Source organism: Nyctereutes procyonoides, unplaced genomic scaffold (genome assembly GCF_905146905.1).
Source record: "Nyctereutes procyonoides isolate TBG_1078 unplaced genomic scaffold, NYPRO_anot_genome, whole genome shotgun sequence".
NCBI classification, from domain to species: domain Eukaryota; kingdom Metazoa; phylum Chordata; class Mammalia; order Carnivora; family Canidae; genus Nyctereutes; species Nyctereutes procyonoides.
The window spans coordinates 11,371,448-11,508,280 of NW_026575044.1; the positions used below are offsets into that span (position 1 = coordinate 11,371,448).

The window sequence follows — 136,833 nt, forward strand, 5'->3', positions numbered from 1 at the left end:
CTCTCTCTCTCTCTCTCTCTCTTTCTCTCTCTCTCTCTCTCTCTTTCTCAATTAAATAAAATCTTAAGAAAAAGTAAATGTCTAGGTTATGTCCATACCCCAGATTCCTCACCTCCTACCTCAATGCATTCTGAACTCAGAGGGCTACTGTTGCAGAACCAGTGGTGGGTGGCGCTTGGGGAGCTCAGTCAGTGGAGCATCTGCCCTGGGCTCAGGTCATGATCTCGGGGTCCTGGGATTGAGTCCTCTGTTGGGCTCCCTGTTCAGTAAGGAGTCTGCTTCTCCCTCTCCTCCCCCTGCTCATACGCTCACTCTCTCTCTCTCCCTCAAATAAATAAAATCTTAAAAAAAAAAAAAAAAAACAGTGGTGGGTGCCTCATGGGAGAAGCAGAGGTCAGGACTCAAACAGACGAGTCCTGGATGCCAGGGGTTGCCTGAGCCACAGATCCCATCTGGCCCTTTCAACCAGGCCTCTCCCTCATTGACCAAAAAGATGAATCAAACCATTCACAATCCCGGAAATCTTTTGGTACCTATCTCTTTGAGTTGTTTGTTTGTTTAAAGACCTTATTTTTAAGTGCTCTCTACATCCAGCATGGGCTTGAACTCACAACCCCAAGATCAAGCAAGAACCACATGCTTCTACCCACGGAGCCAGCTGGGCAGCCCCTTTGAGCTGTTTTGAGAGTGTGTGTCCTAATCCCTGCAAAATACCTGGCGTGGTCCCTGACCTTGACATGCCCTCAATAAATCTCAGCCGTTCCTGCTGGAGTCCCAGAAAATGGCCTGAGTGTGAGTCCAGATGAGAATGGGGAAGCCAGGGGCCAGGGTAAAGACAGCAACCTTGTGCACGGTAGTGGGGGGCTAGACAGTCTCAGGAGGAAGAGCCCCAGGCTGTTGAGAGGCCCTGTGCCCCCTTCAATCCCCCAGCACACCGGCCTTCCCAGGGTGGCGTCGTCCGTCCATGCCTCCTGGTCACCGTCTCTGCCCAATGGGCCCAGCCTCAGCCCCTGCCCCCGCCAAGGCCTGGCCCCGCGTCCAGGCAGGCCTGCTGGGGCTCAGAATAGCCCAGCTGCTGCCTCAGCAGATGGCCGGGCTAATTTTAGCCATGTGGTGCTCACCCAGGGACCAGGCTGGGCTTTTTAGATTTGAATAAGCCAGTGTGCAGCTTTGGTTTGGAGCCAGTAACAAAGCTTTGAGTTGTTGTGATCGGGTGTCTGCTGAGCACTTTACAGGCATTCCAGAAATACACTGTTTAGAGCATTTTGTTTCTCTGAACCGACAGGAGCCCAAACTACAGAGCAAGCAGGCGGTGCAGCCTGCGGGGTGCCGGGGAGGAAGCAAGAGGCCGCGTGCTGGCGGAGGTGGCAAGAAGCAGACACCACCCCAGCTCCTGCCCTACTCTCCCTGCTACCTGGCGGGTGGCAGGGCCTTGGGGTGCAGGCCACGTGGGCTCTCTTGCTCCTTTGTCAAAATGAAAGCAGCGAGCTGGCTTCTCAGCTCCCTGGTTCTGGGTCTGGACCGCTCCTGGTGGATGGGCTGCATTTTGAAGCTGTGGAAGGACAGATCAGGAAGTCCCCAACCACACAGGCCAACCAGGACCTGGGGACGGCCTAGTGTGATGTGGCCAACGTGGGACCTATTCTCACAGAAGCAGCAGACTCTGCCCAAGATCCCGACACAGGTTAGAACTGAGCCGTTTTTTCCCACGTGATGTTTCTTACTCATCAGCCTGCATCTTTGAAGACTGCCCTTCATGCAAATCCCCCCAGCACGTGAAAGAGGCGCTGGCCCAACGTGGCTTAGAGACCTCTGTTCCAGCTTCTTGGCCTCTCTCTCTGCTACGGAAGGTGAGGACCAGAGCAGACATCAGTAGGATGAGGAGACCCAGCTCTAGTTTGTGGCTTCCTAAACTGGTCCATGAACCCACAGAAGATGCTCCATGGCCGTTGGGGAGTCTGCTGTGACACACCTGCTTTCAGCTACAAGAGAAGGGAAGCCCACCTGATGTCAGCTCCAATGACAAGGACACAAGTTCTATCTCTGTCAAGACATGGGCAGTGCCAGGGTTGATTAATTCAGCTCTGCATTACTCTTGGTTTCCCCTTCATTGTTTCAAGATGGCAGCTAGACTCCTTTTTTTAAAAAAAAAGATTTTTTTATCTATTTATGAGAGAGAGAGAGAGAGAGACAGACAGACAGAAGCAGAGACACAGGAGGAGGGAGAAGCAGGCTCCATGCCGGGAGCCCGACATGGGACTCGATCCCGGGACTCCAGGATCGCGCCCTGGGCCAAAGGCAGGCACCAAATCGCTGAGCCACCCCGGGATCCCTGGCGGCTAGACTCCTAACATCAACAACCAAAAGCAGGAAAGGAGAAAGTTGCCCTGTCATCCGTCTCTGCTCCATTGCTCCCAGAAGACTAATCTTGTTGTCCAGGGTTGGGCCCCAGGCCTGTGTCCTGGCTACAAGGGAGGTTGGACACACAATAATTGGTGTTTGCAGCTTGTTTTTAGGGTGAGGTGGGCTCTTCCATTAAGGACCACGGAGTGGGGCCTGGTGGCTGCATGCCCCTGGGAGCACACCCATTGGTGTAAGGACTCTCCAAAACACAGAGGATCTCGGTAGAGGATCTCGAATTCTCCCTTGGCTGCTCTAACATTCTCTGACTTTCGTGAAGATGTAAACCACAGATATAGAGTCAGTGCCCAGAACAGTCTAAATGGTGGTACTTAGTGCTGACCTCACAGACCCAATGGGCTTCAGTGACATTGCCAAGGTCATTGCCAGACACTCCTGGGATGACTAAACCTCTACTTCCCTCTTTAGCTTGTTTTTTTTGCTGTGAACCCCCTTGTCCTTGCCCCGAGGATGGTCCTGCCCTGCTTGTCAGTAGTAGAAATTCTTTGCCTGAGCAGTGCCTGGGTTCCAGCTGTACTGCTGGTGATTCTGGGCCGCTGTGCTGCGAGCCACAGACACAGCGGTGAGGAGCTGTGGCGACCTCTGGGTGGGGCTGGGGACCCTCTGCAGGTGGGATAGGCGGGCCCCACGGGAGCCACAGTGTGGTCAGTCCAGGCATCTCCCGCACCAGCCCCACACAAGGACCAGGGGCTGGCTTCGGGCAGCTGGCTCGTGGCAACAATTGAGGGAACACATGTGACATCCTGTCAAGCTAACAGACACTTGACACAACACATCCCATCTATGTTATGTCGACAAGCACAACAGGTGACCCAGATCATTTGTTCTTCTCCTGCTGCCCTTTCAGAATTGCTCAGCGGGCAGGGGCGCCTGGCTGGCTCATTTGATGGAGCGTGTGATTCTTGACCTCAGGGTCTCGAGTTCAAGACCCCTACTGGGGGTGGAACCTACTTAAAAATAAATGGAATGGAATGGAATGGGATGGAATGGAATGGAACACAATAGAATAGAAAAATAAAACAGTTCAGCGAGGGAATCTTTCTCCTGCCCCTGGAAGAACATTCTGCAGGCAGGCCCTGTGACTTTGTCCTTCTGTAAAGAACAGTTGGCCTTTCACACCCACAATGACTCTGAAATTCAAACACAGTTTCAACTTCCTTCCACACACTGACCCCTGGCCTGGCTGGAGGTTTCTAAGTGTCAGAGAACTCTTCGCAGACTGTTTCCTCTGCATGCCTGTTGTGTTTTGAAGTCTCCTTCATAAATTTGATCTGATTGCACAGCATTTATTTTTACCCTCGCACTAGCCCTATGAGGGAAACTGAGGCACAGTGTAGCTGAGTGACTTGCCCAAGGCCGTACAATGAAGTACTAAGTTCTAGACATGCCTTTCATTGCATGACTGCCACACAAACCCTGCTGAATGGGTAGGCCGAGCGACATCCCTCCTTATCCAACCCAAGGCCAGCTACTAATGACTACATGGTTGGTCATTGTACAAAGTAAGAATTATTGCACCTCCAAGAAACCTTCTGGTGGTGGTAGAGGTGCCAGGTACACTGGTTGTGGTATCAAAGTTACTGTGTTGCATACTTTAAATAGATGCAGTTTATTGTAATTAAGTAACCCCTCAACGCAGTTGATTTTTCATTTTTTTTTGCTTTTGTTTTAAATATGCACCACATGGTGCATGGAGCCCCACGTGGGACTTGAACTCAGGACCCTGAGATCAAGACCTGAGTTGAGATCTAGTCAGACATTCAATGGATTGAGCCACCCAGCTGCCCCTTCAGTTGATTTTTAAAACACCAATGGATTAAGTAGTAATAATGGCCTCTTGCCTTCAGAGGTGAAGACTAGAGCCAGAGGCATCATTATGCACATCTGGCATCCACGGCTGGGTTGGACTCTGCGTGATGAGCCCTGGGGAGTCATGAAAGGGTACAGAGGTGTCCAGCAGGTTTCCAGAGAAGCCACATGACCCCACCCTGAGGGGAAGAGAAGACCAGCTCTTGACTTTCTGCCTCCTGCTTCTTGGAGAGCACGATTCCCCATGTTTCTTCCTATGGACTTTGTAACTTTACCGTAAGGTTCCTTCCTTCCTTTCTTTTTTTTTTTTTAAAGATTTATTTATTTATTCATGATAGATATAGAGAGAGAAAGAGAGAGGCAGAGACATAGGCAGAGGGAGAAGCAGGCTCTATGCCAGGAGCCCGACGCGGGACTTGATCCCGGGACTCCAGGATCGCGCCCTGGGCCAAAGGCAGGTGCCAAACCGCTGAGCCACCCAGGGATCTCCAGTTCCTTCCTTTCTTGAGTCAGTTCAGGTGGGTATCTTCCTAACCCCAGAGCCCCGAGAGCCTGTGCAGCAAGGGGACCCAAGCTCAGGCTCTCAGGCCCAGTTCCCTGCCTGTGATCCTGAGCATCACGTTTCTGCTGGGCTGGCCTTGTCCCTCCAGGTGCACAGCCAGCGACCCTCACATCTCTTCTAACTGCCACCAGGGCTTCTCTGGGAAAAGCGCAGCTAACGGTGACATTCACAATGACCCCAGGAGGTAAGACACAGCCCCCTGCAGGTGTGGCTCCGGCTAGGAGAAGGAAGGCAGAGGGAAGTCGCAGAGGGAAGCCACACAGAAGCCACTGATCCTGAGTCCCGAACCAGAGGACAGGAGGTCATGCCCCTGAACGGAGAGAGCCCTGGGTTTGTCCGAACATGGGAGTTACTGGGACCCTTTTCTGACTCTCTTGGGGCTTGAAGGGTGGGGGGCCTGACCCGGAGAGCCCACCTGCCGATGCCTGAGGGTAAGAGTGGTCCCTGCCAGGCTGCCTGGGCTTGAACCCTGGCTCCATCATCTGTGAGCCCTGGGACGGCTCACTGACCCCTTTGCACCTCCTCTTTTTCATCTGTGAAGTGGGGCTCATGGCACCTGCTCACGGAACTGTTTTATCTCATTTTCATGAATTAATAGGCATGAAGTTCTTAGATGGGTGCTCAGGACACAGTTATTGGCGTGTGACCATGGCAGCAAGGACTACATGGCTCTGGAAAGTCCCCCGACACTCAGTGGCCACTGGCCCCATGCCCCCTCCTCTCGGTGGCTTCTGTCCATCTCAGCATTTCAACCATTGTACTTGCTTATTGTGCCATCTACATGTATCAACTTTATTAGGATTGAAATCAGTTTTAAAAGGTGTTCAAGGGATCCCTGGGCGGCGCAGCGGTTTGGCGCCTGCCTTTGGCCCAGGGCGCGATCCTGGAGACCCGGGATCGAATCCCACGTCGGGCTCCCGGTGCATGGAGCCTGCTTCTCCCTCTGCCTGTGTCTCTGCCTCTCTCTCTCTCTGTGTGACTATCATAAACAAATAAAAATTAAAAAAATAAAATAAAATAAATTTTTTTAAAACTGTATTATGCAGTATAATGCAATTCTGTGAGAGAAAAACATTAAAATATACATGCCTAGAAAAATATGATTAAGACAACCACGAAACTTAAAAGTAGCAGTGTCTCTAGGTGGTAGGCTCACAGGGGACTTTTATCTTTTGGGTTTTTCACATTTTTTTCCACAATAAGCCTTTACAATCAGGTCATAGAAACAATGAATGTTTTTAATATGGTTGACGAATCTCTGCTTTCTGGCTACACTCTCCTGATCCCCGCTATGTACTACAGAGAAGCCCTGGTACTGGGGGCACCTCCTCTTTCCTGAGTTTTCCCTGGGGCAGGCAGGCCTAAGATAAGACACAAGTGGCAGGGGCCACGGGCACAGAGGCAGCTCTCTGCTGGGTCCCCCATGACCATGGCCTCCATCTGCACCAGCCAGGGCCACATCTCCAAGGAGCTACTGGCCCTTACCCTCCAGAGCATGTCCCTGAACGATGGCTGCTGGCCTCCATGCCCCAGAAACTTCCTCCATGCCTCATGCCATCTCCAGGTGGGAAAGACACAGGGACCCAGTTTTGTTTTGTTTTGTTTTTAATACCTTTCCTCCATTGGTATTTTGCCCCAGGTGCTCAGCTGAGGCATTCCAAGGGCAAGTAACCAACTCTCCTAGAGTTCTCTCCTTCCATCTATCAAACCACTGGACCGAGGAGGCCACATCACCTCCTGAAGCCTGGAAGCACTCCCTCTCCGTTTTTGAAGAGAATACTGTTAGCAAGAAATGATTTTGTGAGTGGGGGGTCAAGTGGCTGGCTCAGTCAGTAGAGAGAGGGACTCTTGATCTTGGGGTCATGAGTTTGAGCCCCATGTTGGGTGGGGCAATGGCTTAAAAATAAAATCTTTGAAAGAAAGAACAAAAGAAAAAAAAAAGAAATGATTTTGAGAAACACCGAAGTCAAATATTTAAATGTCTTCTGTTCTTTGTTATTCTAAGAAACCCTCTTGGAACCACCAACTTGGAAATCGTTTGGATTTAATGGACAGTAACTTAGTTGCTGGGCTGAAATGAAATAAGGTGGCAGGGCAGCCCAGGTGGTTCAGCGGTTTAGCGCCGCCTTCATCCCAGGGCCTGATCCTGGGGTCCCGGGATCGAGTCCCGCGTCGGGCTCCCTGCATGGAGCCTGCTTCTCCCTCTGCCTGTGTCTCTGTCTCTCTCTGTGTCTCTCATGAATAAATAAATAAAATCTTAAAAAAACAAAAAAATAGGTGGCAGAAAATGGGTGAATGGCTCTGGGCCCAGGCGCTGAGCACTGCCTCCAGCCACGGAGACAGTCCTGTTGTCCTGAGGCCTCAGCTCTCGATCAGTCGGCAAACATCAGGGGCTCAGTGCCCCTGCTCCGCTTTAGAACGAAACAGAAAAGAAAAGAAAAGAAAAGAAAAGAAAAGAAAAGAAAAGAAAAGAAAAGAAAAGAAAAGAAAAGAAAAGAAAAGAAAACAAGAACCAAACGGAACCACACGGTAGTTGGCAAGGACCTTGGATGGAAAACACAAAGGAGGGGAGTGAAGGGGTGACGTGGAAGCCAGGCTGAGCCAGGGCTGGGGGAGAAGCCTCTGGGGTTGGTTTTGGAGACTGCACCTGTCCTTGCGGATTTCCCGATCACAAGTTGTGAGCACAAGTGCTGGAGCTGGACGGTCCTCAGGGTGTTTAATGGAGGGATTCCATGGAGGGGCTGCAAGATCTGGGCCATCTCAACTTTAACATGGAAACTTCTGTTGCATGCAGGTGTGTTGGTTTAAAAATGCATCCACATGTTCTTTGGCGATTTTCCCTTCCAAGAGTGAAAGCTAATTTATTTCCCTTTCCATGTAGGTGGTATTCAATTAATTGCTTCTAGAAAAATAGGGCCTGAAAGGCACTGACTGTGGCTGCTCCTTGCCATCTCTTAGTTTTCTCTGGGGAAAGCCTAGGGCCGTGTTGTGAGGACACCAGAAGCCGAGGCCATGGAAGGAGTGAGCCCTGGGAAGGAGATCTGTGGGATGGATTCAGGCCAGTGGATCAGGCTTCTCAGCCTTGGCACTATGAACAATTGGGGCTGGGTCATTTTCATCATGAGCTCAAAGCACCCATCTAAGCTGCTTCCCAATCCCTGACCCACAGAAACTGAGATAATATACTATAGATAATACCTACAACATATAATTAATACAATAAATAGCATATATAGAGTATCTAAAGTTCCTGGGGGTGATTTATTGTGCAGCCATAAATTCAATTCAATGCACATAGTTTTTCAGAGGAAAAGAAGAGTCTCTACCTTTCTTCTGGTTCTCAGGGGGCATTCTACTTCAAAAGGCTTGAGGATCCCAGATCTGGTCCAGCCTCCCAGCCAGTGTAAAATTCCTTTCCACAACATGCTCGAGAGCTGGTCAAAAGGACTGCTTGGATGGTCCCAGTTTTCTTAGCTCATAAGGTCACTCAGTTTGTTAAAAAATTTGGCTGTACTGTACTGAGCCAAAATCTGCTGCCTGAGCTCCAGCCTGAGAGGCTGACCTGGTTTTTCAGATTTCCTTACCAGCTCTTGATCCCTGTCAAAACTTAGCTTCTCTATGCCCCTCTTTCACTTCTCCTCCTCTCCTTCATCCCCCTACTCCTCTCCTTCCTCCCCCACCCTTTCTTCAGACCCTTGTTAACTAGTGAACTAATTCTTGCCATTCTGAAAATAACAGCTAGCAAAAGCTTGTGCATATTCTGTTTAACACTCCTGGAAATAAGAGTGTTGGACAAATCATTTCGGGAGTGCTCTCTGCTGGTGGAGGTCCCCACTTGAGTTCAGGGCATTGGCAACTTGCAGTTGCTGGGCCTTTCTCTCCAAATTCCTTGAGGTCCTGGACATGCTGCAAACAGTTTCTTCCTGCCAGCTCCCTGGGACTGCTGCTATGTTTGAGGACTCTGGCTACCCTGACTCGCCTGCCCATCTTTCCTTTCCTGGGCTGCTACCTCCAGGGCCCCTATAGATTCTGTTGCAATCCAACCTGATACTTCTTCGCCTCTTTGGGTTTGTTTTGTTTTGCTTTTTGTTTTAAAGATTTTATTTATTTATTCATGAGAGACGCAGAGAGAGAGAGGGGCAGAGACATAGGCAGAGGGAGAAGCAGGCTCCATGCAGAGAGCCCGATGTGGGACTTGATCCCAGGACCCTGGGATCACGCCCTGGGCGGAAGGCAGATGCTCAACCACTGAGCCACCCAGGCGTCCCTCCTTCACCTCTTTGACACAGGTCCAGCCCTATGACTTCCAAAGCTGGCCACTGTGGGCCAGGACCACTTGCCAGAAACAAAATAGCTGCATAAAGAGAAACCACAGGGCAATGAACCTCTTTCCAGAACCCATTCAATCAAGGAGAATGCAAGACTTTCATTGGCTGAGAGCTCACGCAGTAGGAGGCCCATGCTGGCGCTCATTGGCTCAGGCACACAGCACAGCCGGCTCGTCTTGGCTAAGACTGCAGACATGAAGGTACTCTTAGAGCAGGGGAAAGAGTGACCCGGTCCTGTGAAAATTTGTGCTTGGGTGTTGTTTGAAAGATTTTATTTATTTATTCATCAGACACACACACACACACACACACACACACACACACACAGAGACAGAGACAGAGAGACAGAGGGAGAAGCAGGCTCCATGCAGGGAGCCCGATGTGGGACTCGATCCCAGGATCCTGGGATCACACCCTGGGCAGAAGGCAGACGCTCAACCGCTAAGCCACCCAGGCATTCCTGTTTGTTTTTTAAATAAAAATATTTCTAAAGATAAGTAACCTTGTAACAAGTTAGTGCTAGCAGGATGGCATTATGTAAGAATATGCACATATATTTACTCTCCTATTTAGAAAATAGACTAACCAAATTAAAAGCATTTGTCTCCTGAAAAGCCCTAACAATTTATTCTAACAATAGAACTTTTACATGCCTGTGCTGACTTTGGCCACCTGGGATAAATTTGATAAACTCTCAAAAGCAGTTGGTATGCTTGCCTGTGTGTTTCTGTTTTATTTTTTTATTTTTTAAAGATTTTATTTATTCATGAGAGACAGAGAGAGAGAGAGAGAGAGGCAGAGACACAGGCAGAGGGAGAAGCAGGCTCCATGGGGGAGCTCGACGTGGGACTCGATCCTGAGACTCCAGGATCATGCTCTGGGCTGAAGGGCAGGCACTAAACCGCTGAGCCACCCAGGGATCCCCTGTGCTCTCTCTCTCTCAAATAGTAGAATCTTAAATAAAATGAAATCTTTATTTAAAAAAAGCCAAGACCTAAATACAGACAAAAATTGGGGAGGAAATTATGCTTTAGAAGAGGAATTAGAATCATAAAGGAAGACGTTAGGTTGGAGGAGATGCTAAATAATTTTGAGGACAAAAATGCTGGTGATCAATGGAGTTGCAACATGGTTGCTGAACACAGAGGCCCAGGGGGAGGATTAGAACCCAAGAGCTAAGGTGGTAAGAAAAACAATAAATTCCAGGACCAGGTGGGAGCCAGCGAATGCACAAATAGTCATTAATACCCACTCTGTGTTTACTCATGCAGGTGACACCACAAATCCAACAACACTCGCAACCAAAGTATAAGATTTCCTCTCAAGAAGCCATTGAAGAGCACTCCATCCTGCACATAAGAGGCATGCAATAAATATTAGTTGAGTCAACCAGGGACAATACATGATCAAGGAGCAAATTGTTGGATCAAGGCTATTATGTCTTTGGGATGCAGAGAGGGGGAAATTGGGAGACTTGCTGGAATGATTCTAGAAGGGACCACGAAACATAGGAGCTGGGTCTTGAAACATAAAAAAGATTTACTTGGGCAGAGAAAATGGGCACAGATTCAATGACATCAGGGTGATGAATTTGCAATCGTGGATCCCTGGCAGTTATGACAGGCCAAATAATCCTATTACTATGATTCAGAGACAAGTACACTATTGACACAGTTACATTTGATGTATGACTACTTGTTTTTAATTTGAAAAAAGTAAAGTATTCCATTCAAACAAAAACATATGAAGAAGCTGGGAGCAACTAAGGAAATCCTTGTGCCACTCTTTTCAATGTCAGTAGGTTTTACATATTTTTTCTTCACAGATTTTTATTTATTTGAGAGACAGAGGGAAAGTGAGAGACAGAGCACGAATGGGGTAAGGAGCAGAGAGAGAGAGAAGCAGGCAGAGGGAGAGGGAGAAGCAGACTCACCGCTGAGCAGAGTCTGATGTGGGACTCAATCCCAGGACCCCAGGATCAAGCCCTGTGCCAAAGGCAGACACTCAACCACTGAGCCACCCAGGCATCTCATCTGACTCTTGATTTTGGCTTGTCATGATCTCAAGTACCCGAAATCAAGCTCCACATTGTGCTCCACACTCAGCTTGAGTGGAGCACAGCTCCCCTTGAGCCAGCTTGAGATTCTCTTCCTCTCTTGCTCATGATCTCTCTTAAATAAATACATCTTTAAAAAAATAAAAAATAAAGATGAAGGAGATCATTTTAAGACCATTTGCCAGCTTTGTTCTGAATTGGCTGTTTCACTCCATTTGCATTACAATCTAATCAAGTAGGTTACATTATAATCATCATTCAACACAAGGAGATAAGGCCTAAGGAGGTAAAGTCACTTACTTGTCCAAGGCACTGTGATAGTTGGTTAAGCTGATGGCCCCCAGGAACTATGCCTCCTAGTATGTACTTCCCTCACTTGGCATCTCAGCAGACCCATGGCTTGCTTTAACAAACAGAATGTGGCAGAAGTGATATTGGGCCAGTTCCAGCTTCCTGGTAGCTTCTGTTGTGCTCAAAAATCTGGCTGTTCTGCTGGAAAGGCTGGGTGGGGAGGTTAGCTGGAGGACCCAGGAGCTGGAGCTGGAGCTGGAACCAGAGCCTGCATGGAGTCAGCGGGCTTCCCATAATTGAATACTTAAATGTATTACATGATTTTACTTAACTCTACTAGAAATATCTACTAAAAGGCCTCAGCTGTGAATTAAAAAAACCCAGAGGGAAGATCCTCATTTTACTGTATCAATAAACTGAGGACTGTTGGCTTACCTGCATCTACCTGGGGTACAGTGAGTGATGGATACAGTCAGTCTTTACTCAGAAATGAATATGATTATCCAAAAGCAGAGTTCTGACACATTTTGAAAAAGCTAATCCCAATGAAAACAAAGTATTTACTTGAGTTGTCTTTTTTGTTTTATTCATGGAATAAAAGTGTTTTATTATCCTGTTTCCTTATCCTGTGGACACATATGTGTCCCGAAGGGATAGCTTTCCTAGATTAGAATCCAAAAGCCAGGGATCCCTGGGTGGTTCAGCAGTTTGGTGCCTGCCTTTGGCCCAGGGTGCGATCCTGGAGTCCCGGGATCGAGTCCCACGTCGGGTTCCCTGCATGGAGCCTGCTTCTCCCTCTGCCTGTGTCTCTGCCTCTGTGTGTGTCTATCATCAATCAATCTTTTTTTTTTTTTTTTTATCAATCAATCTTTAACAACAACAACAAAAAAGAATCCAAAAGCCACTCTATGGAGCTGTCCAACCCTCTGGTTTGGGAAGCTCTGATGACAAGGTGCTCCTCCTTGTGCAGCCTTGGTCCTCCTGTGCTCCCTCATCAGTGTCCCCCAAATCAGGTAGGAATTCTGGACGATGACTTTTCATGTGTGTGTGTGCTATAGGTCTTTCTACTTTCCCTCCCATGGGATAACCTACCATAACTTTTTCATAGTTTGTTACACGAGGTTGCTATTATTCCTTCAAGGATCTGGTGTTCTTAGTTCTGGCCCCATTTCACAGGCTGAAAAACAGAGGCCTCCAGAAATCACCTGGGGTACACCAATTTTGCTGAGCAAAGTCTTTAGAAGTAGTGCCTCAGAAATACAACAGACATTTAGTTCGTTTTGGGTACAATTCAGCAAAAAAGGTAGGTGAGGAGGTGGGGGCAGGGAGCTGGTTTTACATGCTGGGATGTGAGCCTTGTGTTTTATCTTAGTGCCCCTGTTTACTTCTCATTAGAGCCCCAGGAAATAGGTCTAATGATGCTTTCTGCTGTGTTTCATTTTGTTTGAACCAAATGATACTTTACTTGGGTCTCAGGAGAAACAGGTATTTGATGACCCTCCTAAGGGTCATTCTAAAGAAACAGGATCTGTCAAGAATTCAATTTGCATCTACCTGCAGTCACTTGGTTCCAGTGGGAGAGGTCACTTCTCTTTCCTGTGTAGTTTGCAAAATAGTAAGTAGCATGCTTGGCGAAAAGACAGTGGAAAGGACATTTGGATACTGTTATGTCTTTTCTTTGGTCTTTGGTTTGCCACTATCATTGAAAATTGCCCAGAAGAGTGTCTTTGATTTTGCATTTTCATTAAGTGGCTTAGAAAAGCATTCTGTAAAAAGTGACTCCCAAGGGTTTTTGATTGAGACAAAACCCAAAAAGTCTGAAAATATGGTTCTTCTAAGAGCTTTTGAGATATAATTCATATACCAAATGTGTCACCTATTTAAAATGTACAATTCAATGGTTTTTAGTAGAGTTGTGCAAACATCACTATAGCCAATCAGTCGATTTTTTAAAAGATTTTATTTATTCATGAGAGGCAGAGAGAGAGAGAGAGAGAGAGAGAGAGAGAGGCAGAGACACAGGCAGAGGGAGAAGCAGGCTCCATGCAGGGAGCCTGAGGTGGGACTCAATCCCAGGTCTCCATGATCACGCCCTGAGCTGAAGGCAGCGCTAAACTGCTGAGCCACCAGGGCTGCCCAATCAAACAATTTTAGAACATTATCATCACTGCCAAAAGAAACCTTGTACCTTTAGCAATCTGATATCCTGCCACACCCCAGCCCCCAGTCAACTGATGACCTACTTTGTCTCTATTTGCTCATTCTGGACATTTCTTATAAATGGAATCATACAATATGTGGTCTTCTGTGACTGGCTGCTTTCACTTAGGATGCTTTTAAGGTTCATCTATGTTGTAGTACTTCATTTCTGAAGAATATTCTGTTATAGGGGATCTCTGGGTGGCTCAGCAGTTTAGTGCCTGCCTTTTACCCAGGGCACGATCCTGGAGTCCCAGGATCAAGTCCCGCATCGGGCTCCCGGCATGGAGCCTGCTTCTCCCTCCTTGTGTGTCTCTGCCTCTATCATAAATAAATAAATCTTCTTAAAAAAAAAAGAATATTGTTATATGGATGTAGCTTTTTAAAAAAATGGCTGCTTTTATTATAAAATAAAAACTTTAGGGGCTCCTGGGTGGTACAGTCAATTAAACGTCTGACTTTTGGTTTCAGCTCGGGGGTTAACTCAGGGTCCTGAGATTGAGCCCTGGGTCTGGCTGTGTTGGGCACTGAGTCTGCTTGAGGTCCTCTTTCCTTCTTCAGCCCCTCTCCCCCGTACTGTCACTCAAATTTAAAAAAAAATTTACTATAGAAAAGTGATAAATACAGCTACAAAGAAAATAAAAATCACATAATCCCACTACCCCTGGGACACCTGGGTGGCTCAGCGGTTAAGCATCTGCCTTCAGCTGGGGGTGTGATCCTGGAGTCCTGGATCGAGTCCCACGTCGGGCTCCCTACATGGAGCCTGCTTCTCCCTCTGCCTGTGTCTGCTCTCTCTCTGTCTCTCATGAATAAATAAAATCTTAAAAAAAAAAAAAAGTAATCCCACTACCCAGGGACAGCCACTGCTGCATATGTTTTGTTTTGGATTTTAGTTCACGCATGTATATGTGTAAATGGAATCATACTGTGTGTACTGTTTGTGCAACATGGAATTTTTTTACTGTTGTTAAATATACATAATATATAATTCTCCATTTTAACCGTTTTTATTTATTTATTTTTATTTATTTATTTTTTAAATTTTTATTTATTTATGATAGTCACAGAGAGAGAGAGAGAGAGGCAGAGACACAGGCAGAGGGAGAAGCAGGCTCCATGCACCGGGAACCCGATGTGGGACTCGATCCCAGGTCTCAGGATTGCGCCCTGGGCCAAAGGCAGGCACCAAACCACTGCGCCACCCAGGGATCCCACCAGTTTTATTTTTAATTTATTTTTTTAAAGATTTATTCATGAGAGATGCAGAGAAAGAGGCAGAGACACCGGCAGAGGGAGAAGCAGGCTCCTCATAGGGAGCCCGATGCACGACTTGATCCCAGATCCCGGGATTATGCCCTGAGCTGAAGGCAGATGCTCAACCGGTGAGCCACCCAGGCATCCCATTTTAACCCTTTTTTTTTTTTTAAGATTTTATTTAGGGATCCCTGGGTGGCGCAGCGGTTTGGCACCTGCCTTTGGCCCAGGGCGTGATCCTGGAGACCCGGGATCGAATCCCACGTCAGGCTCCCGGTGCATGGAGCCTGCTTCTCTCTCTGCCTGTGTCTCTGCCTCTCTCTCTCTGTGTGTGTGTGACTATCATAAATAAATAAAATTTTTTTTTTAAAAAAGATTTTATTTATTTATTCCTGAGAGATAGAGAGAGAGAGAGAGGGGCAGAGACATAGGCAGAGGGAGAAGCAGGCTCCATGCAGGGAACCTGACATGGGACTCGATCCCAGGTCTCCAGGATCACACCCTGGGCTGAAGGTGGTGCTAAACCACTGAGCCACCTGGGCTGCCCCATTTTAACCCCTTTTTTAAAAAGATTTTAAGTCATCTCCAGTCTGAGCGTGGGGCTTGAACATACAACCCCCGAGACCAAGAGTTGCACATTCCACTGAAAGAGCTGGCTGGGTACCATTTTAACTTTTAAGTGTACAGTTTGGGGGTATAGTGTACAGTCCCATCGCTCTGCAACCATGGCTATCCATCTCCATTTCATTCCAAACTGAAATTCAGTACCCCCTACACACTGACTACCCCCGGCAACCATAGTTCTGTTTTTGGCTCTACAAAGGTAACTGCTCTGGGTACTTCATGTAAGTGAGATCCTTACCGTATCTGTCTGTGACTGGCTTATCTTATTCGGCATAATGTCTTCAAAGCATATCTGAGAACTTTCCTTTTTTTTTTTTGAGAGAGAGAGAGCATAAGAGTCAAGGGGAGGAATCTCAAGCAGGCTCCATGTTCAGCACAGAGCTCAACATGGGGCTGGGTCGTGGATCCAGGACCATGACCTGAACCAAAATCAGGAGTCAGACGCTCAACCAACTGAGCCATCCAGGCACCCCTCTTATATGTCATTTTAAATTGGAATACACAATTTAACAGCCTTGTAATGGATGTGTTATTGTCACACCACAGGGGGAGAGCTGAGGCAGGGAGAGTGGGCCAGGTTCCTGATTCTTTCACCTGCTGGATGTTGTCCTTGAACAAGCTTCCAAGCTATTGGGAGAATCGAGTAAGCCAATGACTTAAACTCTTTCTCATAAATATCCAACAAAGAACCTCACTGAAAATAGTAGCTTAGTGCCTTGCTTGTAGTCCCACAGTTAACACGTGGTAGATATGGGGCTGGGGCACAGCTTCAGGCTTCAGAGTATAAGAAGACTCATTTAGGGTTTTTGCTTAACATGCAGATTATCAACTATCTATAGAAAACCTGAAAGACTCCACCAAAAAACTGCTTCAACTGATAAATGAATTCAGTGGAATCACAGGATATAAAATCAATGTGCATAAATCTGTTGCATTTCTGTGCATGAAGAAGCAGCACAAAGAAAAAGAAAACAATCCCATTTAAAAATGCACCAAAACCTAACCAAAGAGGTGAAAGACCTGTCCTCTGAAAAGTATAGAACACTGATGAAAGCAACTGAAGGCAAAATGCAAAGACAGTCCATGCTCATGGATTGGAAGAACAAATATTGTTTTTATTTTTAAAGATTTTATTTATTTATTCATGAGAGAGAGAGAGACAGAGACACAGGCAGAAGGAGAGGCAGGCGTACCGCAAGGAGCCCGATGTGGGACTCGATCCCAGACCCCAGGATCACACCCTGATCCAAAGGCAGACACTCAACCACTGAGTTACCCAGGCATCCCAAGAACAAATATTGTTAAAATGTCTCTACTACCTCAAGCAATTCATACATTCAATGCAATCCCTATCAAAATACTAACGGCACTCTTCACAGAACTAACAATCCTAAAATTTACATGGAACCACAAAAGACACCGAATAGCCAAAGCAATCTTGGAAAAGCCAAGGTGGAGACATCACAATTTTAGACTTCAAGTTATATTACAAAGCTGCAGTGATCAAGACAGTATGGTACTGGTCAAAAAATAGACACATAGATTAACAGAACAGAAAACCCAGAAATAAACCCACAATTATATGATCAACTAATCTTTGACAAGGCAGGAAAGAATATCCAATGGGGAAAAGACAGTCTTTTTATGGTAAATGATGCTGGGAAAACTGGACAGCCATGTGCAAAAGAATGAATTTGGACAACTTTCTCACACCATACAGAAAAATTTACTCAAAATGGATCAAAGGCCTAAATGTGAGACCTGAAACCATAAAACTCCTAGATAAGAACACAGAGAATAATCTCTCCAACCTCAGCCATAGCAATGTTTTTCTAGATACGTCTCCTGAGGCACGAGAAATAAAAGCAAAATAAAGTATTGGGACATTAAAATAAAAAGCTTCTGTAAGGGAGTTAGGGTGGCTCAGAGGTTGAGTGTTTGCCTTTGGCTCGGGGCGTGATCCCGGAATTCTGGGATCAAGTACCGAGATCGAGTCCCACATCAGGCTCCCTGCACGGGGCCTGCTTTTCCCTCTGCCTATGTCTCTGCCTCTCTGTGTCTCTCATGAATAATTTTTTTTTAAAGCTTCTGTAAAGGAAACACTCAACAAAAACAAAAGGCAACCTACAGAATGAGAGAAGATATTTGCACATGAAATATCCAAAAAAAGGGTTAGTATGCAAAATATATAAAGAACTATACAATTCAACACCATAAAAACAAATAATCCAACTAAAAATGGGCAGAAGACATGAACAGACATTTCTCCAAAGAAGACATACAGATGGGGCAGCCCGGTTGGCTCAGCGGTTTAGCGCCGCCTTCAGCCCAGGGCATGATTCTGGAGAGCTGGGATCGAGTCCCATGTCAGGCTCCCTGCATGGAGCCTGCTTCTCTCTCTGCCTCTCTCTGTGTCTCTCATGAATAAATAAATGAAATCTTTAAAATATAAACATAAATAAAAATAAAACGTTAGAAAAAAGAAGACGTACAGATGACCAACAGACATACAAAAAGATGCTCAACATCACTTGGCATTAGGGAAATACAAATCAAAACTACAATGAGAGGGATGCCTGAGTGGCTCAGCAGGTTAGTGTCTGCCTTCGGCCCAGGGCATGATCCTGGGGACCCGGGATCGAGTCCCACATCAGGCTCTCTGCATGGAGCCTACTCCTCTCTCTGCCTATGTCTCTGACTCTCTGTGTGTTTCTCATGGATAAATAAATAAATAAATCTTAAAAAAACAAAAAAAAAACAGGGATGTCTTGGTGACTCAGCAGTTTAGCGTCTGCCTTCGGCCCAGAGTGTGATCCTGGGGTCCCGGGATCAAATCCCACATCAGGCTCCCTGTATGGAGCCTGCTTCTCTCTCTATGCCTCTCATGAAAAAATAAATAAAATCTTTAAAAAACAAAACTGCAATGAGATACCACCTCACAGCTGTCAGAATGGCTAAAATCAACAACACAAGCACAACAGGTGTTGGTGAGGATGTGGAGAGAAAGGAACTCTCCTGCTCTGTTGGTGAGAATGCAAACTGGTGTCGTTATTGTGGAAAGCAGTATGGAGGTTCCTCAAAAAGTTAAAATAGAAAAAAAAGTTAAAATAGAACTAGTTTATGATCCAGTAATCACACTCCTGGATATTTACCCCAAAGAGCATAAGAACATTAATTCAAACGGACACAAGCATCCCTGTGTTTACAACAGCATTATCTACAATATGGAAGTCACCCAAGTGCCCACTGATGGACAAATGGATAAAGATGTGGTATATATACATAATGGAATATTACTCAGCCATAAAAAAGAATGAAAATTTTCATGTTGTTTGCAACAACATGAATAGACCTAGAGAGCATTATGCTAAGTGAAATAGATCAGAGAAAGACAAGTGCCATATGATTTTACACACATGTGCAATTTAAGAAACAAGGAAACAAAGGAAAAAAAGAAAAAGACATTAGGATGCCTGGGTGGTCAGCGGTTGAGTGTCTGCCTTCGGCTCAGGCTGTGATCCCGGGATCAGGGATCAAGTCCCACATCAGGCTCCCTGTGAGGAGCCTGCTTCTCCTTCTGCCTATGTCTCTGCCTCTCTCTCTTTGTCTGTCTCTCATGAATAAATAAATAAATCTTTAAAGAAAAAAGACAAACCAAGAAACAGACTCTTTATACAGAAGATGATCACTGAGGGAGGTAGGTGGGAGTATGGAGTAAACAGGTGATGGGGATTAAGGAGTGCACCTGTCCAGACGAGCAGCAGGTGATGTACGGAAGTGCTGAATCACTGAATCATACAACTGGAATTAATATTACACTGTATGCTAACAATACTGGAATTAAAAAAAAGGTTTAAGAAAACAAGAAAAAATAAAATGCAGATTATCAGAAGAAGGGCCTAAAATTACTTAACAGCTGGCCTGCTGTTACATGTGAAATCTGCATTAAGTTTTATCGCCTTAGTCTAATGATACATTGACCATGGGTTACTCTGCCAAAGTTGACTTACTCCAGTCCTCTATTTTTCCATTCTCAGAGCTGACCTTTTCTTGAACTCATCCCCAAATGGGTAGGACTTACTCTCACCTGCTGACAACAGGGACTCCTGGTTTGCAGCTTCTTAGAATGTAAATCAGAATGTGCTTAGAAGGCAGGGAGGCGTTCAATTAGCGAAGTCAGCGTTATTTTGTAAAACTGAATTTTCTTCACCACACCCCAGCACCCAGTTAGTCTAAGGCAGAAGCTGGCAGCACCGGTGACGCTCCCGACTGCAAAGTGGTGCTAGCAATAGCAAACAACTGAGCCACATCGGGCGGGAAACTATAATCAGGCCTGTACCTCGACCAACTCGCTGAATCCTTAAAACGCTCTGTGATCATCTGCACTTTGCACAGGAGAAGAGGCACAGAGATTTAAGAAACAAACCTGCGGAGCGCCTGGCGTGGCCCAGTTGGTTAAGGCCCAACGCTTGGGTTCAGCTCAGGTGGTGAGATGGAGCCCTGCAATCAGCCTCCCATGCTCAGCGAGGAGTCTGAGATTCTCTCCGCCTGCCCCTCCAGAGCCTCGCGGTAGTGCTCTCTCCCTAAATAAATGTTAGAAGAAGAAGAAAGAAGAAGAGGAGGAGGAAACAAACTTGCTAGATTATACAACTGGTGGCCAGAGCCGCACCCGGGCCCTAGCGCCAGGTGCAGACAGGTCTGTCCTCCCTTGCCTGCCGGCTCGCAGCAGCTTCCCCGCCACCACCGACAGGGGCTGGGCGGCCTCTGCTCTGCTCTCACCGCGCCGCAACCCGCCGCCCGCGTTTCTGTTTTGCAGCAGCGATGCTCTCTCTCCAGGGCCCGGCTCCCCCTGCTCCGGCGCTCTCAGCAAGTCTGGGTGCTGACCTGGCCTCAGCGGCCCGCCCCGTCTGCACCCCAGCTCCAGGCACTCACCTGTGCTGTACCGTCGTGCGTGGCCTCACTGCCCCCCCCCGCCCCCCCGCCTTGCCGCAGACCCCCTTGGTTCCCGGAGCTGCCCGCCGCGGAGTCCCGCCGCCAGCAGGGCAGCTGCCCGGGCCGGTGACCGGGCCGGGGCCCTCCCGCAGGCCCACAGATGCCGCCCGCCCGCCCGCCCGCCGCGCCTCCCGGCCCGCAGCCGCAGCCCCGCGGGGCGGACGCGGGGCGGGCTCCGAGCGGGCCTCCGGCGGCCGCGCCCCGCGCCCCGCGCCCCGCGCCCGGCCTGGCGGCGCGGCCTCCTCCGCCACCCTCCCCTCCCCCTCCCGCTCCCGCCCGCGGCCGGCCGGGGCGGGGGGCCGGGCCCGGGGACCGCGGGGGGGGGGGGGCGCGGCGCCGGGCCCGCTCGGCCGGACCCCTCCCCGGCGGCCGCGGGCGGAGCCGACCCGCCCGGGCGGGCCGCGGCGGGAGCGGGAGCGGGAGCGGGAGCGGGAGCGGGAGCGCCGCGGGCAGCGAGCTCCGCATTCGAACCTCCCTCGCAAAGACAGTCTCCGCCCCACAATGCACCGCGGCGGGCAGCCTTTGAAAAAGCGGCGCGGCTCGTTCAAGATGGCGGAGCTCGACCAGTTGCCTGACGAGAGTGAGTAGCGCCCCAAAGCGCCCCTCGCCTCCCGCCGGCCGCCCGCCCCCGGGCCGCGCGGGCCGGGATGGGCGGCCGTGCCCTCCGCCGGGCGGGCGGGCCGGCTGCCAGCGCCGCCGCGCTCCCCCGGCGCTCCCACCCCGGGGTTGCCGCCGCGTCGCCGCCTTTGTTATGGTGTCTGTGTGAGCCGCTTTCTGGGGTGGTGTGAGCGCCGGGGCCGGAAACCGGGAGCCCGGGGGCCCCGCGCGCGCGGCGGAGGCGGGGGCCGCGGCCGGGTGGGGGAGGAGCGGCCGCGGGGCCGCGGGGGCCGTCCGCGCCGCCTGCCCCGCTCGCCCGGCGCCCGGGGACGCCGGGGGGTTATGTAAGCCGTCCCGCCGGGGCCGCGCGGGGCGGGAGCTGGGGAGGGGCGGCCGGCCCGGGGTCGCGCGCGTCCTGGCGCGGCGCCCGCCTCTGCAGGAGCTCGGGGTCCCCGTTGCCCTCCCCGCGCCCCCCCCGGGGCGTCCACCCCTGGAAGCGTTTCCGTGTCACCGGGCCGGCCCCTTCCCCTGGGACCACAGGTGGCTGTGGCCCTTGGGGGGGGGCGGGGGGCCGGGGGGTAGCGGGCCCCGGCCCCGGCCCCGGCCCGCAGACTTCCTGGTGTGCTCTGGTGCCCGCGGAGCACGGAGGGGGCGGGGGTGCCTCTGCGCGGCGGCACGCGCGGCGCCCCTGCTGACACCCACCCTGCCACTGCCGGCCTTGACCCTGCGTGCCCCCCCCCCCGCCGCCGCCTCTGACCCGCACGCTCCCCCGCGTTGAGGAAGTGCCGGCACCAGTTCCCTAGTTTCTGCACGACTGGACTGGGATCTTGTCATTTACGGTGTTGCGGGAAGCGTGGGAAAAGGCAGGTACTTGACTTCATTACAGAAGGGTCCTGACCCACACTATTACTCAGTTTGTGTGTGCCTCTGGGTGAAACACAAACAAACCCAAGTCTCAATCACTGCTCTACCAACCGCGCAACCCTCGGGCAAATAGACCCTTTTAAAAGGAGAGCCCCGTACAGCCCATTCTGTCTTCTTTGTGGGGGTTCTGTATCCTTAACGTGTTACAAAGTTAAAGGTTCAAGTTACCAAACTGGTGAAAAAGGGTTTGTGTTTTAAATTTGTTCTAGACCAGAGCTACCTTCCAGTAGAATTTCCTGGTTGATGGAAATACTCTATTTTGTAACGTCCAGGAGGGTAGCCACTGGGCACACTCAGATGTGGCTAGACTGGCCCAGGAACAGAATTTTAAGTTTTATTTTCATCGATTGAGATTTAAGTGGTCACAGGTGGCTAATGGCCACTTCGTTGGACAGGGCACATGGGTAGACCATGGATGAGTTTTATAGTTTCTTGTTTGGAGAGCACAGTTGTGATTTTAGATCCTCCCAAATAAGGGTGAACCTACTAAACAAAGCGCTTGTCATCTGAAAATCTTTGCTATCTTAAGGATAAAGATATTTTATCACGCCTGAGAAGTCACAACCACTAGACCTCTTATTTTGATTGCTGTGGTCATTCTGTTGAGATGACCAGTGTTTTAAATGCCTTTTTTTTTTTTTAAGATTTTATTTATTTATTCATGAGAGACAGAGAGAGGTACAGACATAGGCAGAGGGAGAAGCAGGCTGTGGGGAGCCTGATGCTGGAATCGATCCTGATCCTGGTACCATGACCTGAGTCAAAGGCATACACTCAACCACTGAGCCACCCAGGCGTCCCTAAGTGGCTTTCTTTTAACTGTCATTTGAAACATTTGCTTGTCATCGTTAAACATTTATTGAGGACTTAACTGTGGTTCTTTGTAGAGACTTGGGACTCACAGTAGGGTTCAAATTCTAGCCACACTCTCAGACTATATAGCTGACATTTATATTTGTGACAGCTCCGCTGCATTGGGGTATATATGGGAGTACATCGTGTTTGTGTGGTGTAGGCCTTGTTTGGCTAGACCACAACTTGTAGAAAGCAGGAATTGCCTTACTCTGTTGGTCACACAGTGCTACGTATCAGGTATATGTAAATACTTGATTTATACTGAATGGAAGATAGGATGAGAGGCATGCCTAATGAACCTGGAGCGGAGTCTTGGAAAGGGAAAGTGATTTCAGTTTGATACTGGAAATAGTATGTTTCTTTGCAATTTTTTTTTGTCAAAGAGGCTAGCTAATAAACTAGCCAATAGTTGGTATAACATTATCAATAATATAAGCTATCATTTGAGTGCATACAATGAACCAGATGCTATACAAAGTGTATGATACACATTTACTCATAAAATGCTTATTTCGGTTGACTACGTACTCTCACCAGCGGGATTGTGTGTACGAGGCTCCCTTCTGCCCAGACCTTTCCTCTGAGCTTCCGGACCCATATCCCTTACTGTTTCACATCTCCTCTTAGCTGCTTCAGTGGCCCCTCAGACCTCATGGGTTCAAGACCTACATCATAATTGCACCCCTCCAGGACAGAGATATTTCCAGGAGTCCTGTCTTAATGGCTCCACTGTGTGTTCCCTGAAACCTAAAAGCTAGCTTGGTCCCATGTCCCACACTGAAGCCCATACTCGCATCTTGTGACTTTGATTCTCCACGTTTCAATCGGCCTACTTCTCACCATTTCCTGCCCCAGTCCAGGTGACACTCCTGGGCACCGGTCACCATTAACCCACACCCCGCCCCTACCCGGCAGCCTTCCTGCAGTCAGAGTGGTCCTTCCAGAATGTGTACATGTCATCCTGCTGCTTGGAACACTTTGGTAGCCACAAGAGCCTTTGGACTCTGGCCACACCCCACCTCTCCAGCTTCATTTTGTACCACTCTTCCTCTCATCCTGTCCCTTTGGGCTAAATTTGGCCTTTTTTGTTCCCTGTACTCACCAGGCTTTCTTCTTCCTTCTTCTTCTTCTTCTTTCTTCTTCCTCCTCCTTCCTCCTCCTCCTCCTTTTCTTCTTCCTCCTTCTTCCTCAAGGCCTTTGCATATGCTGTTCTCATTACCTGGAATGCTCTTCCTTTCCCTCGCTTGCAGTTGACGGCTACTTATCCTTCAGATCCTATTTCAGCTTCTTTAGAAAATTATTTTCTGTCCTTGACAAAGATTACATCTTATTAAAGCTGTTACAGTGGCAACTTTACTATGGTTACATGCCTAACACCTGGCTCATGCATTTCTGGTTCCATGAGTAACACCTGGCACACTTCTCTGACCCTTTTCATGACCCTCTTCCCTTGCTAGCTAGTCCCTAAGCACACTGCCCTTTCCCCCTGTTCCTTGAATGTTCTAAATGTTCTATCTCGGGGCTTTTTTTTTTTTTTTAACCTGTTATTTCTTTTGCCCAGACTCGTTGCTTTGGCCTCCTACTCCCTCAAGATGAGTCCTTTTTAGATGTTACCTTCCCAGAGAACCTTCTCTCACTACCTTGTGTAAAGCAACCCCCACCCCCCACCCCAGATCACCTCGTTTGTTTCCTTTATGACAACTGCTATGTATCATTATCACTTCACATACTGGTTTATTGTGTGTCTCCTCCCACTAGAGTGTAAACTCTCAGCAGAGGCCTCCTCTCTGTGCCTTCAGGTAATCCCAGCCCACAGAATAGTGCTATAGCAGTCATTCAGTGGGTACTTTGTTGTTGTTTTGATTGATCAAAGTAATGGTAGCAATATGCATGATCTAAAAATTAGTCATATGCTCTGTGCATTGTTCTCTAAGCACTTTTACATATGTAACTTGTTTAATCCCCATTTTACAAATGATCAGCGGCACAAAGAAGTTAAGTAAATTGCTTAAGTAACCCAGCAAAAAGAACCAGTATTCAAACACACCTCCAATGTGTGCTCTTAACCCTTAGGCTACACTGCTTCTCAGCGAAAAGGTTGAGAGTGGTAGGTCAGAATCGCCAGGACAGAGTCTTGCCTTCATGGAGCAGGAATGGATATCCTTGGGGCTTGGACTTCTTCCTGCAGATCTCTGCTCAAATATCACCTTTCACAGAAGCTGATCAAGAGCACTTCTTAGAAAAATAGTCTTCTGTCTCCCAACTCCCCGCCCACATTCCTGTTATATCCCCCCACCCCCTCCAGTGCTCAACATCACTTGATGTATGTATTTGTCTGTCTCCCCTCACTGGAATGTAAACACCATGAGAGCGGGGACTTTGGTTCTTCTGTATGCTGTCCTATACCTAGTGCCTACAGCAGGGACTGGGGGGTCCTATGGCAGTACATATTCACAGGGATGAGTGGATGCTATTACTTTTTCTAAAACTAGCCATGTTTCTTTTTTTTAAGATTTTATTTACTTATTCATGAGAGACAGAGACAGAGAGAGAGAGGGAGAGACACAGGCAGAGGGAGAAGCAGGCTCCATGCAGAAGCCCGACGTGGGATTTGATCCCGGGACTCCAGGATCACGTCCTGAGCCACCCAGGGATCTCCAAACTATTTTTTTTTTTTTGGTAGCTACGTGGATATGTGCCCTGTCCAGTAGCTGCTTCCCAGTTGTGCTGTTCTGTGTGAGGCTTTTTAGCTAGACTCTGCCCCAACAGTACTGCTTCTGCTTCTCATTAAACCAGCTTGCTGTTTGGAGACCGCTCAGGTATCCTATTACCTGGTCTCCATATCTAGGCAAGAGAGTAGAGTGAGAGCAAGGGTGGCTTTGGTGTTGATGGCTTATCTGTTCTATAGTCTTCTCATCCTGCCCTGCAGAGGGAAAGTCAGCTGAAGCTTAGGGATCGGAGTGGCATAAAAATATTTCATTGCCCGAACTGCAGTGCATTCTCGTTGCTTCTCCTTTACAGTGTTGTCCATTTGTAAGAGTTGTAAATCATGCTACTTCTGTTAAACACCAAGAAGAATTAATCTGTCTTCTCTGATTGTTTTTCCCTAGTTAGTATTCTTCTTTCTTACTTTATCCCCTGGGATCATCCTTTATTTATATTTATGTTTTATGAAATGCCATAGTGGATTGGCTTCTTAGAGATATTTACACACATCCTAACTTGCCATTTAAAAATTTGTCTTTTCTCAGTGCAGGTAAATGACCAGCCTTTCGAATAACATTAAGTACAGCCTAATCTTAGATTACATTCTATCAAACATAAATGGATGTCATAGTACCTAATTTTAAAAATGAGGAATGATACGTAATAGTTTGACTATAATTAAAAAAAATAAAAAAAATAGTTTGACTATAATAAGAAAAAAAAAGCGTTCTAAACAGTTTTTTTTTTTTTTAAGTTAAAAGAGGAAGATTTCACTCATCCAGAATTCTGTTACTAATTTTTATTTTGGAGCACGGAAAGGGTTTTTTTTTTCCTGTTAATTTTTTTGATGTTGAGCTATAATTGACATTTAATGTTGTATTTGTTTTAGGTGTACAACATACTGATTTGATATATGTGAAAGGATTGCCTCACCTGGGTTAGTTAACACCCATCACCACACTTGGTTACAAATTTTTTTCTTATGGTGAGCACTTTTAAGATCATTCTTAGCACCTTTCATGTCTACAATACAGTATTGTTAACTGTGATCACTGTGCTGTACATTACATCTCCAGGATTGATTTATCTTGTAACCAGAAGTTTGTACCTTTCGACTGCTTTTACCCATTTTGCCCACACCCCCAGCCCCCACCTCTGGCAACCACCAGTCTGTTCTCTGTATCTAGGAGTTCAGGTTTTGGGTTTTTTTTTTAAGATGCCAAATGTAAGTGAGAGAGATCATCCTTTATTATTTTTCGAATGACTTGGACTTTGCAATATCCATATCCAATTCTGAGATTTTAATTTAGTGCTCTCCCAGTCTCATAAAAATGTATTTCCCTGTGGTTTCTCCTGCTTCCCTTCATCCATAGATCCCATCCTTTATTCACACCAGACCCTGTATCCCAGTGTGTCTTCAGAGTGGGCCTGAGGGTTACCTTCAACAGAACCCCCAAGCACCTTTATTAACAATACAGATTCTGCTTGCATGAGGAGCTTCCTGCTTATTTTAACGTACACTAAGGGTTGTTTTCACCTGTGAACCCCTCCATTGGTATGCTAACCCCTCTTGGCTCTTCTGAAATCCCTTTTACCAGCTTGGGTCTTGAAAGGTTGCACACACCTGCATTCTAGAGTTTCCGAGGCACTTGTTGCTTGATGATAACAGCGCCCCTGGATGATTTTCGTTTGCTCTTCTCTCCACTCTATTACCGCTTCTGATCTTTGCTTCAGTAAATGTCAGTTCCTGTCTCTTCTTCTCCAGCACCAGAACATTTCTGGATCCAAATCTCTCCAGCTCTTCCTTACCTTATCAGACTTCTGGCTGATAGCTTGAATGGCCCACTGGTTATTTCTGTTTGCACATCCCACCGTCACTCCAGCCTTAGCACTACTAAAAAATCAGATGGGTCACTCTCACCCTGTAGCCCAAGTTCTTTTTCTCTCACATTAATTATGAAATAATATTGATTTGTTTTAATTGCAGGCTCTTCAGCAAAGGCCCTTGTCAGTTTAAAAGGTAAGATCATAGCACGACTCTGTAGGTACGGCATAAGCTAGAAATTTAATTCATTAAATTGATTTGGATATAGTGTTTCTCTTTACTGTCAAAGTTAGCATTCATTATAGCTTTTAAGTATTGGTTTTCACTGATGATAATTTTAAATTCATGGGATGTTTTAGAAGAATTGGTCCTTGGTTGTTGGAAATTAAGAAATTTATTTCGCTGAGAAATACTGATTAAAAAAACTTTTTTCTTTTTAAAAATTTTTATTTTTTTTAAAAGCTTTTATTTATTTGATAGAGGGAGAGATAGTGTGAGCAGAGGGAGGAGGGGCAGGCAGAGGGTGAGGGAGAAACAGGATCCTCATCAAGTGTAGAGCCCAATGTGGGACTCAGTCCCAACCCCGGAACCACTACCTGAGCCAAAGGCAGACACCCAACTAACTGAGCCACCGAGTCCCTCTTTTTTTTTTATATATAGATTCTTTTTTTTAATTAATTAATTTATTTATTTATGATAGTCACACAGAGAGAGAGAGAGGGAGAGAGAGAGAGGCAGAGACATAAGCAGAGGGAGAAGCAGGCTCCATGCACCGGGAGCCCGACATGGGATTCGATCCCCGGTCTCCAGGATCGCGCCCTGGGCCAAAGGCAGGCGCTAAACCACTGCGCCACCCAGGGATCCCCCCGAGTCCCTCTTTTAAAAAAATTTTTATTTTATTTTATTTTTAATTTTTTATTTATTTATGATAGTCACAGAGAGAGAGAGAGAGGCAGAGACACAGGTAGAGGGAGAAGCAGGCTCCATGCACCGGGAGCCCGACGTGGGATTCGATCCCAGGTCTCTAGGATCACACCCTGGGCCAAAGGCAGGCGCCAAACCGCTGCGCCACCCAGGGATCCCTAAAAAAAAAATTTTAAAGTAAGTTCTTGCCCAGTGTGGGGCTTGAACTCATGACCCAGAGATCAAGAGTCGCACACTACACCAACTGAGCCAGCCAGGCACCCCAAGAACTTTTTTTTTTTTTAAGATTTTATTTTTAAGTAATCTCCACACTGAATATGGGGCTTGAACTTATCACTTCTTATCAAGAGTCACACACTCCCATGTGCCAGCCAGATGCTCCAAACCCCAGGAACTATTTATTTTTATTTCTTTAAAGGTTTTTATTTTATTTGATGGAGAGAGCCAGAGAGCACGAATTGGGGGAACGGGAGAGGGAGAAGCAGGGAGCCTGATGCAGGGCTCGATCCCAGGATCCTCTGATCATGGCCTGAGCCAAAGGCAGCCACTCAACCAACTGAGCCACCCAGGTGCTCCTCACCAGGAACTTTTTTGTTAAACATTGCAGATATCTTACTAGAGTAAAAGCATTTATTGAACAGCTGTGCTCAGCTGTGTTTTTGTTTGAGTTTATTATTATTATTTTTTAGAAATTCTGCTTTCTAAGTAATGATGCAAGTCTCTTGAAATAAAAGAATGATAGTAGTTTTCTTTATCTGAGAGCAGAGTTATACATATGCCTTGGTCTTGTTCTTTCTTTCTGGAAGTACTTTAGACCAACCTTCTTACTGTGGTTTGTTTTGAATTTTTGCTTGGGCAGGGTTCTACTGAGTAAGTAAATCTGGAAGCAAACTGTGCTCAAAAGTTCACTAATACTTTTAGTTTTTAAAGCTACTATGTTGTGCTTTGGACTGGTGATTTATCAAATCAATTCCTGGCTTGAGAACACCTACCTTCCAGAACTACCCTAATTTATTTGCCTAGCTGGATCAGTCCTGGTCCATCTCTTTTCTTTTGTACTTAAAAGGTACATCTGAAAAAGTATTTCATTATTCTTTTCCTCTCAATATCAAAACCATTTTTCTTTTCAAAACAATAAATATATAAGTGATATATTTCTTACAGAAAAAAATTAGTAAATGCTGATGAACAGCTAGAAGAAATGAAAATAACTATCTTGTGTGTCTTCATCCTGGCTTTCTGTGACTTTCTCTACATAAACATATCCTTTTTATAAAAATTAAACTCACTGTTCTGTATTTTCATAATATGTCTAATCAATTACTTGATTGGAATTTTTTCTGGTTGCATACAACTCTGAAGACATTTCTTTGAATCAAGGAAAACATAAACACCCACACATTTTATTTTTGTATATCCATGGTTTCACTTACTAAAGCAGGAAACATTTAGAAATATACTCTAAATTCAAGGTTAGAAGCTTTTTTCCATTTTTCCACTGCCCTGTTTTCAATCAGATTGTACTTAAGCTTCTTAGCAAATTAGAATAAAGAAATTACTAAAAATACAAAGAAGGAAACCACACACACTTTCTTTCTTTCTTCATTCATTCATTCATTCATTCATTCATTCATGAGAGAGACACAGAGAGAAGCAGGCTCCTCACAGGGAGCCTGATGTGGGACCTAATTCCCAAACCGGGATCACACACACTGCTCAGCCACTAAGCCACCCAGGTGTCCCCCACACATATGAGCCCCACTTTAATATGAGAATGTAATACTTTCACGATGCAGCGCCTTGTCAAATTATGTAGAGTTTGACCAAAAAAAAAAAAAAAAAGATTTTTCATTTGCAATAAACCAAAATTACTGTGGTTAGTGTATTTTTTCCATATTGGTAAATATTTCATATATAGAAGGCAGTGTTAATTGTATAAAATCCTTTGACCTAAACTTAAATCTTACTAGTGGTAATTACTTATATTACAGAGGGAAGCTTATCTAACACATGGAATGAAAAGTACAGCTCTTTACAAAAAACACCTGTTTGGAAAGGCAGGAATACGGGCTCTGCTGTGGAAATGGTAAGGAATTTTCTTACTCTTTAGAATATGATAACTAAATTGTTTGTATTTATTGTCACGTGCACAGTTCTTATACGACAGTAATAGTTTTCCAAGGTTCTCCCCAAACCCAAGTGTTTGAGTTTTTTTTGCGTTTGAGTCTTTAAGTGCCATTGAGTGTAGCATATGAGATCAAACTTAGATAAATGGTCTGTAGCCTTTGATAATCTGGTCATCGGTAAGCATTTGTTAAGTAATTGCAATTCTTTAAATAGGCAGGGCAAAAAACTCTAACAACCCCAAATAATACTTTATTTAGAATATAAAAAAATTTCACATGATTCTGGTCCCTGCAAAAAGATGTATAAATAAGTGTAAGATAACAAAATCCCATGAAGATCAAGGATAATTACATGTAGGGTAGAAGAGACTTCTTTCAGGGCTATGGAGTATTAAGGCTCTCAGTGGGTTTAATTTCAAGAGTCAGGACCTCTGGCTTTGACCCAGTTGGATGCTGCTCGTATGTTGCTAGTCCTCTGTAACCTACCTCCCTTCTGACTGGGCATGCAAGTCTGTCTGAAGTTCTGGCAGAAGAATTTGAAACAGGATGTTGGTATGATTGGGATATTATTTCTATTGTTGTTCTGCCTTTATGAGGCCTCTGAACCTAGAATGGATGGTAAAATTGTTCATATTACAGAGCCTTAAGTGTATGATGTCCTTTGGGTATTTCAGCAAGTTAGTTCTAGTTCTGCAATCTAGTGTAGTCTATACTCACTTACCAAATACCTGTTACAGGTACCTTGTACTTTTATTCACAGATGGAAATTCGTTAACGAATTTTGACAGTGCATATAGTGCGTTATTATACATTGAGATTGACTCTCTAGAGTGATTGGTAACTTTGTCCAGCTCAGGGCCTATGCAGCAGACACAGCATGCAATACACCCAGCTGCTTTTAATCCAATCACTAGCATAATGAGAACTGGAATTTCCAGAACTTGTTTTTCTCTTGTCACCATTCAAGGCTGCTAAGGATACTTGGGTTCCAGTTTTAATTGTCAGCTAGGTGTTTCATTTAGTCATCAGCTAGATGTTTCAATTGTAAACAAATTGCATACATATGTACTACTTTGTAAATCTAAGATTATTTGTATTCAACGTGGTATACTTTGTATTACCCATACTTATCCTTCCAGGCTGCTGATAGTCCAGCCTTAGCTCTATCTCCCAAGTGGAGAAATGTATTTTGGAATAAAAATGGGGAGTGTTCAGTCTTTTTATTAAATCAACAAATTTCTGTCATAGCCTTTCAGAAATTCAAAGCGAAGTCGACTCTTTTCTGATGAAGATGACAGACAAATAAATACAAGGTCACCCAAAAGAAACCAAAGGGTTGCGATGGTCCCACAGGTATGTGTGTCACTAGTGTTTGGTTCCATGTGAAAGGAAGTGAGCAGTTGCTCAGCATAATAAAATTTATGTTTTAGTGTTCTATTACATGTTGAGTAACAAGCTATTTTTCTTAAATCAGTGCTCCAACTCGGCTCCTGTGTTCGTCACCTAGAAAGGCCATTATTTTATTGATGGACTTTTTCCAGGAGTAGAAAGCCAATTCTCAGTCTTACAAATGCACAGTTTTAAGCAAGGAGAGGAGAGATGGATTTGGCAATAGGGAATCAGTTTGGAGTTTTTCATGGAAATGAGAGGGTGAATAACATTTTACTTTATCGCTGAGGAAAGTATGTTGAAGACTTCCTTATCCAAAAGAGGAAACTATAGCACAAGATCGCATCATAGTTTTCATTTTTGGCACTCTTTTTTTTCAGTAAGAGATTAATTTATTTGATTTCCTCTCCTCATTATTGTTATTTTTTAAAGATCTCATCTAATTATTTGAGAGAGAGAGAGAGAGAGAGCAAGCACAAGCAGGGGGAATGGCAGGCAGAGGGAGAGGGAGGAATAGACTCTCCGCTGAGCAGGGAGCCTGATGCTGGGCTCCATCCCAGGACCCTGGGATCATGACCTGAGCCGAAGGCAGAGGCTTAACAGTTTGAGCACCCAATTTTTTCTCTTTAGTTTTTTTTTTTTTTAAACTTTTTAAAAAATTGAAGTATAATTAACACACAGTGTTACATTAGTTTCAGGTGTACAGTACAATGATTCAGCAATTTATACATTACTCAGTTTCATCATGATAAGTGGACTCTTTTTTCTTTTTTTTAAGACTTATTTATTCATTTATAGAGAAAGAGAGCAGGGTGGGGAGGGGCAGAGGGAGAGAGAATGTCAAGCTGGCTCTGAGCTGAGCACAGAGCCCGATGTGGGGCTCGATCTCGCGACCCCAAGATCATAACCTGAGCCAAAAGCAAGAGTTGGATTGATTGATTGATTGATTGATTGATTTATAGATTTATAGAGTTGGACTCTTAACTGACTGCATGGCTCAGGCGCTCAATAAGTGTACTCTTAATTCCGTTAATGTAGCTCACCCACCCATCATCCCTCTGGTAACCACCAGTTCTCTATATTCAAGAGTCTGGGTTTTTTTTGTTTGTCTCTTTTTTGTTGTTGTTTTGTTTTGTTTCTTAAAATCCATGTATGAGTGAAATCATATGGTATTTATCTTTCTCTGACTTCATTTAGCATTATATTCTGTATATGTCTGTCCATGTTGTTGCAAATGGCAACATTTCATTCTTTTTTACGGCTGAGTAGTTTTCCTGTGTGTGTGTGTGTGTGTGTGTGTGTGTGTGTGTGTGTGTACGTACGTACGTACGTACTACCTCTTCTTTATCCATTCATCTATGGAGGAACACTTGGGCTGCTTCCATATTTTGTCTATTGTATGTAATGCTGCAGTTAACATAGGAACCTATCTTTTTGAATTAGTTTTTTTTTTTTAAGATTTTATTTATTTATTCATGAGAGAAACAGAGAGAGAGAGAGAGGCAGAGACACAGACAGAGGGAGAAGCAGACCCCATGCAGGGAGCCCAACGGTGGGACTCAGTCCCGGGTGTCCAGGATCATACCCTGGGCTGAAAGCGGTACTAAACTGCTGAGCCACCCAGGGATCCCTGAATTAGTATTTTTATTATCTTTGGGTAAATACCCAGTTGTGGGATTATTGAATCATAAAGTAGTTCTATATTTTTTTTAATTTTTTTTCGAGCAACCTCCATACTATTCTCCAGAGTGGCTGCACCAGTTTGTATTCCTAGCAACAGTGCACATGTGTCTGTAGGCACCCTGTAATTTAAAAAAGTTTTTTAAACAAATTTATTTATTTTAGAGAGTGCAGAGAGGTGGGAGGAGGGATAGAGGAAGAGGAAGAGTCTTAAGCAGACTTCACAGTGAGTGCAGAGCCCAAATTGGGGATTAGTCTCATGACCCTGAGATCAGAACCTAATTTGAAACCAACAGTGATACCCAACCGATGTACCACCTAGGTGCCCCCCTTTTTAAAAATTTTTGAAAAGAATTTATTTAGAGAGAGACTTGTATAAGTTCTTTATATATTTTGGGTATTTTTTTTAAGATTTTATTTATTTATTCATGAAAGACAGATACAGAGAGGAACAGACACAGGCAGAGGGAGAAGCAGGCTCCATGCAGGGAGCCGGACGTGGGACTCGATCCTGGGTCTTCAGGATCACACCCCGGGCCGAAGGCGGTGCTAAACCTGGGCTGCCCTTATTTTGGGTATTTACCTCTTTTTGGCATCTTAAAAAAATAATAGTGGACATGTGAGAATCAAAGAGAAGAATAAAAATTATGTAAGGAAAATACTATTTTTAAAAATAATGTAATTTTTCTCTTGTCAAATTTATAATCTCTGATGTAATTATTGCCTTCTTCCCTTTTTTTTTTTAAGATTTTATTTATTTATGACACACACATGCAGAGAGAGAGAGAGGCAGAGACTCGGCAGAGGGAGAAACAGGCTCCATGTAGGGAGCCTGACATGGGACTCGATCCCAGGTCTCCAGGATCATGCCCTGTGCTAAAGGCAGCGCTAATCCGCTGAGCCACCCAGGCTGCCCACTTTCTTCCCTTTCATTTGTTTCTAAAAGTGGTATAAAATTATCCAGTAGGAGGGATCATAGTAGGGGTGATTTTTCTCTATCAAGGATTTGGCATCAAATAAATTAAAGGCATCCAGCAATATTTAACAACAACAGTTAAATGAATAACACTTATTTCTGTATTGACTTTAGAAGAGCTGTGTTATTAGAATAATTTAGATGCCTTAACTTTGTTTAGATTTTAAAAAGTTTCAAATACGTGATTTTTTTTTTAAGATTTTTTTCCTCTCCAACTATTTATTAGGAAAATTTTCAAACTGACAGAAGACGGGTCTTTATGACTCTGAAACCATCTTGCCCCATCTCTGTGCACTCTCCTTCCCCCAGGTACATCATTCCTTCCAGAGGTAGTTTACAGAGTGCTTTCTACTTCTGAGCCACACAGAGCAGACATAAGTAAGACAAACATGATACGAGACTGCTTCAGATATGTGAGAAGGTTTTATATCCTGTGAGTTTTCTCTTTTCTTGTAACTTTCCTATTTCTATCCACTTTGATTTATGTGGTGTGGCTTGTTCCCTTCCCCTTCTGATCTGAATCTGTTCATTTGTGGGTTTCTTTAAGGAGCCCTGTCTGGAACTAACTAGTTGTAAAAACCAAATTTGAGTACTTAGTGTGTACCAGGCTCTGTTTTAAGCCCTGCATATACATGGCTTTGATTTAGTCTTCAACAACCCTGATGACCTAAGCTACTGCCTTATTTCCCGTTTTTCAGCTGAGGAAACAGACATGGTGAAGTATCCTGCTCCCGATCCCAAAGATTGCAAGCGAAGGCTAAGAGGCAAATGGCCGGCAGCCTGTCTCCAGGGCCTCCTTTTTTGTGTTGTCCTAATAACTTTATTTTTATTTATTGATTTTCAAGATTTATTTATTTATTTTAGAGCAAGCGAGCAGGGGGAGGGGTAGAGGCAGAGGGAAAGGGGAAACAGACTCCCTGCTAGCTCGGAGCCTGATGGGGGCCTCGATCTCCCCACCCTGAGATCTTGACCCCAGCCGAAACCAAGAGTCACATGCCCAACCCACCGAGCCAATCAGGCGTCCCCTAACAGCTTTATTGAGATAGGATTCACATACCATACGTTTCAACCATTTAAAGCATACTATTCAGTGGTTTTAATATACGTACAGAGTTTGTAAGCAATTTTAGGACATTCTCATCACCCCCCAGAAAACCCTGTTCCAGTGACTCTGTTTTCTCTCTGTTAAAACTACCCTACAAAGGGCAGCCTGGGTGGCTCAGTGGTTTGGCGCCTGCCTTCAGCCCAGGGTGTGATCCTGGAGACCCGGGATCGAGTCCCACATCCGGCTTCCTGCATGGAGCCTGCTTTTCCCTCTGCCTGTGTCTCTGCCTCTCTCTCTCTGTCACTCATGAATAAATTAAAAAAAAAAAAAAAACTACCCTACAAGGGTGGTTGCTACAGCTGGGATATTTACATTTAAACTTTGGAAGATTCTACTAAATGTTCATGGAAGTTGTAGTAATTGATACTTCCACTAACAGGGGATCTTTAATGGTTTTATAACCAGGGAGTCACCAATACCTTATTTAAATAAAATCTGGGTCAATAACTCAATAGAAAAATGACACTATTTCTGATAATAGTGTTTTATGATAATTTGGTTATTTGGTTGTTATTCTAAACCACTCCTAGAATACAGAAAAAAAATTTTTTTTTAAGATTTTATTTATTCATGAGAGACACAGAGAGAGATAGAGAGATAGAGAGAGAGAGACAGACACAGGCAGAGGGAGAAGCAGGCTCCATGCATGAAGCCCGATGTGGGGCTCAATCCTGGGACTCCGGGATCACACCCTGAGCCAAAGGCAGACACTCAACCGCTGAGCCACCCGGGTGTCCCACAAAATCATTTTTTTACATTAAAAAGTTAATTTTTCAAAGTACAGTATGCTATCCTGAACTGGATTCTGGGACAGAAAAAGCACATTAATGGAAAAACTGAAGAAATCTACATAAGATCTGTAGTTTAGTTGATAGTATTGTACAGTGTTAGTTTCTTAATTTTGACACACCATGTTTATGTGAGATGTTCACGCTAGGGAAAGCTGGGTGAAAGGCATATTAGAACTCAGTACTATCTTTGCCACTTTCCTATAAATTTACAATTTTTCCAAAGCTAAAGGCTTTTGATAATAAAAAATTATTTACCTATACTAATTCTCCAGATCTACATCATTAACTCAGAACCACTGGAATTAGTTTGATTAGCCTTTTGGTCTTTTTTTTTTTTTTTTAAGATTTTATTTATTTATTCATGAGAGACATAGAGAGAGAGAGGGGCAGAGACACAGGCAGAGGGAGAAGGAGGCCCCATGCAGGGAGCCCAACAGGGGACTCCATCCCGATCCCGGGACTCCAGGATCACGCCCTGGGCGGAAGGTGGTGCTAAAACGCTGAGTCACCCGGGCTGCCCAGCCTTATAGATCTTTATAGACCTTTCTTAAAAGTTTATATGTGTGTTCATAGAAAATACATGGTAGTTTTTTTTTTCATGGTAGTTTTTAATGTTTGTAGTTTTAAAATTATAATATTTTCATGATCATATATCATGCATCATTCAGTAATTCAGTTTTTCATTTAAAAATCTGGTTTTGAGATTTGGCTGTGCTGATTGATTTAGTTTGATAACAGATAGGCAGACTTCAATTTTTGTTTCTTTTTCCTGTTATATATTATGCAGTTTTATGATACCATAGTTTATACATTCTTCTATTTATGGGCATTTAAATGGTTTCTAAGGTTTTACTATTACAGACAGTGTTATAGCGAATACCCCAACCAAGCATGTTTGTATAAATTTGCAAGTGTTTTTTCAAGGATGGATGCCTGAAATGTGGAATTGCTGGATCATAGGATATGCACATTTAAACAGTCTGAAGTAGTACTAAATTATTCTCCAAGGACATTGTACTGGTTTATACTTTCTACCAACAATATATCATAGTACCTGTTTCCCCAAATGCTTGCCAGCTCAGTATATAAACAAACATCTGAGTTGTTGCTGATCTGATAATAGCATCTCCCTGATTCTAGGTGGCATTTCATCTATGAGTGATGTTGAGGTACTTTTCACATGTTTATTTTTTTTTTTTTTGAGATTTTTTTATTTTTTATTTACTCATGACAGACACACACACAGAGAGAGAGAGAGAGAGAGAGAGAGAGAGAAGCAGACACAGGCAGAGGGAGAAGCAGGCTCCATGCAGGGAGCCGGATGTGGAACTCGATCCCAGGTCTCCAGGATCACACCCCAGGCTGAAGGCAGCGCTAAACCGCTGAGCCACCGGGGCTGCCCTTCACATATGTTTAAAAACAATTTCTTGGGATGACTGGGTGGCTCAGTGGTTAAGTGCCTGCCTTCAGCCCAGGGCCTGATCCTGGGGGCCCAGGATTGAGTCCCACATTGGGCTCCCTGCATGGAGCCTGCCTCTCTCTCTGTGTCTCTTATGAGTAAATAAATAGAAGTCTTTTAAAAAAAAATTCTTTCCCATAAACTGTTTGTCTTTTGTCCCTATTTTCTAATTTGTAAGAATTTTGTATATATTAATATTACCCCTTTGGCTGTTTATATTGGTTGTAATTTTTTTTTTTTCAGTTTGTAGTTTGTCTTTTGACTTTTTAAATTTTTTTTACAGACATGCAGGATTGAAAAAAAAATGTAAAGGTCAAATATAACTGTGTTTTCCTTCGTGACTTTCTGGGTTTATACTTAGAAAGGTCTTCTCTGGTCTAAAATTATATCTTTTGGGCAGCCCGGGTGGCTCAGTGGTTTAGTGCCGCCTTCAGCCCAGGGCCTGATCCTGGGGGCCTGGGATCAAGTCCCGTGTCGGGCTCCCTGCATGGAGCCTGCTTCTCCCTCTGCCTGTGTCTCTGCCTCTGTGTGTGTGTGTGTGTGTCTGTCATGAATAAATAAATAAAATCTTTAAAAAAATAAAATTATACCTTTTAAATTCACTCATTTATTTCATTTTTTATTAATGCTTAAATTTTCAATCCATCTGGATTTATTTTGGAGTAAAAGATGAGGTAAATCTGCAACCTTGTTTTTTTTTTCCAGAGGACTACTTAGTTGTGCTAATAACACTGAGGAAGTAATCCATCTGCATCACAGCTAAATTCCTTTATGTATTTGGGATTATGTCTGGTCTTTGTATTTATCTGTATCTAGTATGTCTCTGTATGTGCTAGTGTCAGATTGTCTTAATGTGGCTTTATGTAGTGTTAATATCTGGTGAGTCATTATTACATATCCTTTTTTAGGATACTTTCTCCGTAGGAAGACTTTCGAATCAACTTGACTAGGAAAAAAATCCTGTTGGGATATTTCTTGGTATTGCACTGATATTATGAATTAATTTATGCTGTGTGACATATTTGTAGCATTGAAATTCTCTGTCCAAGAACTGGTTTTAATTTCACTTATTTTTTTTTAAGATTTTATTTATTCATGAGAGACACAGAGAGGCAGAGACAGAGGCAGAGCGAGAAGCAGGGAGCCCCATGTGGGGCTCAGTCCAAGGACCCTGGAATCATGACCTGAGCCAAAGGCAGACACTCAACCACTGAGCCACCCAGGCAACCCGAGAGTAGAAATTCTTAATTTTAATGAAGTCCATATTTTCTTTTATGGATCAAGCTTTTGTGTGCTTTAGCTAAGAAATCTATGCCTAACTCAAGGTCACAGAGATTTTTATATGTTTTCTTCTAGCAGAGTGGTGTTTTTATTATTTATTTATTTATTTATTTATTTATTTATTTATTTATTTATTTATTTATTTATTTTTAAAGATTTTTATTTATTCATGGAGAGACACACAGAGAGAGGCAGAGACACAGGCACAGGGAGAGGCAGGTTCACCAGAGGGAGCCTGTTGTGGGACTCGATCCCAGGACCTTGGGATCATGACCTCAGCCAAAGGCAGACACTCAACCACTGAGCCACCCAGGCGCCTCAGAGTGGTGTTTTAAAATCAAATCACACCACTACCTTGGTTAAAACTGTCCAAGGAGGGCAGCCCGGATGGCTCAGCGGTTTAGCGCCGCCTTCAGCCCAGGGCATGATCCTGGAGACGCGGGATCGAGTCCCACGTCGGGCTCCCTGGGTGGAGCCTGCTTCTCCCTCTGCCTATGTCTTTGCCTCTTCTCTGTGTCTCTCATGAATAAACAAATACAAACTTTACAAAAAAACAAAACTATACAAGGATGGATGCCTGGGTGGGTCAGTGGTTGAGCGTCTGCCTTTGGCTCAGGGCATGATCTTGGAGTCCCGGGATTGAGTCCCACATCAGGCTCCTTGCATGGAGCCTGCTTCTCCCTCTGCCTCTCTCTCTGTCTCTCATGAATAAATAAATAAAATTTAAAAAAAAACTGTCTAAGGATTTTCCCTCATACTTAGAATAAAAATCTAAACCCCTATTGCTGATCTACAAAGCCCACCCAAGCATCCCCTAGTTCCACTTATTCAAGCCTCAGTGTCCCTCTGTAGACTAAGATATTTTTCCATGTTGATCTTGCACATTTGTTTAGTGTATTCCTGAGTGTTTAATACTTTTGTGCTTGTCATTTTTGCTTTCATAAACAGGATATTTCTTCTTTTTTTTTTTTTGAAGGTTTTTATTTATCATGAGAGACACAGAAAGAGAGAGGCAGAGACACAGGCAGAGGGAGAAACAGGCTCCATGTAGGGAGTCCGATGCGGGACCTGATCCCGGGACCCCAGGGTCACTCCCTGAGCTGAAGGCAGATGCCCAACCACTGAGCCACCCAGGCGTCTCTTCATCTGTTTTATTATCTAACTAATTCTCCCTTATATAGAGAAAAGTAATGATTTTTTTAAGATACTGATTTTTATATGTCAGCCTTGTATTTGCCCACTTTATTAAATTGTCTTACTATTTTAAATGATTATAGTTGTTTTCTTGAGTTTTCTAGGACAGTCTTATCACTTGCAAATAATGGCTTTTATCTTCTCCTTTACAATTATTAGTTAAAAAATAGTAGTGATTGTCAACATCTTCTTCCTCTAATGACAGTGTTTTGGATCATAACCTGAGACAAAGGCAGATGCTTCACTGACTAAGCCACCCAGGCACCTCTGTCTTTCGTATCTTAACATTGAATGTGATCATGACTTTTGGATTGGAATGAGGAGAAATAAGTTTTACAGGTTAAGAAAGTATCCATCTGTTTTTGTTTTCTTGGTCAGTAGAGCTAAAAGCCTTGTCAGTTTTGTTGACCTTTTTTTTTGTTGTTGTTGACCTTTTTGAAGAACTTTTGGGGGTGCTTGGGTGGTGGGCTTGAGGTGTCTGCATTTGGCTTAGGTCATGATCTCAGAGTCCTGGGATTGAGTCCTGCATCAGGCTCCCTCTTCAGCCTGAAGTCTGCTTCTTCCTCTGCCCTCCCCCGCCCCGCCTCATGCACTCTCTCTCTCTCTCTCTCAAATAAATACATAAATAATCTTTTTTAAAAAATAAAGAAATTGAGACAACATTGACATAACATTGTATGTTTCAGGTACACAACAGATTTGATATTTGTGTATGTGGTGAAATGATCACTACATTGAGTTAACATCTGTCAGCACAGTTACAATTTTTTTTCTTGTGATAAGAACTTTTAAAATCTATTCTGTTAGTGACTTTTAACTATGTAATATATACTATAGTCACCATGCTGTACATTACATCTCCCTAACCTACTGATTTTATTTTATTTTATTATTATTTTTTAACCTACTGATTTTATTTTATTTTATTATTATTTTTTAACCTACTGATTTTAAAACTGAGTTTGTGCCTTTTCACCCCTTTCACCCCATTACCTAGCAACCACCAGTCTGCTCTTTGTATTTATGAATTAAGTTTGTGTATGTGTGTTGTTGTTGGTTTTTTGGGGTTTTTGTTTGTTTTGTTTTTCAGGGGAATTTTTTTTAGATTTCACATATAAGTGAGATCACCTGGTGTTTGTCTCTCTCTTAGTTCACTTAGCATAATGCCCTCAAGGCCCATCCATGTTACTGCAAATGGCAAGGTTTCATTCTGTTTTTATAGCTGAATAATATTCCAGCGTGTGTGTGTGTGTGTGTGTGTGTACCACATTTTCTTTATTTCTTCATCCAGTGATGAACACTTAGGTTGCTTCCATGTCTTGGCTATTATAAATAATACTGCACAGAGCATTGGGGTGCAGATATTTTTTTCAAGTTAGGGTTTTTGTTTGCTTCGGATAAATAACCCAGCATTGGAATTATTGAATCATAAGTTTTAGTTTTAATTTTTTTGAGGAACCTCCTTACTGTTGTTCACAGTGGCTGCTCTAGTTTGCATTCCCACCAACAGTGCAGGAGAGTTCCCTTTTTTCCACATTTTCACCAACACTTATTATTTCTTATCTTTTTTTTTTTTATTTTTATTTATGATAGGCACATAGTGAGAGAGAGAGAGAGGCAGAGACACAGGCAGAGGGTGAAACAGGCTCCATGCACCGGGAGCCCGACGTGGGATTCGATCCCGCGTCTCCAGGATCGTGCCCTGGGCCAAAGGCAGGTGCCAAACCACTGCGCCACCCAGGGATCCCATAAAGTAGTTTTTTAATTATTTCTTATCTTTTTGACTCTAGTTGTTCTGATAGGTATAAGGTGATATCCCACTGTGAATTTGCATTTCCCTGATGATAAATGATGTTGAGTATCTTTTCACACACCTGTTGGCCATCTGGATGTCTTTGGGAAGGTGTCTCTTCAGACCCTCTGCCCATTTTTTAATTGGATTTGGTTTTTGTTTTTAAAGATTTTATTTATTTATTCATGAGACACACAGAGAGAGAGAGAGAGAGGCAGAGACATAGGCAGAGAGAGAAGCAGGCTCCATGCAGGGAGCCAGATGTGGGACTTGATCCTGGGATTCTAGGATAACACCCTGGGTCAAAGGCGGGTGCTCAAACACTGAGCCACCCAGGATTGTTTTTTTTTTTTGCTATTGAGTTGCATGAGTTTTTATACAGTTTGAATAGTAACTCTTTATGAAATATACAACTTGCAAATATTTTCACCCCTTCTGTAGATCTCTTTTTCCTCTTGTTGATGGTTTCCTTTGCTATACAGAAGATTTTTAGTTTGATGGAGCTCCACTTGTTAATTTTTATTTTTGATGCCTTTGCCTCTGGTGTCAAATTCAAAAAAATCATCGCCAAGACCAGTGTCTAACTCACCACTTACATTTTTTCCTAGAACTTTTATGGTTTCAGGTCTTACATTCAAGCCTTTAATCTATTTTTTTTATTATTATTTTATTAGAGAGGGGGAGGGGCGGAGGAAAAGAGAATATTAAGCAGGCTCTGCACCCAGTGTGGAGCCTGATGTGACACTCGATCTCATGACCTTGAGATCATAACCTGAGCCAAAAATCAAGAGTTGGATGCTTAGCCCACTGAGCCACGTAGGTGCCCCAAGTTTTTAATCTATTTTGAGCTAGTGTTTGTGTATGGTGTAAGACATTGGTCCAGTTTGATTCTTTTGCATATGGCTGTCCAGTGTTCCCAGCACCATTTATCAAAGAGACTGTTCTTTCTCCATTGTATATTCTTTTTTTTTTTTAAAGATTTATTTATTCATTCAGAGAGAGAGAGAAAGAGAGACAGGCAGAGACACAGGCAGAGGGAGAAGCGGGCTCCATGCAGGGAGCCCAATGTGGGACTCGATCCCAAGCCTCCAAGATCATGCCCTGGGCTGCAGGCAGCGCTAAACCGCTGCTCCACTGGGGCTGCCCTCCATTGTATATTCTTGCTTCTTTGTTATAAATTAATTAGCCATATATGCGTGAATTTATTTCTGGGCTCTCTGTTGTGTTTTATCAACCTGTATACTTGTTTTTGTTTTTTAAGATTTATTTATGTATGTATGTATGTATGTATGTATGTATTTATGATAGAGAGAGAGAGAGAGGCAGAGACACAGGCAGAGGGAGAAGCAGGCTCCATGCCGGGAGCCTGATGCGGGACTCGATCCGGGACTCCAGGATCCTGCCCTGGGCCAAAGGCAGGTGCCAAACCGTTGAGCCACCCAGGAATCCCCTGTATACTTGTTTTTATGCCATTATGATACTGTTTTGATTACTATAGCTTATAATATAGTTTGGAATTAGGGATTTTTTTTTTTTTTTTGAGTTAGGGAATTTGATGCCACTACTTTTGTTCTTCTTTCTCAAGATTGCTTTGGCTATTCAGGATCTTCTTTTTTTAAAATTTTTTTTAATTTTTTTTTTAATTTATTTATGATAGTCACAGAGAGAGAGAGAGAGAGAGAGAGAGAGAGAGAGGCAGAGACACAGGCAGAGGAAGAAGCAGGCTCCATGCACCGGAAGCCCGATGTGGGACTCGATCCCGGGTCTCCAGGATCGCGCCCTGGGCCAAAGGCAGGCGCCAAACCGCTGTGCCACCCAGGGATCCCCAGGATCTTCTTTGATGCCATACAAATTTTACGATTGTTTTACTTCTGTGAAAAATGCCATTGGAATTTTCATAGGGATTGCATTGAATTTTAGATTGTTTTAGATAATATGGATATTTTTACAGTATTCTTCCAATCTATGAGAATTGAATAGCTTTCCAAGAATTTTAAAAATTCATGCAGGGGGACCTGGATGGCTCAGTCAGTTAAGTGTCTGACTCTAGCTCAGATCATGATCTTGGGGTCCTGGATATGAGCCCCACATTGATTTCCATGCTCAGCAGGGAGTCTGGTTCTCTCTCTGCTACTTCCCCACTCATGGGCTCACTCCTTCCTTCCTTCCTTTCATTTTTTTTTTTAAGACTTTATTTATTTATTCATGAGAGGCACAGAGAAAGACAGGCAGAGATATAGGCAGAGAGAGAAGCAGGCTCCATGCAGGTGATGTCGGACTTGATCCTGGGACTCCAGGATCACGCCCTGGGCCAAAGGCAGATGAGCTCAGGCTCAACCACTGAGCCACCCAAACATCCCTCTCTGTTTGTTTTTCAAATAAATAAATAAAATCCTAAAAAATAATAATAAAGTACATGATATTTTTTGAGATTTCCTTTTATTGTACTTTGGTAAATTTTACCTATTTATGCTGCCTTTATAAAAATAGTTGGTATTGGGCTCTCTGTGAGGAGCCTGCTTCTCCCTCTGTCTGTGTTTCTGCCTCTCTCTCAGGAATAAATAAATAAAATATTATAAATTAAAATAAATAAATAAAATAGTTGGGAAGCTCTTTTTTTCTTGATTGAACTGAAACATTTTATTTTCATTTCTTTTTTTTAATTTAAATTCAATTAACCAATTTATAGTAAGTACATCATTAGTTTCAGATGTAGTGTTCAATAATTTATCAGTTGCATGTAACACCCAGTGCTCATCATATCATGTGCCCTCCTTAATGCCCATCACCCAGTTACCCCGTCTTCCCAGTCACCTACCCTTCAGCGACCCTCAGTTTGTTTCCTAGAGTTAAGAGTCTCTCATAGTTTGTCTCCCTCTATGATTACTTCTTATTCAGTTTTCCCTCTCTTCCCCCTAAGGTCCTCTGCCCTGTTCCTTATATTCCACATATGAGTGATACCATATAATTGTCTTTTTCTGATTGACCTATTTTACTCAGCATAATACCCTCTAGTTCCATCCACTTTTATGTAAATGAGTTGAAACATTTTAATAGCATTGGTGCTGTGATTTGATACAGAATTCACTGGTGAAACTTTCTGGGCCTAGTGCTGATGTTTGCTTGCCTTTTCTCTGTCTCTCTTTCACAATTCTCTTCTCCCTACATACCTAAATTGAAATTGTACCATAGTACAAATATGGGTGGGGGCAAATGATATCACTTTCCTTGTCAGAATATGTTAAGAAACTGGAGGCTTTAGGGGTGGTGGAAGGGGAGGAGGGGGGGGGGTGGGGGTGAATGGGTGACGGGCACGGAGGGGGACACTTGACGGGATGAGCACTGGGTGTTATTCTGTATGTTGGTAAATTGAACACCAATAAAAATTAATTTATAAAAAAAAAAAGAAACTGGAGGCTTTAACTTTGTAAGAAATAATCAGAATGTTTATTTTGTTAGGTAATATGAAAAAAAAATTTATGTTGTTGAATCTTTTTTGAGTACTTAACCATAATGTACCTTTTTACAAATGTATTCGTTGTTACAGATGTTCATTTTTACTTGCTGGACCTGTAATTAATCTCTGTTTCTTTATTGTATAGAAATTTACAGCAACAATGTCTACACCAGATAAGAAAGCCTCACAGAAGATTGGTTTTCGATTACGTAACCTACTGAAGCTTCCCAAAGCACATAAATGGTGCATATACGAATGGTTCTACTCAAATATAGATAAGTATGTATCATGGCTTACATCATGGGTATCACTTGAACCAGAAATTTAAGTTTTTCAAACGTTACAAGCTATATTCTTTTCTGTAGGCCTGTTTTGATTCTTCTTTTCCCTTAATTTTTCCTTTTTTTTTTTTTTTAAGCAGCAAGATTTTTTTTTTTTAAAGATTTTATTTATTTATTCATAGAGATGCAGAGAGAGAGAGAGAGAGAGAGAGGCAGAGACACAGGCAGAGGGAGAAGCAGGCTCCACTCAGAGAGCCTGACGTGGGACTCAATCCAGCATCTCCAGGATCATGCCCTGGGCTGCAGGTGGCGCTAAACCGCTGCGCCACCAGGGCTGCCCAATTTCTTTTTTTTTTTTTATTCTTCATTCTTCTTTGACCCATTTCCATTCCTCATAGCTTTCTTTTCCCCTTCCCTGCTTTGGAGAAGTTATACTTTTTTTTTTTGTTATACATTTTTATGAAAGTATAACCTATATTATAATTTACAAAGACTGTGGAATGGAGATACCCTAGAACAAAACTCCTTTATTTGTAATGAACGAGATATGTTTTTTCCTTTTTTTTTTTTTTAAGACTTTTATTTATTTTAGAGATAGGAAGTATGAGCAGGGAGAGGGGCAAAGGGAAAGGGGGAAGCAGACTCTGCTCTAGGCAGGGAGCCTGATGCAGGGCTTGATTCCAGGAGCCTGGGATCATGACCTGAGCTGAAGGCAGACACTTAACCTCCCAGACGCCTCTAGGATAGTCTTTCTATTTCAGACATAACATTTATATACTTTAATTATACGTAAATGTTTAAACAGAACATAGTAAGAGATTTGCGTGAAATCCAATTTTTTTTTTAAGATTTTATTTATTTATTCATGAGAGACAGAGAGAGAGAGAGAGAGAGAGAGAGAGAGAGAGAGGCAGAGACACAGGCAGAGGGAGAAGCAGGCTCCATGCAGGGAGTCTGACGTGGGACTCTACCCTGGGTCTCCAGGATCACACCCTGGGCTGAAGGCGGCGCTAAACCTGCTGGGCCACCGGGGCTGCCCAGATGTTTGTATTTGAACCCAAGACATTCATGTGTCATTGATTGCTGAGACTGGTTCCTGGTTTCCTAAACTCATGAATGAAATTGTTTTATTTTGTGTTTAAAATTTTTAATTAATTAATTAATTTTTAAAATATTTTATTTATTTATTCATGAGAGACACAAAGAAAGAGAGAGGCAGAGACACAGTCGGAGGGAGAAGCAGGCTCCACCCAGGGAGCCCAATGTGGGACTCAATCCCGGGTCTCCAGGATCACGCCCAGGGCCAAAGGCAGCACTAAACTGCTGAGCCACCCGGGCTGCCCTAGAATTTTTAATTTTTTTTAAAGCTTTATTAATTTTATTTGACACATAAAAAAAAACAAGTAGGGGGAGCAGCAGGCAGAAGGAGAGAGAGAAGCAGACTCCTCACTGAGCAGGGAGCCCGATGTGGGGCTCAATCCCAGGACCCCTGGGATCGTGACCTGAGCAAAGGCAGATGCTTCACCAAGCCACCCAGATGCCCCAAAATTGTAAATTTATTTTATTATTATTATTTTTTAAGGTTCTATTTCTTTATTTGACAGAGAGAAAGCACAGCAGGGGGAGCAGCAGAGGAAGAGGGAGAGAGAAGCAGGCTCTCTGCTGAGCAGGGAGCCCGATGTGGGGTTTGATCCCAATCCTGAGACCATGACCTGAGCTAAAGGCAGATGCTTAACCAACTGAACCACCCAGGCACCCTTAATTTCTTTTTTTTTTTAAGATTTTATTTATTTATTCATGAGAGAGACAGAGAGAGGCAGAGACACAGAGGGAGAAGCAGGCTCCATGCAGGAAACCTGACGTGGGACTTGATCCTGGGTCTCCAGGACCACACCCTGGGCTAAAGGCAGCACTAAACTGCTGAGCCACCCGGGCTGCCCCCTAATTTCTTTTTATTTTATTTTATTATTATTATTTTTTAAGATTTTATTTATTCATGAGAGACACACGGAGAGAGAGGCAGAGACATAGGCAGAGGGAGAAACAGGCTCCATGCAAGGAGCCCGATGTGGGATTCGATCCCAGGACTCCAGGATTATGCCCTGGGCCGAAGGCAGGCACTAAACTGCTGAGCCACCCAGGGATCCCCCTAATTTCTTTTTAAAAGACCTTATTAAAGTCTAATCTCTGTATCCAACGTGAGGCTCAGATTTACAGTCCCAAAATCAAGAGTCACGTGCTCTATGGACTGACCCAGCCACGCACCCCTGAAATTGTTTTATTTTCATCCACTGATTTTTCCGTAGTTTATGAGGCTTTCAGGGTATCTTGGTGTGATCTGAGTTCTGGAATTCCTAAGAACTGATATAACCCTCTAGAGTCCTCTGATTTTCTAAAATTTACTTACTCTCAAAGAGGACTCCTTGCTGTTGGTATTACCTTTGGGACAAAGATACTTTGTAGCTAACATTGTTCATCTTCACTGGATGTAATGACAGTGCCAAGATATACTAGGATATACTCATATGTGAGATTTAGCAAAAATCAGAGTCTCCTGGAATCTCCAGCACAGACATTTCTTGAGTAAATTGTACACATTAATTGTTTCACAAATGCCACTTTTAGTTTTAACAGTTTAAAGTTGTGCCAATTTTGTATATGTCCTGGGTAGAAGTGAAAGGTGCATTTGGGGATTAGTATAATGTTGAAAATTGGAAAGCATATTTTGAATTTATGCCTCTGAAATAATTGTGATTAACCACTAAATTACCATTTCTGTCTTACAGACCACTCTTTGAAGGTGATAATGACTTCTGTGTATGTCTGAAGGAATCTTTTCCTAATTTAAAAACAAGAAAGCTAACAAGAGTAGAATGGGGAAAAATCAGGCGACTTATGGGAAAACCACGGAGGTAAAAATATTTTTATTTAAAATAAACCAGTAAGTTAGTTGGTAGTATAATTACCACATTGATTCCTTTTCATCTTTGCAAAGACTAGTCCTGAAACATAACTTTTCAGAATCATTATATTTTAAATATATCCTGATAACTAGCTTTAATATAGGTGCTTTTTATATCTATGCATCTTAAAATTATTTTTTTTTATAATTTTTTAATTTTTTAATTTATTTATGATAGGCACACAGTGAGAGAGAGAGAGAGGCAGAGACACAGGCAGAGGGTGAAACAGGCTCCATGCACCGGGAGCCCGACGTGGGATTCGATCCCGGGTCTCCAGGATCGCGCCCTAGGCCAAAGGCAGGCGCTAAACCGCTGCGCCACCCAGGGATCCCGCATCTTAAAATTAAATACAGTTCCATTTTTGTTCAAATTATAGGATTCGAACATAATTTTCTTACATTCTCTATGCCCCACTATGTTCCAAAAAATATTTAAGAATATACTAGAAAATATATTTGATCCTTTAACACTGTGGAGGTTAGGGATGCCGACCCTGCACAGTCAAATCTTCATATAACTTTTGACTCCCCCCCCCAAAACCTAACTACTAGTAGTTTACTATTGACTGGAAATCTTACTGATAATATAAACAGTCAATAACACATATATATTACTGTGTTCTTACAATAAAATAAGCTGGAGAAAAGAAAATGGTATTAAGAAAATCATAAGAATGGAAGATACATTTATAGTACCATACTATATTAAAAAAAAATCCATGCATAAGTGGACCTGAGTGGTCACATCCTTGTTTTTTAGGAGTCCACTATATTTAATGAAGCTCTTGGGGTATACTAATACATTGTTATCTTTTTAGAAACCATCTATCACTGCAAAAGCCTTCTTACATATTTTACTTTATATAAAAACAAGATAAGGGGGTAGGGTGAGATGGGTGAAGGGGATCAAAAGATAGAACCTTGCATTTATGAGTCATGGAATGGAATGTATAGTGGATGACTATAGTTAATAGTATTGTAAAGCTTTTTTTAAAAAAATATTTTATTTATTTATTAGACTGTGAGAGAGCATGAGTGAAGGGTGGGGAGAGGGAGAAGCAGGCTCCCCACTGAACAGGGAGTCTGATGTGGGGCTTGATCCCAGGACCCCGAGATCATGACCTGAGCCAAAGGCAGATGCTTAACTGACTGAGCCACCCAAGTGGCTGTAAAGCATATTTTAAAGTTGCTGATGGTAGATCTTAAAAGTTCTGATCACAAGAAAAAAAAAATTGTAACTATATATGGTGACAGATGTTAACTAGACTTAGTGTGGTGATCATTTCACAATATATACAAATATTGAATCATTCTGTTGTACACCTGAAGGTTACATAGTGTCTTATATATCTATTATACCTCAATAAAACAAAAACGCATTCTATCTAAAAACAAAAACAGAAAAACCCCAGAAAGAAAAATCAAGTGAATCTCTCCAATATGTTATTTTCTGAAAATTACTTTTCATGTGAAATAACTTTTCCCTTTGTAGTGTTATCTTGCTTTCTAACACAGCCACCCAGATATCCCTGGCTTCTTTGGTTTCTTAAAAGGGTTAAACATACACTGACCATACGACCCTGCCATTCCACTCTTAGGTATTTAGTTAAGAGAAATGAAAGCCTATATTTATACAAAAACCTATACACAGGGACACCTGGGTGGCTCAGCAGCTAAGTGTGTGTCTGTCTTCGGCTCAGGCGTGATCCTGGAGTCCCGGAATCAAGTCCCACATCAGGTTCCCTGCATGGAGTCTGCTTTTCCTTCTGCCTATGTGTCTGCCTCTCTCTCTCTCTCTCTCTCTCTCGTGAACAAATAAATAAAATCTTAAAAAAAAAAACCTATACACAAATGTTCATATCAACTTTGTTGTAATAACGCCAAACTAAAAATAATACAAATGTCCACCAGTAGGTGAATGGATAAACAAACGGTGGCCATTCATAGAAATGGATACTGTTCTCCAATAAAAAGAATGAACCATTGGTACATGTAACAACACAGGTTAATCTTGGAATAATTCTGCTGAGTGAAAGAAGCCTGACAAAAGAGTTCATTCTACATGATTTCATTTGTATAAGATTTTACTTTATTTATTTATTTATTTATTTATTTATTTATTTATTTATTTATTTATTTATGTTTTTTGTATAAGATTTTAAAACGTAGAAACTATAATGACAGCACTTCAGCAATTGCTTGAGAAGTAGGGGTACAGAAATGGGAGGGATGCGAAGGAGGGATAATAAAATGCCACAAGGAAACTTTGTGGAGTGATGTCTTCAAATGTTCATTATCTTGTCTGTGATGATTGTTTTATGGATATATATTTTGTGACACGGAAGCTATATTTAAGTTACTTTGATTCATCCCAGTATTTGAAAATAGAAGTAAAACAGTCCCTAAAGATAAGAGTAAATTCGGTATTTATAGCTTCAAGGCAGGAAGTATGATTAAACATTTACACAGTGGTAAGCCTCATCTTTAGTTCTATATTGGTGGGCTCATGGGGTCACAGGGAAAATATCATGTTCTTCTGAATAGAATATTGTAATTGAACATTGTCCCAGAGGGAGTCCTGTGATCCAGATGCAGTGTTGTCAGAGGATTGGTGGGCAAATCCTCATGCTTTGTAGGAAAGGATGATGTAGACTTGCTTATAAATCTTTAAGTCTTGCAAAGTCCTCTATTTTTAAAAAGATATAATTTACTTTAGAGATTATTATTTCTAAGAACTCATTTTTAAATACAATTACTTGAAAGAAAGAGGAAAAGAAGTAACAGTGAGATGGATGGTTTGATTTCAAGTTTTGGGTTTTTGTTTATTTGTTTTAAGATTTATTCACTTTAGAGAGGGAGAGAGCGAGTGAGCGCAGAGTGGGTAAAGGGAGTGGGAGAGTAAAACTTTTGCAGACTCTCCCTGAGCTCAGAGCCCAACCTGGGGCTCAGTCTCATGACTCTGGGATCATGACCTGAGCTGAACCCAGGAGTCAGATCTCAACCGACTGTGCCACCCACGGACCCCCTGATTGCAAGTTTTGTATAGGATAGTTATCAGTTTATATGATTTTTATAATTTATTCTAGATGTTCTTCTGCATTTTTTGAGGAAGAGAGATCAGCATTAAAACAGAAACGACAGAAAATAAGGCTCTTGCAACAAAGGAAAGTTGCAGATGTTTCCCAGTTCAAAGATCTCCCAGATGAAATTCCTTTGCCTCTGGTTATCGGGACCAAAGTTACAGGTAAGTGAAGATAAGCTCTTTACCATTTTGCTTTATAATTTTAACCTAGATAACCACTAGACCAATGGCTTTTAAATTTAAAAAGCATAAACTATAGTTCTATAGGAGTATATTATAGAAGTTATTATTTTATCATCTGTGATGTCTGGTTTTTTGGTGTTTTTTTTTTTCTTTTTTAAGATTTATTTTTTATTTATTCACGAGAGACACAGGGAAGCAGAGACCTAGGCAGAGAGAGAAGCAGGCTCCCTATGGGGAGCCCAATGCGGGACTTGATCCCAGGACTCCTGAATCGTGGTCCTCAGCTGAAGGCAGATGCTCAACTGCTGAGCCACCTGTAATGCCTCAACTGCTGTAATGTCTATTTTTTAAACTACTTGGGAAAAAGTACAATTTATGTAATACAAGAAATAACAAAGGAGTTAAGTGAGTAGATAAATTAGTAATTATACTGAAAGGGCCCCCTAAAGCTCTCTAAAAGCAATATTTTAATGTTTTTATTTGATCTAGAGCAGGGGTCAGCAAAATATGGCCCATGGCCCAAATCTAGTTTGCTACATATTTATCTATGGTCTGTCAGATAAGAATGGACCTCATTAAGGAAGAAAGATGCTCTCAATTTAGTTCATAACTGAAAAAGACTTAACAATAAGAGCAAGCAGGCAGGGCCAAAAAAATTTGCCAGTAATTTTTTGTCTACCAGAAAAAGTTCAACATATTGTCTAACATACAATACAAAATGACTGAACCTATGAAGAAACATGAACACAACTTCTATAGTCGAGAAAAAGCCATCAGTAGAATTAGTTGCTGAGATGGCTCAGATATTGGAATTAGCAGTGGCTTCAAAATGTTTGTTATAAAACATGTTCAAGAACTTAAATGTAAATGAAATCATAATGAATGGGGATATCTCAGTATATAGAGGAATTATTTAGATGTAACAAATTTAGAAGTGAAAAGTGCAGTATCTGAAAAGAAATTCTCAGTGGGCTTAAAAACAGATTGGAAACAGCAAAGCAAGGGTCATTGAATCTGAGAATATATCCATAGAAATTATCCCACTGTGAGAACAGGGTGAAAAAACTGGAGAAAACTGTAGTAGAGCCTCAGAGACCTCTGGGACAATTATTAAGCAATGTAACAGATGTTTAATTAGAGTCCCTAAAAGGAAAGGAGAGACACAGTGGCCGCGGGGAGCGGGGGGAGACAAAGGATAAAATGTTCCCACATTTTTTTTTTCCTTTGCCACATTTGTTTTTAAAAAGGTACAGATCCAAAATACTCTGAACCCAAGCCAGATAACCCACATGTATGCAAAGCCCATAATTAGATACCATACAGAAAAAGTACAGAGAAAATCTGGAAAGCGGTCATAGAAAAACAACATACTACATAAGAGGAACACTGATATGAATAGCAGCTGACTTTACATAAAAAAATATGCCAAAAAAAAAAAAAAGCCAGAAGTAATGCCAAAGATATTTTTCAGATTGAAGGGAAATGATGGAACCGCAAATCTACAGAAAGAAGAAAACACCAGAAAATGGCAAATATGTGTAAAATAGAACAATCATGTTGTAAGCTTCTTGAATTTTTTATAAGACCATACAATGTTGACTATGAGTAGAGTGTAATAAGTAAAGATTGGGTATTCTAATCTGTAGAGTATTGAGGTTCAGAACCTTCAAGGTGCATCAGAATTACCTAGAGGGCTAGATGAAACAGATTGCAGACCCCACCCCCTTCTGAGTTTCTGATGCAGAAGATCAGGCGTAGGGCCTGAGAATTTTCATTTTTTAACAAGATTCCAAGTGATGTTGATGCTGTTGGTGTGGGGTTATCCTTTGAGAACTAGTAGAAGGACCTACTTTTTTTTTAAAACGAGAGGGAGTAAAGGTATCTTTAGCAGGCTCCACACCCAGTGCAGAGCTGGATATGGAGGTCAATCTCACAAAAGATTGAGTCACAATCAAGACTCAGACACTTAATCAACTGAGCCAGCCAGGCGCCCCAGGAGCTACTTTTTAAAAAATGCTAAGAGGCATACTTAAAAAAGCCAATAGAGAAGTTAATTTTGAAATTCTAACAGTTAAAACATGATGAGAAAGAAAGGACAGGGAAACAAAAAAACACATGGAGTAAATAGAAAATAAATAGCAAGATGGTAGACTCAAGTCTGGTCCTATTTTCATTATATTAAATGTCAATGAACTAAGCACTATACTGAAAAAGTAGAGATTATCAGACTGAATAAAAAAAAAGAAGTGCCCAACAATATGCTATCTTTAAGAATTGTACTTAAAATATATAATCACAGATCTTTCTTTTTTCTTTTCTTTTTTCTTTTCTTTTCTTTTTTCTTTTCTTTTCTTTTCTTTTTTTAAATTCATGAGAGAGAAAGAGAGGCAGAGAACACAGGCAGAGGGAGAAGCAGGCTCCATGCAGGGAGCCCGACATGGGACTTGATCCCCAGACTCCAGGATCATGCCCTGGGCCAAAGGCAGGCGCTCAACCGCTGAGCCACCCAGGTGTCCCGAATCACAGATATATTAAACAAAAGTGTGAAGGGAGTCCTGAGAAGCTCAGTGGATTAGTGTCTGCCTTTGGCTCAGGGCATGATCCCAGTCCTGGGATCGAGTCCTGCATCTGGCTCCCTGTGAGGGGCCTTTGCCTGTGTCATTGCCTCTCTCTGTGTATCTCTCATGAATAAATAAATAAAATCTTTAAAGAAAAAAAAAGTGTGAAAAGGATGTGGCATGCAGATACCACAGACTGTTGAGGTGGCTATATTGACATTAGACAAAGTAGAGTTCAAAACAAGGAGTATTACCAGAGAGAGAGAGGAATATTTGATAATGATAAAAACGGTCATTTCAGCAGAAAAATGCAACAATCCTAATTACATTCATTAGTAAGTCCCTAATAGCAGAACTTTAAAATACTTAAAGCAAAAACTGAGACAGCTAAGGAAGCTATATACAGAAGATCATATGGTAAATTTTAACACCTCTCTCCCAGGAACTGAGAAGAGGGAAAGAAATCAGTACAAACATACAGAATCTGAAAAACACTGTCAATTATGTCAGTTGATATATATTTTTAAAGATTTTATTTATTTGAGGGCAGCCCCGGTGGTGCAGCGGTTTGGCGCCGCCTGCAGCCTGGGGTGTGATCCTGGAGACCTGGGATCAAGTCCCACGTCAGGCTTCCTGCATGGAGCCTGCTTCTCTCTCCGCCTGTGTCTCTCGTTCTCTCTGAATGAATGAATGAATAAAATCTTAAAAAAAAAAAAGATTTTATTTATTTGAGAGAGAAAGCAGAAGCTGGGAGGAGGGGCAGGGGAAGAGGGAGAAGCAGACTCCCTCCTGAGCAGGAAGCCCAATGTGGGGCTCGATCCCAAGACCTTGAGATCATGACCTGAGCCAAAGGCAGATGCTTCATGGGCTGAGCAACCCAGACCCCTCCTAAATAAATATTTAAAAAAATATATATCTGTTCTGGGGTACTTGGCTGGCTCAGTTGGAAGAGCATATGACTCTTGGTCATCGATTTGAGCCCCCATATTGGGGGTAGAATTTAACGTCAAAAAAAAGAATTAATAGGGCAGCCTGGGTGACTCAGCAGTTTAGCGCTGCCTTTGGCCAAGGGCCTGATTCTGGAGACCCGGAATCGAGTGGGACTCGAGTCCCAATCAAGTCCCTCCCTGCATGGAGCCTGTTTCTCCCTCTGCCTGTGTCTCTGCCTCTGTGAGTGTGTGTCTCATGAATAAATAAATAAAATCTTTAAAAAAAAAAAAGAATAAATTTTTTTTTAAAAAGTCAGTTCTGCCAAGATTGATATGCTGAGGCAGACAGTCCAAATCACAGTGGACATTTTCTTTTTTTCTAATGAAATTGATATGCTTATTCTAATATTTCTATGAAAGTGGGAAGGATAATCTAACTCAGAAGTAGATCCTCACATATGTGCAGTTGACTTCCCAAAGGTATCAAGTATTTCAGTGGAAAGGGACGGCATTCCAGTAATGCTGGAGTAATTAGATATCCATATGAACCTTGGCATTTCCTCACACCATGCAAAAAAACTTTACCTAGGATGGACCAAAGGGCAGGGACCTGAGTGGTTCAGTCAGTCGAGCATTTGCCTTCATTGCAGGTCATGATCTCAGGTTCTTGGGATGGAGCCCCGCATCAGGCTCCCCGCTCAGCGGAGAGTCTGCTTCTCCCTCTGCCCCTCCCCTCTGCTTGTTTTCTCTCTCTTTCTGTCTCTGTCTCTCTCTCTCAAATAAATTAAGTCTTTAAAAAAAAAAAGACCAAAGGGCTAAACATAAAAGCTAAGATTATAAAGCTTCTATAAGTAAATACAGGAAAATATCCTTGGGATTTGTAAATAGGCAGAAATTTCTTGGATCTGACAAAGAAGATAACAAAAGATGTTTTTTAGGTTTAATTTTAAAACTTGCTCTTTAAAAGCACCATTAAGAAAATAAATAGGCAGGCCACATATTGAGAATAAATATTTCCAAAATATATATTTGAAAAAAGACCTGTATCTAGAAAATATAAAGAACTCTAAGTTAGTAATAGAAAGGCAATCTGGTTCAAATAACTAGACAAAACACTTGAATGGACACTTATGAAAGGAAAATATATGAATGGCCAATAAGCATATAAAAAAGTATTCAACATCATCAGTCATTAAGAGAATGCAAATTAAAAGCATAATGAAGTACTCACACCAGAATGGCTAATGTTGAAACAACCAGTGCCACCAAGTGTTGTTAAAAATGTGGAGCTACCATAGTTCCTGGGCTTTTTTGGTGGTATTGTGAAATGGTCCACCACTTTGTAGAAAAGTGTTGTAGTGTTTTACAAAATTAATTCTATGCCTGCCCTGTGATCGAGTTGTTGTCTTCCAAGGTATTAAATTAAGAGAAGTGAAAACAGCTGTCCACAGAAAGCTAGCTATGTCATAGAATGTTCATAGCATCTTTGTTTAGGGATCCCTGGGTGGCGCAGCGGTTTGGCGCCTGCCTTTGGCCCAGGGCGCGATCCTGGAGACCCGGGATCGAATCCCACGTCGGGCTCCCGGTGCATGGAGCCTGCTTCTCCCTCTGCCTGTGTCTCTGCCTGCCTCTCTCTCTGTATGACTACCGTAAATAAAAAATAAAAAAAAAAAAAAAAAAAAAAAACATAGCATCTTTGTTCACCATTTTAAAGCCAAAACCTGGAAATAATGGGAAAATGGATAGACATGGTATTTTCTTATGATGGAATACAAATTGGCAATTAAGAGAAACTAGCTACTGACATATAGATTAATTTTTCCTAGCAAAAGAAGCTGAAAACTATAGAATGCATTAGGGTTTCATTTCTATGAAGTTGTAGAACAAGCAAAATTCATGGCAGAAAAATAACAGAAAAGTGATTACTGCTGAAAAAGGTGTTGACTAGGAAGGAGGAACTTTCCAGAGTGATAGGAATATTCTGTGACTTGATAAAGGTTTCTTTTACATGGATATTTGTCATAATTTATAAAATTATACACTTACTTTTTTTAAAGATTTTATTTATTTATTCATGAGAGACAGAGAGAGAGAGAGAAGCAGAGACATGGCAGAGGTAGAAACAGGCTCCATGCAAGAAGCCTGATGTGGGACTGAGCAACTCAGGCACCCCAACATGACTGTTAAGGGTTGTGTCGGAATTTTGATTTTAGTTCCAGTCATGATCTCATAGTTGTGAGATTGAGCCCCACGTTAGGCTCCGTGTTCAGTGCAGAGTCCGCTTGAGATTCTCTTTCCCTTTCCCTCTGCCCCTCCTGTTTGTCTGTGCATGCTCTCTCTTTCTCTCTCTAAAATAAATTAATAAATCTTAAGAAAGAAATGACTGTTAGGGCAAAAGCTATATTAGAGACAAAGAAGTTTAAACCAAAATTTTTTAAGTTTTTGAACCAGTTAGTTTTGAATAGAAGTTAGTCATACCTTGAACCGATAGATACTGCTTTAATAATTGGGGAACCTGACTTGTTTGACCTTCAGGCAGAGATCTGTGGAAGAGGGGCACAAATGTCATCTGCAGATAATTTATTTAAAATGTGGCAATATCTTTTTTTCTTGATTTATGAAAGTAATATATACTCAAAATCCCCAGTAGCTCCCTTCACCCCCCGCCCCCAGCTTTATATTTCCTCCTCTAAAGTTTGGTGTATTTAGGCCTAGAATACATGGACTAATTACCATACATGCCACAATACTGTACACACTACAATACTGTACACGCCACAGTACCATACAGGCCACAAATAAGCTTGTACTCCCTCCCAGTTTTCCCTTGAGTTAGTTGCTTTATATTCAAATTCCTACATTTTTCATTTTACAAGTATTCTCTCAGGTTATTTTATATACTCAAGTGTTTTTGGAGAAGACTCACTGATTTCTAACAATTTTGTTGTGGTTTGAGCATGCACTTTGTATGACTTCAATTCTCTTGAAGTTATTGAGACTTGTTTGGCCAGCAGATAGTCTGTCGTACAGAATGTCCCATGTGTGTTCCAGAGGACTGTTGTGATGCTGGGTCACACATTCATATGTGTTAGTTAGATCAAAATGGTTGAGAGTGTTGTTCATGTCTTCTATATATTTACTGATTTTTCTGTCTCATATCAACTACTGAGAAAAATATTAAATCTATTTTGTTTTTACATTCTGGCAGTTTTTGCTTTGTGTATTTTGGTGCTCTATTAAGGTATACATGTATTTTTTTATTTGTCATATTTTCCTGATACATTGACTCTTTCATCATTATGAAATGTCCCTTTTTGTTTCTAGTAATATTCCTTATTTTTAATTTTTGTCTATTATTAGTATAGCCATTCTGCTATTCCTACAGTGAGTGCTACCTTGGTGTATCTTCTTCTATCTTTTTGCTTTCAGCTTCTTTGTGTCTGAATCTAAACATGACTCAGGCATTTAGAAATATATAGATAGCATATAGTTAAGTCTTGTTTTTTTTTAATATTTTATTTATTTATTCATGAGAGACACAGAGAGAAAGAGAGGCAGAGACTCAGGCAGAGGGAGAAGCAGGCTTCATGCAGCGAGCCCGACATGGGACTTGATCCCGGGTCTCCAGGATCACGCCCTGGACTGAAGGCAGCGCTAAACCGCTGAGCCACCCAGTCTGCCCTTGTTTTTTTGTTTTTTTTGTTTTTTTTTTTTTTAAGAAAACGGAAGCCTGCTTTTATTAATGCACACATTGACGGACTTGCGATTGGAAGGGGCGGTGACGTTAACATGACACTGGTGGTTAACGCAACGGAAACAGGACAGGAGATGGCTTTGCAGAGACATGATGCCTTCATAAGTTAGGGAAACGGACTGCTAGCTGGCTGCCCTTTCATTTCATGTTCTTCACAAACTCCTCTCCCTTTTTGATGGAGGCCTTCAGCTCGGGGATGGCTTCTGCTATCATCTTCTCTTCAAAAGGGGAGATCTTGCCAATGCCTAGATTCTTCTCGATGCCCTTTTTCCCCAGCAGTAATGGTGTGGAGAAATAGGCACAGTCTGCTTCCTGGGATTTAACAAAGGAACGTTCGACAGCTCCTTCCTTCCCATTCATTGCATCCACAAGGGAGAAGACAAACCGAGCTCCAACGTATGCCATGGACAGGGTGGCAGAGCCTGCTCCAGCTTTGGCCTTCACCACCTCCGTGCCGGCCTCCTGAATCCGCCCAGTGATGGCTGTCAGCTGGTCCTGGGGAAGGTCCACCTTGGGAGTGCACTGAGAGATCAGGGGGATGATGGTCTTCCCAGCATGACCGCCAATGACAGGAACATTGACTCGCGCGGGATCCAAACCCTTTAGTTCTGCAATGAAAGTGTTGGCCCTGACAATGTCCAGGGTCGTCACCCCGAAGATTTTATTGGGGTCGTAAGCTCCGTGTTTCTTGAAAACCTCCGTTGCAATTGGGATGGTGGAGTTGACCGGATTTGAAATGACGCAGATCATGGCCTCAGGGCAATGCTGGGCGCAGGTAGCAGTCAGGGTGGCCACAATTGAGGCATTGGTGTTGAACAGGTCATCCCGTGTCATGCCTGGTTTTCTTGGGACTCCGGCTGGAATAACCACCACATCGCAGCCTTTGAGGCAATCCGGCAGCTGCTCAGGTCCGAGGTAGCCTTTCACGGTTGCTCTGGTCTCGATGTGGCTCAGATCTGCGGCCACTCCGGGTGTATGAGCAATATCGTAGAGGGTCAGGCGGCTCACTAAGGGGCTGTTCTTGAGAAGCAGCGCAAGGGGCTGCCCAATTCCTCTGGAAGCCCCAAGCACAGCTACTTTAGCATTGTTCTGGGCCGAGGTGCTGAAGCTGCGGCGGAGAGCGGTGCCGGCAGGGTGGGCGAGGGCGGAGAGCATGGTTGGTTGGAGCGGGCAGGGAGCCGAAGAGCAGGCGCAGGAGCCGGCCGCTGGCAGGTGACACCAGCGACCTCCACACTCTGTTTGCTTTTTTTTTAATTTTTTTTTAAATTTTTATTTATTTATGATAGTCACACACACAGAGAGAGAGAGGCAGAGACACAGGCAGAGGGAGAAGCAGGCTCCATGCACCAGGAGCCTGATGTGGGATTCGATCCCGGGTCTCCAGGATCGGGCCCTGGGCCAAAGGCAGGCGCCAAACTGCTGCGCCACCCAGGGATCCCCTGTCTGTTTTTTTTTTAATCCAGTCTACAAAGCTCCACTTTTTGATTAGTGTTTAGTCTATTTGCATTTCATGTAATCATTGATATGGTTGTGTTGATGTCTGTAACTTTGCTATTTGTTTACAATATGTCTCATCTTTTATGTTCCTTTGTACATCCTTTGCTGCTGCCTTTTGTGTTACACAAATATTTTTTAGTATTTAAAATTTAAAAAATTTTAATTTTTCTTTTGTTATTTTTGAGGGGTTTGTGTGTGTGTTTGCTTTAGGCAGTATGATGCATTTTTAACACGTTACAACATAGTTAAGGTTAATTACTGGCTTCTGGTGAAATATAGCAACTTTGGTTCAGTTTAGCCCCATTTCTTCCCACTTCCTTTTTACTGTCATCATCATCTGTATTACATTTATATCTGTGATAAACCTGGGTATACAGTATTATAATTATTGCTTTAAGTGATCTTATGTTTTTAAAATGAAATTAAGAGAACAGGGAAGAAAAGTGTGTATGTATGTATTCTGTACACACAGTTTTTTATGGGTACCCACATATTTAAAATTTCTGGTGTTCTTTTTTCCTCACTGTGGATTTTAGTTAATGTCTGGTATTTCCTTTTATCTCAAAGGGTGTTTTTTAGTATTTCTTCCTAATTTGTTTTGTAGCAACAGATTCTCTAGATTTTTATCAGAGAATGGTCTTTATTTCTTCGACGTTTGTGAAGAATAGTTTCGTGGGATTCAGAATTCTTGCTTATTTTTTCTTATTGGCACATTGAATATATTGCTCTATTGCCCTTGACCTTCCTTATTTCTGATGAGATTGTGTCTAGTGAGATGTACCTGTTAAACGTGTTGCTATTCTTCTATATATGAGGTCATTTTTCTTTTGATGTTTTCTCTCTGACATTGGATTTTGGAAATTTCACTATGATGTTTTAAGTATGATACTATTTGTATTTCATTGAGCTCTTTGAATGTTCAGTGAGCTGCTTGGATTGGTAGGTTAATTTTTTAATCAAATATGGGAGATATTTGGCCATTAATTCTTCAGATATTTTTTCTGCTTTCTGTCTTTTGGGACTTTTATTACAAATAGGCTGATAACTTGATATCTTCCCATAGGTGTCTGAGGCTCTGTTCTTTTTCTTCCAGTCTTTTTTTCTCCGTGTTTTTGGATCAAATAATTTTTGTTGGTCTCTTCTTCATAGATCATAATCCAGACTTCTACAATATATAATTTGAAACGTTCACTGATTCTTCTACCTCAAATTTGCTCTTTAATTCTGGAGTTTTCATTTGGTTCTTTTGTAGGTTCTATTTGTTAAGATACCCAATCAAGTATTGTCATCTTTTTTTTACTTCTCTGAACATATTTATAGTATTTACTTTTGAAGTCTTTGCTAACTCTATAATTTCCATCAATTTCTACTTAATACCCCTTTAATACTGAGTTAAAAATCATGCTTTTTTATTTCATTACATGTCTAGTAATTTTTGGTTGAAAACTTGACATTTTAGATAATGATCATATTAACTCTGCCTTCTGATTTTTTTTTTTTTGGTAGTTGTTGGGTTTGCTTTAGTAACTTGCCTTATATAACCACTGATGTCTCTGCTCAGTGTTTTTGTTCTTATATTTTTAAGCTTGGCCTCCTAGTGGTTGCACCTGTGTCTGTATAATTTAGTGAGCACCCAGTGACTTGAGCAGAGGTTATGCTCAAGCATCTTAATGAGAAAGGCCTCAGATTGATCTGTATGTGAGTTGGGAAACACACACAAAGTTGCTTTCAGTTTTCAAGTGAACCTCAGCTTTTACTTTTTACCAGGCTTGCTTACATCTTCTCTAGCCATTCATATAGTTTTCTAGTTAGCTAGAGATTTATGGAGAGTATTCAGCCCTTTTCAGCTCTTTGATTTCCAGGATCTCCCTGTTCTGCCAATCTCCTCAGGCAATACTACACCTTGGTCTTACAAAGCTGTGGGCTTCTCTTTTTCTCTCCTGATCAAGTTTACCACTTCTAACTGGCAGACTCACAGCTTTTACCCATTGGTCCACATGGAATCTGCCCTCTCTGGAGATCACACTACTGTTTTCATGACCCAGACATACACTAATAAAACCATTCTTACTGGGGCACCTGGGTGGCTCAGTCAGTTGAGCATCTACCTTCTGCTCAGGTCAAGATCTCTCAGTCCTGAGATTGAGTTCCACATTGGGCACACAGCTCAGCAGGACGTTTGCTTCAACCTCTCCCTCTCCTTCTCCCCCTCCCCCTGCTCATGCTCTCTCTCTCTCCAATAAATAAAATCTTTAAAAAACAAAAACAAAACAAAACCTTCTTACCAACCAAAGTAGTGGTGATGGTAGGGATATGAATAGCCTCATGCAAAAGGGCTACTGACTTCCCCTGTCCTTACCTGAAGGTGTAGCAGTTTTTCAACAGTAAATGTTTCTTTTTTTTTTTTCCTTTAAGATTTATTTATTTATTTGAGAGAGGGCACAAGGGGAGGGGCAGAGGGAGAGGGAGTAAAGCAGACTCTATGCTTGATCCCACAACTCTGAGGTCATGACCTGAGCCAAAAGCAAGAGTGAGATGCCTAACCAACTGAGCCACCCAGGTGCCCCAACAGTAAACATTTTATAATTGTTTTTCTGCATTTGGTCCATTTCTAGTACCCTGAAATGGTTGTCTTGGACAATCACAGTCCAAGTACAGTATACCACCTCCGTTAGTATCAGAACAGTGGGAACACTCCTGAAATTCAGGTTCCAAGATGCCAACTGTGCAGGCAGGCCTTTGTGAGGATAACGATCTTAGCCGTAGTGTATTAATCTTTTCTGAACATCATCCCAGCCTTTTTTTTGTAGTTAAACTGCTCCTAGTGTTTCACTTGAGTATAATAACTAAATTTCTTCTGTCAACTTTTTTTTTTTCCAATTTGGGGTTTAAAGCAATGATTTAAAAATATTTTTCCCAGGTAGATATATGATTACATTCAAATATCAAATTAGCGATCATCATTTATAGTTGTATTTAAAATTTTTTTGTTGTTTCTCTAAACCTAAGATCCTTCTTTGAAACTAGAATGGACAATAATACTATACTTTCTATATTTTAAATATATATATTATATATATTATAAATATATATATTTATATTGGAGCAGTTTAAATTTGACAATTTGTTGTATCTTCCAAATATCTTAATGTCTTTTTGTTTGTTTTTCCAGCTCGATTACGAGGTGTTCATGATGGTCTCTTCACTGGACAAATAGATGCGGTGGATACTTTTAATGCTACCTATAGAGTAACTTTTGATAGGGCAGGGCTTGGAACCCATACCATCCCTGACTATGAAGTTCTTGTAAGTATTTCATAATACACTTCTGTTTTATGCCTATTAAATATGCTATATGGGGCACCTGGCTGGCTCAGTCAGTAGAGCATGTGACTCTTGATCTTGGGCTTCTGAGTTTGAGCCCCGTGTTCTGTGTGGAGTTTACTTTAAAAATAAAAAATAAAAAAAAATTCTTTTTAAAAATTTTATTTATTTGAGAGAGTACACACAAGCACGGGGAGCAACAGGTAGAGGGAGAAGCAGGCTTCCTTCCCACTGAGCAGGGAGCCCAACGTGAGATCTCAGCTCAGGACCCCGGGATCATGACCTGAGCTGAAGACAGATGCTCAACCAACCAAGCCACACAGGCATCCCAAAATTTAAAAAATCTTCAAAAAAAAATGTGTAGAATTTTCTACAGACTGTATTTTGTGGTAGAATCAAGACTTCAGGTCTCACAGTGGAAGAAATTCTTAGGAGTTTGCGGTCCTACCTACCAGGCCCCTAGACCAGAACTACACTCAAGTCTTCAGCATTGTCTAGAAGTGAACATCTTTCCATTATACCCATAGAGCATTTTAGTGTGACAGAACTCACTAAATAACCTTGGGGGATAAGCTACAAGATACTTTTATTCCAGCTATTTTTTTAAAGTATGGTCATCTTGCAAAGTTATTTTAAAAATATGAAGTGATATCTTGCATGTTAAGATTTATTCTTCTATTTTATCCTCAGAATTATGCAGGGTAGATGTTAATTACCCTCATTTTTTGCATGATGAAACTTAAGACATAGTACATTAAATAATTTATTCAAGGCTCTCTAGAGCTGGTTTCCTGACAGAGTGAGAACAGATTCCATATCTTTCAAATTCTTGAATCAGTCCTTTAAGCTACTAGACCATTACTTCATGCTCATGTGTGATTTAGCAGTGTCATGAGAGTTATGCACCTTTCTAATAAGTCAAAATTATTTTAAGAGGACAACCAACTCTGCAATCTAATAAAGTTTTTAAAAAGTTGAATAATGAACTTTCTTTTTTTTTTTTTTTTAAGATTTTAAGTAATCTCTGCACCCATTGTGGGGCTCAGACTCACAACTCTGAGATCAAGAGTTGCATGTGGCATACTATACTGACTGAGGTGGCTAGGCACCTCAGTAATGAACTTTTTATAACAGAATTGTTTGCCTTTAGGACACCTGGGTTGCTCAGCGGTTGAGTGTCTGCCTTTGGCTCAGGGCATGATCCTGGAGTCCCAGGATCAAATCCTACGTTGGGCTCCCTGCCTGGAGCCTGCTTCTCCCTCTGCCTATGTCTCTGCCTCTCTCTGTGTCTCTCATGAATAAATAAATAAAATCTTATTAAAAAAAAAAAAGAATCGTTTGCCTCTAACTCTAAGCATTATAGAAATTAAATTGTTCACTTTTAATCTTTCTTTTTTCATTTTCTTTGTTATAAACTTGATTTTTAAGGATTGTCATCTTACAATTAAAAATCAAAATTTCTTTATCTCCTTAGTGCAAATATAGAAGAATCTTCTTTTTCTGATATGTACTTTTTAAAAATTAAGACTGTTTATTGTGAGCATTTCCTTATTTTTTTTTTATAAATTTTTATTTATTTATGATAGTCACACAGGCAGAGGGAGAAGCAGGCTCCATGCACCGGGAGCCCGACGTGGGATTCGATCCCGGGTCTCCAGGATCGCGCCCTGGGCCAAAGGCAGGCGCCAAACCGCTGCGCCACCCAGGGATCCCTAAACATACTTTTTTAAAGAGGAGAAATGGGAGAGAAAATTTGGACTATATTTGTAGAGCAAAGTATACGAATCCTAAGTGTTTTTCCTTAAAGGATGCAATCTTTCAAACTCCCCTTTCAAAAAAGGAAAGTTGCTTTTCTGGTTCATTAATGCAGTTTCCTTTATGAGATATTTCTTGCTGGCCAGATAAAAGAGGACTCTAACTGCAGAAGGTAATATTGAGACAGCCTTTAGCCCATAACAAGCACAGATAACCATAGTACACTAATATTTTTTATTTTCCAAATATTTCCATCCAGTGGTCTTTTTCTTTTCTTAATTCTTCTGTTTTGTGAGTTACTTTGTGTGTGTGTGTGTGTGTGTGTGTGTGTGTGTGTGTGTGTGTGAGTTACTTTTTGATAGCAAAGTAGTGTTTTCATACTCGGACTTCAATTTTAGCCCTCTGACCTTTGTAGAATAAGAGATTCTGTGATAAATCATAGCACATGAGTTGGTACACATCTCCAGCTGCAACATAATGTTTATAAAGCTAAGATGATTGATAAAATTCTTCAAGATATCTGGACTTTTTTCTCAAAGAGTAATGAGCCTCACGAGACGATGCCAATTGCTGCCTTCGGACAAAAACAGCGGCCTTCTCGATTCTTTATGACTCCACCACGATTACATTATACTCCTCCTCTCCAATCACCGATCACGGTAAGTAATATTTTTTTAAATGTCATCAGTAATTTAAATGATTATTATGAATGGGAGTTGGTTTTTATGAAATACAAATCATTAAAGCAACTTTAGCTGCATTATTTTAAGTTGTCAGTTATTAAATAAGCAAATAATTGCTTCAACTCTGGAATTATTTTCCTTTTTGTAAGATTCTTAATGTAATAGTAATTACAAACGGATTTACTTTTTATCTAAAAATAAAATGCTTTCTTTTGAACAGTCAGTGGTTAAATGATTCCCTTTTGTTCCCATAGGATAATGACCCTTTACTAGGACAGTCACCTTGGAGAAGTAAAATTTCTGGCTCTGACACTGAAACATTAGGTGGTTTTCCGGTAGAATTCCTTATCCAAGTGGTAAGAATTGCTCTGAGTATCTTGACTTGTTTATGAAAAAAAACTCAACATCTTTTGTGTTGATCAAAATTGAAAAATTTTCTATGACCAAATATTTTTAGTTTTTTTTTTTGTTTTTTTTTTTAATCATTGTGTTGGTTTTAAGAACTCGGTTATTTCCAGCAAAGCTCAAAAATAAAAGGGCACTTGGGTGGCTCAGTCAGTTGAGTGTCCACTCTTGATTTCAGCTCAGGTTGTGATCTCAGGGTCCTGAGATCTAGTCCCACATGAGGTTTCACGCTCAGCAGAGTCTGCTTGAGATTCTCTCCCTTTGCCCCTCCTGTCCACTCTCTCTCTCTCTCAAAAAGAAAGAAAAGAAAAGAAAAGGAAAGAAAGAAGAGAGAGAAAGAGAGAAAGAGAAAGAAAGAAAGAAAGAAAGAAAGAAAGAAAGAAAGAAAGAAAGAAAGAAAGGAAAGAAGAGAGAGAAAGAGAAGAAAGAAAGAAAGAAAGAAAGAAAGAAAGAAAGAAAGAAAGAAAGAAAGAATAATAGTAAAGTAACCTTAAGAAAGTAAAAGTCATAACAGCCAAAAGAGACCTATAGGTCTTTTTTGTTGAACTCTTCTTCAGTTTGGTTCTTATTTTGCTACATTAAGGACTCCAACATCAGAGCATGTGCTCTATCAAACCTAAATGGTTGGCTGTTAATAACCTATGTACGGGGAGCCACATCTGGGTGGCTCAGTGGTTGAACGTTTGCCTTTGGCTCAGGGCATGATCCCAGAGTCCCAGGATCGAGTCCCACATCAAGCTTCCTGCATGGAGCCTGCTTCTCCTTCTGCCTATGTCTCTGCCTCTCTCTCTCTCTCTCTCTCTCTCTCTCTCTCTCTCTCGTGAATAAATAAATAAAATCTTAAAAAAAAATAACCTGTGTACATAAAAAGGCTTTATTAGTGACCTCAGTGCATCCCTCAATTATCAATCACTTGAGCAGTTACAGTGCATTGGCTTGCTGAACTAGTGATCGACACCGAGAACTAGAAGCCTCACCTGAAACAAGTTTAGAATTATTAAGTAGAACAGTATTCTTGAATAGACTGACTCATCAGAATGTAATGAGCTGTCCACTTTGAAAATTAAATTAGTCGTTTATTTTGAATCATAGTCTAATAATGCTTGATTTCATTTTATGAAAAGAAAAACTACTTTGGCTTGAGGTAGAGTATAAATAAAAATATTTGTAACAGAATCCATTAAAATGTTCAGTGTTACCACTTGCAATTGATATTTTAAGGAAACATTTTGTCATTTATGTGCATATGTATAGCATTTTGTATTCCTTGATCATATGTTGTTGGTTATCCTTATAATGCAGAATTTCTTATGCCTTTTAGCTTCCAAAGATAAGATATTTTTATATGAAAAGCTGAAATTATGAACAGAGCCAAGGCTTATCTTCTTCACATATAGGACATTTGTTTTTTTAAAGAAATTCTTTTAGGTAGTAGAAGTAAAAACAAAGCTACTATGACCTATTTGGATGTGTTTTGTGTGTGTGTGTGTGTGTGTGTGTGTGTGTGTATGTTTGAGAGAGAGGGAGGGAGATACCAGCAGAGGGAGCCAGAAGCTAGGTACTTCTGCACTACCTCTAATATACTAATATTTTTATTGATGCTTACATATTTGGTTTAATTGCTTAATTTTAACTTCAAAAACTAGGTGTAAAGCCCAGCTAAAACACTTTCATTATTATTTAAAGCCATCTCAGAGGTAAAAATAAAAGTTCTTGTATGTACTTTTCTTTTATAATATGTAAGGTTTTAAGAAACTCAGGTTGCTCTTGTTAACTTTAAGGTTTGAAGTAAAGGAAAAAAAAGAGAAAAGGTTCGAAGTAGATATGTCTGTATAATTTTTTTTGAGTAGGCTCTGTGCTCAACGTGGGATGCTTTTTTTTTTTTAAAGATTTTATTTGTTTATTTGAGAGAAAGACAGAGATATCGAGAGAGAGTACAAGCAGGGAGGAGAGGGAGAAGCAGAGTCCCAGCCAAGCAGGGAGCCTGACATGGGGCTTGATCCCAGGACCCCAGGATTACGACCTGAGCCGAAGGCAGACATGTACCCAACTGATCCCCCCAGGCTTAAACTCAAGACCCTGAGATTAAGAGTTGCACCCTCTACTGACTGAGCCAGTCAGGTGCCCTTGAAATAGATAATATTTTTATCTTTCTCTGTTCTTAATAGTTTTTTCTTATGACAAAACAAGTATTAAAAATATTTTGCGGGATCCCTGGGTGGCGCAGCGGTTTGGCGCCTGCCTTTGGCCCGGGGCGCGATCCTGGAGACCCGGGATCGAGTCCCACGTCGGGCTCCCAGTGCATGGAGCCTGCTTCTCCCTCTGCCTGTGTCTCTGCCTCTCTCTCTCTCTCTCTCTCTCTCTCTCTCTCTCTCTCTCTCTCTCTGTGTGTGTGTGTGATTATCATAAATAAAAAATTTAAAAAAAATTTTAAAAAATAAAAAAAATAAAAAAAAATATTTTGCAAGTTTCAAGGCACCTGGATGTCTCAGTAACTTAAGTGTCCAACTTGATTTCGGCTCAGGCGGGATCACGGTCTTGAGATGGAGCCCTGGGGCTGGTTCTGCCCTCAGTGGGGAGCCTGCTTAGATTCCATCTGCCCCTCTGCTGCCTCTGCTCACTCTCAGAAAAGAAAATTGCAAGTTTCATAATTCGTAGTTTACAACGGATTTTCTTTTTGAGGAAACTTTTTATTTCCTGGGGTTGAGGATTTTGAGGAATCCAAAGAGACTGATCTGATTTCTCCCAGAGAACTCAGGGTTGAAAATAATGAAAATGTAATGGCATGATTTTCTATCAAAAACAAGCAACACAAAACTGAAGTAGAAACAAAAAAGGGACAGTTGCCTTCACCCACCTTTTCCTGCTTTCATCTCTAAAGAATCACACATATTTCTGTACAAATCCAACAGTTTGGAAGAGAAGGGAGATGTGTCCCCAGCTCTGGACCCGCTGAGCACTAAATACACTCAGTTCCATAACAAGTATGGGGCCCTCTGCCTGTATCAATTTAGGCCAATTCTTAGGGTTTTTTAATTATTGAAAATTAAAGCAGATCAAAGCAGTCAGGGGCACCTGGGTGGCTCAGTCAGTGAAGCATCTGCCTTTGGCTCAGGTCATGATCCCAGGGTCCTGAGATCAAGCCCCATGTTGGGCTCCCTGCTCACCGGGGAGTCTGCTTCTCCTTCTGCCTCTCACCCCACTCGTGTTCTCCCCTCCCCATAAATGAATAAATAAATAAATAACTATTTTAAGAAAGGTTTTATTTATTTATTCATGAGAGACACAGAGAGAGAGGCAGAGACATTGGCAGAAGGAGAAGCAAGCTCCATGCAGGAAGCCTGATGTGTGGGACTCGATCCCGGGACCCAGGGATGACACTCAACCACTGAGCCATCCAGGTGTCCCAAAAATATATTTTTTCATTAAGAAAAAAAAGCAGACAGTTGTTCCCTCTCCACTGTGTACCCATCAGGCTAGATGGTTCTTAGCAACTCCTGGCTGGTCCTATTTCATTTGTACTTCCACGTACCTTTTCACTTTTGCATTATTTGGAAACAAATACCAGACATTATATCATTTATATGTAAATATTTTATTATGTGTCTCTAAGAAATAAGGGCTTTTTTTTTTTTAACTAAAGAAACATAACTAAAGGATACCTGGCAGAAACATAACTAAAGGATATCTGGCTGGCTCAGCTGTAGGAACATGCAGCTCTTAATCTCCAGGTTATGAGTTCGAGCCTCACACTGGGTGTAGAAATTACTTAAAGAAAAAAAAAAAGGAAAAGAAACATAACTATAATATCATTATTATAGCTAAAAAGTTAACAGAATTGCTTTTTTTTTTTTCCAGAATTGCTTTAATCAGTTGTCAAGTCAGCATTCAAATTCAAATACTTGTCTCTTAACATTTTGGATGCTCTTTTCCCTGTAGTACTTACTTGTTGAAGAAACTGGATTATTTGTCCAGAGAGTCCAGTAGTCGATTTTTCTAACTGAATCCTTCTGGTATCATTCAACATGTTTTTTTGTCTTTTGTATTTCATGTAAGTTGCTCATTGGATATAGTTTGATTAGATTTGGGGTTTTTATTTTGTTCTTTTGTTTTTATTAGGACTACTTTTATAGGTGGTTTTGTGTTCTGACAGACCCATGCTATTTTGTTTTTTAGATAAAATTAGCTGCCACTGATTATCAGTGCCTAGATCCAGTCGTTTATTAGGATTGCAAAATGGCCTTGTTCTTGTTCTATCATTCCTTCTTTGTTTGCTAACTGAAATAGTCTTTTTTAAAGATTTATTTATTTATTTATTTTTAGAATTCCCACGTACATGAGAGAGAGGAGAGAGAGAGCGCAGGGGGAGGGGGAGAGGGAAAGGGAGAAACGGACTCCCCACTGAGCAGGGAGCCTAACGTGGGGCTTGATCCAAGGACCCCAGGATCATGACCTGAGACAAAGGCAGATGATGAACCAACTGAGCTGCCTGAGTACCCTGTGCACTGGTTATTCTTACTGTTCAATGAATTGTCCTATATGGGCCAGCAAAAGCTTGTTCAAGTTGACTCCTTAGTCCTTTTGACATGTTCTTGTTATAGTGGATTTTAAGAAAATATTTTTCTGGGAGCCAGTCAGATTTATTTTTAAAAAATGCCTGTGTTATATTTATTTATTTTGAAACACTAAAATTTGCTAGAATACCTTAGTGAAAAAATGGTAATTTAATGTTTGTTGTACTTATATGCCTCTATTCCAAAACTTTTCTTTTTCTTTGTCTGTAGACCAAATTATCAAAAATTCTCATGATTAAAAAGGAACATATCAAAAAATTAAGGGAAATGAACACAGAAGCAGAAAAATTGGTAAGGATATTTCTTGTTTTTCTTTGTCAACTTTTAAAATGGTGGGGACTTCTATATTTAAGAAATTAAAAATACTTTATGGAAGAAACCTTGAGATAAATGTTATTTTTAAATCCTCGTTTGCTATCTTTAGCTCTTTTTATACTGAACACATGCTAAATAAATTAGCAGTGCAATGCAGTTCATTACCCCAGACCTCATTATGCCACTGACTATCCGGTTGAATAGGATTAATGGGTATGCTGGGTTCTTTGACAGTTTGCATGAATGTAGAATCCCTAGCACTGGTGCCTTGACTAAGGAAGTCATGTTAACAGAGGTTATTAAAAATGATTCAGAATAAATTAAGAAATATGTAAGTTGTCATATTCAGGTTATCTTGACAGTGCTTTATATCCTATTAATCTAGTCAGTCCAAAAATATGAAAGTCAGTTTTAGTCATAGGAGAGAATTATCAGGGTTTTTTTTAAATGTAGAAAATATTCACTAAAAGTTTTTTAATTGTACTGAAAGTCATAACTTGCTTATGGATTTGTAGGATGGCAAACAGATTTCATCTCAAGTACCATCTCCAAGTAATTGCAAATGGCCATGTGGAGGTTTGAAAGTAAGAGAGAACTCAGTCACTAGACCCAGGCAAGCCCTGTAGCTCATTACCAATATCTGCCTTGAGTACAGGACTAGGAAATCATAGCATTAGTCATCTCTAGCATGTGTGGGCAGACAGATGGACAAGGGATGCCAGGCTGAAAGAGGAATAGTCTCCTTTTAAGGTGATGGAACTTTTTATCTGAACTTAACTTTGAATTTTCTAATTTGAACCTCCATTTTATGGAATTGGAAACTGAAAACCCAAGATGTAAAGGCATTTCAATCTATGATCATCCTGCTCTTTTGTAGTAGAGATACTAAACCAGGCTTCATGGGGCAGGGCCCCTGGCTGGCCCAGTCGGTTAAGTGTCTGATTCTTGATCTCAGCTCAGGTCTTGATCTCAAGGTGATGAGTTCAAGCCCCACATTGGGCTCCATACTGGGTATGGAGCCTGCTTAAAAAAAAAAAGTGAAATAGACTTCTTGGTCCCAGCTTAACTCATTTAGGCACAATATGAAAACAGTATTGACAGATAAATAGACTATCAAAGACAGCAAAAAATTAGCCATACTGCATTGCAATTACACATGCTAAATATAAAAATGTATATATTTGCTTCTTTCCTACTGGACTCTTAATTCTATTTTTTTGAATATTTTATTTATTTATTCATGAGAGATAGAGAGGCAGAGACATAGGCAGAGGGAGAAGCAGGCTGCCCACAGGGAGCCTAATGTTGGACTCGATCCCTGGGCCCTAGGATCACGACCTGAGCCAAATGCAGATACTCAGCCACTAAGCTACCCAGGCTTCCCAGGACTTATCTTGGGATGGACTCTCTTAATTCTTATCTTGATTTCCAGCAGTTCTATTTCTACCCTTTTCTCTAGGCCTTTTTTTTTCTATGCCTTTTCATTGCTCCACGCTATGTCTCTTCTGTTCATTTTTATGTCTCTTCCATCTTTTCTTTTAATATTTTATTTATTTATGGCGTCCCCATCTCTTCCATCTTTATGCATAATCAAATCATGTTACTTCTACAGCACTAGGTAGGACTTTTCACTGTGTCTAGGTTCCACTTCTAAAAGTGCTGGGCTTGCTTTAGCCTGGTTAGTGCTACCTACTTCGAATAGAGGCCTGTTTTTTTTGTGTGTGTGTGTGTGTGTGTGTGTCTGTGTGTGTGTGTTTTTAGATTTTATTTAGGGGCACTTGGGTGGCTCAGTGGTTGAGCGTCTGCCTTTGGCTCAGGTCATGATTCTGGGGTCCTGGGATTGAGTCCCACATTGGGTTCCCTGCAGGAAGCCTGCTTCTCCCTCTGCCTATGTCTCTGCCTCTCTCTCTGTCTCTCTCATGAATAAATAGATTTTAGATAGACAGAGAGAGAGGCAGAGACATAGGCAGAGGAAGAAGCAGGCTCCCCGCAGGGATCGGACTTGATCGCTGGACCCCAAGATCACGACCTGAACCTGAGCCACCCAGGCGTCCCTAAAATTTCAAATATTGTAAGACTAATGACAAAAACAGTAGTTCTTTATAATGCCTTCCCCAGAGGTAAATATTACTTAACTTAGCATATGCTTTGGGACATCTGGGTGGCTCAGTGGTTGAGCTTCTGCCTTCAGCTCAGGGCATGAACCTGGGGTCCTGGGATTGCGTTCTGCATCGGGCTCCCTGCAGGGAGCCTGCTTCTCCCTCTGCTTATGTCTCTGCCTCTCTCTCTGTGTCTCACATGAATTTAAAAAAAAAAAAAAACTTAGCATAAGCTTTTATTAATGTTCATATGTTAAGCATTTGGATTTCTTCTTCTAAGCATGTACTGTCATGTGCTTTTGAAAATTGCTTTCTAACAAAAATTGAATACTGTCATTATATATTAACTTAATTCAGTCTTTAAAAATTTCTCTATTGTACCATAATTTAAATAGATATTTGGGCTATTTCCATTATTTTCTAAAATAGTACTATAGTGGGGCACCTGACTAGCTCGATCTTGGGGTCATGAGTTTGAGCCCCACATTGAGTGTAGAGATTACTTAAATAAGTATTAAAAATAAAAATAAATAAAATGGTGGTATAGCAAATATCCTTATCTGTATAGTTTTGTGTATTTGTTTATGTCTATAAGATAGATTCTTAAAAAGTAGAATGACTGGGTCAAAGTAAATGAACATTTTTTTTTCTTAGGATTTATTTGTTTATGGGACGCCTGGGTAGCACAGTGGTTGAGCATTTGCCTTCGGCTTAGGGCGTGATCCTAAGGTCCAGGGATTGAGTCCCATGTTAGGCTCCCCACGGAGAGCCTACTTCTTCCTCTGCCTATGTCTCTGCCTCTCTCCATGTCTCTCATGAATAAATAAATAAAATCTTTTTTAAAAAAAGACTTATTTATTCGAAAGACAGTACACATAAGGGGAAGGGAAGAGGGTGAAGCAGACTCCCTGCTGAGCCAGGAGCCCGACATGGAGCTCAATCCTAGGACATTGAGATCACGACCTGTGCCAAGAGTCTGATGCCCAACCGAACCACCCAGGCATCCTGTAAATGAACATTTTAAAGATTTAATGAAACTTTTAGTTTAAGGTGGTAAGCTGAAAACATGTTTTCTTCCTGTCCCCTGCAATTCCACATAAAATAAGATGTACAAGAAGAAATAAATAGAATAAATGAAAGCAGACTGTTTAACAATGTATGCGAGATTTAAAAAATGTTTCATATTGGATGAAACACAAACCATGGCTAAGAGTTTGCATGTTGGAACCCTAAAGAGGCTCCAGGCCCACAGTTGCACGTATGATGGAGGAATGCAGAAGTGAGGTGCAGTGCTTAAAAGGAATTGATTCAATGTCTGTTTCCTCATTCCCCTTTTTCATCCTAGTGATAGAACTGGGTAAATGTGACATTTACCCAGGGTAAAAGGAAGAGAAGGAAACAGCTGCTCCTCTAAAGAATTTGAATATGGTATTTGGGGGAAATTTGAGGCTTCTGCTTCTAGTAGTGCTAGACTAGGTAATTTGTATTAACCTTTCTAATCCAAATAGTTGAAAACAACTACTTCCTCTGGAATTAAATACAAAAATAACCTCCTTGAAGGCACTAGAGCATTAACTAGATCTTAAAGAATTATAGGGATAGGATCTGGGAAAAGAAGTAAACTCAGAAGGGGAACCTGGCATTTAGCCTCATTTTTTTCTTCAGGGGTTTTCCACAGTTCCAGAAAAGGTAGCTGAGAAGCTGAGTGGCATTCCTGAAGCTGTACAAGGGTAGAGGGGACAAAATAGAGTCCAGATACCACCAAGGGTCAGGGGAAGCTGACAAACCTTCCATCCTTTGTGTTGGCACCCCAAATGCAACATTGGCCCAGCTTCAGATTATCTCATCTTTATTTTTATTTTTTTTTTAAGATTTTATTTATTTATTCATGAGAGACACAGAGAGAGAGGCAGAGACAAAAGCAGAGGGAGAACCAGGCTCCATGCAGGAAGCCGGATGTGGGACTCGATCCCAGGACTCCGGGATCATGCCCTGACCCAAAGGCAGATGCTCAACCGCTGAGACACCCAGGTGTCCTAGATTATCTCATCTTTAAAATGGAATTAAGATGATTATAGAACTTGAGGTGAGGCCCTTAAGCAGCCCACCAGAAGTAAATATTCTTCTCAATGTAATATATCATTACACTAGGCCTCAAATTATTTCTATACTTTTTTTTAAAGATTTATTTTTATTTATTTATGAGAGAGAGAGAGAGAGGCAGAGACACAGGCAGAGGGAGAAGCAGGCTCCATGCCAGGAGCCCCGACACGTGACTTGATCCTGGGACTCCAGGATCGCGCCTTGGGCCAAAGGCAGGTGCGAAACCACTGAGCCACCCAGGGATGCCCTACTTTTTAATATACAGTGTCTAACATTCAATTTTAAACCTCAGACACAATAGGAAACAAGATAACCCTAACAAAAAACAAAAGACAGTATAGACAATTGGCAGGTTCTAGATAATGGAATTTTTTATTTTTTATTTATTTTAAAGATTTTATTTATTCATGAGAGACACACACAGAGAGAGAGAGAGAGAGAGAGAGAGAGAGAGAGGCAGAGACACAGGCAGAGGAAGAAGCAGGCTCCATGCAGGGAGCCCGACATGGTACTCGATCTGCGGTCTCCAGGATCATGCCCTGGGCCAAAGGCAAGTGCTAAACCGCTGAGCCACCCCGGCATCCCGATAATGGAATTTTTTAGACATAGATTTTAAGTCCTTAATTGGTTTAAAGAAATGGAAATTTTTATTATTTTTTATTATTTTTATTTTTTAAAGAATTTATTTATTTATTGAGACACAGAGAAAGAGAAGCAGAGACACAGGCAGAGGGAGAAGCAGGCTCCATGCAGGTAACCCGACGTGGGACTCCATCACAGATCTCCAGGATCACACCTGGGCTGCAGGTGGCGATAAACCGCTGCGCCACCGGGGCCGCCCAGAAATGGAAAATTTTAGAAGAGAACTAGAAGCCATGAAAAAGGACCAAATGAAAGCTCTAGAAATAAGCTACAGCAATCAAAATTAAGAACTCAGGGCAGCCCCGGTGGCCTAGTGGTTTAGCGCCGCCTTCAGTCCAGGGTGTGATCCTGGAAACCCGGGATTGAGTCCCACATCAGGCTCCCTGCATGGAGCCTGCTTCTCCCTCTGCCTGTGTCTCTGCCTCTGTCTCTGTGTCTCTCATGAATAAATAAATAAAATCTTTAAAAAAAAATTAAGAACTCAGTTGGGAGGTATTATCACAGCAGATTAAGAACAGTTGAAGAGAGAGCTAATAACTGAAAATATATCAGAAAATATCCAGAACAAAACATAGAAGGAAAATGGATGGAAAATACAGAAGAGAAATAAGGGATAGTGAGAGGTCTAACATATCTAATGTATTAAGAAAAGGAGAAGAGATGATGGGACAGAAAGAATACTTAAAGCAATAATGACCGAGAACTTTCCAAAACTGATAAATAATAGACCACAGATTCAAGAAGCCCTATGAATCTCAATGGAATAAATAAAAAGGTAAAAACTCTAAGGCACAAGATAGTAAAACTGCTATAAACTAAACACAAAGTGAAAAATATTTAAAGTACCCTGAACCAGGGGCACCTAGCTGGCTCAGTCAGTAGAGCATGTGACTATTGATCATAGGGTCATGAGATTAAGCCCCACATTGGATGCAGAGATTACTTAAATAAAGTACCCAGAGCCACATGGGTACCAAGCAACAATTTATTTGACATCTCACTTTTCCACAGAAATAATAGAGAACAGAAAATGGAATGACATCTTCATAGAGCTGAAACAAAATTGCTACCAACCTAGATTTCTCTACCCAATGAAAATTCCATCAAGGTAAAGTTAACATAAGGACAATTTGCAGAAAAAAAATATAGAAATTGTTACCAGAATACCTATACTAAGAGAAATAATAAAATTTTTGTTCAAGCAAAAGAAAAAACTTGATGTTTCAGAAAGAATGAAGAGAAACAAGAAGGATAAATATGTGGATTAATCTAAATGATACTATTTAAAGTCATACCTTATGGCATTTAAAATATAAAGATTTTAAAATACAACTCTGGGACACCTGGATGGCTCAGCAGTTGAGTGTCTGCTTTTGGCTGAGCACATGATCCCGGATTCCTGGGATCGAGTCCCACATTGGGCTCCTTGAATGGAGCCTGCTTCTCCTCCCACTTCCTGTGTCTCTGCCTCTCTCTAGGTCTCTCATGAATAAATAAATAAAATCTTTTAAAAAAAATAAAATAAAAATAAAACTCAACAATTGCCTATTGGTTAGAATGGGGGGGTATACATATAGACTTTGATAAATCAAGGATGCACATTTTAATTTCTGAGGCACCTCTTAAAATAATAATAAAAGATGCATAAAGACTAAGCTAATCAGGGAGAGGTGGGTAGGGAAATATAACAATAAAAATGTTCAATCAGTCTTTAAAAAAAGAAGGCAAGAAAAAAAGAATGACACCAAACAGGGACAAATAGAAGGGAAATAGTAAGATGGTAGATTTAAATCCAAATATATCAGTAATAATATTAAATACAAATGAACCAAATCTTCTGAATAAAAGGCAAAGATTGCCAAACTGGATAAAAAGTAAAACCTCAACTCTATAATGCATGTAAGAGACACATTTAATATTAAAGGATCCTGAAAATAAAAAAATTTAAATGTATGAAAAGTATACAGTGCAAAGTTTTAAAATAACAGTGTAAAGTCTCATAGCTATAGTAATATCTGACAGTAAAATTCAGGGCAACAGATATTATTGGATATAAAGAAGTGTGCTTCTTAATGAAAGATTTCAAAATAATTTCAAAGTTATTTATACGTAATAATGGCTTCCAAATACATAAAGCAAAAATTGGCAAAAATCAAAGGAAAAAGACATTACCACTATATAAAGGGACAATTTCCATAGCCTTCTTAATAACTAATAAAACAAGTAGCAAAAAAAAAAAAAATCTAATGAGGAGGTCCTGGCTGACTCTTGATCTTGGAGTCGTGAGTTCAAGCCTCATTTTGGGCATAGAACTTATTTTTAAAAAAATCAAAATAAATCTACTGGTTTTAATAAAAATTTTTAAAAATCAATGTTATTTTAAAAGTCTGGGCAGGGATCCCTGGGTGGCTCAGCGGTTTAGCGCTGCCTTCGGCCCAGGGCGTGGTCCTGGAGACCTGGGATCGAGTCTACATCGGGCTCCCTGCATGGAGCCTGCTTCTCCCTCTGCCTGTGCCTCTGCCTCTCTCTCTCTGTGTGTCTCTCATGAGTAAATTAAAAAAAAAAAAAAAAAAAAAAGCGGTTTAGCACTGCCTTCAGCTCGGGGCATGATCCCAGAATCCAGGTCGAGTTCACACCTGGTTTCCTGCAGGGAGCCGCCTTCTCCCTCTGCCTATGTCTCTGTCTCTCTCTCTCTCTCTCTCTCTCTGTCTCTCTCTCATGAATAAATAAATCTTTAAAAAAAATCTAGTAAGGATATAGATTTCAAAAACACAGTTAACAAACTTGATCACATTGACATACCTAACAGCTGCTGGATACCTATTATTTTCAAGCTTACATAGAATATTTACAAAATTTAATTGTATGCTGGCCCTAAATAAAATTTCAACAAATTTCAGAATGATTAGACTTCTACAGATTATATTCTGGGATTGAGTCCTAAATCAAAGCTCTGTACTCAGCAAGGAGTCTGCTTAAGGATTCTCTCACCCTCTGCCCTTCCCCCACACACTCACGTGTTCATGCTCTCTCTGTCTCTAAAATAAATCTTATTTATTTTTAAAGATTTTATTTATTTATGAGAGACAGAAAGAAGGCAGAAACATAGGCAGAGAGAGAAGCAGGCTCCTTGCAGGAAGCCTGATGTGGGACTCGATCTCGGAACCCTGGGATCATGTCCTGAGTCGAAGGCAGACACTCAACCGCTGAGCCACCCAGGCATCTCAATAAATCTTTTTAAAAAGGATTTTAAAAAACCTTTCATGCTTGAAAATTAAAGGATGCAATATTAAATTTCCCTTAATTTCCATTAAATGTTTTTAATTGGATGGTATTGAAAATTACATATGTCAGAATGTTGGGATGCAGCCATGCCTATTTCAGAGTAAAAGAACATGTTTGAATGGAAGAAAGACTGGAAAAAGCAGAAAGTCAAGCATACATCTCAAGAAGTTCAAATAAGAACAAATTAAATCCAGAGAGAAAAGTAATGAAATAGAAACAAATCTAAAATAGGAATGATCTGGGGCACTTGGGTGGCTCAGTGGTTGAGCACCTGCTTTTGGCTCAGTCCATGATCCCGGGGTCCTGGGATTGAATCCCATATCTGGTACCTGGTGGGGGGGCCTGCTTCTCTCTCTGCCGGTGTTTCTGCCTCTATCTCTGTGTCTCTCATGAATAAATAAAATCTTTTAAAAAAATACAATAGGAATGATCCACAAAGTAAAAAATTGGCTCTTTAAAAGAAGTAATAAATATGATAACCCTGCAAATGCCAATCAAGAATGATACAAATAACTCAAGAAAGAGGGCACATCACTACAGTGCCTACAGATACTAAAGATCATAGGAAGATATTGTGTTACACATTGAATTGTGCCTTCTAGAATTCATAGGTTGAAGCCCTAACCCCCAAGGTGATTTTATGTAGCGCTTCGATCTCCAAAGAGGTAATTAAGGTTAAATGAGGCCATAAGGGATCCCTGGGTGGCGCAGCGGTTTGGCGCCTGCCTTTGGCCCAGGGCGCGATCCTGGAGACCCGGGATCGAATCCCACATCAGGCTCCCGGGGCATGTGTCTCCCTCTGCCTGTGTCTCTGTCTCTCTCTCTCTCTCTCTCTCTCTGTGACTATCATAAGTAAAAAAATTTAAAAAAAAAATAAATAAATAAATAAAAAATAAATAAATGAGGCCATAAGGGTGAGGTCCTAAGCCAATAGCACTGGTGTCCTTACAAGAAGAGGAAGAGGCACAGAGATTTTTCTGATTGTGCACAGTGTGAAGAGAGCCAGGAAGAAAGTTCTCATCAGAAACCAATCCAGCCAGCATCTTGATCTTGGATGTCCAGCCTCCAGACTGAGAAAATGCACTTCTGTTGTTTAAGCCACCTAGTCAATGGTATCTTATAATGGCCAAAGCTGTACATATTATAAAGAACTTTCTGCAAATAATGTTTGAAGATTGAGATGAAGTGGACAAATTTCTGGAAAAATGCAGCTTGTTAAAATGGATACAAGAAGAAATGTTAAATTGGAATAGTCCTGTCACTACCTTATAAATGAGTCCGTAATTTAAAACTTGACCAAAAAGAAACTACAACCCTCGATGAATTCTTCCAAAGAAGTGAATTCAGCCAAGTAGTTATCTTTAACATCCATTTTTCAAAACTTACTTGAAGTGGGACACCTGCGTGACTTAGCCAGTTAAGTGTCTGCCTTCCTCTCAGGTCATGATCTCCAGGTCCTTGGATCAAGCCCTGCTTCCCATTCCCTGCTCAGTGGGGAGTCTGTTTGTCCCTCACCATCTCCCTCTGCTCCTTTTCAGGCTTTCTCTCTCTCTCTCTCTCTCTCTCTCTCTCTCTCTCTGCCTCAAATAAATAAAAAATAAAATCTAAGAAAAAAAAATTCTTCTAGAGAACAGAAGAAAAAGAACAGTTTCCAATTCATTTTATAATGCTTGAATAATTTGATATCAAAACCTAACAAGGTGCTACAAAAGAATTAGTAGTCAGCCTCATTCATGAACATAGATGCAAGAATCCTAAACAAAATATTAACGAATAGGAATTTGATATGTATTTTAAAAAATACATCAGGGGGCCTGGCTGGCTCAGGCAATTAAGCATCTGCTTTCAGCTCAGGTCATGATCTTGGGGTCCTGGGATCAAGCTCCACATCAGGCTCCCTGCTCAGCAGGAAGTCTACTTCTCCCTCCCTTTTGCCTTTGTCCCTGTTCATGCTTTCTCTCTCTCTTTATCTTGAATAAATAAATAAAATCTTTTTTAAAAATGTATGCTGCAAGGGAGGAGCAGGCCAGTCAACAGAGACAAGGGCCTTGAAACTCTGGGGTTTTGAGCTTACATCAATTTTTTCTTTTGGCTGAGTCCTAAGGACACAACATCTAGTGACAGGCCTGGATTATATAATAATTACCCAACTGTATTTAAAATGCCTACACCTGGTAGGAAACCACACATTATTGCTATTCTAGAGGTACAGGTCAGATAAGGACAGGTGGCTTTCTGTACAACACTTTCTGCAAGTACAGCACTTAACTCTTCCTCTGCCAGGATGTTGTCACTGCACACCAACTGCGAGATGGGTGGACTGGGGTGGTCCATGGGCAGTTGCTCCCTGTCAGGATGTCTGAGGTCCATCCTCTTGTCACTCATGCCTAACTTTCGCCTAACAGAGTGATCTAAATATCCAGAAGTTCCTCCATTAGTTAGATTGGCAGGGAAATTTAATATGGATAGGGTATTTCCCATGTTCTGTTAATGGCAGATTAACAGAACATAGCTGACTTAACAAAATGGCAAAATTCATGTAGCATTAAAACATTACTTGAAGAGGACGCCTGGTTGGCTCTGCAGTGGAAAGTCAGCCTTCGGCTTGGGACATGTTCCTGGGATCCGGGATTGAATTCTGCATCGGGCTTCATGTGGGGAGCCTGCTTCTCCCTCTGCCTGTGTCTCTCATTAATAAATAAATAAATCAAGGGATCCCTGAGTAGCTCAGAGGTTTGGTGCCTGCCTTTGGCCCGGGGCGCAATCCTGGAGTCCCAGGATCGAGTCCCGCGCCCCTGCTTCTCCCTCTGCCTGTGTCTCTGCCTCTCTCTCTCTCTCTCTCTCTCTCTCTCTCTCTGTCTATCATGAATGAATGAATGAATAAATAAATAAATCTTTAAAAATAAATAAATCTTTAAAACTTACTTGAACTAGGAAGTCTGATGATGCTGAAACAAAATATGAAACTTCCACAGGCATCAAAAAAGTTGAAATAGACAGCAATTGATTTTAGGAGATCTCCAAGTTGTCATAAATCAACAACCTTCTACTTATGTTAATACCTTGACTGAGTATTACAGTGCAAAGCACTCAACATTTAATAAAATAATTCCAACTGGTTAGGTAATAAAATAAGACACATACTCAGGACACCTGGCTGGCTCAGTCAGAAGAGTATGCAACTCTTGATCTTAGGCTCTTATGTTTGAGCCCCACATTGGGTGTGGAAGTTACTAAATAATCTTTAAAACATAAAATATAAAACTAAATACGCTCATATTTTCAGACAACAGGAGGAAAAATGTACCACGATATTTTTTCTCCTATCAAGGGCCTATCATTTGAACACAAACCTGGAAGCGCCGCTCCAGTGGCTCAGTTGGTGAAGTATCTGCCTTTGGCTCAGGTCTTGATTTCAGGGTCCTGGGTTGGAGCCCCACATCAGGCTCCCTGCTCAGTAGGGAGTCTGCTTCTCTCTCTACCTGCTGCTCCCCCTGCTCGTGCTCTCTCTCTGACAAACAGAAAAAAAGAATCTAAACATAAACTTGGAATTCAGGTTTACAGGATAAGAACAAGACAAGAAGTATCAGATTACTGTACAATAATGTTTGTTTCCCAAAGGAGGAAAAGCATAAATAACATGTTTACTTGGTGAGAGAGCTGAAATTTAAATTGTTTAAAGTAGCAGGTAAAATGAATACTATTGCAAATTATGTTATTTTTGAAGAGATGCTTGTAACTAGTGGTATCAGAAGTATGTTCAGGAATGTTTTTGATACCTGTATTTATTACAAACAAATGGTGGGGCAGGATGGATTTATATTCAAAGTACCTCCTTTGTATTACATGTAACAAACCATACTTTTAAGTGAAATAATCAAAAAAAGGAAATAGGTGTATGATACATGATTTGGGGATTAGTTGTAGAATGTAAACAAAATGTTGCAAGTATCTTTAGAGACTGTACCAGTTCTATTATATTGATGTAATATATTTACAGTGCCTTGTAGAGTGGTAAAAATCGAATGCTATCTTTTTTTTTAAGATTTTGTTTATTTATTAGAGCGAGCACAAGAAGGAAGAGGGGCAGAGGGAGAGGGTGAAGCCGACTCCCCACTGAGCAGGGAGGGAGCCGGATGCAGGGCTCAATCCCAGGACCCTGGGACCATGACCTGAGCTGAAGGCAGATGTTTAACAGACTGAGCCACCCAGGTACCCCCAAATGCTGTCTTACCATCTTCACACAGCTGTTACTCATCCTACTTTCTGTATTACTTGTAAATTGGAATTTTACGGTGTATTTCAGGGACAAATACAAATTATTCAATTTGGACAGCCCAGGTGGCTCAGTGGTTTAGCACCCCTTTCAGCCCAGGGAGTGGTCCTGGAGACCCGAGATCGAGTCCCACATCCAGCTCCCTGCATGGAGCCTGCTTCTCCCTCTGCCTATGTCTCTGCCTCTCTCTGTCTCTCTCGTGAATAAATAAAATATTTAAAAAAATTATTCAATTTAATTCCTTCTTTGCAGAAGAATTCCAGATATTATAATGTGAGATTTTATTTTTTAATATCTTGAGACCTAATATTTTAAAAAACTTTCAGAAGTACAGCAGTTCTTTCAGATTTATGAATTATAAGTTTTCTGGGTATATATTCCATTTATTCCTTATGACTTTTTTCCTTATTTTTCTATGAAGCTTCAGGTTAATGACATGAAACTAACTGAACGTTTACAGGGCTAACCCCTCGTGTATTTAGCAACAAGGAGGAGTAATTTTATCTACCTTATCCCCATCTAGCCTCTGCCCTAACATATATGTAATTTAATTTAATTTGATTTTGAAGCTGAAAACTAATTTATATTCTATTTTTACCAAATGTCCTGATTAGTTTACTGTTTCTCACCTCAAAGGACTGGACATATTATTTTGTTCAAAGTTTATTTTCTTATGGAATTTACAAAAAAATAAAATATTGGTCTGATATAGTCTCCTTTAAATTTGGAAAGCTTGTTTACCTCATACTTTACTCAGGAAAAGCAAACTAAAACCAAAGTAGTCAAACTATGAAATCAGATGTTCAAACTTTCTATTTGTAAAGTGAAAGGGAAAAATTACTTTATATTAAAATGCTTAGTCACTTTTATAATCCAACAAGAACAAATTTCTCAGTCATACACCTGAGAAATTTTTATGGAGTTTATTGAAAGTTAAAGCTTTGAGCAACCTGTTATAAGTCAAATTATATAGTATATTAAAATCAGTGAAAATGTGAGTTTATTCATTTCAATATGCCCTTTCTATTTTGAATATCTTAAAAATACACATACAGAATGTTCACAAATTAATAGAGCATATGGAATTTATTAAAATAGGTTTGAATTGCTTCAGCACTATATAAAAGCAGATATTAAACCAATCATCTCTAATAATTACTTTCCCACTTGAAAATGTGTCTTGTCATACCTGGAGATTAGTAATAATTCAAGAGGAGAAGGGATCTATCCCCAAGAATTCTGTCTCAATTAACCATGTTTAAAATCTCATATTAGGGTTCTCTGGGTAATAGACTCTCTGTGCTTCTTCCTTCTGTCCTGTCCTGTTATAGGTTGGTGTTCTTGCCCAAAATATGTTGTCAGAATTATCCTTGTCATGTTTTTAGTCCTCTTTTATTTGGATCTCTGCAGGAACCTGCTTACTAGTAAACCAGTCTTCAAAATAGAGTCCATTTTGTATGTTACACTCAACCTGTACGTGGCAGTCTAAAACAGACTGGTTGATTATAGGAGTATTGGTAGGAAAGCATGTTCCATTATAGTAAATATTTAAAAGGCCAGGTTTCTTTTTTTATAACAGCTTTTTATTTTTTTTAAGATTTATTTATTTGTTCGAGAGAGTGATCAGGAAGAGGAAAACAAGCAGATTCCCTGCTGAGTGGGGACCCCAATGCGAGGCTCAGTCTCAGTACCCTGAGATCACGACCTGAGCCAAAAATCAAAAGTCAGATGCCCAACCAGCTAACCTACCCAGGTGCCCCTATAACAGCTTTATTGAGACATTGGACATACTCATTTGTCATGAATAAACAAATAAAAATCTTTTTAAAGAATTTAAAGATTTTATTTATTCATGAGAGACACAGAGAGAGACAGGCAGAGGGAGAAGCAGGCTCCCTACAGGGAGCCCAGTGCAAGACTGGATCCCAGGACCCCCGGATCACACCCTGAGCCAAAGGCAGATGCTCAACCACTGAGCCACCTGGGTGCCCCAAAACAGATTTTGATGCAGTTTTCTTTTTATCTGTTTGCAAAGTAGACAAGCTTGTAATAATGTGTGTTATTAACTACAAAATCACCTTAGATATTTGTTTAAAAGACTAGCAGGTAAGGGGCACCTGGGTGGCTCAGTAGGTTAAGCATCCAACTCTTGATTTTGGCTCAAGTCATGATCTTGCCGTCATCAGACCAAGCCCTGCCTTGGGCTCTGTGTTGAGCATGGGGCCTGCTTGAGATTCTCTCCCTTTCCCTCTCCCTCTGCTTGCCCATGCTTTCTCTCTCTCTCTCTTTCTTCATTTCTCTCTCTCTTCTCTCAAAATTAAATGAATAAATAAAGACTAGCAGGTAAAAAACTCTTGAAGATAATTTATTAATAAGAATTTTTTTTTTTTTAGATTTTGTATTTATTCATAGAGACAGAGAGAGAGAGAGGCAGAGACACAGGCAGAGGGAGAAGCAGGCATCATACAGAGAGCCTGATGTGGGACTTGATCCAGGGTCTCCAGGATCACGCCCTGGACTGCAGGCGGTGCTAAACCGCTGCGCCACCGGGGCTGCCCTAATAAGAAAATTTTTAATGTGATTTACCATGTTAAGAGTGTAAAGAGAATCCACAAGAGCATCTCAGTAGTTGCACAAAAAAAAAAAAAAATTACATAATTAAGCATCCCTTCCTGGTGGAATAATAAATACTCTTGTCATACTAGGAATAATTAAGATCAAGATCCCTTAATCTGACAGGGAATATTTACCAGACTACTTATAGCAAATGTTATACTTACTAATGAAGTGTTAAAAAATTTCTCTTTAGGGACATATGACTGGTTCAGTCTGTAGGGCATGTGACTCTTGATCTCAGAGTTGTGAGTTCAAGTCCCATATTGGGCATACAGCTTATTTAAAAAATTTTTTTTCTCTTTAAAAATGAAAATGAGATATGAAAGCCTACTATCACAATTGCTATTCAGTAGTATAGTGGAGATTCTAGTCAGTGTAATAAAGCAAAAAAATTATAAAGATTGGAAAGGAAGAAATAAAACCAATTTGTTTTATTCACTGATGATGTATTTGTATACCTAGAAAATCTAAAAGAATCTTCAGATAAATTATTAGAATTAGTGTTTAACAAAATTGCTAGATTAAAGATTAGTTTTTTTAAAAAGCAGTTATGTTTCCATATATCAGTAATAAGTAGTTAGAAAATGAGATTTCAAAAATACCATTTAAATATATACCTTGGGGGCAGGGCAGCCCAGGTGGCTCAGCGGTTTAGTGCCGCCTTCAGCCCAGGGTATGATACTGGAGACCTGGGATCGAGTCCCACATCCAGCTTCCTGCATGGAGCCTGCTTCTCCCTCTGCCTGTGTCTCTGCTTCTCTCACTCTCTCTCTGTGTCTCTCATGAATAAATAAATAAAATATTTTTTTAAAAATATAAATAAATAAATATATACCTTGGGACGTCTGGGTGGCTCAGTGGTTGAGCATCTGCCTTTGGCTCGGGGCCTGATCTTGGAGTCCTGGGATCAAGTTCCGCATCGGGTTCCCTGCATGGAGCCTGCTTCTCCCTCTGCCTGCGTCTCTGCCTCTCTCTGTGTCTCTCATGAATAAATAAATAAAATTTTCTAAAAAGTAAAGAAAAAATAAATATATACCTTGATATAAATCTAACATGTATTAAACTTCTATATAGAAAACTAAAAAAAAAACCTAAAATGTTGAGAGAAATTAAAGAAGACTTAAATAAAAAGATATATTCATGACTTCAGGCATAGTGTTGCAAAGGTGTCCATTTTCCCCCAATTTATCTATAGGTGATTGAATGTAATCTCAGAGTCCTAATCCATCTGTGCACATACACATGCATGTGTTAAGTTTGTGCAAACTGACCAGCTGATTCTAAAATGTATGTGGAACTACAAAGAGCTAGGATCTCCAATGTATTCTTTTTTTTTTTTTAATTTACTTATTCATGAGAGACACAGAGAGAGAGGCAGAGACATAGGCAGAGGGAGAAGCAGGCTCCATGCAGGGAGCCCGATACGGAACTCGATTCCAGGACCACAGGATCACGCCCTTAGCCAAAGGCAGACGCTCAACTGCTGAGCCACCCAGGCGCCCCCAAGGTATTCTTGAAGAAGAGCAAGGTGGAATGACTTCTTGTCCTGGAGATTGGTACTATTACAAAGCTAGAGCATTCATGTGTGTGCTGCTGGCACTACATAGACACATAGCCCATGGAACAGAATAGAGATCCCAGGAATAGACGTTCACATGTGTGGACACTTGTTCAATGACAAAAGTAGTTCTTCAGAGTAATGAGGAAAGAAAAGTTTTTGAAATAACGGTGCTGTGCTTGCTTCAGCAGTATACTGAAATAATGGTACTGAGTCAATTGGGTATCAATATAGCAGGGGTGAGGTCCCTGCCTCACTTGAAAAATGACCAGTATTACATTTTTTTTAAGATTATATATTTTTTAAAGTAATGTCTACATCCAACATGAGGTTCAAACTCACAACCTTGAGATCAAGAGTTGCATGCCCCTCTGAATGAGCCACCCAGGAACCCCAAAAATTATTGGTATTTTAGATCTAAATGTGAAAGGCAAAATGTAAAACTTCTAGAAGATAATATAAGAGGATATTAGGACCTTAGGGTAGAAGTCTTTAAATGAGATCAATAGAGTATAGAACACAATAACCATAGAGGAAAAGATTGATACATTGAACTACATTGAAATTATGAACCTCTGTTCATGAAAAAATACAACTATAAGAAAATAAAAGGCAAACCACAGAATGGAAAGAAATGCTTACAGCACATATAATTGACCGAAAGCTTACATCTAGAAAATATAAAGAACTGTAAGTCAATAGGAAAAAGATAGGCAGGGGCGCCTGGGTGGCTCAGTGGCTGGGTGACTGCCTTCGGCTCAAGGTGTGATCCCGGGGTGTCAGGATCAAGTCCTGCATCAGGCTCCCCATTAGGAGCCTGCTTCTCCCTCTGCCTGTGTCTCTGCCTCTGTTTCTCATGAATAAACAAATAAAATCTTAAAAGAAAAAGATAAGCAACCTAATAGGAAACAGGAAAGAGAATTAAAGAGATACTTTTTAAAAAGAGGATATTCAGATGTACAAAAAAATTGTGATAAGGTACCCAGCCTCATTAATAATAGAGAAAATGCAGATTAATACCACAAAGAGATATCACTCAAACCCTCTAAAAATGGCTAATATTCAAACACTTAAAATATCAAAGATTGGAACATTTGTGAAGCAGCCAGAACTTTCTTATTCCATCACTTTGGGAAACTCTTTGGCTCTGTCTACTAAAATTAAACATGTTGGGTACCTGAGTACAAAATGTCCTAGCAGCACTGTTCATATTAGCCAAGAACTAACTACATGTAGTCCTATTGCCCAACAACAAATGGAACCAGTAGAATAACTGAATATTTCTACAAAAGAATACTATACCACAATGAATGAACTAAATGGATACACACAACCATGTGGATGAATTCCACAGTGTTAATTGAAAGAAGTGAGGAAGAAAAGTATATACTATATAATTACATTTTACATTAATTTCAAAAGTCAAACTATGATGTTTGATATCAAAGTACAGTTGCTTTGGAGAGAAAAGAGAGAAAGATTTGTAAGGTGACACATGGGGGCTTCTGAAGGGTTAGCAGGGTTCTTTTGATATGGGTAGATTTTCCCCATGACTTCCCCAACTTTGTTGAGGTATAATTGGTGCACATACATTTAAAATGTATGGTTTGATCAGATATATGTGTGTGTCCATATACACATACACACCCACGAAACCATCACCACAGACTAGATTACAAGTATTTCTGCTTTCTCCCCTCCTCACCAGATTTCCCCAAGCCCTTTATAATCTATTCCTCCATCTATTCCAGGCTCCCAGCAACCACTGATGTGCCTGCTGTCATCACAGATTAGTTTACATTTTGTAGAATTGCACATAAATGGAATCATACTGTATATATGCTTTTTTGCCTGTCATCTTTCTTTTTTTTTTTTTTTAAGGATTGTATTTATTTCTTTGTTTATGAGAGACAGAGAGAGAGAGAGGCAGAGGGAGAAGCAGGTTCCTTGCATGGAGCCTGATGTGGGACTCGATCCCAGGATTCTGGGATCACGCCCTGAGCCAAAGGCAAACGCTCAACCACTGAGCTACCCAGGTGTCCCTTTTGCCTGTCATCTTTCATTTGGTATAATGATTTGGATTCATCCACTTACTTGTGTGTCCCACACAACATACCATAATTCTTTTTTATTGCTGAGCAGTAGTACCACATCATATGGACGTACCACAAAATCCATTTACCTGTTGAGGGACGTTTGGATTGTTTACATTTTTTAGCTATTACAAAGAAAATTGGACATTTGTGTGCAAGTCTTTACATGGACAGATGATTTCATTTCTCTTAGATCATATGGTACATGAAGGTGTTTAACTTTTTAAGAACCATTGGTTTTGGGGTTTGTTTGGGTTTTTTTAGGTTTTATTTATTTGAGAGTGAGAGAGAGAGCACAAGCAAGGTGAGGGGCAGAGGACTAGCATCCAAAATCTATACAGAACTTATCAAATTTAACACCCAAAGAACAAATTATCCAGTCAAGAAATGGGCAGAAGACATGAACAGACAGTTCTTCAAAGAGGACAGAAAATGGCCAACAGACACATGAAAAAATGCTCAACATCACTTGCATCAGGGAAGTACAAATCAAAACCACAATGAGATACCACCTCACACCAGTCAGAATGGCTACAATGAACAAGTCAGAAAACAACAGGTGTTGGCAAGAATGCAGAGAAGTGGGGACACTCTTCTGCTGTTGGTAGGAATGCAAGCTGGTGCAGCCACTCTGGAAAACATTGCGGAGCTTCCTCAAAAAGTTGAAAATAGAACTACCCTATGACTCAGCAATTGTACTACTGGGTATTTACCTCAAAGATACAGATGCAGAGATTTGAAGGGACATGTGCATCCCAATATTTATAGCAGCAATGTCCACCATAGCCAAACTATGGAAAGAGCTCAATGTCCATCAATGAATGAATGGATAAAGATGTGATACACACACACACACACACACAATGGAATACTAAGCCATCAAAAAAAAAAAATCTTGCCATTTGCAATGACATGGATGGAACTAGGGGATATTATACTAAGTAAAGCAAGTCAGAGAAAGGCAATTATCTTATGATCTCACTGATAATGTGGAGTTAAAGAAACAAAATGGATCTTTGGGGAAGAGAGGAAAAAATAAGATGAAATCAGGGAGACAAATCATAAGAGACTTTTAATCATAGGAAACAAACTGAGGGTCGCTGGAAGGGGGAGTGGTGATAGGACAGGGTCACTGGGGGATGGACGTTAAGGAGGGCACGTGATGTAATGAACACTGGGTGTTCTATAAGACTGATGAATCACTGAATTCTACCTCTGAAACCAATAATATGTTATATGTTAATTTATTGAATTTAAATAATTTTTTTAAAAAAATTAGGCTACTGGCCCAACATGTAGCTTGAACTCATGACCTTGAGATCAAGAGTCACATGCTTTATGGGCTGAGCCAGCCAGGCGCCCCTGTGTACATTTTGATATATATATATATAGTCCTCATATGTCTTTATTTAAGTACCTCATATATATGTTGAAGACAGAAATTAAGGATCGAGGCCTTTAACACCTTGTAGTGAATTCTGTACAAAAACATACGGAGCCTTAGAGCCTTAGGGCACCTGGGGGGGTACAGTTGGTTAAGCGTCTGACTCTTGGTTTCAGTTCAGGTTGTGATCGCAGGGTCATGGAATCAAGCCTCCTGTCAGACTCCATGCTCCAGAGTCTGTTTGAGACTCCCCTCTCCCTCTGCTCCTACCCCCCACACTTGTTCTTTCTCTTTCTCTCTCTGAAATAAATAAATCTTAGGGGGGGAAAAGATACAGAGCCTTTAATAATTTTGATTTTGATTAACTAGTTCTGAATTTGCCAAAATATATACTTATCTTTAAGAAGGGAAAAAAAAAAAAAGAAGGAAATAGGTCGGGATGCCTGGGTGGCTCAGCAGTTGAGCATCTGCCTTTGGCTCAGGGCATGATCCCAGGGTTCCAGGATCAAGTCCTACATCGGGCTCCCTGCGAGGAGCCTGCTTCTCTCTCTGCCTATGTCTCTGCCTTCTGTCTGTATCTCTCATGGATAAATAAAATCTAAAAAAGAAAAAGAAACTTCTTTAAAAAATTAAAAAAAAAAGGGACTAGGTCAAGTGTTTGGTGAAACTATGTCATGGGTAAATCCCCAAGCCAACCCAAAGAGATGAAGTTAAATATACTGTGTCCTCTTTATCCTTGCATTTTTATTAAAGACTGGCTGTTCATTGGGATGCCTGGGTGGCTCAACGGTTGAGCATCTGCCTTTGGCTCAGGGCGTGATCCCAGGGCTCCAGGATGGAGTCCCACATCAGGCTTCCTCCATGGAGCCTGCTTCTCCCTCTGCCTATGTCTCTGCCTCTCTCTGTTGATAGATAGATTAGATAGATGATAGATAGATAGATAGATAGATAGATAGATAGATAGATAGATAAAAATATAAAAATATTTTTAAAATACTGGCTGTTCAAATAGTACTGTGGGCTTAACTGCACAAATCTGAAGCTCAGGAAGGGGAAACCGTTTAGGAGGCACCAGTGGTAAACTGAGTCAGACGCCTTTATGTGATTCCAGGGTCAGCCCTGGAGTGTGCCCCTACCCTGCTCTTCCAGCAGGATTCTGACCCACACAGTCTGCCTTGGGATCCTGCATGCTTACCACTCACTGGGATGCACGGGCCTCAGATTCCTTCATATATAAAACGGGGATAAGTACAGCCCCCTTCCTATGGGTTTGTTGTGAAGTCAGTGAGATCCCGTTAAACACCTAGAACAGTGTCTGACACATCAATCTCCAGTCCCTCTATGCGTGTTAGCCATCTCCATCTTCATCATCAACACATTATTGACGGTGTGTGTTGGTAAACAACTCATCAGCTTCCTTCCACCTCCGTTTTCTCTTACGTCAAATGACAGGGTTGAGTGGATGATCGCTGAGGCTTGTGTCAGCTCACACCATTATAATTGTGTGATGCGCACCACCTGTAAGTGGCTTCCGGGCCGCTCCCTGTCCTTCACTGTGCTGCCCAGATGGAGCGGTTGTGCCTCCCAGGGACAGGAGGGGCTGCTTCTGGGAAACCCTCTGGAGGAGAAGAGGTGACTGCATGTGGCCTGACTGGAGCGTCTTGTTGCAGCATCTGCGCTGGGGTGGGATGGGTGGTGTATTTATTGGAGCCACTGTGGAGCAAGGAGGGGTGATGGGACCAAAGTCCACCAAGGCCCGCACTTACTGATGGCAAGCACATCAGAGTGATGGCCATGGTGATAACAGTTAACACTGAGCATTCTCTGTGTGGGCAGGTGCTGTCCTCTTAGGTTGGTATTCTCATTACCCCCTTTTTACAGATGAGGAAATTGAGCAAGGAAGTTAGGGAGCTTGGGATCCCTGGGTGGCGCAGCAGTTTGGCGCCTGCCTTTGGCCCGGGGCGCGATCCTGGAGACCCTGGATCGAGTCCCACGTCGGGCTCCCGGTGCATGGAGCCTGCTTCTCCCTCTGCCTGTGTCTCTGCCTCTCTCTCTGTGTGTGTGTGACTATCATAAATAATAAATAAAAATTTAAAAATAAATAAATATATAAATAAATAAATAAATAAATAAATAGAAATTTTTTTAAAAAAGGGAAGTTAGGGAGCTTGCTTATGGCCACACAGCTAGAAGGTGGCAGAGTTAGGAGTTGAACCTCCATTTGTGATTCTTGCACCCATGTGCTTAACCATTATGCTACACGCAGTCGATTCCAGGCAGGGAGTAATGCAGTTTCATTTTTATTTATTTATTTATTTATTCATTTATTTATTTATTTATTTATTTATTTATTTATTTATAAATGGAAGGGATAGCTTTTTTTTTATTTTTTTTTATTTTTTATTTATTTATGATAGTCACACAGAGAGAGAGAGAGAGGCAGAGACACAGGCAGAGGGAGAAGCAGGCTCCATGCACCGGGAGCCCGACGTGGGATTCGATCCCGGGTCTCCAGGATCGGGCCCCGGGCCAAAGGCAGGCGCCAAACCGCTGCGCCACCCAGGGATCCCCAGTAATGCAGTTTCAATAACTAGACTACTTCAGATGAGTATATTCAGGCTTTTACGTTCTGTTTTGAAAAATGGCAAGCTTATGAGAAAGTTGGAAGACTCCTGTAAGGAAAAAGTATGCAGATTCAACACTTCTGCATGTAACCTCTTTCTCTAGTGATCTCCTTTAGGAAAAAGTAAGTGGCAGACATTGTGGTGCTCCTAAGGATGTCTCCTAAATGACAGTAATACTGTTGTCACACACAAGAAGTAGAACATTGAGTACAGATAATTTTATTTTATTTGAGTACAGATAATTTTAATAAACTTCTGTTTGTTTTGGACATATCAGATCTGTTAGATCATTGAAAGTGCCCTGCTGAAAAAAAAAATCCTTATGAGGGGCACCTGGGCAGCTCAGCACTTAAGCATCAAACTCTTGATTTCAGCACAGGTCATGCTCTCAGGGTCGTGAGATCAAGCCCCGAGCTGGGCTCCTTGCTGACATCTGTTTAGGATTCTCCCTCTCCCTCTACCACTTCCCCTTCTGTATGCTCTCTCTTACTCTCTCTCTCATTCTCTCTCAAAAAAAAAAAATCCTTCTCAAAATCTGACTTATTTTTTTTCTTATAGAAATCCTATTCCATGCCCATTGGCATTGAATTTCAGCGGAGATATGCAACGATTGTTCTGGAGCTGGAGCAACTCAACAAAGACCTCAACAAAGTTTTGCACAAAGTTCAACAATACTGCTATGAGGTAGGTGAGCTTTGCATAAAGTCCAACAGGATGGTATGAATTTCCCCTGAGGGCCTGTGCCCACCCCTCTTTTATTTTTTTTTTAATTTTTAATTTTTTTCAATTTTTATTTATTTATGATAGTCACACACAGAGAGAGAGAGAGAGAGGCAGAGATACAGGCAGAGGGAGAAGCAGGCTCCATGCACCGGGAGCCCGACGTGGGATTCGATCCCGGGTCTCCAGGATCGCGCCCTGGGCCAAAGGCAGGCGCCAAACCGCTGCGCCACCCAGGGATACCCCCACCCCTCTTTTATTTGAAGCTAAATAGTTTCACATTTTAGAAAACTCAAACTAAAGCAACATCATTATAAGGTCCTTTAGTATAACCATATTTTACTACATTTTTACTCGTTACAGCATCAGCATCTGAGTGCTTTACACACAGCAAGCTCTTGACTCTGTTGACTTTTGTTTCAATTACAAATGGTATACCTCTTGAAAAAAAACTTTAGAAAAATCCAGAAAAATGATTACTCTTAAACTCTTAATTCCACTGTCCTTAAAACTGCATTTTGGTTTATTTCCCCTAGTTTTTTTTAATATATATGCCCTTTTTCTCACAAAGTTATGGTCATGCTGTGTATATGATTTTGTTTCCTTCTTCTTTAGACTTTACATTAGAACTATAGATTCTTGAACTTCAAATATGTAGAGCATAGGGTTATTTGTGAATTATTATCATGTACATGAAATTATATATAGGAACGCAGTTCAGTGATTTCACCTAAAATTTGATTTTCTTAAAATAAGAATTAAATGATTGCGATGAATTTAGAATGCTCCAGCACTTGCATTTTTAGAGGTTTAATGTTTCCAGTGAGCCACCTCAATTTATGAAATGAGGCTCTTCAGCAGCTCTTTATGACTCTAGCTTCCTAGTTAAATCCCAGAGATCTGCCACCAGCCATGTTATCAGTCCACCTGCCTTGAACCGAGGGAAATGAACTGTGGTTGCCGCTAACTAAACTCTGAGGATATTTTGATCATTCCTCTACCCATCTATTATAATTTATTTTTTTTTATTTTCCTGGTAGTTGCCACCCACATAGCAATAAGTGTTATCCTAGCAAATCGATTTCCCCCTTCAGACTAGCAACTAACCCATGAGAGACACAAACCAAGCAATCTAAGACAGCACATAACAAAGCTGACGACACATGTAGAAATGGGCTGCTCATCAATCTTTTTGTGTAATTGCAGTATATACACAAGGCCTGTTGTGATAGGCTCATTTTCCAATGAAGTAAAATGATTTAATTTTTACAAATCTCTTGGGGAAGGTACAATATTGATTTTATTTTTTAAAGATTTATTAATTTGAGAAAGAGCGTGCATGCATAAGCAGGGGTGGGGAGGGGGAAAGAGGGAGAGAGAATCCCAAGGAGACTACCTACTAAGCATGGAGCCTAATACAGCGCTTGATCCCACAACCCTGAGATCACAATCCGAGCCAAAACCAAAAGTCAGATGCTTAACTGACTGAGCCACCCAGGCGCCCCTACAATACTGATTTTAAAATAAAAGCAGGGATCCCTGGGTGGCTCAGTGGTTTGGAGCCTGCCTTCGGCCCAGAGTGTGATCCTGGAGTCCCGGGATCAAGTCCCACATTGGGCTCCCTGCATGGAGCCTGCTTCTCCCTCTGCCTGTGTCTCTGCCTCTCTCTGTGTGTCTCTCGTGAATAAATAAATAAAATCTTTAAAAATAAATAAATAAATAGATAGATAAATAGATAGATAAATAGATAAATAAAAGCAGAGAATACTACGATTAAGCAGTTCTGTTCCTAATATATATACCAAATATGTATGTGAACTTGTATTTACCAAAAGATACGCATTTGCATTAGAATGTTCATAGCCCCTAAAAACAATTCGAATTTTTTTTGAAGTATTAGAGACAAGGTTATTCATTGCAGCATTCCTGGAAATTGCCAAATATTAGGAAAAACATAAATGCCCATACATAGAGAATTGGCTGAATAACTTAGGGTACGTTCACGCCATGGAGTGCCTTGCTGCTGTTAAGAATGAACGAGGAAGCTCTCTCTATTTCCTGATACGGAGTGATTTCCAGGATATATTAAGTAAAAAAGTATATATTTTAAGTGTTACCTTTGGAGAAAAGAGAAATATGTAAAAATAAAATTAACACATAACTGCTTAGGTTTTTGAGAATGAACACAGGAAGGATAAACTAGAACTAACTCTAGAACTAACTTGGGGGTGGGGCAGCTATTGGGGAGTGAGGGGTAGTGACATTTCTCTGAGTGTGTATTTCCTCAACAAATACAGATGAACTCTAAAATGGAATATAAGTAGAAATAAATGAACCCAACTCTATGTAAGAGGAATGACATAAACACTAAAGGAGACAAAAATGAATCCAAATGACCTAAACTTAGTATTTTTAGACCTTTAGTCTGAGGGTAAATCGAACTTTAAATAAACATTGACCTCTGGTTAGTAAGGTTTTTGCTCCTGGTGATGTGGATTCACAGTCCTGAAACTCTGCATTCCAGGATGGAGCAAATGAGAAACTAAGTATATTGTGGACCAGGGAGGTCTGCTCTCTCGCCTCTGGAGGAGGCAGCTCTGAAGAAGGGGAGACTACGACGAACCCCGTGGTGTTGGCTCAGGATAGGAGACTTGGTCTGACTCCAAGGTTCATTTTCTTTCTGGGACACAGATACAAGTGTGTTTGTATGTGTATAGGCACATGCCGAGAGAGCCCAGAAGTACACACCCTGATGGCAGTGAGCACCCTCAACACCCCATCTTGGCTTTCAAATGCTGCTCTCCAATAAAAGGAAGCAGAGTTTGAAAAAGAGACTGATCCCAGAGCCTGAGCAGAGAAGGTTGAGGAACCCCAGGCCATGTTGCTGTGCCCCCAGGTTAAGGTAATGTGTCCAGTGGAACCAGCTAGACAGAGTGGGTCCCCACTGACTAGATCTGGGGCATTGTGGGCTTCAGCATAAGTAAGTATGCTTGGAGATGACAGCCTTTTGAATAAAGTAAGAATCCATGAGTCCTTACTAACATTCACTCAGTAACCAGTGAACTTTTAAGGAAAACTTCTTAGGGTAAAATATCAGCTAGTAACTGTAGAAGGAATGATAGGAGTGAGACGAAGGGCGTCTGGGAGCCATCACCCTAATAACCAGTAACATCAAGACCCATGGTAACCTAGCAGATAAATGTGTGATGGCAAGGAGCCTCCAAATCTTTCTTCACAAGTGCTTACTCATTACAAAGGGGAGGATCCTGTTCAGGTTGGGGAGGTGGATCTGGCCAGCACCTGACTGGCTCAACCACGTGGTAGAGGTAGCACTGCCCATATCGGGGCAGATCGACATCAGGTGCCTCCTGACTATGATGCCCTGAGCAAGAACTCAGCATCACTCTTAACGGTGTTCCTCCCCAAAAATGTATGACTTCAATGTAATCATGAGGAAACACACACCCATGTTGAGGGACAGCATACAACATAACTGACTGGTACTCTTCCAAAATATCAGGGTCACAAAAGAGGAACTGTTCCAGAATATAGCAATCTACAGAGACATGGCAACCAGATGTTTTCAGGAGGGAGAGCTATGTGTAGGACACTGTTGGGATGGTTGATGGAACATGCATGTGCCCTTTTAGGAGATGGTCTTCGGGCACCTGGTGGACTCAGGTGGTGAAGTGTCTGTCTTTGGTTCAGGTTATGATCCTGGGGTCCTAGGATCAAGTGCCGCATAGGGCTCATTGCTCAGCAGGGAGTCTGCTTCTCCCTCTCCCTCTCTCTTCCCTTCCCCGCTTATGCTCTCTTTCTCTCTGCCAAATAAGTTGTTTTTTTTTTAAATTTTATTTATTTATTCATGAGAGACACAGAGAGAGAGAGAGAGAGAGGCAGAGACACAGAAAGAGGGAGAAGCAGGCTCTATGCAGGGAGCCCAACACGGGACTCGATCCCAGGACCCCAGGATCACACCCTGGGCCGAAGGCAGATGCTAAACCACTGAGCCACCCAGGGATCCCCTAAATAAATTTTTAAAAAGAAGAATATGGTCTTCTATTAGTGATAAATTTCCCGATTGTAACAGTTGCCCTGTGGTTATGTGAGAGAATATCCTTGTACTTAGGAAATGCAAGCTGGAGTAATTTAGGGGTAAAGAGGCACAGTGTTTGGAGCTTATTCTCAAAGAGCCTAGGGGAAGACATTATATCTATGACACGGAGGGAGAGCAAATACTGCCACACAGAATAAACCATAATCAGTGAATCTGGATAAAAGGTTTCAAGATACTTTTGTTCTGTTCCTTTTTAGAAGTTTGAAATTATATCAAAATTAAAGGTTGCCAAAAATATAAAACAAATCAAGAAAAGAAAACTGTTGGAGAAAATCACTTCTAAGGTCGGGGTGAGGCCCATTTTCGTTATAAGTTCTAGTTTCATAACAATCCACAACCAAGAAAACAGTGTACAAACACACATAAATCATTCTGGCCTTATGAATGTACATCTGATGGTCGAATCCTGTTTCCAGCTTGCTCCAGACCAGGGCCTGCAGCCTGCAGACCAGCCCACAGACATGAGACGGAGGTGTGAGGAGGAAGCACAGGAGATTGTCCGGCATGCCAACTCCTCCACTGGACAGCCCTGTGTTGAGAACGAAAATCTGACAGATTTAATCTCCAGGCTTACCGCTATTTTATTACAAATTAAGGTACATCTCAGAGAAAAGGTTTTCTTAGTTTCAACACCTACACAAACTAATTTGTTGCTAAACAATTTTAATACACAGATTGTATTGGGTGTGTCTGTATTTGAACTATAATTTAACTAAATTTTGAACTATTTCTTCCTCCAGTGTCTGGCAGAAGGAGGAGACCTGAATTCCTTCGAGTTCAAATCACTTACAGATTCATTAAATGATATCAAGAGTACGATAGATGCTTCTAATATCAGGTAATTGGTCAGGTGGACCCTAATCATTTCTAGAAGTTCATGGTGGTTTTCAGTACAAGTTTTAAGAATTAGGCATATTTGTGAAGCATTCATATAATTTATATCCTGTAAGGAAATTACAAGAGAGCTCTTCACTTCAGTTATATCCCATCTATTGACAGAGATTTCACACCGATTTTGTTTATGTAAAGGAACTTGAAGACATGTGGTATTTGGGTTTGGGTTGGAGGTTCCGCTGAGTAGTGTTTCCCCAGTCTGAGAGAGAGCCTTCCCCTGCCCACAGCCCACACTCCCACGGCTCCTTTGCCCCTTCCAGCATATATATATATATATATATATATTTTTTTTTTTTTTTTTTAATTCATGAGAAACACTCAGAGAGAGAGGCAGAGACACAGACAGAGGAGAAGCAGGCTCCATGCAGGAAGCCTGATGTGGGACTCGATCCCGGGACTCCAGGATCATACCCTGGGCTGAAGGCAGGCACCAAACTGCTGAGCCACCCAGGGATGCCCTCCAGCAGCTCTTCCCATCGCCACTGTTGCAGACTGGGAACTGATGGGATGGGAGCTTTCGTCCTTCCTTGGGGTCATTATCTTAGCTGGGCTTGGGACTAAAACTCAGCTCTTCCTTTTTAAAAAGTATTTTCCTAACATAGTGAAATAAAGCAGTTAACCGTGTACCTTTTTCAGTTGCTTTCAGAATAATGTGGAAATCCATGTTGCCCACATTCAGAGTGGCCTGAGCCAGATGGGAAACCTGCATGCCTTTGCAGCCAATGACACCAACAGGGACTGAGCCGACTTCATGGCTCCAGCAGCATAAGACGCTGTTCTTCCTTCACACAGGCTTCCAACACCAAATAACCCAAGTGCTGGGAAACAGATAAGGCATTTAACATACTGTACTGCTTCTTAAACCAGCGTTGCTGACCAGCATTCTATTTATTTTCCTTTTATTACTCGGCTGCAGTAGCATTGCTTACGTTACATGTTTATTAGCAAGTATTTTTAAACTGAACATGTCTGAACGTAATACACTTTCATGGAAGAGTGTGCTGACCCTTTTCTGAACGTGCATGAATTCAGGCCGACAGGCGCAGATAGCAGCTTCAGGGGAGAACACCCAGAAACACGGTCTTGCATGTCTGTGGCACGATGTGGAAGCTCTGGCCAGATGACAGCTCAGGCTCCCTCAGCTCATCACCCTCTGTCTTTGAAAGAGGTCACCCTCGAGAGATGGCACGTCCACCCTTGGAGGAAGCCACTGGAATATAGCTGGGAAGTATGGACTTAAGTATATGTGATGGGTACTTGCGGTATGACATGGTTCTAGAGATCATTTTATAATAATAAATATTTTAATTTATCATAATTTATAAAAGAAACCTTTGTTGTTTGTCTTTTGAAAGAAAATGAAGGAGCAGGAAAAAAATGACTTGCAAAATGCTAAATTTCAGCAAGTGGATTTGGCATGACTTTCCCGTCAATTCAGGGCAAAAAGTGCTATTGTTATGAGATTTATTTAAAAGACTGATAACACACTATTTTCATATTTTGTTTATTTGCACAACTTTTGAACCAGATGACTGGTTAAAATCCAACCATACACAATTTATAAAGTCAAAAGATTTTATAAGGAAAACAAATATAATAACCAGTGCTGTGAAATGCAGAAAAAAAAGGTTTGTATTTGGTTGTGGGGTTTTTTTGTTGTTTTTGGTTTTTTAAAGGAAAAACCCTGCCTAAAATGTTAATCTTGTAAAAAGTGTGTATTTGGAATTTTCTTTGTTTTAATATAGAATATTATAAAGTCAAACTATAATAAAATTGTTTTCAGATTTGGAGTTTAAGATATAGCTGTAGAAGTGGCTTTGATTCTTTTAGATGTCTCATAAGATGGGACTTTTTATATGTTAATGTATAATAAAACTAAAACAAGATTATTTTCCATTTGAAATTTTTGTATAGTTTAAAAATGCTTCCATATTCTTTGTTGGTATGGTGCCACTGCAGAACTTTAGTGCAGAGTTTATATTTAGCTAAATTGTTATGTTAATTAAGAAATGCATAAATCCTTTATTCTTAATATTTGTAATTCTAAATAAATTGATCTATGAAAAGTAATATTGACTACCATTTTCATTTGATTAATACAAGTCGATAAGTATCCCTTCAATTTAAAAAATTTTAAGGGGGGCACCTGGGTGGCTCAGTGGTTGAACGTCTGCTTTTGGCTCAGGTCGTGATCCCGGAGTCCCATGATGGAGTCCCACATCAGGGTTCCTGCAAGGAGCCTACTTCTCCCTCTGCCTATGTCTCTGCTTCTCTGTGTCTCTCATGAATAAATAAATAAAACCTTTTTTTTTTTAAGATTTTATTTATTTATTCAGAGAGAGGCAGAGACCCAGGCAGAGGGAGACGAGGCTCCACACAGGGAGCCTGATGTGGGAGTCGATCTCAGGACCCTGGGATCACGACCTGAGCCGAAGGCAGATGCTCAACCTCTGAGCCACCCAGGCTCCCTAAATAAATATTTTAAGGAACTGTGATTTCCACAGATTGATTACCAAGTCATTTTGAATTATAATATCATCCAATATGATTAAGGGAGGGGTCCTTCCATCTCTACAAATCTCTGAAAAAACACTTAGGCCAGCTCTTGGCTTACTGTAGACCTAGTGAGAGGCTGCTAGAACTTTTCACTTTTTGGGTCAATTTCTTAAGGCTGACTCATCACATTTAAATTCTGCCTCATTTTAAACACACATCACCCAGCTCTGCTCACGCCTTTCAGGACCACCGTGCATTGGTGGCTAGAACTGTACCCAAGAATGTATTTGAATTTTATTTCTGTTCAGGGAAGAAGAAATCTATATTGCTCAAACCAGTCATTTTGGGGCAGCCGTACGTTCATCTGAACAATGCTGCTGCCACTCGGCACATTTCGCAAGCTCCAGGGACCTCTCCAGGCCATACCAGCAAACAAGCTAGCACACCACATGCTGCTGTGTAGGTTTGGTTCTGAATTACCTTCGGTGAGTTCCCAACACCAGACTCACTCACTAGTGTTGAGAATCTACCCAAAGATTTGCCTATTAAATTCTTTCTCCTGAATTCACGTACTTTCTGAGCCGATGGCACTAGTTCTCCCTCTCCGCCCAGCCCCAGGCACCCCCTACCTGGTCAGCGGTGCCCCTCCCTTCTCTGCAGCACACACTCTGCCCCCTCCACTGCAGCCTTGAGGGACTGATGGTCTTAAAATGCAGAATTGCTCATGTTCTCTCCATCTAAGGTCTTAGGCTCTCAGAGCAAATTCAGAACTAGAAAGCCACGTGTGGTCTGATGTCCCCCAATGACTTCTCTGCCCTGCTTTGTACTCCAGGACCTTTGCACCTGCAGTTCCCTCCTCACCTTGCTGTCTATCTCCTGGCCATCCTGTACATAAGTTTCTCCGGGAAGCTTTCCTTGACCACAACACACCTCCAGGTCCTCATGTACCTCTCCGTGTGGCGCATGTCACATTCGCGATTTTATATTTCTTCTTTTGTCTGTGTGCTGGCCTCTCTGCTCCGTGAGGGGAGGGACCATTTCTGGCTTGGCTTACCATTTTATTTCCAAGCCCCAATAAAGTGCCTGCTTATAGGCGGCAAATGTTTGTGCAGTGAACCAACAAGTTTCAAAAGAGCTCAAAGTGATGTTAGTGTCACTAGAATAAGCTGCCTTTAAGCATCCTCACTAGTCGTGGTCCTGACTTAAAGGCCCAGGCAATATAGAAGGTATTATTTGCTGGTGGACACTGGGTGGACAGATCCCTAGTTTTGCATCCTGGCTGTCACTGATCACTTGTGACCATGAACCACAAGATTTTCTTACTTTTTTTTTTAAGATTTTATTTATTCATTCATGAATGAGAGACACAGAGAGAAAGGTAGAGACACAGGCAGGGGTAGAAGCAGGCTCCTGGCAAGGAGTCCGATGTGGGACTCGATCCCAGATCCCAGGAACATGCCCTGAGCAGAAGGCAGATGCTCAACTGCTGAGCCACCCAGGCATCCCAAAACTTTCTTACTCTCTAAGAACATTGATAGTTCCTACCTCATACGGCAGTCCCAAGAATCAAATCCAGTGCCTGTAACATTTAGCAGTTAGGGTCTCAAGAGTTCAAGAGAGGTGCAGGCTAACATTCTTGGAGGGTCCCACAATTTTTTAAAAATTAATGACAAGATTTAAATATTTGTAGACTTTGGGCAGCCCGGGTGACTCAGCGGTTTAGCACTGCCTTCAGCCCAGGGTGTGATCCTGGAGACCCAGGATCGAGTCCCATGTCGGGCTCCCTGCATGGAGCCTGCTTCTCCCTCTGCCTGTGTCTCTGTCTCCCTCTCTGTGTGTGTCTCTCATGAATAAATAAATAAAATCTATTAAAAATATATATATATTTGTAGACTCTGTAGGTGTTAGCTGGGGAAAACAACGCAATAGAAGTGAATAATATTCATAAGCTAATTACAAGATTTACCTTTACATATGACCCTGAATGGACTGTAAGTTCTGGGCATCAGGTTTTCCATCTCGTGAATATGAATATAGCCTCACATCTGGTGGGTCAAGTCCAGATTTGAAAGCAGAAGGCATCGGGATCCCTGGGTGGCGCAGCGGTTTGGTGCCTGCCTTTGGCCCAGGGCGCAATCCTGGAGACCCGGGATCGAATCCCACATCGGGCTCCCGGTGCATGGATGGAGCCTGCTTCTCCCTCTGCCTATGTCTCTGCGCCTCTCTCTCTCTCTCTCTCTCTCTCTCTCTCTCTCTCTCTCTCTCTCTCTATCATAAAAAAAAAAAAAAAAAGCAGAAGGCAGCCCTGTGACAACCTCCTGCCAGGCCTCACCCACAGACCCGAGGCTCTGAGCTCCACGTCGCTGAGTTCTGAGCTCCACACGGCAAACCGTGAGCATGTAAATAATCACAACTAATGTTTACCATCTCCTGTCTAGTTTCAGAGCCTTTCCAAGGGTGCAGAGGTCAGATCTGCCACTGAAGCCTGAACTGTCTCCTGGCTACTTCTCTGAAAAGGGCAAGTCATCTGAATAACACTTATCAGGGCAACTGGCCTGTATTAATCTCCCAGACACTCTTAGGAACTCAGACTGTTCTAGCAACACCCAGACAGGAGTCCTGGCTCCACCCACCGCTCCTTCAAGCCTCCCCCTGAGTGACCCATACACCCCCGGCCACCCTATAGACAAATGGTCTCCCCAGACCCCCAGAAGTTTGAAAAACCCTCAAAACATCAAGACAAGATTTTAAGTTATCTCAGGCTAACTTAGACACTAATTTGCATACGTTCTTTTGTTGTTGTTCTCAGATGCCAATTCATCCTTTTTAAAAATATTTTATTTAAATTCAATTTGCCAACATATAGTATAACACCCATTGTCCATCCCATCAAGTGCCCTCCTTAGGTCTGCACATTCTGAAAATACATAAAGTGAGAGAAATCTGAAACCGACACTCATGTGACCTCTTAATGAGCCCTCAGCACAGCAGCCTGATGACCCAAGGAACTCCAGCGATCCACTACATCTGCAGAGACTCTGTTCTTCCACAGTTTTCAGGGCCACGCAATGTGTGCCAAGCAATTTGTGGGGTGACACACCGCACAACGTGCAATCCAAAGGATAGAACTAATTTCAACAGAATGACAGTGAAGCATTTGTGAAAAGCATTTAATAACCCACCCAAGTTGCACCTGGTACAATGGCAAGTGCTACAGGCAGTGCTGGTGCGGCTGGAGTAAGAGGTAAGTAAGATCAGGATTAGAAGACAGTTCAGATGTGGGGTGGGGGGTCCTTTGAGTGACTGAAGGAACCAGGTACTCGTTAGGTCCCTGACAATCAGGAGGGGCCGGAGACAGGCACAGCCGTGCACGAGTGACCTTGAATTCTGCACAGCTGTCCTGATGGCTGGAGGTGTCAGGTGGTTGTCTGCAAGGGTCAGAAGGTTTTTTTCCATCTGGTGGCTACTGGAGGCTACTACAGATTTCTAAAGAGAAGATGTGTGAAAAGCCGGGGGATGCCAAGGGGGCTCTTGCAATGATCTGCATGCAGAATCACTGGAGCCGTGCTCGAGCCTAAAGATGACTGGCCACCTAGAAGAGCAGTAAGTCTCGGGGACAGGGCGTGGACAGGGTTCAAGTCAGTTCAAGGCCAGGGGGAAAGGAAGCCTGGCTGCAGTGTTCCTGTAAAGGGTGCAAGGGGTTCCGACAAAGCCCGTTGGAAAGTGAGGGCAGGACGGAAGGTGAGGGCAAGACGGTTGAAGGAGCAGAGGCGCGGATCTGGAGATGCGCGGGTCCAAAGACTGAGGGCCTGGCAGGGAGGGGGCTTCGGAGGAAGGAGAACCGGGTCCAGGCTCACAGGCTGAGGAGAGGGAGCTTCCCAGGCAAGAGACGCTGGTGAAAACCCCCACCGAGGCCAGGACGCGCGTGTCCCCGGCATGGGAGCCAGAAGGGACAGCATTCTGACATGTGTCGCCCAACTCAGTGACAGCCCCTCAGAGCTTATCCTGACCTCGCCCTGACTCAAGAGTGACCAAAGGTAGAAAAGATGTGATCCTCCCATGAGTCCAGCTTTGAGACAGCGTCATCGGAGAGGGGAGAATAGGTTCCGAAGCTCTGACCTTGGCTGCTGGGGTGGGAAACGCCCTCTCCAACCCTGTTGGCGTCAGGCAGGCAGTTCACGTCCACTTCAAGAGGCAGCTGCGGCTTCAGACGCTTCGCTTCCGCTTCCTGAGCTTGGTGGAGGAAAAGCTCAGGCCCCGAAGGGGGCTGGAAGGATTTCCCGCTCTGCCGCCTGGACTTGGCGCGCCTGTTCTGGAACCACACCTGGAAGAGGGAGAAAGAAGCTGCTAGGGGCTGGAGTCCTTCCGCCAGCTCCAGGCTCCTGAGTTCCAGTCCAACGGGCCCTGGCTCCCTGCACCAGAGCCTCAGCGTTTTCAGAAAGCACGGCCCCACGTCACCCAGCCTACAGGCAGGGGTTCAGGCCCCCAGGCTCGCCCTGCTTCCCCATTCCCAGGCGCAAAATGGGAAAAACCACACAGTTCTACCTGCAATGTCTGCAATGAAAAGCGGGGGGCGGCGGGGGGGGGCAAAAGAGAAGCACTTAGAATTTGAGAATGAAATGCTTCTATGCTTGAAGATGACTGACAGGTGTTAAAGCAATTTAGAAATTCAATTTCTGGAAGTATAGCCCCTTGTCTGGTCAATCAAGGCGTTTTTGCTCTGCGGACTTGCCATCTGTGGATGTTTCTGCTCACCGTCTCCCCGCCAATATTGAGGGTGTCCTCGTAAGCAGCCTCTGTGCCAACTGCGGGAGCCCACAAGCATTCCACTGGGGACGCGGGAAGCAAGCCCGCTCCCGCCAGGGTTACACCGAGGACTCGTACTTAAAAGCGCGTGTGTCACAGGCCAACACGCTGCAGACTCGCGCGCAAAACGGCAGGCTCTTGTCCACAGCAACCTGCAGGATTCCGATCTGAATCACCGGATTCTTCAAAGTGTCACCAGAAGCTCCACGTGCTTCAGGCTTTACCCCGAGAAGTCACATCCCTTCGAACCAAAATTCCAGGCCCAAGACACCCCGCCCAGGAAAGTGGCCTCGGGGGCGCAGGGGCCACTCGGAGAGTCAGTGTCCCACCCCGGGAAGCCCCAACCGCACCTCACCTGTCTCCTCCCCAACAAGGTAAAAGTGCGAAAATCCTTCTCACCCTCCTGCTCGGGGTGGACTTTCGGACCCTTGCAGGGGCCCCCATGAAGCCGGACACCGACGACCGCCCCAGCCACAGTACCGACCTCACCCCCTGGGCGGCCGGGGGCCGGCAGGTGGGGGGCTCACCTGGATCCTGGACTCGGGCAGCAGGGTGAGCGCCGCCAGGCGCTCGCGCAGGTGGATGTCGGGGTACCTGGTCCGGCGGAACACGAGCTCCAGCAGCTGCAGCTGCTCCGCGCTGAACGACGTGCGCTTGCGGCGCTGCGAGGCCGACGGGGCGGGCGCGCCCGCGGGGCACGTGGGGGGCGCGGGGCGGGCACCCAGGAAGCCGGGGAAGGGGCCCGGGACACGAGGCGGGGCGGCGGGGGCGGCGGGGCCGGGCGGGGGCGCGGGGGGCGCGGGGAGCGCGGGGAGGGCGGGGGCCGTCCCGAAGCCGAGCTGGTGGGACCGAGCCGCGGCCATCGCTGCGCCAGCGAGTGCGCAGCCGGAGGAGCCAGGACCCCGGGTTATAGGGCGCGGGCGAGGGAGGGGCGGCGGCGCGCTCAAAGGGCCGGGCGCGCGGAGGCCCGTGTCCCCCGAGGGGCCGGCCCGCCCCCAGCCCCGCCAGACGCCGTGGGAATTGCCGCTTCCGCCGCCGCGCGCGGGGGAGGGGAGGCGTGAACTTAGCCCCCCCCACGGACGGCGACCCCCGCCCATCCTGCCCCGCCTCCGGCAATGCCCCCGCCCCGCCGGCCCCGGCCACCCCCAATCACACCCCCCCCCAGGATTGCCCCCGCCCCGCCGGCCCCGGCCTCCTCCAATCACCCCCCCCAGCGATGCCCCCCGCCCCGCCGGCCCCGGCCTCCCCCAATCACCCCCCCCAGCGATGCCCCCCGCCCCGCCGGCCCCGGCCTCCCCCAATCACCCCCCCCAGCGATGCCCCCGCCCCGCCGGCCCCGACCTCCCCCAATCACCCCCCCCCAGCGATGCCCCCGGCCCGCCGGCCCCGACCACCCCCAATCACCCCCTCCAGCGATGCCCCCGCCCCGCCGGCCCCGGCCATCCCCAATCACCCTCCCTGGGATGCCCCCACCCCGCCGGCCCCGACCTCCCCCAATCTCCCCCCCTAGCGATGCCCCCGCCCCGCCGGCCCCGGCCTCCCCCAATCACCCCCCCCCCAGCGATGTCCCCCGCCCGCCGGCCCCAATCCACATCCCGGGCCGGCCGCCCCTCGGCGCCGCACCAGGCTGGGGCAGCGACCCTGGCCCGCGTCCGCGTCCCGGGAGGTGTTTACCGACCCGCGCGCACACACACCCGGCTACGTACCAGACCCGGTACCCGGTGGTCCCGCAGCCCGGCCCCCGCCCTCCGCCGGCCTCCCCGGCGCATCCCGAGTCGGGATGGGGGGTGGGGGGTGCGGAGGAAGAGGCCCCCGAGGGAGGCCGAGACCTAGCCTGGAGCGGGGGCGGCCCTTCTGGGGGGGCCGGAGGGTCTCCTGGGCACGGCCGGCCTGAAAGCGCCCTGGGTTACAGGCTCGTGACCTGGCCTGGGCCTCCAGCGGCGCTCGCCAAGCCCGCCTGCCGTCCCACGCCGCGGGCGGTCAGGGAGGCCCCGGCGCCAGACCCTCCCCGCGCGCGCGCCGGCTGCGCAGGATGCCCCTGGCTTCCCTTAGTGGGTCCTGCCTGCGAACTGCTCCACGCAGGGGAGGAGCCCGCGCTTCCTGCTCCCAGAACCGCAGCCCCGACTTCGCCAGGACTCTGCAAGGTGGCTATCCTTCAGGAGGGGCCTTCAGGCACTGTCCCTGCCTGGCTATCCATTCTGGGATGCTGTGAGGCCCCCCGGGAAGGCCTGGGGTGTTGTCGTCCTGCGTGGGCTTTCCTAGCATCCGAGCAGAAAGCCTGCTGCGGCCAGAAGCTCTGTGCCTGATTCTCCCCCCGGGGGCCAGGGGGAGGGGGTGGGGATGGGGGGCCAGGAGTGTGACAGGGGTGCCAGGGGCTGGGTGTCAAACCCTGAGACTCTAACAGTCAGCCCAGCCGGTCCCCAGCCTGCTCCTCTATCTTCACCCACACCCCCTCCCCTCCTTTTCCTTTGCGGGATCATTGCAGTCTTCAGGCAGAGGGCATAAGGGGTGAGAGGTCAGACCCTCTGTTTTACTAGGCTCCGTCATTCTTTCATTAACCCAAACCCCGTTTTTTTTAAAAAGGTGGGGTTTTTTTGTTTATTTGAAAGAAGAATGAGAAAGAGAGCATGAGCAGGGGGAGGGAGAGGGGGCAGAGGGAGAAGCAGACTCTCCACCAAGCAGACAGCCCCACGCAGGGGTCCATCCCAGGACTCTGAGATCTGACCTGAGCCCAAGGCCGACAACTAACCAAGAGAGCCATCCAGGCGTCCCATCTGAGAACATTTATGAAGCATCCCTGTGTGAGGCGTATGTTCTTATGAAGCAGGTATTCCCATCCCAATTTTACGGATCAGGAATAGTTTGACAATTCAGACAAGACTCCTGTGCTCACCTCTCAGTCCCCCTGCACCTTAGGAAGGAGGGCAAAACCCCGTCCCCTCCAGTCTCCAGGGTTGTCTTGCAGGCTCATTGGGTTCATTAGAGTCCCAGTCGCAGGCAGTGGTGATGGAGCCAGATCCCTGCAGACCCCAGTTCCCTAGCTGTGGCTAAGCTACCAGGACCAGAAGACCAGCCTCTGTCGAAGGCAGAGCTTTGCTGCCACTTGAGGTCTAACAGGGGAGGGGATCCAGCAAGCCAGAAACAGCCTTGGTCAGGAGCCACAGGAAGTCTCTGGCTCTGTGGACACCCCCTAGTCCTGCATCCCAGCCCTGTTCCTCTGTGGCACTTGCTCCCTGTGGGGCCCCACAGGCCTGAAGGTGGACCTTCCCAGAGGAACCAGCAGTCTGGTCATGGGTGGAACAGGGGATGGCTGGATGGAGCAACCTGCACATGCAGCCTTTTTTGCATTTTTAACTGGCAGTAAGAGGTGCCAGCACTTAGGCTGTGGCCTGCTCCTCCTACAGACCCAGCCAACAAGTGTTTTCCTTCCTGACTTTTCTGGGGAGCTTGTGGTATCATAATCCTCCATATTGCAATAAGATTTCAGCCTTTCCCCTTTTTTCTTCCTTTTGCTCTAAATGAAGTTTTAATTGTGTGCTTGTGCTTGTATATACCTAAGGAGCCACCTTGGTGGGAATACAGTGGAAACCCAGGATTGAAACTGGGAGTGAGGGATCCCTGGGTGGCTCAGCGGTTTGGCGCCTGCCTTTGGCCCAGGGCGTGATTCTGGAGACCCTGGATCGAATCCCACGTCGGGCTCCCGGTGCATGGAGCCTGCTTCTCCCTCTGCCTATGTCTCTGCCTCTCTCTCTCTCTCTGTATGACTATCGTAAATAAATTAAAAAAAAAATAAAAAAAAAAGAAACTGGGAGTGAGCAATAGGAGAGGGAGGCTTCCTTTTACACTCCTTGGTGCTGCTTTCTTATTTTTTTTTTAAGATTTTGTTTATTTATTCATGAGACACAGAGCGAGAGAGAGAGAGAGGCAGAGACACAGGCAGAAAGAAGCAGGCTCCATGTGAGGAGTCCGATGTGGGGCTCGATCCTGGGACTCCAAGATCACGCCCTGGGCCAAAGGCAGGCACTAAACTGATGAGCCACCCAGGGATCCCTTTCTTATGATTTTTAAATAATATGCAGATGACTATATGCAAAGTGATATTCTGAGTTGGGTCCTTTTTTTTTTTCTTGGATTTTATTTATTTATTCATGAGAGACACAGAGAGAGAGAGAGGCAGAGACATAGGCAGAGGGAGAGGCAGGTTCCATGTAGGGAGCCTGATGTGGGACTCGATCCCAGGACTCCAGGATCACATCCTGAGGCGAAGGCAGGTGCTCAACCGCTGAGCCACCCAGGCATCCCCCCCCCTTTTTTTTAAAGTAAAGTCTACACCCAACGGGGCTGGAACTCAAAACCCCAAGATCCAGAGTCGCATGTTCTACCCATTGAGCTGGCAAAGCGTCTTGGGTTGGATCCTTAAGAAAGAAAAAAATTAGTAGGAAAACTGTTAAAATGTGAATGTTTTTATAAAACTAGCATTATGAAACTGAAGCAGAGGGTGCAAGCAATATATCTGGAAAGAGATACTGCTTCACCAGGAATGGATTTCCCATTTCCAGGGTTTACCCTGATCAGGTAGGTTAGGAAACTATAAGCTTCCACAGCTTTCTTCAGAAGCTCTGATGTGGGGGCGCTGGATGGCTTGGTGGTTGAGCATCTGCCTTCAGCTCAGGGCTTGATCCCAGGGTCCTGAGATTGAATCCCACATGGGGCTCCCTGTAGGGAGCCTGCTTCTCCCACTGTCTGTGTCTCTGTATCTCTCTGTATCTCTCATGAATAAATAAATAAACTCTTTAAAAAATAAAAAAAAGAAGCTCGGATGTGTCCATTCACTCAAAATCACAGGTACTTTCTGCTCCTCTTGTCTGTGACAGACACCTCTAAAATCATAAGCAGGTTCCATGAAACCCAAGTTCTAAATTCCTTACTCAGTTATCCTGCTGCCGGCATACACTGAATATTTGCTAATTCTTCTATACCTGTTTACCCAAATGGAAAACAGAAAAAGCCCGATCCTTGACAATATCTTAAAAAATAATTATTGCAAATTATTTTCCCAAGACATAATCCGTGAAATTTAAGTACTTTTAAAAATTTATTTATTTATATGAGAGAGAGGGTGAGTGAAGGAGAGAACATAAGCAGGGGGGGCGGGGGAAGGCAGACGCTTCACTGACTGAGCCCCCCAGGTGCCCCTAAGTATATTTTTAATAGACTCCAGAAGGAACCTTCCTGCACCAAAGCCAGTTTACCGGTTCCAGGATAGCACACCTCACCTAAATTCAGGATTAGCCAAAGGCAAGGGTCGCCGCCATCAGGGGGTCTCCTCCACACCTGAGCTCTGTTCAACCACCTGACTTGCTCAGGGCTTCAGTCCTTATTTGCGTTTGGTCTATGGGTAACACCTGTTGAAACAGACTGGGAGCCCAAAGCCCAAGGCGACAGAGGAGACAGTCCCCGGAGACACACCCTGTATCCTGAGGGATGGCCGGTAAAGAGGCAGTAGAAAAGCAACAAGATATATATATATATATATATATATATATATATATATATATATATATATATATATATAATTATTTGGAGCAGCACCAGTGGGGAGGCAGGAGCCCCCTCGGGGTGACCCCATCCTGCTCATCCTCCACATTTCCCACCACAGCTCCTGTCGCTGACTCCCCCAAACATCACAGCCACCTGCCTTTCCTCTCTAAGTGCTAAGTACCGTCTTCCCGGCTTTGTTGTTCAGGTCTGGCCCTCGGCGGCGCTGCCCTGAGACCCAGCCCTCACGCCCTCGCTGGAGCTGGGGTGTTTATTGACCAGAGAACCGGGAAAAGGAGAGTTGATGGCTCTGCTTCCACCCTGAGCCCCTGAGCTGTGGGCTCCTTTGATCCTGGCTTTGACTTCCTCTCTGCCCGCTGCCCCAGCCTCTGCAGTTTCTGAAGTGTATTCCAGAAGCAGAGGTTACAAGAGATTGAGAGACCACATCCCCTGAAAGGTATCAATGCGCCAGGAAAGTGATAAAAGGTTAAGAGGGGCCTCTTTTGTTCTTAGGTTAACATCAAATAAATTCAAATAACAAACGAGGTGTAGGTTTGGAGCTCAACACAGGGAATTTTGTTTTTTTTTTTTTTTAAAAGGATGACTCCGTGTCTTCTTTCAAATATTTCTACCCAAAGCCTCTGGGTAGTGTTTTATCACCCAGGCTCACGTAAGCAAGGAAGTTAAAGGAACAGCGTAACCTCAGAGAGAGAAGACCACTGATTTTCCAGGTGTGTGTCCACGTGCTTGATGATGGAAGCACAAAAAGGACAGCCGAGTATTTGGCCCTCAAACTGTACATTTGTCTGTGTTTCTTTCCACAGCATGCCCATTGACACTTTCGATGGAGCTGATGCCCCTGGACTGGGTTTTTTTTTTGTTTGTTTTTTATTTTTTAACTTTATTTCACATTAACTGATTTAAACGTAAGCAGCCTCATGTGGCCAGTGGCTACTGTATGCACCAGGACAGCTCAGGTCATCAGCCAGCAAATTCCTCTTCTTTGGTAACTGTTCATATGCAGATACAAAGACGTATTTAGTTGGCTCACAATCAGACACTAGATTTGAATTCTGGACTCTCATTTTGTGTTGTTTAAACAGAGCTCTGGATCATCAAAATGATGATCTCATCTCCACACTGGACAGTGCCACCCAGATGGGGCCATGGATGGGGCCACGGATCAGGGCATCAATCCTTGCTGTGGTCTTTCTTCAGAAGTGGCCATGCCAGCACATGAGGTGGTAAAAGCTTTATTTATTTATTTATTTATTTATTTTTAAGATTTTATTTACTTATTCGTGAGAGACACAGAGAGAGGCAAAGACACAGGCAGAGGGAGAAGCAGACTCCCTGCAGGGACCTTGATACAGGACTCGATCCCAGGATCCTGGGATCACATTCTGAGCCAAAGGCAGACACTCAACCACTGAGCCACCCAGGTGTCCCTGGTGAAAGCTTTTTGAGGCTTCTTTCATATCGACTTTGGACTCAAACCCTGTTCCGTTTTGACGGTTTTGTCCTCTTCCACCATATGGTAAAACTTTCCTTCAAAAGTTCTCTGACTCTGTGTGGGACATGGTCTGGTACAGAATTAGTGTATATCACATATCCTGCGTGTGCTCACCCTGGACAAAGGCAAGCGGAGAGAGAGGCATTAGGAGAACACAGAATCTGCCAATACCTATCTTTTCTACTCCCAAATAATTTATTAAAGTGTTAGCAGATAGCCAGTGTAACCTAAGATTGGTTCCAGACCGGCAAGCAGTGGGTGTGTACTTCCACAATACTGCCCTTTGCTGGATATTGTTGCCCACAACAGATGAGGGACATCTCAGCAAGTAAAATCCCACTTGAAGTTGGTCCGATCAGACACAGACTGTCAGTGGACATAGGAGAGAAGGCACTTCCAAGGAGATACTATTTCATTTTAATTTGCACCAGGATGTATGGTTTTATTTTAATTTTTTTTTAAGATGTAGGTTTTTAATAAACTTCCACTCTCTCAGTGGAAGAGGAAATGATGCAGGCCTCTTTCAGATTGTAGTCAATACGCTCTGAGTGTCAACTTTGGGCTAGGCACTCAGCTCCAGGACCAGGACGAGGAGGAGGGTCCCCTTACACTGGGCCTTCCGTGAGAAATGGCTCATTTTAGGTCAGGAGCAGCAAATGGATGAGTCTGGAATAGTCGATCATATCTGCAGAGGACAAAACAAACACTATTAAGCTAGCTTCTCAGGAAATAAGTTGCAAAGGCTCCCATTGGTTGAACAGGATGACTTGAACATCAGTAAGAATAATGAATAGGTTGAAACATATCAAATATATTAGAATCAGGGCACCTGAGTGGCCTAGTCAGTTAAACATCCAATTCTTGGTTTCAGCTCAAGTCATGATCCCAGGGTCATGAGGATGGTGCCCCTCGTCGGGCTCTGCACTGGGTATGGAGCCTGCTTGAGATTCTCTCTCTCTCTCTCTCTCTCTGCCAACCTCCCCGCTCATGTGCCATGCACATACATGCTCTCGCACTAAAAAAAAAAAAAAAAAAAAAAGGAGATAGATAGATAGATGATAGATAGATAAACACACACATATATATATATCTGTTATTTCATAATGGTCATAAAAAACAAAAATTGTTTGTCTTAGGGAACAAATCCTGTATACTAAGAACTGGTAAACAATGAAGCAAGTATTTGTCCTGCCTTTTCTGTATGACTGTAGCTCAAGGTAAACAAACTGTTGATAAAGAAAAGTTTCGTCTGGGTGGCTCAGCAGTTGAGTGTCTGCCTTCAGCTCAGGGCATGATCCCAGGGTCCTGGGATCGAGTCCCACATCAGGGTCACCACAGGGAGCTTGCTTCTCCCTCTGACTATATATGTCTCTGCTTCTCTCTCTTGTCTCTCATGAATAAATAAAATGGTGAAAAAGAAAGAAAGAAAGAAAGAAAGAAAGAAAGAAAGAAAGAAAGAAAGAAAAAAAAAAAAAGAAAATTTTCTCCTTATGGAAGTGCTCTGCTGATAAACAGGGAAGGAATGATAGGGTTAGGACATCCTCATTTTGCAGTCTCCAGTCAAGTAATGAGCCTGAGCAATGATCAGCTTGGCTGCTAGCTCTCCTTCCTGGCAGAAATACACATCCCCGCCTATGAATGCATCATTCTCCCCAAAGAACCCGAGTGTAAGCCAGCTATTGGAACTCACTACCAGCTTCGAAGAAGTACAGGGACTAGCAACAGCTCACACATTGCCACAGCAATGCAATCAACAAAACCCAGACTGTGGGAAATTCAGGACAAATGTCAGCCGCTTCATCAAATAAATAGGAGAGAGAGGGAGACAGAGAGAGAACCATCTATAGACTAACAGGGACCAAAGAGCCCCATCAACTTGATGCAATGTTTGGATCCTGATGTGAACAAACCACCTGTGAAAATTCACTTCTGGTGCACCTAGCTGGCTCTGTTGGTGGAGCATGTGACTCTCGATGCCTGTGTTTGTGAGTTCAAGCCCCACACTGGACACAGAGATGTCTTTAAAAAAGAAAAATTCATTTCTGTTTTTTAAAATATTTATTTCTTTGAGAAAGATAGAAAGAGCACAAGTGGAGGGGGAGGGCAGAGGGACAAGCAGACTCCCCACTCCGCGCAGAGCTCAAGGACAGGTGGCTTGATCCCAGGACCCTGAGATCATGACCTAAACCCAAGTCAGGTGTTTAACTGACTGAGCTACCCAGGTGCCCGAAGAAAAATTCATGTCTAGGACTAGTTAGGACATGTGAACATTAGCTATGATATATTAGAGAATTGCGATTAATTTTTTTTTAGTTATGATAGTGATTTGTGCTGTATTTTTATTGTCTTACAGAAATACATAGAAATACTGGCAGAAGAAATAATAAAATGTTTGAGATTGCTCCACAATAATCTAGCTTGGGGGCAGGGGGAAGAGGAGGGGAATCCAGAAGAAGCAAAATTGGATATGAATTGACAACAGTTGAAGCTGGGTTTGGACCATTGACTATACCATCCACTCTACTGTTTGAGATTCTTCCAGAATGAGAAGTTAAAAAAAAAAAAAAAAAAACTCGGTGTCTTTGAAAGAAGTGGAAGGGAGTGCCTGGGGGGCTTAGTGGGTTCAGTGGCTTCCATTGGTTCAGATCATGCATGATCCCAAGATCCTGGAATTGAGCACCATATGAGGTTCCCTGCTCAGCGAGGAGCCTGCTTCTCCCTCTCCCTCTGCCCCTCCCCCTGTTCATGTGCGCTCTCTCGCTCTCTCTCTTTCTCTCTCTTTCAAATAAGTAAATAAAATCTTTTAAAGAAAGAAAGAAGTGGAAGAAGATACTGAACCTGAGGACAAGAGCATGGCTCTGGGAAGGTAGGGTCCGCTGCTTTGTGAACACAGGCACAGGAAGTGAGTTTGGGGTGGTGTGGAGAGTGGGCATGATGGGTGTCTGGGCTTAAGGCCCCACGAGCCCCAGCCACCAGATCAGAATGGAGTAAGCTCAGTGGGAGCCCTGGGGAGCTCCCTACACAAGGGGCAGAGGCAGAGTGTAGGTGCATTAGGACAAAGCCTTGGGGAGAAGAGTGTGGACATAAAGGCAGGAATGTTGCAGGATGATGGGGGCCAGGCCGCAGCCAAGCTGGGCCCCGTGAAGGCCCTAAGTGCTGACCCGCACCTCATTCCCAGCATGCTGGAAGCAACACCCCACCTGCTGCATGCATGGCCCTGGGCCTCTGGGCCAATGAGAGGTGAGGGGCCTCTCCCAGAGTGAGGGGCTCAGGAGCCCACCAAGCAACGTTCCAGAAGAGGCAAGGCTGCCCTTGGTTCACAGCCGCCAGAGAACCTGTTGCAGGTTCTGCACATGGCCTCCTGCAAGCCTAATGGGGGTGTTTACCAGGCGCTGCCCAGTGTGGGGACCCTGTGTAGGGGTCCCCTTCCCAGACTTGAGCAGAGGGTGATGGTGGGGAGACAGGTCCAGAGCCAGAGGTCGTCTCGCACCCCTACTCCACCTGGGGCCATCCCTCCTCACCTCCCAAATCCCACCTGCCCCTGCTCAGGCCCCTGCTCCGGCCCTGCTCCTCTGAGGGCTCATGCTCCTCCTAGATACCCCCCCACCCCCTGCCACCCCAGCTCAAACCCTCTGCCGTGAATCCACAGTCCCTCTTGGGCCTGCCCACCCCTCCTCCCACCCCACAGCTCCCTGGTGTGAGTCCTACTTTCTGTAGAAATCAAATAGAGCCCCAGGAAAAAGGAGAGACCTGTAAATAAATCAAGCTGGGGGCAGCCACTATGACCCCTCTCCGAGTATGGGCATGTGTGTAACGTTCATACCTGGAAGTAGACATGCAGAGTTTTTATACAGACAAATCTTGTTCCCCAAACCCGAGAATAATTTCTTGGTGAGCATGAATGCCTGATACGATCTTGTGCCTAGCATGCCATCAAATCTGTAGGTAATAGGCTCCCAATACATATGTGATTCCTTCAAAGCGTCTCAGAGCCCACAGTCCAAACTGGGTAGGTAGGCTCATCTGTGGGGCAAGGGGCTTTCACGCTTTACCTCACACATGCGTCAAATATCTGTGGGCGGCTCAGTCGGTTGAGCATCTGACTCTTGGTTTTGGCTCAGGTCATGGTCTCAGGGTCGTGGGATCCAGCCCTCTGTGAGGCTGTGCACTTAGTGGGGATCCTGCTTGTCCTTTTCCTGCTGCTCCTCCCCACCTCCCCTTCTAAAATAATAAATAAATAAAATATCCATACTTCTTGTATAGCAGCTACTCTTAAATTCTTGTAACTTTCCATGTGTTCTGGATTTGGGAGGTCTCGGGCTGTGTCCAGGATGCCCCAGGGGAAGTCCCAGGGGCTCCCATTCTGGGAAGACCTTGCTTGGTGGGAATCATCCCTGCTCTGAAAGCACCTGACTCCAGCTCTGCAGGTGGGCCAGGAGCATGATGCCCTTCAGACAGGGCTCCAGGAGGGCAGGTATATGCTGGGCCCTTGGGACTAAGATACCTTTGTCTTAACCCCAAGATGTTTTGGAAGCCTTTAGGGCAGGAGAGGATCAGAAACTTGAGCACATCTCTGCCTCCTGGCATGTCCAAAGAGAGAATGAGATTGAGTGGACGGCTCATTTGGATGACAAGTTTGCATCTCTCACTTGGAGGTGAGAGACCTGGAATCTCAGGCCTGGGGGTGGAGTCCAGGGCTGGATAAGGGGGCTGGGGAGCCTCCACCTTAGGCTCCAGAAGGCCTCGCCCCGTTTTGGCCCCACCGCTATTCATCGAAGTCAGAGCTGGTTCAGGAATGGTACAGAGCTGTTCCTTGGGAGGTCATTCCATAGTCTGGAGCCCAACAGGACAGCCTCCAACCTCCTGCAGCCTCATCCAAGTGACACCTGTCCTCCCATGCAGCCGCCAAAGCTTCTGGCCTGAGATGTATGACTTGGGGTTCTGTCCCCCATGGAGGTATGGGTGCGAACACTCAAAAGTTGTCTTGGCCCAGGACCAGGTCAGGGTCTTCTTGGCCAGGGGGCCTCCCAGGCCTGCTGCCTGCCTGCCCATCTCACCTGCCTGCCTTCCCTGTCAGAAGCTGGGTCTGACTTTTTCTCCAACCAGCCCAGTACCTGGTACACCACAGGGGCTCAGGGTACATTACTGGGGGGCCAGGGAGCCTCTGCCACCGGCATGCTCCATGGGCTCAGGCAGCTGCCCACTCTCAAGACTCCCACACCAGGAAGGGTGCAGGTGCTCACACTTGTCTTCACTCTAGTCCCTTACCCATTGTCGGAGCTCGGGCAGGGCAGGGCCCCCAAGCACTCTGAGCTGCTAAATATGCCTCGGAGCAGCATAGGAGCTCGCCTAGGAGAGGGCTTGCCCAGCTGGGGAGTCAGGCCAAGTGCAAGCCACAGCCAACCTGTGCATGAGAATGAACACCATCCTGCCTGTGGCATTGGCCATCTTGTGGATTGAGTGAGGTGGGGGGCCCTGTGCACGCTCTCTGCCTCTGCCCCCTCCCACCCTCCATGGCCTGCGACTAGCAGGGTTCCCTGGCACCCACACTGCCCGTCTGTCACATCTTAGTGTTTTCCCAGGTGTGCTCACCTGGGCGCCCCACCTGGCCTTCGCGCTCTCAGGGGGCGGGGTGAGGGTGTGTGTGTGTGAGCAGGACCCCAGGGGCATGTAGAACTCGGCCCAGCTCACACGGTGCATGACGGCCACGAGCTCCTGGGCGTGCAGAGGCAAGGAGCACAGCACCCAGGGAAGGTGTTGAGACACAGAGGACATGGGAGAGCATATCTCCAAGAGCAACTGTGGGCCTCACCATCTGTTTCTGGAAGCCTCAGTGGGGTCTGGTCGGTGCCTGTAGATTTCCCATCAACTGATTCGTCTCAGGAGGAACTGGGCCTCGAGGAAGTAGGGACGCCTGGCAGCTCTCACAGAGCCTTAGTTTTGTCAGCAGGGAAATGGGCAAAGTGGTACCTGACTCCCACCTTCTTTCTTCCTGTAGGTTCTCTGATAGTTGAAGCTTTCCACGGCACTTTAAAGGGCTCAGATGAAAGGCAGGAACGGGATGAAAGGTTCTTGGGGCCATATTAAGTTTCTCGCAGTTTTGAAGCGTTGGAGGAGGCCAGAGGAAGTGGTGAGCTGACAGGTACTTGTGAAGCCCGGAGGGTGAGCGCTGGAGAATTAGCATCCCAATCAGCCACACCCAGGGTGTGAGGGCTGGGGAGCTGGGGGCCCTGATATGGGATGAAGGTCTGTCATTTCCCTGAGGAGGGGGCTTGGGGTAAAGTGCTGAAGACACTGGGCCCAGGACTGGAGGCCAGAAAGGCAGGGCCTTGGACAAGACCTTCCCCTCCCCAGGCCTGTTTTCTGATGTAGGAAAGGCAGAAGCTAATTGAGGGGTGGGGGTCCCCAACTTGGCTGCCCTTTGCAATTACCAAGGAAGATTTTATTCTATTTATTTATTTTTCACCTAGGAAGGTTTTTTTTTAAGACTTTATTTATTTATTCATGAGAGACACAGAGAGAGAGGCAGAGACACAGGCAGAGGGAGAAGCGGGCTCCATGCAGGGAGACCGACGTGGGACTCGATCCCGGGTCTCCAGAATCACGCCCTGGGCTGAAGGCCACGCTAAACCGCTGAGCCACCTGGGCTGCCAGTTTTGTTTGTTTGTCTGTTTGTTTGTTTTTTGACTTTTTTAAGCACCTAGGAAAGTTTTAAAACCCAACTCCCGGCGGCACCCCAGACGGAAGACCGCTGAGCCTCAAGCAGGGGTGTGGGGACCCTCGCGAGGGAAGATTTTAAAGCTCCCAGGTGATTCCGTGTGCAGCCTGGTGTGAAATGGAACCAGATCCATAGAACTCAGTGATTCACTAATCGTAACTCACTCTCCCACCACATGAGGAGTCTCCGTGAGGGGCATTAGGTGAGGGGTTCAGAAATTTAACCCAGGATTCAGAGCCATTCAGGGTGCCTTCTCACTTGTACCGGGGAGGGCAGAACAAGGCCCATGAAATCATGAAATCATTCCGGGAATCTCACCAGTTGGGTTTTCTCCTCCTTGACCAACGCCTTTTTTAAAAACAGAGCCGCAGGGACGCCTCGGTGGTTCAGAGGTTGAGCACCTGCCTTTGGCTCAAGGCGTGATCCCAGGGTCTTGAGATCGAGTCCCGCAACAGGCTCCTTGCAGGAAACCTGCTTCTCCTTCTGCCTACGTCTCTGCCTCTCTCTCTGTCTCTCATGAATAAATGAATGAAATCTTTATAAATAAATAAATAAACAAACAAATAAATAAGTAACAGAGCTGCAAGTAAATAATCCCATCAGATGGTGTTGGGTTCACTCTACTTCCTTGGTGGAACCCCATTGGGCAGAGAGAGGGGACCCCAAGTCAGTGGCCAGGAGTGAGGAGGTGCCCATGCAGGTGGTCAGCGGGAGGCGGGGTTTCAGCTGAGACCTGGCTCCTCTCATGTTTCTGCTTGGGAGGCCTCACACCAGCCCTTCCATCCCTGCCCAGGACAGGCTTCGGGGGCGCTGCCCTCAGAGTCTCACCAGCTCCCAGGGGGGCGGGGGGGGTTGGTGCTCTGGACCTGCCCCTGGACCCTGCACAGAGAGAACAGTAGTGCCTGCGGACAACAGGGATTCTCTCTGCTTGGCCAAACGTTAGTCTGGCTCCTGAACCTTCTCCCAGGCCCTTCTGTGCACTTTCGTGTCACATCTGGTTTTGGCAAGGACCCTGCTGGGTCAGTTTGGCGAGAACACACCCTCACTCCTCCCCATCCCCCAGTATCTGACCCCAGTACTCTCCACTGTCCCCACATGATGTCTGACCACCTTTGCCTGTCTTCAGCGAGGATCCCATTGGGTCAGTTCAGCCAGGATCCAGCTCCCCCCCCATCCCCACCCTCTCCACGTAATTTAATATAATTTTAGTAGTGACCTCTTAGAGGGGTCAGGTGCTGCTCCACCTGCTCCTTGGCTGTAACCCCCACTTGCCTGTGCTGTGTTAGCATTTGAGACCACACTCTGTCCCTTCCCCTATCCAGATTATCCTGAATAAAGTCTGTATTTCCATTTTATTTTAGATTTTTTAAATTATTTATTTTTTGACAGAAAGAGAGAAGACATCAGCAGGCAGAGCAACAGGCAGAGGGAGAGGGAGAAACAGGCTCCCCTGCTGAGTGGAGAGCCTGATTCAGGACTCAATTCCAGGGACTTGATCCCAGGACCCTGGATCATGATCAGAGCCGAAACTGAGTCAGACACTTAGTTGACTGAGCCACCCAGGTGCCCCCATAATTTTTTCTTGAACACAGAGGCCACTTTGTGGAGTTTGGCCATTTTGAACACACTGTGCAAAGGCCTCCTGACCCAGAGTGGCCCTCAGGCCATCTGTCTCCAGGACTAAGGGAAATGGGAAAAGAGTGGTTCTGTGTTTGGAGTTGCAGGGACAGAGGTGGCCTGATACCCAGTGGGCTTCTCTTTTGTACCGAGTTCTTTGGCACCTGGCCCCTCCTGTTGCTAGGATCACTGTCTGCTCCTCCTAACTATTCCAGAATCTTCCCCTACCCTCCACATCTGAGGCTATATAGCAGGCCCTGGGTGACACCCCAGGCCTATGTCACATCCTGCAACAACTTTCCTACAACACCTGTCTCTGGGGGACAGAAGTTGACCCTCCACTGTGTCCAGGCAGCCACCTCCTTGCCACCTCTGTTGGAAGATGCAGCCATGTTGCCATCTGACTGCTAAAGACCCTTAAGGATGTCATACATTGGGCTTTCACTACAAAATCTTCTCCTGAACTCTGACCAAGCATACTTCATTGTAGATCAGCCTATAAGCCTCCTAAGGAGACCTAGCTCCCAGGCACATCTACCTAGAAACCAATGTAGCCAGGCCCCAGGCTGAAACCCCTCCCACCACTGACTACCTGTGCTGGGTGGGGGAGTATGGAGGAGTGGGGAAGGGTGGAGTGGGGAGGTGGATCTCTGCACCTCCTCCCTCCTGGCTGCTGGGTTGGAGTCCCTTTCTCCCTTCCCATTGGGGTTCCCACCAAGGAGGGTCAGTAGAAAAGAAGCAATGGAGAACCCAACATGGCTGGATGGGATTATTTACTTGCAGTTATGTTTTTAAAAAGGAATTGGGGACACCTGGGTGGCTCAGTGGTTGAGTGTCTGCCTTTGGCTCAGGGCTGGATCCCAGGGTTCTGGGATTGAGTCCTACATTGGACTCCCTGCATAGAGCCTGCTTCCCCCTCTGCCTGTGTTTCTCTGTGTGTTTCTCATGAATAGATACAATCTTTAAAATCTTTAAAAAATAAAAATAAATAAATAAAAATCCATCCATCAGATGGATGATGGAATACTCCCCACAGAAGTCACCTCAAAGGCTGCTTGCTGCCTCTACTTACCTTTCTCTTTGGGGCACAAGAGGGGGGCCCTCAATGGTTTCAAAACTCTTCCCAGGGCAGGAGAATCCTTCTTTGATGGAAGGAAGGCAGGGATGGTGGGGTGTGAGGCGGGGAGGAACCAATGCCATAGGGTGGGTCGACAGGTTGGCTGTGGGGACTTGGGAGCCAGTATGGTTCCTCTACCAGCTGGCAGTGATTTGGCCAATCCTTAACCACAGATTTCTCATCCACATGGTGTGGGCACTGGACTCCTAGTTTCCTTGTAATTCCATGATGCAAACCCTTACCCAGTTAGCACAGGGAGAAGGGATGACCCACACAGCATAGCCACCTGCCGGAACGTGGGCCCTCTGCCCTTCCCCAGGTGTGCTGCAAACATGCCTGGCCTGCATGGGTGAGTTCATTTTTGTCAGGTTTGCTGTACCCCGCACCCCCTGGGGCTCCAGAGTGCACCCACTTCCCAGTTAAATAAATGGGGGTGCATTGGTTTAAAGGAAATCTAGGCCCAACCAAAAAGAACTTGTAGCTCTCAGTGTGCTATTATGGAAAGAAGTCCTCCAGGATATTGTAAAATGCAGAAAGCAAACTGCCAAACAAGATGCATATTAGAAGCACACATCTGTGTTTTTTAAAAGGTCTATGCTATATTTACATGTATATATTTGCATATGGACAGAAAAAATTTCAGGGAAGGTTTGCATGAGAAACTCTAACCTCTGGGAAATAGAACTGGGGCTTTGGGGGTGGGGGGAGGGGAATTTTACTTTTCACCTTATATCCTTCAGTGCTGTGTGAGTATATTTTTACCATAAATACACACCCTTTTGTGGTTAATTAAAAAATAAATATATTAGAGAAAAGTTAATAAGGAATAAAGGTTTTTCCTTTACTAAGGATTCATATTAATTATGATTGATATTTGTATAATTATATTAATGATTATCTCATTAATGGGTTATATATTGGTTTGAGTTATATATTTATATGTTGTACTTGTTAAAATACAGCATATATTGAGATGTATGAATTATAATGAAGATTAGGAAAGATTAACAAATAAAATTTGTAAGGAATAAAAATAATAAGAAAATATTGCCTGCTCTCACCGCCTGGGTTTGACTGGTTATGTTCCCTGGTGCTCTTGCCCTGATCTACACCCTGATACAAGAGCTGCCATAGCTTCACTTCCCAGGCAGCTTAAAATATGTATATTTTAAAAAATAAATATATATAGTCTGGCACACAGCCCTGTGCCAGGGGGGAGGCCAGAGCAGGCACACTCTTGGTATTTTTATAGGTTTTAAGGTCCTTTATAACAGAGATTTTATTTGATTATCACCTTTATGTCTGCTTCAGCTGGAATCCTGCTGTCTGGCACCTGGAAAGCCAACCCCCCAGTCCCCAGACCCCCACCACATTTTGTCCTGGGTGTCAGGACTTCCTGCTGTTTGAAGATATGCAGTGTGACCGGGCTGTTCTGACTCTTCAGAGGTCCTGCCCCTGAAGCCTCCCACGGCCACCAGCCACCCTGGACCTAGAGTTCTTGCCAGGCAATGCCTTCCTTTCAAGCAGTTCTGTTTTTCTCAGCCTTGGGGACAAGGAGCTGGAGCACGTGGTTAATCTGTGGGTGGGCCAGGGGACACTAGATGGCTAATCCTGCTAGGCTCCTATCATCCACCCAACCTCCCACTTTCTGCTGGACAGTCATGGAGACAAAGAGCCAGTCTGTCATGATGTGAGCAAAGAACGTGAGTTTTACAAAGAAACACGGTGAATGTTTGCACAGTGTTAACACGCACCAAAATTTCCAGCGAAGTGTCTATGCATAAAGTAATTTTTTGGAGTTGGTCACAATTTCAAAAGTGATATCACCCACAGCAACCCCATTATCCATCTGCATTTGTAGCAGATTTCAAGGTGGCCCCAGGTACAGGTGAAGCATCAGAGCACTTCACTATTATCCTGGAAGTCACGCTCAAGCATATACACTTTTGTTATCACTGACCTCACCTGCATTTTTGCTTTATATTGCATTTAAAACATTACAAAAAATGATTGTGTAGATATGCTCTTTTATCTGTGGATTTCTTTCAGATGGCAAAAGAGATACTAAACATGATCTGATTTATGAAGAGGCTTTGGGTCTGATGGGGTTGAGAGTGATGGCACTAGGACTTCCATGCCCGTAGAGCAGGACCACATCTGTTTTGCACACTCCATCAGCTTCCACATCGGGAATATATGGTAGGTGCTCAATAAATATTTGCTGAATGAATAACTATAAAAGTAATCCAGGGAAGCTGACACCAGCTCCTTGTTCTGTCCTGGACATGTAGTCAGTGACCAATAAACGTTTCTCAAATGAACGTGTGAAAATTGTTGAGTTTTGGGGAGAAGTGGATGGCTGTACAAGTTACAAGCCTTGTCAGGGGGCCTGGGTGGCGCAGGTGGTTAAGTGTCTGCCTTCGACTCAGGTCATGATCTAGGGGTCCTAGGACTGAGCCCCATGTCTAATTCCCTGCTCTGCGGGGAGCCTGCTTCTCCCTACCCACCCCCATTCATGCTTCCTCTGTTTTCCTTTCTCTCAAATAAATAAACAAAATCTTAAAAAAAAAAAAAAGATAATCTTGTCACTTCACCTGCTCTTCAGAGATTGTGGGAGGGTTTTAGAGGCTGAGACCTATTGCTACAATGAATTTAATTCAGGAAATGTCCACTGAAGGGAAATAGAGATCAGAAAGAAATGTTTCCAACATGTTCATTCACGGCATAAATGTTTACTCAGTATCTATTATGTACTGGGCACTAGCAGGGGTGCTAGTCACAGTACCAATAGCAGTTGGCACCTCAAAAACTCCTACAACAGGCTGTGAAAACAAGATCATTATTTTTTTAAAATATAAGAGAAGGTTATTTTAGAATACAACAATAAAGGATTATTTTCTTGATTTTATTTTTAAGGGCATTCTGGGTGGCTCAGTGGTTTAGCGCCACCTTCAGCCCAGGGTGTGATCCTGGAGTCCCAGGATGGAGTCCCACATCGGGCTCCCTGCATGGGGCCTGCTTCTCCCTCTGCCTGTGTCTCTGCCTCTCTCTGTGTATCTCTGCCATCATCTTCCTTCCCAGATAATCCTCAGTGACATTTTTTAAAAAGATTTTATTTATTCATTAGAGACACAGAGTGAGAGGCAGAGACATTGGCAGAGGAAGAAGCAGCTCCCTGCAAGGAGCCCAATGTGGGATTCAATCTCAGGACCCTGAGATCTGGACCTGAGCCGAAGACAGATGCTCAACCGCTGAGCCACCCAGGTGCCCTAGTCCTCACTGACATTTAAAAAAAATAGTGCCCTGGGGACCCCCCAGCTGGCTCAGTTGGTGGAGCACTTGACTCTTGATCTCGGGGTCCTGAGTTTGGGCCCTATGCTCTGTGTAGAGATGACTTAAAATTAAAAATAATAATAATAATTAATAATAATGCCCTGGGCAGCCCGAGTAGCTCAGTAGTTTAGTGCCACCTTCAGCCCAGGGCGTGGTCCTGGAGACCCAGGATGGAGTCCTAGGTCGGGCTCCCTGCATGGAACCTGCTTCTCCCTCTGCCTGTGTCTCTGCCTCTCTCTCTCTCTATCTCTCATGAATAAATAATAAAAATTTAAAAAAAAGAAAAAAGAAAATGAAGGGTTAAATCCTCCTTCCTATATCCCATATATATCGATTTCTGTAGCTATGTAGATATGCTAACCCAGAAGAACCATATTATGGACAGGGCTCTGCACCTTGCCTTTGAAACAGTCACATTTTTTAGCTTTTTCCATATTGGGGCTTTTTTTTTTAAGATTTTATTTATTTATTTATTCATGAGAGACACAGAGAAAGAGAGGCAGGCAGAGACAGGCAGAGGGAGAAGCAGGCTCCATGCAAGGAGCCCGACACGGTACTTGATCCCAGGACCCTGGGATCACTCCCTGGGCTGAAGGCAGATGCTCAACCACTGAGCCACCCAGGTGTCCCAAGAGCTTTTTTTTTTTTAAAAAAAAGACACTTATTTTTAAGTGATCTCTACACCGAACATGGGGCTTGAACTCATCACCCCAAGATCAAAAGTTGCATGCTCTACCGAATGAGCTAGCCATGTGCCCCCATACTGGGGCATCTTTTTTAGCAGCTACTAGAACTCCACTGAGTGGACGTACCATTATGTATGCTGCTTGTGCCTTATTGCCAGGCACTTTGGTTGCTTGGTTGCTACTAATTTCTTTTTTCTATTAAACCACTGTTGTAATAAATATTCCTGTGCTTATATCTTAGCACCCTCTTGAGGGACTGTCTGCACCCTGCGCCAAGAGACAGGAATCAATGTCCTCGCCTGGCCAGTCCCAGGCAAAGCTAGGGGAATGGGAGGGAGACTTTGTCTCTCCAACAGCAGCCTCTGCTGGGCTTGGCCAGGAACGCGCACGGTTAGAAAACAATGTGGATGCTACTAATAGGCCCTGTGTCAGTATGGGTCCCTGGGAAGCAGAATTCTGTGTAATTGTTCGTCTTTACATTATTCTGTACTGACAAACTTTTCTACAACAAACATATACTTTTACAGTCAGGAAAAAAATCAATCTAGACTTTATTTATTTATTTATTTATTTTTATCTTTATTTATTTATTTATTTTTTTTACCTAGACTTTTTTTAAATAATTTTATGGCACATCCTAGAGGGAGGTTGGGTGCCTTTCCTTCTTGTGAAGGGTTCCTTGAAACGGTTTTGCCTGCAGCAGCCCAGATGTGGGGTGGGAGCTGGAGCTTCTCACTATGTTTTGGAAGGTGTGGTGACAGGATCTTTCTTACCCTTCTTGACTCAGGATTCTGGGAGGCGTCTTTAAAAACAGTGATAATAGGGATGCCTGGGTGGTTCAGCTATTGAGCTTCTGCATTTGGCTCCAGGGAGTGATCCCAGGGGCCGGGATCGAGACCCACGTCAGGCTTCCTGCATGGAGCCTGCTTCTCCCTCTGCCTGTGTCTCTGCCTCTCTCTCTGTGTGTGTCTCTCATGAATAAATAAATAAAATCTTTAAAATATATATAAAAATAAAGTCATTATTTATTAAAAAACAGTGATAATTAAAAGAGCTGATATTTATGGAGGATGTATTGTGCTAGTTACTATTCTAAGTGCGATTATGGGTGGTCACATATGTTGGTAAGATACTATTATCTTTTTGCAGCTGTAGAAACTGAGGCATGGAATGGTTGTGTAACATGCTCAAGATCACACAGCTAGGATGGTGGGAGGACAGGCTCCAAATTGTGCAGACTGGCTCTAGAGTTTTGTGTGCTTAGTACTATATTCCCTTCCCTTTCTGTTAAATAATGTTCTATTATTACAGATCTCCCTGACCCTGTTTGCTCTTCTGTAAAATGGGTTCATGATATCTATTTTATGAGATTTTGAGAAATGAATGATATAAAGCATGGGAAGTGTTTAGGGCATGATATGTGTGAAATAAATTAATGGACAATCATTAATATCGTGAGGGGGGCTGTTTACCAGGATGGGGATCCAGAGGTGAATTGTCTGTGGACCTGTTCTTACAAGAACACTCTTGATCTGCTCAGTGGAGGGGAGTGATGGCTCACAGTGGCTTTGGCTCTGGAGCAGACATATCCAGAGCACAGAGAAGCTGTGTTTGTCGTCTCCAAACTGCGCATCGGCAACGCAGGCTGGCCTTATCTGGCAGCATGACCTCGAAATGCTGTGCATATTCTGTGTCTGAAGCTCCAGGGCCTCAGAGAGTTAGCAAGATTTGGAGGTACAGACAGACCAGGCAATGCCAAACCTGTGGGGTGAGGAGTCAGATGGTCCTGGCTGCACTGGAGGCTTCTCCACCGGCTCTGGGCAAGAGTGTGCCAGGTGCCTCAGCTCTGTGATTTGGTTTCCTCATTTTTATTTTTTTTAATTTTATTTATTTATTTATGATAGTCACACACACACACAGAGAGAGAGAGAGGGGCAGAGACACAGGCAGAGGGAGAAGCAGGCTCCATGCACCGGGAGCCCGACGTGGGATTCGATCCCGGGTCTCCAGGATCGTGCCCCGGGCCAAAGGCAGGCGCCAAACCGCTGTGCCACCCAGGGATCCCTGTTTCCTCATTTTTAAATAGGGACAATGACACTTACCTCAAACAGCTATTCTGAGGCTTAAGTAAGACAATGTACATAAAGGGGTTGGGCAAATTCTTTGCTCAGTAGCTACTATTGGCTGTCTTCAATGATCGATTCCATTTTAGAAAGCTTTTCCTCTTAGTGAATTAAAGTTGGTCTCCACAAATTTCCTTGCATTCCTATGAAACATGCGTGCTCTTTCCGTCATTCAGCAAACATATATTGGGCACCTTCTGTGTGCCAGGATCAGGCCAGGTCTGTGAACACACCCAGAATTCATAGGGCTTGAAGCTTATTCAGTTATGGGAGGAAGGGGAGTTCTTTAAGAGAAAGAATAGAAAATTAGGTACAGAAATGGATGCTTATTCAGAATAAGAAATGAAACCCAAATGAATCATAAATGTTATGAAAGCTGATGAGTATGACAAAATTCAAATAACATAATAATAGGGACCCTTGGGTGGTTTAGTCAGTTGAGCACCCAACTCTTGGATTCAGCTCAGGTCATGATCTCAGTGTCCTGAGACAGCTCCACTTGGGGCTCTGTGCTCAGCAGGAAGTCTGCTGGAGATCCTCTCTTTTTGCTCCTCCCTCTGCTCCTACTCTCTCCCTCTCTCTAAAAAAATCATAAACTCTTTTTAAAAAATAACACAGCAATAATAACCACTATTATTCATATTACTTGACTTCCTGATACATCTCTATGCTTATTTTTCTTCCTACATTTTTTTCGGCTGCATATCCCTTGTTCTCCACACGATAACAACTTCAAAATTTAATTTTCTATTGAAGGGGTGGGAAGATAATTGTTTTTCCTCTAGCATGGCTGATTGAATTTGGGTTTTTGTATCCATCATTTAGAGAAGTGTCATGATGCTCACTGTCTTGCCTGGGGCAGACTCGCCCAGAGCCCCATACTTTGGCTCTTCAGGTCTCAGGCGAGGCCACAGCGGCGGTTCTCCCCATCGATGGCCCCAACTCCCTGCCCCATCTAGGAGGTGGCCACAGGGCAGCCCCGGTAGCCGGCCTCGAGAGTCCATCTGCAGGTGCGTTACCACCTCTGGCCAGAAGGTGGGGCCAAGGGGCCCTGAAGCTTAAGCATTGGTGTCCGCATCTTCTGAACAGATCCTTGGAGTCAGGGGCTTGACCGTTCATTCATTCATCCATTCGAAACACAGAGAGAGGCAGAGACACAGGCAAGAGGGAGAAGCAGGCTGCCTGTGGGGAGTCTGATGCAGGACTTGATCCAAGACCCCAGGATCATGCCCTGAGCCAAAGACAGACGCTCAACCACTGAGCCACCCAGGTGCCCCAAGGGCCTATTCTTTCTAAGCAGTTCACCTCTTGCTACCGTCAGTGGAGGATACTACTTAATCATAATTATCGGTATTGCCATATTAGCATTGGCAAATAGGAGAATGGAAGACCGTACCTGCTGTTGCTAATGTTGGTTACATCTCAGTAATGGGATTATGGGAGGTTATTTTTACAAGTCTTTGATTAGACTCATTTTTACTTTTGCTCCTAAACAAATGTATATAATTAATTTTATAATGGACAATGGCTCTTAAGAGTGTTTTGGATGTGGGGGCACCTAGGTGGCTCAGTCGGTTGAGCCTCTGACTCTTGATTTCCATGGAGTCATAGTCTCAGGGTTGTGAGGTTGAGCCCGGGGTTGGGCTCCACACTCAGTGAGGAGTCTGCTCGAGGTTCTCTGTCTCCTCTCCTCCCTTTTCTCAAAACCCCCCCACAAAACTCCCCACACCTTTAAGAGTGTTTGGAATGTCAAGGTCAGAAAGGAGTGGTTTCATGGCAGTTACATGAATCATATCTTATCTGTCCAGGTATTTAAAGCACTTTCACGGATATAATTAATCTAGTCCTGTTCATATATCAACATGTTGTGATGAAACCAAGGCAGAAAAAATGTCTGCTTTTTACAGATAGCAAGACAGAGGTCTAGAAAGTGGGCCTAAGGTCACAAGGTGACTGATTCAGCCCCCCTCCCTTCCCTGACCCTGGCTGGCTCTGCTGGGTCTGGGGCACATCTTTTTGGAATCCATTTCTTCCTTTTCATGACCCTACACTGCCCCTTCTCAGGGTCTCATCCTCTGGACCTGGGCTGACAGCAGCTGCCATCCTGAGCTCCCTGTTGCCATCTCCCATCTGGATCATCCCTCTACCACAGCCCGTATGTAGCCCGAGTAAATCATGAGACTCCTGTACATGCAATCCTTCAATGGCTTCCCATCGCCTCTAGGACAATCTACTGCCTGTCCTTTTAGGCCTGCCTTGCACATTGGTCCACTGCCTTCATTTTCGGGCTCACCCCCAGCCACTCCTTCCTTTGCAGTTTCTGCTCAGGCCAAGGCTAAGCAAGAGTGCCAGGTTATCGTGCCCCACAGGGTGTTAGCAAACAGTACTCCCTCTCCCTAGAATGTAATTTCTATGTTCTTCAAATATAAACATGCACAGTGGGGTCACCTGGGTGACTCAGTGGGTGAAGTGTCTGCCTTTGGCTCAGGTCATGATCCTGGGATCCTGGGATGAGCCCTGAGTTGGGTTTCCTGCTCAGCAGGAAGTCAGCTTCTTCCTCTTCCTCTGCTTGTGCTCTCTTTCTCGCTCACTCTCTCATTCAAATAAATAAAATCTTTAAAAATATTTTATTTTTTTTTAATTTTTTTTTAAATTTTTATTTATTTATGATAGTCACAGAGAGAGAGAGAGAGAGAGAGAGAGAGGCAGAGACATAGGCAGAGGGAGAAGCAGGCTCCATGCACCGGGAGCCCGACGCGGGACTCGATCCCAGGTCTCCAGGATCGCGCCCTGTGCCAAAGGCAGGCGCCAAACCACTGCGCCACCCAGGGTTCCCCTAAAAATATTTTAAAGGGAAGCCCCAGTGGCTTAGTGGTTTGGTGCCGCCTTTGGCCCAGGGCGTGATCCTGGAGACCGCAGATCGAGTACCATGTCGGGTTCCCTGCATGGAGCCTGCTTCTCCCTGTGCCTGTGTCTCTGCCTCTGTGTGTGTCTCATGAATAAATAAATAAGATCTTTAAAAAAAATAAATTAAAAAAAAAAAACATGCATGGTGATCAGTAGAATGATCTCCAGCCCTCCGGCAGGATACTGTTTTCTCCTATATTAGGGAGTTACAAACACAAATGCCTACAGTGGAAAAAAAAAAATGCCTACAGTGGCCAGGCAGGTATCACTATAAACAGATGGAGTTAGTGTAAAATGATCCTTAGCACCATGTGCCGGCTCACAATAAATAGCAAGGACAGTGTCCAGCACAATGGGCTGGGAGCATTGTTGCAAACTTGAGACCACACCTCCCTCCTCAAGGATGAAGCCTCTAGTTCATCGTCTGGCACCAATGCCAGGCCCAGATCTTGAAATGCTAACAACCAATTCAAATGTAAAGTACTGTAGGTGCCCACACTTTTTCTTTTTCTTTTTTTTAAGATTTTTAAAATTAATTAATTTTTAAAGATTTTATTTATCTATTCATGAGAAACACACAGAGAGAGGTAGAGACACAGGCAGAGGAAGGAGTAGGCTCCTTGAGGGGAGCCCAATGTGGGACTTGATCTCAGGACCCAGGATCACGACCTGAGCCAAAAGACGCTCAACCACTGAGCCACCCAGGTGCCCCAAGGGTTTATTTATTTATTAGAGAGAGAGAGAGACCACGTGCACTCACAAGTAGGGGGAGCAGCAGAGGGAGAGGGAGAAGCAGACTCCCTGTTGAGCCACCCAGGCACCCCTGTAGCTGCCCCCTCTTGCAAGCCAAGGAAAAGACATTAAGTTGACAGGTTTTCTCCTGCAAGCCTCCCGCATGCCACTGTCCTCTACGTTTTAATGGAATACTGTAGACAGCAGCGGCCCACATTTATTAAAAAGCTTACTGCAGGGATCCCTGGGTGGTGCAGCCGTTTGGCGCCTGCCTCTGGCCCAGGGCGCGATCCTGGAGACCCTGGATCGAATCCCACGTCGGGCTCCCGGTGCATGGAGCCTGCTTCTCCCTCTGCCTGTGTCTCTGCCTCTCTCTCTCTGTGTGTGACTATCATAAATAAATAAATAAATAAATAAATAAATAAATAAATAAATAAATAAATAAATAAAAAAAGCTTACTGCATGCCAGACGGGTCCTTCTCTTAGTGCTTTACATATATTCCTACATCCAGTCTTCTCAGCAGCCTAGGAGGTGGGTGCCATGATTATCCCCAATTTACAGGGGAGGCAACAGAAGTGAAGTCACGTGCCCGAGGTCACCAATTTGGATTCCATGCCCGGCAGCCCAGCAGCCCGGCCCTAACAGAGTGCTCCTCCTTGATCCTGCCAATTGGACCACAACTCCTTGGGTTTACACACCACAGCCCCTCACCCTTTACTTTTCTCCCAGCTTGTGGTGTAGGAGTCACTCCCTAAAGGTACATTGAGCTGAATTGGTATTGTATGTAACAGATGTAATTAGACCTTAATTCATTCACTCAGTAAAACATTCTAAGTGCCTACCCCTCTTCCCATCCTGTTTTAGGGGCTGAGGGAGTTAAGAGGCGTAGCCTTGACTTCCAGATGCTTGGAGTCAAGGAGCACAAAATAATCATCACCACTCTAAAGCGTTCTGCATTACTAAGGCTAACACAACATTTCTTGAGTGCTGTTTATCACCAGAGAAAGCAGGAAATTGAACTCAGTCTTTGTCTGGAGATCTAACAATATTTTACAGAGTCTATGAACACAATGTGGAGGGAACAGAGGGAAGTAGTCATCTTAGGGAAGAAATCAGAAATTCCATTTCAGAAATGGTAATACTTACCTGGCAAGTGTTTGAATGAATGGAGCTGAAGTGAAATTCACACAGCAAAGTTGTTTGGTTTGAAAGGTGCCCTCAGGATACTGGACTGGCTCAGTGGGCAGAGCTTGTGGCTCTGGATCTCGGGGTTGGGGGTTCAAGCCCCACGATGGGTGTAGAGATTTCATAAAAATAAAATCTTTTGGGCAGCCCGGGTGGCTCAGTGGTTTAGCGTCGCCTTCAGCCCAGGGCCTGATCCTGGAGACCCTGGATCGAGTCCCACGTCAGGCTCCCTGCATGGAGCCTACTTCTCCCTCTGCCTGTGTCTCTGTCTCTCATGAATAAATAAAATCTTTAAAAAAATAAAATCTTTTTTTTAATCATTTAAAAAAGGAGAAAAGTACCCTCGTTTGTATAGGAACAGACATGGGGAAGATATTTCAAAGGTTTTGGAAGATATAAACTTTGCTAACTCTGTGTGCCTCCACATATAAAAGAAATATGGAAGTACAGGTGGTTTCTCTGAACTGTTTTATGGAAGTCAGATTCTATTGTGACAAGGATATTAGAACAAATGTCTATTGAAAAGTCTAGAAAGAGTAACAGATATGCTATCTTGATCGTGATTAATGGTTTTACAGGTAGATGTGTATGTTGAAACTCATCACACTGTAAGCTTTGAGTATTTGCAGTTTATCACACATCAATTATATCGTAATAAGACTGTGCAGGGCAGCCTGGGTGGCTCAACGGTTTAGCGCTGCCTTCAGCCCAGGGCCTGATCCTGGACACCTGGGATCGAGTCACACGTCGGGTTCCCTGTATGGAGCCTGCTTCTCCCTCTGCCTGTGTCTCTGCCTCTCTCTCTCTGTGTCTCTCATGAATAAATAAAAAAATCTTAAAAAAAAAAAAAAAGACTGTGCGAAAAATGTCCTAGACTCTGGCTATGCCAAAATGTCAACAGATAGCAGCAGCCCAGGAGGCTTATTAAAAATACCTCCCTTCTGACTCCTTTCTGAGTCCGAATCTGAAGTTTATTTTTTTTTTCAAAGATTTTATTTACTTGGGAGGGAGAGCACACAAGTGGGGGGAGCAGCAGACAGAGGCAGAGGGAGAAGCAGGCTCCCTGCTGACCAGACAGCCTGATGTGGGGCTTAATCCCAGGACCTCGGGATCATGACCCAAACCAAAGGCAGATGCTCAACCAACTGAACAACCAGGCACCCCCCGAATCTTCAGTTTAATAAGCCACTTGGGTGATTTGCATGCAGAGTAAAGTTTGACCTTTTGTCATAATGAGTATCTGGAATTCACTTCCCATACTGAGTAGTTAAAGGGAAGTTATATTTTCTAATCTTTTTTAGCCCACTAAAAGCAACTACCCCCAAGAAATTCTTGATAGCTCTCATAGAAAGAGGTTTAAATGTTTGATCTAAAGGATGTGCCTATTTTCCAAGAATACCCAATATGTTAAATACCAAATCAGTGAAAAAAGTCAATGACTAATTTATTAGATTTTACCTGCCCATCTTCCTAGGTATATTAAATTAAATATTATACAGGTAAAATATTTATACTGTTTTTCAAAAATATATGTTTTCAGATTACAAAAGAAATGCTTATTGTAGAAAACTTAGAATCTATAATTCCATGAAGGAGAGTTATATTTACTGATCACATTATTGCCCTCAAAAGTTATCAAATTCTAAGGTGGAATGCGGGGGTAAACATATCAAGGAAATAAAGTTATAACTTCTTGGAGGTTAAGCCATGTAATATGCATATTTTTA

At 43.5% G+C, this 136,833-nt stretch overlaps 3 protein-coding genes across 5 annotated transcripts; 1 reads left to right on the forward strand and 2 right to left on the reverse strand.

The window, feature by feature from the left end:
- The first annotated feature begins 21,040 nt into the window (after positions 1 to 21,040).
- LIN9 (lin-9 DREAM MuvB core complex component) lies at positions 21,041 to 102,403 on the forward strand. 3 transcript variants are annotated; one of them, XM_055324493.1, is made up of 16 exons: positions 21,064 to 21,119; positions 26,511 to 26,606; positions 27,609 to 27,641; positions 30,362 to 30,456; positions 31,745 to 31,849; positions 45,766 to 45,899; positions 48,688 to 48,813; positions 51,950 to 52,107; positions 64,039 to 64,172; positions 66,485 to 66,604; positions 66,883 to 66,984; positions 71,818 to 71,898; positions 95,161 to 95,286; positions 99,856 to 100,035; positions 100,180 to 100,277; positions 100,970 to 102,403. In XM_055324493.1, exons 4-16 carry the CDS (start codon positions 30,454 to 30,456, stop codon positions 101,073 to 101,075), a joined length of 1,473 nt encoding a protein of 490 aa, XP_055180468.1. In that variant the 5' UTR covers positions 21,064 to 21,119; positions 26,511 to 26,606; positions 27,609 to 27,641; positions 30,362 to 30,453; the 3' UTR covers positions 101,076 to 102,403. The 3 variants fall into 3 exon arrangements, with proteins under 3 accessions (XP_055180466.1, XP_055180467.1, XP_055180468.1); XM_055324491.1 differs by lacking the exon at positions 26,511 to 26,606 and having other exon boundaries at positions 21,041 to 21,119; XM_055324492.1 differs by lacking the exons at positions 26,511 to 26,606; positions 71,818 to 71,898 and having other exon boundaries at positions 21,041 to 21,119.
- Positions 59,467 to 60,527, reverse strand: LOC129509088 (malate dehydrogenase, mitochondrial-like). Its single transcript, XM_055324494.1, has one exon. The coding sequence runs from the start codon at positions 60,522 to 60,524 to the stop codon at positions 59,508 to 59,510; it is 1,017 nt and encodes a 338-aa protein (XP_055180469.1). The 5' UTR covers positions 60,525 to 60,527; the 3' UTR covers positions 59,467 to 59,507.
- A 3,599-nt stretch (positions 102,404 to 106,002) lies between the features above and the next one.
- MIXL1 (Mix paired-like homeobox) lies at positions 106,003 to 109,404 on the reverse strand. Its single transcript, XM_055324358.1, has 3 exons — positions 109,342 to 109,404; positions 108,163 to 108,330; positions 106,003 to 107,153 (listed from the first exon to the last, which is right to left on the reverse strand). Exons 1-3 carry the CDS (start codon positions 109,402 to 109,404, stop codon positions 106,851 to 106,853), a joined length of 534 nt encoding a protein of 177 aa, XP_055180333.1. The 3' UTR covers positions 106,003 to 106,850.
- Between the last annotated feature and the right edge of the window lie 27,429 nt (positions 109,405 to 136,833).

Bases quoted from the DNA above. Each gene is read 5' to 3' on its own strand.
- LIN9 (XM_055324491.1), top strand. From the start codon at position 21,041: ATGCACCGCGGCGGGCAGCCTTTGAAAAAGCGGCGCGGCTCGTTCAAG. The intron at 48,814-51,949 runs GTAAAAATATTT...AATTTATTCTAG, and splicing joins CTTATGGGAAAACCACGGAG to ATGTTCTTCTGCATTTTTTG. The intron at 100,036-100,179 runs GTACATCTCAGA...TTCTTCCTCCAG, and splicing joins CTATTTTATTACAAATTAAG to TGTCTGGCAGAAGGAGGAGA.
- LOC129509088 (XM_055324494.1), bottom strand. From the start codon at position 60,524: ATGCTCTCCGCCCTCGCCCACCCTGCCGGCACCGCTCTCCGCCGCAGC.
- MIXL1 (XM_055324358.1), bottom strand. From the start codon at position 109,404: ATGCGCCGGGGAGGCCGGCGGAGGGCGGGGGCCGGGCTGCGGGACCAC. The intron at 108,331-109,341 runs GTACGTAGCCGG...CCCCCCACGTGC, and splicing joins ACCACCGGGTACCGGGTCTG to CCCGCGGGCGCGCCCGCCCC. The intron at 107,154-108,162 runs GTGAGCCCCCCA...TCCCTCTTCCAG, and splicing joins TGCCCGAGTCCAGGATCCAG to GTGTGGTTCCAGAACAGGCG.